This window comes from Camellia sinensis, chromosome 10, assembly GCF_055761805.1.
Source record: "Camellia sinensis isolate YWXY chromosome 10, ASM5576180v1, whole genome shotgun sequence".
NCBI classification, from domain to species: Eukaryota; Viridiplantae; Streptophyta; class Magnoliopsida; order Ericales; family Theaceae; genus Camellia; species Camellia sinensis.
Window position 1 is genome coordinate 18,692,323 of NC_138970.1, and position 104,982 is coordinate 18,797,304.

At 38.4% G+C, this 104,982-nt stretch overlaps 4 protein-coding genes and 2 pseudogenes across 9 annotated transcripts; 5 read left to right on the top strand and 1 right to left on the bottom strand.

The window, feature by feature from the left end:
• The first annotated feature begins 1,295 nt into the window (after positions 1-1,295).
• On the top strand, positions 1,296-14,257 carry LOC114257219 (putative disease resistance protein At4g27220; annotated as a pseudogene).
• An 11,713-nt stretch (positions 14,258-25,970) lies between these two features.
• On the top strand, positions 25,971-31,749 carry LOC114315905 (uncharacterized). 2 transcript variants are annotated; one of them, XM_028262538.2, is made up of 6 exons: positions 25,971-26,477; positions 26,588-26,694; positions 29,425-29,533; positions 29,745-29,906; positions 29,998-30,171; positions 31,525-31,749. In XM_028262538.2, the coding sequence occupies exons 1-6, from the start codon at positions 26,181-26,183 to the stop codon at positions 31,552-31,554; spliced, it is 879 nt and encodes a 292-aa protein (XP_028118339.2). In that variant the 5' UTR covers positions 25,971-26,180; the 3' UTR covers positions 31,555-31,749. The 2 variants fall into 2 exon arrangements, with proteins under 2 accessions (XP_028118339.2, XP_028118341.2); XM_028262540.2 differs by lacking the exon at positions 29,745-29,906 and having other exon boundaries at positions 25,991-26,477.
• A 570-nt stretch (positions 31,750-32,319) lies between these two features.
• Positions 32,320-62,250, top strand: LOC114314215 (kinesin-like protein KIN-7O). Of its 5 annotated transcripts, none has more exons than XM_082890930.1 (33): positions 32,320-33,216; positions 33,316-33,405; positions 41,374-41,492; positions 42,153-42,266; positions 42,369-42,450; positions 42,767-42,834; positions 42,911-42,985; positions 43,136-43,281; positions 43,366-43,468; positions 52,360-52,440; positions 52,630-52,698; positions 52,805-52,864; positions 52,943-53,104; positions 53,685-53,741; positions 54,543-54,782; positions 54,882-54,947; positions 55,036-55,221; positions 55,330-55,434; positions 56,149-56,235; positions 56,386-56,535; positions 56,716-56,829; positions 56,912-56,998; positions 57,069-57,272; positions 57,351-57,536; positions 58,813-59,019; positions 59,167-59,256; positions 59,343-59,483; positions 60,147-60,244; positions 60,650-60,728; positions 60,817-60,981; positions 61,137-61,256; positions 61,333-61,434; positions 61,844-62,250. In XM_082890930.1, the coding sequence occupies exons 1-33, from the start codon at positions 33,093-33,095 to the stop codon at positions 62,069-62,071; spliced, it is 4,005 nt and encodes a 1,334-aa protein (XP_082747056.1). In that variant the 5' UTR covers positions 32,320-33,092; the 3' UTR covers positions 62,072-62,250. The 5 variants fall into 5 exon arrangements, with proteins under 5 accessions (XP_082747056.1, XP_082747057.1, XP_082747058.1 ...); XM_082890931.1 differs by having other exon boundaries at positions 61,333-61,404; XM_082890932.1 differs by lacking the exon at positions 41,374-41,492.
• A 6,519-nt stretch (positions 62,251-68,769) lies between these two features.
• Positions 68,770-73,345, top strand: LOC114314249 (uncharacterized). The gene is made up of 8 exons (XM_028260709.2): positions 68,770-68,924; positions 69,253-69,541; positions 69,933-70,025; positions 70,951-71,095; positions 71,212-71,322; positions 71,402-71,484; positions 71,563-71,623; positions 73,031-73,345. The coding sequence occupies exons 2-8, from the start codon at positions 69,266-69,268 to the stop codon at positions 73,108-73,110; spliced, it is 849 nt and encodes a 282-aa protein (XP_028116510.2). The 5' UTR covers positions 68,770-68,924; positions 69,253-69,265; the 3' UTR covers positions 73,111-73,345.
• A 138-nt stretch (positions 73,346-73,483) lies between these two features.
• Positions 73,484-77,613, top strand: LOC114314247 (L-type lectin-domain containing receptor kinase V.9-like). Its single transcript, XM_082890935.1, has 2 exons — positions 73,484-77,246; positions 77,383-77,613. The coding sequence occupies exon 1, from the start codon at positions 75,220-75,222 to the stop codon at positions 77,212-77,214; it is 1,995 nt and encodes a 664-aa protein (XP_082747061.1). The 5' UTR covers positions 73,484-75,219; the 3' UTR covers positions 77,215-77,246; positions 77,383-77,613.
• Positions 77,614-82,664: 5,051 nt separating this feature from the next.
• Positions 82,665-85,138, bottom strand: LOC145800190 (putative L-type lectin-domain containing receptor kinase V.3 pseudogene; annotated as a pseudogene).
• Positions 85,139-104,982: the final 19,844 nt, after the last annotated feature.

Genomic DNA, 104,982 nt, shown 5'->3' on the forward strand with positions numbered 1-104,982 from the left:
TTGTTTTCGGTGGTTCTTGTTTCGTTCGAACTGTTCGGTACTGGTTTGCTGACTGTTGGAATTATGTTCGGTAATACAGTACTGAACATAATCCTTTCGTTCAATACATAGGTTCCGAACATTAATGCAGATAGTCATTTATGTAATGTAATTTTCTTTGTTAAACTAACTTAGAATGGAAAAGAGTGAATTGGAATGGATTTAAGTTATGTATTTTGAATGGATTTAATTCATGTTATTTTAAGTTGTGAATTGGAATGGATTCAAGTTATATAGTGATGAACAAATTTTGTTCGGACATACAGTGCTAACAGGATCATTATTGTTCGACAAAACAGTTCTGAACAAAATACATTTTTTCGGTTACACAGTGGTGAACAAATTGAGTGGGTGTGCATTTCATTGTGAAAATATGGAGATTAGTTTTCCATATATATACATTGTTTTCTATTCTTACAATTCGCATCAATCTTCACTTTCTCATCTGAATTTCCCAATCAATGACAAATTCCAAAGAGACCCACGTCGTCGAAATCCCAATCGACGAAGAACACCAACCCCACAAGTAAATGCATTGTGTTTTCAAGAACCACTTTTTAGATGTGGTTAACGTTGAGAGAGAAGAGAGAAAAAGCTATGGTTTTGAAGGGGTTTTGAGAGAGAGAGAGAGAGAAAAGAGAGAGAAGAGACATCACTGATGAGGAGAAGAGAGGGAGGCAGAGAGTGGGTGTGGTTGGGGGTGTGAATTGCTTGCATTTACTTGTGGATTTAGGCTAAGGTTAATGTTGGAATGGATTCGGGTGGGTGTGCCTTTCATTGTAAAAATATTATGAATATGGGTAGATTTGGTAATAAGTGGGGTGTCCAAAAAAATATTATTAAAATTTAGGATTTAGGGTTGGAGTCCAAAGAAATGGGGGGTCCAAAGAATTTTGATAGATGCTAATAGCAGCACTCTAGATTTCATAAGGAAAAAGAAAATAAAAGAAATTATTTTATGTTATATTATCAAAATAACATTTTTATGTTTTCAATCATTTTATTTCTTTTATTTCTACATGACAAAATTGGTATTATGCAAATATTAGTTTCTTTTCTCTCCCAATCTCTTCACTTTTGAAAGATTGAAAATGAGAGTTATAAAAGAAATAAGTTTCTCTCCATTTCTCTCAACTTAAATTATCCAAACAAATAAAAGAAATACATATCTCTTCATTTCTTTTCTTTTCCCTCCAAATCACTCAATCCAAACACAAAAAAGGAAAGGAAAGGAAAGGGGAAAAAAAAAGTGTGAAATGGCTGTGGAAAATTCTTGTGTTTGGGGAAATTTTGTAAAAAATTCCTTCCGTCCACCATTCGGATTTATGGAGTTGAAGTCACGAATTTCCACTCTGAAAGAGGTAATGGAGACACTAAAAAATGATGAGATCAACATCATTGGAATATGTGGTATCAGTGGTGTTAGAAAAACAACAATGGTGAAACAAGTCACCGTGAAAGCCCAAAAAGAAAATCTATTCGATGAGATTGTTATGGTAGTGTTAGGGTCCTCGAGTACAAGCTTGAGTAACATTCAATGCCAAATAGCAGACCAATTGGGTTTGAAATTGGAAGGAGAGACTTTAATTGAAAGAGCAGCTTGTCTGCGTCAGAGACTAGCAAATGGTAAGAGAATCCTTCTTGCACTTGATGAGGTTTCAGAAGAGCTTGATCTTGAGGGATTCCTATTCGGGGCGAAAATAGGGGTTGCAAAGTTGTGCTGACATCAGAAAAGGATGTTATTTGCAGTCAAATGGGAGCCCAAAAGAAAATCCAAGTAAAACCCTTGACAAAAGAAGAAGCATGGCATCTTTTTAAGGACATGGCTGGCGATTCTGTTGACGCTCCTGACATCCGATCTGTTAGGATCAAAGACACCCAGAGAATTATCTCACACGCACAGAGAACACAATATTTACGTGGTTCGGCCCAATGCCTACATCCACGGACAGAAATGAGAATTATCACTAAAATGGAGCAAAAATACAAATACAGAGGAGGAGATGAAACTCACTCAACTCACAGCTCTCACTCTCCAATTTCTGATCTCTATATCACATCCTCTCCCTCCCGTCTCTATTTATACATAGAAGGAGTAGGTGGGAGAGCCTTCTCACGTTTTCCATGCATGTGGGTTGGTGGATGCTAAGCTGGACTTTGTTGGTTGCCCTCCACCAGCTTCTTTTACCATATGGTGCCACCCACACCATGTGGATGGTGGGCTCCTTACCATGTGGGAAGTGGATGGAGCCAACAATTCTCCCCCTCCACGCCCACATGGACAACTGACTTCTTAGCTTGGACTGCCAAGACACAGCTCCCCCTGATTGGATGCCCTGTACCCCCTGCTCGGGATACCCTTGCATTACCGTGCAACTCCTTGCATGATGAACACGGGAGCAACTAGAAAACTTCAGAGTTTGACACATCAACATCCTCAATTTTCCTTGCTCGGAGCTTATTTCTGAACAACCAGCCTTTGCTTTCTGCACTTCAGAACAACTTCCCAGCGATCTCATACGCCCGTTGTCTGTGCTGCAATCCCTGATGTTCGGTTCTGTCTCACTTGTACGTCCATACTAATGTTTGACAGTTAGCCCTTCTGCCAAGACAACTTCCACCGGTCTGTACAAGTTACCACTATGCAACTCCGTGCATAGTGCTTGCACCCCCTTATTGGAGTGCATTGCAAAGCTCACTTTGCGACTTAAGATTGCATCCCTCCCTTCCATGCATCTTTTGAGAGGTTGCAAAATGTCTCTAACACGGAAGCAAAAGAAACTCTCTTCTTCACTGGCATAGTCTCTACAGATTTGGTTTCTTTGCTCTGAACTTTCTTCAAGATAGGCTTCACTGGTTCAGATCTGTGCACCTTTGAACTGCATCCTTGCGTTCCTGTGCACCGTTTTCGCCATTCCTGATGAAAGCCTTGCTCAATCATACGCTTTGGTTGCGTATGTTCTCTCTTTGTACCCTTCGACTGGCATTTGACAACACTCATCTTTGTCAAAACTTCTCCTTCCAGTCTGTACAGTTTGTTGCACAATTTGCCTTGCAACATTTCTCTATCACCTCTGCGTACATGAAGAACCCCGCCACTAGATGAGAAACAATTTCCTTTTAGATCTAGCATACTCAGGGAGATTAGATTCCTCCGTACTCCTGGCACATGTCGGACCTCAGATAAAATTACTTTTCTTCCATCCTTAGTAAAGAATCGCACTGTCCCTATGCCGACAACTCTGTTCACTGTGTTGTTGGCCATCCGGATAATGCTACCGCTGACTCTTCGGTAAGTGGAGAAAAGCTTCCTATCCGCACATATGTGGAACGTACACCCTGAATCCAAAATCCAGCCGGGTGTTTCCAACTCTGACGAGATTGTAAGCATCACATCTTCATCGTCAGAGGAATGCACTACAACTGCTGTAGTTGAGGGACCTCCGTGTCCCTTAGCCTTCTCTTTGGCTTGTCTGTCCGCCTTCTTCTCCGGGCAATCTCTTATTACGTGATCCTCTTGATCACAGTAAAAACACCTCCTCGTGTTGTCCTGTCTGGACTGTGAACGCCCTCTGCTTTTACTTCTTCCTCTACCTCTGCCCCTTTCTCTATCTCTGCCTCTACTTTCTGTGACAAGGGCATGGGACTGCTCTCCTTCCATCTCTCTCTTCCTTGCCTCCTCGTTGAATAAGGCGTCTGTGACCATCCCCATGGTCAGCTTCCCTTCGGGTGCAGAATTACTGAGAGAAACCACCAACGTCTCCCAGCTGTCTGGTAAGGAACTGAGTAATAATAATGCTTGCATCTCATCCTCCAACTCCATTTTGATTGATGCAAGCTGGTTCACAAGGCTGTGGAATTCACTGGTGTGTTCAGCAACAGACACACCACTCTTCAGCTTCAGGTTTATAAGCCTTCTCATTATCAAGGCTTTGTTCCGTGCGGTCTTAAACTGGTACATGCCCTCCAATTTCATCCATAGGGCATAGGCGTCTGTCTCTTGGGCAACATGGTGGAACATACTGTGGTCAATCCACTGTCTGATTTGACCGACAGTCTTCCAGTTGGTTTTTATCCAGTCCCCATCCTTGTCTCCATCTGGTTTGACCCCCTTTAGCGCTATAGGGTCAAACAAATCTCTACAATACAGGACGTCCTCCATCCGCGGCTTCCATATCGCATAATTAGAAGCGTTCAACCGAATCATCGGCCCTGAAACTGATGTGGATTCCTCCATCATCCAGAAAGTAATCTCTGTTTGAGAAACAGGCTTTGCTGTGAAGTCCGGACTACTCAAATTAGCCGGAAAAGCACTTCGGATTGCCAAAATAAAAACTGCAAATTTTTAAAAGCTTATTTGAAAAATCTGACCGTACGGATGTGTCCGAAATATTCCAAATAGTTGGAAAGCACTATTGGATCACCCAAATCGGACCTCAAATGGCTTAGATGAAGCCAAAACAATTTTAACGGTTCAGATCGGCAGAATCTGGTGCGCCTGCGAAGCACCAGATTACTCCTTCGGTTCTGCTGACGTCAGGCTGACGTCATCGACTCGGTCAGCGGCTTGGTCAGCAGCTCGGTCAGCGGCTCCAGCTCGGTCAACGCGGCTCCGGCTCAGGCGGCTTGGTGCGCGCGCGTGCGGCGCGTGAAATCACGCGTCGTCTTCCTCTGTCCGCGCGTGTAGCGCGTGGGTGAGATTGGTATCACGCGCCGGTGCCTGAACGGCGCGTGGCGGCGCGTGTCGAGACTGGGATTCACGCGCCAACTTCCAGGAGCGCGTGAAGGCGCGTCTGGCCTCCGTTGGGTGTCTGCTTTATATTTCTGGACTCCTCTCGTCGAGCCCTTGCTCCTAGTATGCTCAAAAAATGATTTCGAGCAATACGATTTCTGGGCAGTTTCAAACAACACGCTGTTTTTGTTCCGAAACGCCACCAACAAGGCTCTGATACCACTTGTTAGGATCAAAGACACCCAGAGAATTATCTCACACACACAGAGAACACAATATTTACGTGGTTCGGCCCAATGCCTACATCCACGGACAGAAATGAGAATTATCACTAAAATGGAGCAAAAATACAAATACAGAGGAGGAGATGAAACTCACTCAACTCACAGCTCTCACTCTCCAATTTCTGATCTCTATATCACATCCTCTCCCTCCCGTCTCTATTTATACATAGAAGGAGTAGGTAGGAGAGCCTTCCCACGTTTTCCATGCATGTGGGTTGGTGGATGCTAAGCTGGACTTTGTTGGTTGCCCTCCACCAGCTTTTTTTACCACATGGTGCCACCCACACCATGTGGATGGTGGGCTCCTTACCATGTGGGAAGTGGATGGAGCCAACACGATCAATAGCTGAGCAAGTGGTAACTGAATGCTTAAGTTTACCACTTGCACTCAGAGCTATTGGAAGAGTGCTAAAAAATAAATCCAATTTTGTATGGACTGAAGTACTCAAACAATTAAGAGTTGATAATCAAAACTAGAATTTTCGGGACGTGCAGAAATGTTTGCAGATCAACAGACATGGAAAAAAAGGGCTGGTCCACATCTTCGTTTAAGTTATGATAGTTTAGAAGACGAGGAAACGAAGTCCTTGTTTTTGCTATGCTGTTTATATCCAGCGTGTCATGATATTCATATTGAAGAATTGTTTAGAGGCGGAATGGGGCTCTGTATATTCAAAGATATCAATGGATTGGAAGAAGCAAGAAATCGAGTACGATTGTTGGTTGATCAGCTTAAAAAGCTATTGTTTGTTATTAGATGGTGACAAGGATGAGAATGAGAGCGTCAAAATGCATGATTCAGCGCATGAGGTTGGCTGAACCGGTAAGAATGCTTTTTGGATACTGCACGGATGTAGCAAGTGGCCGACATGCATTACTTTCAAAGGTTACACTTCCATTTCTGTGATATCGGATAAAATTACAGAGCTACCAGAATCATTAAGATGCCCAACACTCAGGATGTTACTGTTAGCATGCATGAATAATACACTAAAAACACCAAACAGTTCTTTTGAGGGTATGAGAATATTGCGGTCATGTTTGTTTGGGTGGACATGAGTTTGGGATTGGATTAATAGTCCAATAAAATTATTAATCCGATATTTGGTTAAACAATTGAAGTACGGACTAATTATTTTAAACTTGAATATTAGTTAAGATAGGATACATAATCTAACGGATTGGTAGTCATATGACTATTAGTCATGGGAATGCTAATCCAGTCCGCCCAAACAAACATGGCCTGCAAGTTCTATATTTGGAGATCTTCATTGTGTTGCTGCCGTCATCACTTCAGTTTCTGAGGAACCTGCATACTTTGGCTTTGTATCTTCCAAATTACGAGTTGGAAAACATAACTGCAACAGGAGAGCTATTGAATCTGGAAATCCTCAGCTTTTGTGCTCCCTCTGTTAAGGTGTTACCAGAAGAAATAGGAAGACTTGCTAATTTAACGTTGTTAGATCTAACAGGATGTCGTCGACTTGAAAGAATATCATTTCAGGCCTAGTCCAATTACAAGAACTGTACATGATAGGCAGCTTTAGCAATTGGGAAGCTGACAAAGGAGAAAGCAAAGAAGGAAGAAGAAATGCAAGCCCGAGAGAGCTACAGTCCTTGTCCGATTTGAAAATATTAGAGATTTATATACCTGATGCAGCGTTATTTCCAAGAAGCCCTCTCTTTGCAGATCTGACGAAATACAAGATACAGATAGGTGATAATGGGTGGTGGAGCGTGTTCCCATTCCAAAAGCATTTGTTACTGAAACTTGACAAGAGTATTGCTTTACATGGTGGGGTTGGTAAGCTATTGAAGTGTACTGAACTTCTAAGTTTAAGAGGGAAGGGCTCAAGGAATGTGGTGCATGAGTTAGTTCAAGATGGCGTCCAGCACTTGAAGTACTTATCAATTGAGTCTTGTGATATGCTTTTTTGTCTTGTTGATACAACAGATTTATCACTTGACTCCAGTGCTGCTATTTTCCCTATCTTGGAGTCATTAAAGCTTGATGATTTGCCGCGGCCAACTTCCGGAAGGGTCCTTTGGGATACTAAGAACATTGATATTACAACTCTTACCTTCTTTGACGCATTTCTTGGTGGAGGATCCAGCTCAAACTACTGTCTCCCTCCATAATCTGAGATCTGTTGAGTTAGATCGCTGCAATGGTTTGCGAAATCTCTTTTCATTGTCAATGGCACGAGTGCTTGTGCAACTTCAAGAACTTCTCGTATCATCTTGTGAAATGATGAAAGAAGTTATTTGGGAAGGACAAGGAGAAGATGGGCATGCGACCAACAAGATTGAATTCCCCCGTTTAGAATACATGGCACTTATACAACTGGAAGGCCTCACTGGTTTCAGCAGAGGAATTGACAAGATTGAGTTCCCTCAACTGAAGAAATTGCACATCAGATGTCTACCAAAGATCATGAGTTTCTTTCCCAATGAGAGTACACTACATTCAGATGACCTAGCCATCTATATTCCCCCAACAGGTAATGTTTATATGTTTTTTATTTATTTGTTTGTTCTGAAAAACAAGAAAGTAATCATTAAGTTCTTAGGAGAACAAATATCTACATCTATGATGCATATATATCTCGTTTATGTAGGAGATCAACCCAAATTGAGTTGGCAGCCACATGGAAGGGTGGCCAACCCACATGGTAAAAGGAAGGCAAAAGAGGTTGGCATGAGTTGGCAAGCCATGAGGCTTGAGTTGGCAGCCATGAGGCTTGCCATGCGCCAGCAACAAAGGAGAAAGCATGGAGTTGGCCATGTGAAGTCTTCACATGGTGGGACAAAGCTTTCAACTAGACAGCAGCTCAAAGGAGAATATTGGGCTGGCAGCCAACACACCCATGAGGCCTCCTCCACCTTCTGTTTTGGTGTATAAAATGGAATGGTGATGGTGAGTTGAATACACGGCAAACATAGCAAGCAAGAGAGAAACACACTGCTGAGAGAGAGGCACAAAACAGAGAGAGCTAGTGAGAGCTATATTCTGTTTGTGTATCAGAGAGTGTGAGAGAGTGTGTTATATAGAGAGACAGTGAGTTGAGAGTGTGTAATCTCCTCCATTTGTTGATATATAACAACATCGCTCCCGTGGACGTAGGCCGGTTTGCCGAACCACGTTAAAAGTCTTGTGTTTTTTGCTTGTGAGTGTCCCCTGGTGTGCCCAAGATCCGCAACAGTTTACTTGTCCCAAGATTTTGATTGATCTTATTCCAATTCCCAGTAGTACAATAATAAAGTTTTCTCATCTCAAGTAGCAAGAGGAAGTAACTATGTTTATAGCCAAACTTAAGCAAAGTTAGTATTTCTATAGCTGTTGAACAATGTGAATTATAGAAAATGTTTTGCAAAGACGAAAATGTTAAAAGATATGTTCTCTTTAGAATTTTAAAATTTTCAATATTATGGAAGAAAAGTTTAATCATTGTTACAAAATTATGTTAATAGCATCATAATTCAAAAGTATAAAATGTTTCAAAACTTCCAGTATATAAGATGTACTCAATTATTTTGAACTCTTGGCATCAAATAATTTTAAGGTAAATTATGGGGTTTCGAGATTGAAGCCGATGTTAATCCTATTTTCAATGGCATCTTAGTGAGTAAAAGGGTTTTCATTACAAAGCAACTATAGAAGGTGATGGTTGGGGTCCGGAACAAGATTAAACCTTTAAGCATGCAGATGTGTGTTTGCTGTCAGCCCCAATCAACCCTGTTTGACTTGACCAAGTTCTGTGTTTTGTTTTCTCTAGGTCGAAAATTTGCAGTTGAAGTAAATGGTGTAGTTAAAAATGCCTTGGCAAGGGCCAGCATAAATCTAGGAATTAAACTCACCAATTTATTAGTATTTTACACTAGTTTGGGTTACTAAAGATTTCCTGTTCATAAATGAAGAACCAGAAGAAAAAATGAAATTTATAAAAATAGTGATATCTTTTTCATGTTCTTCTTTTTTCAATTTTTTGCTTTCAATCCATTCTAAACATATATAATAGTTGTTGGGACAACTACAGCTTTTTCATTTCATTTAAAAAAAAAAAAAAAAATACACTATACCTTTTCCCTTGTCAATAAGAGTTTTGTACGATGCAACATAAGAAATAATAATGTCAAGTAGATGCAGTGACAAATAATTGCCTAATCCAATATTTAGATTGTTAACTGTATTAGTCTTTTAACAATTGGGTGCCATGTGGAATTGTAATGTTATGTTTGTGGAGACTACAATTATTACCTCTATGGAATGTTCTCGTGTAAAAATATAGTTTTGGGCCTTCCTCTAGAAATTTTTGCAAATGATTGCTACGTGTCCACAGAATCCAAGGCCAGTGAATTTTATATTAAAATGCTACATTATGCGGACTCTCTGTTTTGTGAGAGGTGCTTGGGTCGACACGACACGACACGGGTAAAGGTGCGGAATACAGCCGGGATACGGCTAGATACAAATGGATACGACTAAAATTCAAAGATGGAGAGAGAGACAGAGAGAGGGCTGAAACTCATCTTTACGAAGCAAGATCTAAACGTGAACCTTAGTCACGAGCTCGACCGAATCAAAGGAGATCATCGCAAAGTCGATTCTACCCAAAAAATGATCCTAGGGCTTCGATTCCCCCTCCGTCTTGATCTCAGTCTCGGTCTCGATCTCTCTCTCTCTTCTACTCTTTGTTCTCTTTCTCGATCTCAGTCTGCGTTCTCTCTCTCTCTCTCTCTCTCTCTCTCTCTCTCTCTCTCTCCTTCTTTTCGTCTTCTCCTCTTTGTTCTGTTCTCTTCTTTTAAATTAGATTTATATTATATAATATAAATTATATTAATATAAACGTAATATCATTCATATTACGTAATATCATTCACCCAAAAAATATTGTATAATATAATATATTATAAATAATATAATTTTTATTCCTAAAATAAAAATAATTTATCTTATCATATATAATATAATTTATTGTATATCTAAAATAATTTTTATTTGTTATTTATATTTTATTTGTTATTTTTTTTAATAAATTTGTTATTTCTTAACTTTTTTTTAACTCATCTTCGTATAATAAATATATTTTAAAAATAATTATTTAACTTATCCCCATACCTCGTATCTAAATTTGAATCTATATCCACATATTCTCAATTTTTAATTTTGAAGTGTCCGAATCCTAAATAGGCACCCACACCCGATACTCACACCCAAGTCTGTGTAACGTAGTTAAAATGACAACCTTTCTTCAAGGAAAGGTAATAAAAGAAGTTGAGTGCTAACAAGTCTAGAGTTACAAGTTCTGTTCTTTTTGTGATTCTTTCTAACAATACAGAACACTTTTGACTGTCTGCTTGTAAATACAATTTTTTTTTTTTGCAGGTTGCATTTCCGCTTGGAGAAATTGGAACTTGTTGGATTGCTAAATGCGAGTGACTTGTGGGGCCGTGAACTTTCAACCAAATCATTCTGTAAACTTAGATCCCTCAAGGTGGAAGACTGTCATGGATTAGTGAAAAATGTTGTTCCAGTTAATATAATAAAAAGGTCACCCAATCTAGAAAAAGTAAAAATATATAACTGTGATTCGGTGGAAGATGTATTCGGATTTGGAGGCCACCAAGGAATTCCTGTTGCAAACATAAGAAGGTTGATTGTTAGATGTTGTGGCAGCTTGAGAAATCTGTTCTCTCCTTCCATTGTTAGAGGTCTTATGCATCCCCAAGAACTAACAATAGATGGTTGCTCAATGATGGAAGAAGTTATTTGGGAAGGAAGAGGAGAAGATGGGCATGTAACCAACAAGATTGAATTCCCCCGTTTAGAAAACATTTCACTTACAGAACTAGAAGTCCTCACTGTTTCAGCAGAGGAATTGACAAGATTGAGTTCCCTCAACTGAAGAAATTGCACATCAAATATCTACCAAAGGTCAAGAGTTTCTTTCCCAGTGAGAAATATACTGCATTCAGATGAAAAACGCAATGCTACCTTGCTCTCTATTTTCCCCCAACAGGTATATTCATATATAAATATATTCAAAAACAAGTAATCATTAAGTTCTTAGGAGAACAAATATCTACATCTATGATGCATCTGTCTCTTGGTTACTTGTCTCGAGATTTTGGTTGATCTTATTCAACATCCCAATAGTACAATAAGTTTCTTATGTCAAGTAGCAAGAGGAAAAAATTATGTTTATAACCAAACTTCCCGTCTAGTTGCTATGCGAAGTTAGTATTTCAGTGACAGTTGGACGATGTGAATTGCGATGCACAGGATAGTATCATAGAAAGTGGTTGAAAATGTTAAAACATATGTAGTAGAAGAATCTCTTTAGAATTTAAAATTTTCAATTTTATGAAAGAATAGTTACGAAATTGTTAATAGCATCATAATTCAGAGTAGTATAAAATGTTTCAAAACTCCCAAGTATATAGATGTACTTAATCATATGAATCTTGGCATGATAAAATGATTTTAAATTAAATTATGGGGTTTCCAGATTGAAGCTGAGTGCTAATCTAATCATATTGCCATGCCATTTTGGATGTGGAGAAACTAAGTCAATTCTAAAAGTTTGGCAAACAGGCCCTTATATGGGAGGGGAGGGGTGGGGGGTCTTCCTATCACTGCCGTCCACCTTGGTGACCAAAAATGTTTCCATTACAAAGCAACTCTCTTCTAGTTCGAGTTTTTAGGTGAATGAGAAGGAGATGTGGTTGGGGACTGGAACAGGATTAAGCCTTTAAGTATGTAGATGAGTGTTTGTTGTCAGCCCCAACCAGCCCGGTTCTACTTGACTAACCTTGTTTTTGATCTCTACTGGTTGAAAATCTTCAGTTGAAGGGCTTAGTTGAGAATGCCTAAATCTAGGAATTAAACAAGCCACTAGTTTGGGTTATTAAAGATTTCCAGCTCATAAATTAAGAATAAGCAGAAAAACATAAATGTACAAAAATAGTGATATCTTTATTATGATTTTCTTTTTCAAATTTTTGTTTTCAATCCATTATAAAAGTATATAAAAATTGCTAGGACGACTATAGATTTTTCCTTGTCAATAAGAAAGTCTTGTACATTGTACAACATAAGATAACAATAATGTCAAGTGGTTGCAGTGATGAATCGTTGCCGAAGCCAATTTTAAATTGTTAAATGTGTTGATGTTAAACAATTGGAGGCCATGTTCTTGTGTAAAAATATAGCTTTGACAAGTGGTACCTTCCTCTCTTCTGATTAAATTAGACGGTGGGGTCTATCATATTCATGTTGGTGTTTGGAAGATAACACGGGGCATAATCATTTGTGATTGGTTGGAGGGTACTACATGACTTTGCCATGTGTACTCTGTTGGTATATAATAAATTTTTTTTTTTAGTTTTGGGCCTCCCAGGATAACCTGAAAATTGTTGCACCTTGTTGCTAAGGGTCCACATAATCCAAGGCCAACAACTTTTCCATTAAAATGACAATCTTCATAACCTCATGCAACCTTACTTGAACGAAAGGCAATTGTAGAAGTTGAGTGCTAATTATAAGACAAGAGTTACAAGTTCTGTTTTTCTTTTTCTGTTTGTTTTTAACATTACATAATACTTTCAACAGTATTCTTGTTAATACAATCATTTTGTTTGCAGGTTGTATTTCCTCACTTGGAGGAATTAAAACTTGTTGATTTGCCAAATGCAAGTGACTTATGGTGCAGTGAACTTTCAACAGGATCATTCTGTAAACTAAGATCTCTCGTGGTGAGAGACTGTCACGGATTAGTAAGAAATGTTCTTCCTGCTCATATATTGAAAGTGCCACCGAATCTAGAAAAAGTGGAAATATATAACTGTGATTCGGTGGAAGAGGTATTCAGATTAGGTGGCCAACAAGGAAATCCCCTTGAAAACATAAGAACCCTAATTGTTAGATGTTGTGGCAGCTTGAGAAATATGTTCTCTCCTTCTGTTGCTAGATGTTTTGTGCATCTTCAAGAACTAATAATATATGATTGCTCAGCAATGGAAGCAGTGGTTTCAATGAGGATGAGGAACAAATGGGCGGAGATAGGATTTACGTTACTCTGTTCGCTCAATTGAAACATTTGGAACTCAGAGATCTACCCTCACTCGGGAAGTTTTGCCATGCTATTCATGACTGGGAAATGCCATCTTTACATCACTTGGAAGCCGTTAATTGCCCTGAAATGCAGACTCTCTCTCCTGGATTCGTGCATGCCCCAAATCTATATCATGTAAAAGTGGAAGCAAAATCGATCCGGATAAAAAGAGATCTCAATATGACCATTCAACACTTTTTTGAGAAGATATGTTCGTTCCCGCTGTTGATAAATACTTCATTTTCTTAAGCCATATTTTGCTGAATTTGATGATTGGCACTCTCAACATCATGACCCTTTTCCCCAATAGACCAACAATTTTATGAATGGGACAAAATAAAAGAATATTTTCATGGTGAATTTTCCACTACTACCAACGTGTAGAGGGCCAAACCACACACGCTGAAGTTTTTGGAGATTGATCTCCAAACAAACTCTTGTCATTCCATCAATTTTTAAACTTATTACAATTTTTAGTGCAATAAAATTCATGCCTTCCATAAACGGAGATTCCATATCAAGTTATATTTTGGTGCAATTTGAAAAAATCCCTTGGTGAAACTGCCATGTTCATATTTTTTGGGGTGAATATCCTTGAGAAAGTTGTCATCATTGAATAGACTACTTAACAAATGGAGCGTTAATTAAACCTGCCAAAAAAAAGGAAAGGAAAAAAGAAATTGTTGAAACACTGCTAAAAAAAATATGCTCTTTTATTTTTTGTCTCAACTATTGAAAATATAAATGTTTGTTAACTTAAATCACTTTTTATAAAATAGTAATGTTGTAGACCATGATAGCTGATCTCTTATTTTCATGTATGTTTATATTTCTTCTATTACTTACATTTTCACATATTTTTTTATCAATCAAAAGCTTATCTATGAGCATTCCTCTATTTGCATGACAGCAAGAAGAAGAAGAAGAACATCATGATGAAGAAGAGGAAGAGGAGGAGGAGGAACAGGGAGTAAGTTTCAACTGTAAACCTTTGTGTCGTAGCTTTTATGCAAATACCTTTTTTCTTTTCCGGCTTTTTGTTTCAGCAAGTAGAGGAAGAAAGTAAACAAGAAGAAGAAAACAAATGAGGACAATAAAGAAGAGCAGCAACAAGGAGTAAGACTGTATTATCTGCTTTCTAGTTTCGTAAACCTTCCGTCAATCGCTTTTATGCAATTATTATTATTATTATTATTATTATTATTTTCCCGATGATTCCAATACAATTTATATATCTAGCCTACAATTTCAACTGGACTTTTTGCTTCAGAAAGAAGTAGAGGAAGACGGAGAAGATGAACGGCAAGAAGATAAGAGTTGAGGGCAATAAAGAAGAAAAACAACGAGGAGTAAATTTCAATTGTATTATCTGCTTTCTAGTTTCCTAAAACTTTTCTATCTATACCTTTTTGGCATGTTTGATTGGAAGGATTAGAGTATGGGATTGAGATTATTAATCTATGGGCCCAATTATCCTATATTTGTTTTGACATTTTGTTTTAGGATTATCAATCCAATATATAATTAATCCAACAAATTTGTAGGATTATTAGTAATGAGGTAGGGGTGGAATTATGAATACCACACTAATTTAATTAGATTATTAATACCTCAGTATTAGTCTTGTAAAATCAAATATGGCCTTTATGCATACACTTCTTTTCTTTTCTGGTTTTTTTTGTTTCAGAAAGAAGTAGAGAGAGAAGAGAAACAACAAAGAAGATAAGAAAGAGAAAAGGAAAAGAAGGTAACAATGAGGACAACAATGATGATGGTGATCCACAACAGCGATGATGACAATAAAGATAGACAATTGATGACACTGAAAGGCTGATGACCGAAGTGGCAACAACATTTGATGGTGTGGTTGTGAAACTCCAATTATTTTGGGAGAGATTGTGTATATAAAATTTCCCTTTTCTAGTTTATTTCCTAGCCAGAGCAGAATAGGTGTGTCCCTAAGCCTTTCTTTTAGTAATTTTTTAGTTTTTTTTTTAACTAAAATATGGGATGAGAAAAATAATATGTTTGTGATGATTTTTTTATGTTTTTTAAAAAAAAAAAAGTGCAAAAAAATAGAAATAAAAAGGAATTTTTGATTTTTTTTTTATACAGTTCTTTGACTTTTTAACTTTTGACCTTTTAGCCATTATAGGATGTTGCCAAACTTAGCCTAGGCCTCGTTTGGCAAGTGGTTATTTTATCTAAAAAGTCAAAAAGTTATTAAAAAAATTAAAAAGTCAAAAATTTATACCAAAAAATTAAAGATTTTTTTTTCTCTCTATTTTTTACATATCTTTTCGTAAAAAATTAAAAAGTTATTTTAAATATATTAGTTTTTTTATATTATATTTTAATTAAAAATTAAAAAATTATTAAAAAAAGTCTATTCTCAAATGAGATCTAGTACAAGAGATTAATGCATGTGTTTGCTGATGCATGCTTTAAAGTGTCAAATGTGTTTGCTTTTCAGTGTTTAGATTGTGGTGCTCATGCACTTGAATGATGTTTATTGTTTTGTAGTTTAGGGTAAAGTGGTGATGGGTCCATCTGTATATTTTTATAGTTGTTTAGAGGTATGAGTAATATTTTTTTAATAGTTTAGGGGTCAAGTGGTATATTTTTACTAATTTAGGAGGTTAAAGTGATACTTTTTAATAATTTAAGAAATTTTTGTACAAATAACTTTTTATAATTTTGCAAAATTTTTTTTATTTTTTTTTATTTTAGAGATTGAAACCAAACATCACCACTCAAAGCAAGCGTTATTTATATTGGAGGTATTTGTTTGGGTTTTTTTAAGTTAATTTATAGCTTTTAATTTTAGAAAAGTTATTTTAGATTGTTTGGTTAAATTTATTTCAGTCTCCGTTTGGGAAGTGGGTTAACTTTTTGGTATTTTTTGTTATTTTAGTCTGGACTAAAAAGTTTGGTTTGTGAAGGTTTTTTAGCTTTTTGACTTTTTTGGAAGAGAAGAGTGTAATGATTATGGGTTGTATGTGATATTTTTTTTGTTTTTTGTGACTATTTTAGTCCCAAAATCACTTGCCAAACACTACCTCAAACAGTTTCTAATTCTAATAACTTATTTTAACTCAAAAAAATTGATTCTGAGAAGCTGTTTACTCCTTATTTTTTATTATCAGCTTCTACTGTGGACATGTTAATTTACGGTTATATTCTTAAATTTCATTATTTTTTATTTTTTTGAAAATAGAAAAAGATCCAAATAGATTATAAATTATTATTATTATTATTATTTATGAAAAATGTAGACAAGTAGTGAATAATAAAAAATAAAAATTAATTACAAAAGTTATTTCATATCTTATTTAACAAATATTTTTTAGTAATTTAAATTTATAACTCAATAGTTATGTCAAATATATTAATAATTTTTAATTAAAATTATAATTTATAATTTGTTAAGTTATAATTTATAATTTATTTTAATAATTGCACCAAATGAGACATTAACAGCAGTTTTTGGCACACAAAAAAATAAAAATGAAAAAGTTGAAAACGACAGCTTGGCACGTAGTCAGTTGGAAGGCAAGTGCTCGCCGTTTCAAAAGTGTTTGGCAACCGAGTATTGGGTATGCATACTAAGCCTAGTTTGGTATAATATAAAAAATTTAAAAAGTTATAAAGTCATTATCTTATTTAAATTATATTATTTTATTTAAATTATATTATTTCTTTATTATATCATTTTAAACTTAATTTATATTTTATATTTTTTCATAAAAAATAAAAAAACACACTTATTTAGATCATTTCAAACTATCCCTAATAATGAATATTGAATAATTTCTATGCATACAAATAATATTATTAAAAATAGAAGAGGTTAAATGTGATTAGTTATAAATAAATAAATAAACAAACAATCACCTTGTTTAGTTTATTGAATTTTTTTAATATTTTAAATAATTTTTTATTTTATAGATACACATAATTTAGATGTACTTAAAACATAAAATATTCATGAAAAATATTAAAATTTTTAATAAATATACAAGAATACAAAAATATATTTAATTTTTGTATTTTTTTATATTTTATGTATTTGATAAATTTTTAAAATATTTTTTTATTATAAATATTAAACTTTTTAAGTTATCTAGGTTAGGTACATTTTAAAAATAAAAATAAAAAAATACGAAAAATAAAAAATTTAATTTTTTGAAAAATTGAATCAATTTTCAGAAACTAAACAAGGTGAATGGTATTTAAACACCTAATAATGCTTGGAAATGTATGTTTTTAATAAGATTGTTAGTAAGAGTTTAAATAGATGCAACATTGCTCTCTTTTACACCATTTATTACTTGATACTTGTTAAATTATTTATTAAAATCTCAATTAAAAAAATAAATTGCATTTTACCTCATTTATGTTTGACTATTTTTTTACTTTAGGCCTCGTTTGAAAACTCAACTTTTTAGTTTAGAAGTAAAAAAATCACAAAAAAAAAAGTTAAAAAATGCAACAAACTATAGAGAGAAAGTCAAAATTTTATTCTCTATTTTTTATACATTTTTTTTTTTGTAGAAAGCTAAAAAATCATCCAAAAAATACTCAGTTTGTTTGGTTTTCTAACTCATGATTCACTTTTCAGAAAAATTGAATTTTTTTTTTTTTGTTCTTTTTAGGATTCGATTTTTTTTTTGTTTTTAATATTTTAAATAATTTTAAAAATCTTTAGGTACACATAATATAAATATATGTAGAAAATATTGTGAAAAAAAACTTTAAAAAATTCACTAAATAACAAAAATATAAAAGAAAATACAAATTTTAATATATTTTTTATATTCTTATGTATTTATTGATTTTTTAAAATATTTTTTTACAAATATTTTATTTTTTAGATACATGTAAATAAGGTGCATCTAAAAAAGTTAAAAATTTGTTTAAAATTTTAAAAATATTCACTAAAAAAATATGAAAAACAAAAAAAAAAACTCAATTTTTAGAAAATTGAATTCAAAAAATTGAAACCAAACACAGTGACTAATTAGAGCAAAAAAAATTATTAAAATAATCTGTTTCTAAAATAGTCATTAGCTCTTAAAAAAACACCTCTTCTACTTTGGCCTTTCATATTTTCATTTTTTTAAAATTTAATCTAAACATTAATTTGTCTAAAATTAAAAAAAAAATGACACATTGACAGAAATGTGATATTTTCTTTTGGTCTAATTTTAAATAAATTAAATTTAGAAGTAAATAAACGAAATTGGAATATAAAAAGGAAAAGTAAAAAAAATAAAATTTAAAGGGCTAAGGCAAAAAAATAGAAGAGAGCATGCCTCATTTGGAGACTAAATATTTTAATGAAAAATTCACTATAAATTATCACATCACCCTTTCTACATTTTTTGCATATATTTTTGTAAAAAATAAAAAAGTTACTAAAATAATATGTTCTCAACCGAGACCTTAAATTCCATAACTTTAACCAATAAAAATCTATCACGACCCAAACTTGGTACCCAAAGGTTCGGTGTTGAGACAAGATAATTAATGAAATTATAGCAAATTAATAGTGTAGCGGAATAAAAATAAAAGAGTACCTAAATATTTATTCTATTGAAAATATACATTTGACCTTTTATTTATTTACATTGCCAGAGCTGGACTATGACTACAAAGTATCTTGTGCCTACCCCATACACTGGTCCTAACACATTATCTGAAAGCGGTTAACAATTATAAGCATATGACATAGTGAAAAATATTATACTGAGAACATAATTTAATATAGAAATCATATAAGTAAAATAATAATAACTACAGTACAAAACAGAATAAACAATTTCAGAGGCCTAGTTATTTAAGTCATCAGGCGTGGAACCTTCAGAGAGTTACTTAAGGTGACAATTCAAAATAGAACAGAACAGAGGGTTAGAGGATTCGTAACAAACAAATCTATGAACTCAAAAGGTGGTTCGTATAAACCCTAGAGGTGACTCCTACGATAGTGTAGCACTTAGTCGTGCATAACACTTTGCTCCATACTAGAAATCAGAGGACCAATGGATATTAAAGTCCCCCCAAAACATGGGATCATCAAAGTATATCACATGGTCACAAAAGTAACTTATCACAGAGCCAATAATCATCTATAAATAATTATTTATAAACATATTTAATAAACAGTTATATCTCTGAATTTTCCTTTTTAAGCAAATAAGATTTATAAAATAAATAACATAATTAAAATGTTAATATAATTTACAAAAAATAATTTATATAAAATAATTCACAAAATAATAAACACAATTTATAATTACTCAAAATAGTTTGAAATGATTTAAATTAGTGTAGTTTTGATTTTTTACGAAAAGATATATAAAAAATTAGAAAAATACTATAATAAAAAAGATAAAAAAAATAATATATATATATATATATACTTATTAGTACACTCCAAAAAAAAAAAAAAAAAAAAAAAGTCTATAACTCACCTTACATCAATCTCTAATTTTTGCTTTTACTTACTGCTCATCGGAGCTCATTTTCTTTTACCGACAATGCTAGGTAGCTCAAATTTTTGTGGCTCAAATGGCTCAAATCTGTCAAAACGACGTCGTTTTGACAGATTTTGAGTGTAAAACGACGTCGTTTTGACAGATTTGAGCCATTTGAGCTACAAAAATTTGAGCTACCAAACATTTTCCTTCTTTTACTGAGAGCTTGAGCAGGCTTATTGAGGGGTGTTTTGAAAAGTTTGTAAAAAATTATATTTTGAACTTTTATTAAATTTTTTGATATTTTTAGAAAGTGATTGGAAAAGTTGGTAAAAAATTACTTTTTGATTTTTTCGGTTAATATTTTTTTATAATGTCACATCATAATAAAATGACCAAAATATTTCCATCCAAATTAAGAAATTTACCCTCAAGTTGTAAACATGGAGGGCAGACATGTAATTTCACAGCCTGCGTTTTATGGTTTTCCCAAATGATCTGCCTGCGTTTTCAGCTTGCTAGCATTTGCAAACTTGATAAAAAAATGAATTTTTTGACATTTTACCAAATGCTCCTAAAAAAAACTACAAAAAAAGACTGCCAAAAGAATCAATAAAAAAAGTCAAAAAAATAAAAAAGAGAAATGATTTTTGCCCCGATTTTCTCCGCCCCGAATGCCCCGAAATTCAGAAGAGAGAGAGAGAGAAGAGAGGGGAAGAGGACCGCAGCTCGTTGCCTCGTTGCTCGATCGTGGCTCGCCGTCGCTCGTCGCAATCGCGGCAGCCCCGCTCGTCGCAGCTCTGCCTCTGTCTCGCCGCCCCCGCCTCCTGCCTCAGCCCCGAGTTTGTTGGCCCTCTCCCCTCCCTCTCCTTTTCTTCATCTTCTTCTTCCTTCTTCTGCTGAAAAAAAAGAAAAAAAAATACAAAAATGATGTCGTTTTTGTATATTAGGGACATTCGGGGAGCTCAAATTCGAGCTCCCAATCAGTTCTTAATAAAAAAATTAATTTTTTATCAACATTTCAAAACACAGCAAAACGCAGTTTTTTTTTTTTGAGCAATGATTCATACCCCCTTAAAATCCCATCCCCACCACCCCTACACGCACGTGGGGTTGGGGATTGAGAGATCAAAAAAAAAAAAAAGTTAGCCAATCAAATACAAAGGAGGTGAAGGGGTGACCTTTAAGGGGTCTCAACCTTTATTATTATTATTTTTTTTTTTTTTTTTTTTTGAAGTTCCCAAATCACCACTAACTAGATAAGGATATGATTGATGGCCACGTGGCACCACGTCCCTTTCTTTTCAATTCATGTACCGGGTCATGCAAACATGATTTGCATAACTTTTTTTTCTATTTTCACTTTGACCCAAAAATTTTTTAGAATTACATTATCATCTTTTAATAAAACACAATTATTTATAATTTTAAATTAAATTATATCTTAGCACACATAATTATGAAATTAAATATTTTATTTTATTTTATATATTTATTTATTTATTTTGTTTTTATTAAATTAATTAAATATTTAGGATACTACATCTCCCCTCCTAAATAGAAATTTGTTTCCAAAACTTGTTAACTATGATATTTTTCAAGTGGTAATTTAACTATTTTATATAATAAGATAATTAATCTGACTTAAGACCTTCAATAATAGATAATAGTATAGTATTATTCGGAGTGTTATAAAATCAATTATTGTACTACGCCCAGTTTGGAAAGTAGTTTTTTTGATTTTATTAGTTATTTTATCTAATAAAAATAAAATAGTTAATAATATAAAATATCATATTTAAACTACAATCATTTTATTTTTGCTTTCATAATTATCAAATCAACTATAAAAAAAAAATTTAACTATCATTTTAAACACAATTTTTTTTAGTGAAGTTAAAATAATTAGTAAATAATTATTAAAAGGGTAAACTACTAATAAGTCATAATAATTTGACTTAATTTTCATTAAGTCCTATTAAAAATAAGTTTTGGTACAATCGTCACTAAAAAATAATTTGTTGTGATGATTTTTTACAAATGTCGCTAAAAATTGATAATTGATAACTTTTTTATTACTATTTTTATAAATTGTCGTTGAAATTTACAATTAATGATTTTTTTTTTCTATGACGAATTTTTTAAATGGTCGTTGAATGTTGAAGATTAATGATGCTTTTTATGATTATTTTTTTTAAACGATCGTTAAAACTTATAATTAGCAATATTTTTTGTGATAAAATTTTTAACCTATATCTTAAAATTAATAATTAACAACATTTTTTAATAGTATATAATGAAAAATATTATTAATTATTATAAGATTTATTAAATAATAAATATATACTTAATATAAGGGAGTTTTTTTGATAAATCCATTTTCTAAGAGGTTTATTCCATCCAACCCATATTTTTTTTGACTATTCTATTAGGTCCAATTTGAGATAAGAAGACCAAAATATCCTTTTCATCTACTTATGTTCCATTTAGTTCACATTATTTTCTTATGTTTCAATAAGTCCTATGGGTGACATAATTACCAAAATACCCTTAATGTGAATGTTCACACCGTCAATGTAAATGTTCATATCGTCAATGTGTAGGGGCTCGGCCCATCTCGATCCTCGTGGGTAGGGGTGTGCGCGGTGCGGGTCGGTGCAGTTTGAGAGAAAAATAGAAACCGTATAGCGGGTGGCGGATTGATAAAAGTGTCACTAGCATTTGCCATTTTCCTTATCAAAAACCGGCGGTTCGGTTGGCATATAATGGCGGATTTGCCTTGGCAGTTCGGGCAGATTGGCGGTTTATAAAAAATATAATTCAAATTAAAAAACTTAAATCAAAGAGTAAAAAAAAGACGAGAGATACCGTGATGTTAAGCATCTTGCGAAGCTTTCTTCTGATGCAGCAAGTGTAGCAACAACATGATAATATCAACGACTATGCCATCAGTTCATTACAAGCATCTGTGAAAGCTACAATGATCAAATACAATACATAAAATTTCCCTCGAGCAATAATGTAATACTATATTCTAAGGTATAGAACAACAAGCAAACTTAAGTAAAAAAGAATTTTTAGAATCTTATAAAACATGATTTAATAGCGGTGCGGGTCGGTGTGGTTTGGAAGAAAAATAGAAACCGGCGGATTGATAAAAGTGTCACTAGAATTTGCCATTTTTCTTACCAAAAATCGACGGTTCGATTGATAAATAATAACAAATTTGCCTTGGTGGTGCGGTTCGGTGCGGTTTTGGCGGTTTCAGCGGTTTCGGCGGTATTATGCACACCCCTACTCGTGGGTGGCCGGAAAAATTCGAGTCGGGCCGGGTCGGCCCACAGGCCAAAAAAATAGGCCCGGTCCGGCCCGTTGATAATATGAATATTTATATTGACAAGTTAATATTCACATTGATAGGAGTGTAAAATTGGCTTGCGGCCCGTGGGCGGCCCGAAACCAGCCCGCCGCCCGAGGCGGGCCCGGGCCGACCCGTTCACAATGTGAATATTCACATTAGCATATTAACATTAACATTAACATTGACAAGAGTGTAAAATTGGCCCGTGACCCGTGGGTAGCCCGAAGCCCGGGCCGGGGCCCGGGTCAGGGTAGGCCCGGCCTGTTGACAATGTGAATATTCATATTGACATGTTAACATTCACATTGATAGGAGTGTAAAATTAGCCCGCGGCCTATGGCTGACCCGAAACCCGCCCGCGACTCGTGGGCTGTCCTTGGCGGGCCCGGCCCGACCCGTTGATAATATGAATATTCACATTGACATGTTAACATTCACATTGATAAGAGTATAAAATTAGCCCGTGCCCCGTGGCTGCCCGGGGCGGGCCCGGTTCGGCCTGTTGACAATGTGAATATTCACATTGATAAGAGTATAAAATTAGCCCGTGCCCCGTGGCTGCCCGAAACTAGCCTACGGCCCGTGGACGGCCCGGGGCGGGCCCAGGCCGGCCTGTTGACAATGTGAATATTTACATTGACATGTTAACATTCACATTGATAAGAGTGTAAAATTGACTCGCGTCCCATGGGCGGCTCGGGGCGAGCCCGGTCCGGCCCATTGACAATGTGAATATTCACATTGACATATTAACATTCACATTGATAGGAGTGTAAAATTAGCCCGTGGCCCATGGGCTGCCTGAAGCCCACCCGCTGCCCAGGGCGGGCCCGGTCCGGCTCGTTGATAATGTGAATATTCACATTGACATATTAACATTAACATTGATAAGAGTGTAAAATTGGCCCGTGACCCGTGGGCAGCCCGAAGCCCGGCCCGTTGACAATATGAATATTCACATTGACATGTTAACATTCACATTGATAAGAGTGTAACATTAGCCCGTGTCCCGTGGCTGCCCGAAACACGCCCACGGCCCGTGGCGCGGCTCGAGGGGGGCCCAGCTCGGCCTGTTGACAATGTGAATATTCACATTGACATGTTAACATTCACATTGATAAGAGTGTAAAATTGACTCGCGTCCCATGGGCAGCCCGGGGAGGCCCGGGTTTGGATTCGGGCCTACCCCGGACCGCGGGCGAGCTTCGGGTAGTGGACAAATTTTACACTCATATCAATGTTAATGTTAACATGTCAATGTGAATATTCACATTGTCATGGGTCGGGCCAAGCCCATCTCGAGTTGCAGTCAAGCTTCGGGCTGCCCACGGGCTGCGGGCCAATTTTACACTCCTATCAATATGAATGTTAACATGTCAATGTGAATATTCACATTGCTAACGGGCCGGGCCTGCCCCTACCCGAGGTCGGGCTTCGGGCTGCCCACGGGTCACGGGCCAATTGTACACTCTTATCAATGTGAATGTTAACATGTCAATGTGAATATTCACATTGTCAACAGGCTGAGCCGGGCTCGCCCCGGGCCACCCATGGGCCGTGGGCGGGTTTCGGGCAGCCACGGCGCGCGGACTAATTTTACACTCCCATCAATGTGCATGTTAACTTGTCAATGTGAATATTTATATTGTCACGGGTTGGGCCAAGCCCGCCTCGAGCTGCGGTAGGGCTTCGGGCCGCACCATAGGCTGCGGGCCAATTTTACACTCTTATCAATGTGAATGTTAACATGTCAATGTGAATATTCACATTATCAACGGGCCGGGCCGGGGCAGGCCCGTCCCGGGCCCCGGGCGAGCTTTTGGCCGTCCATGGGCCGCGGGCCAATTCTATACTCTTATCAATGTCAATGTTAATGTGAATATTCACATTGTCAACAGGGCAGGCCCGTCCCGGGCCGCTGGCGGGTTTTTGGCCGTCCATGGGCCGCGGGCCAATTCTATACTCTTATCAATGTGAATGTTAACATGTCAATGTGAATATTCACATTGTCAACGGGCCGGACCGGGCCCGTCCCAGGTAGCCCAGGGCCCGCCCCCGGCCGCCCATGGGCCGTGGGCGGGTTTCGCGCGGCCACGGGACGGGGCCAATTTTACACACCTATTAATGTGAATGTTAACATGTCAATGTGAATATTCACATTGTCAACGGGCCGAGCCAGGTTGGGCCTGCCCTGGGCTGCTGTCCAGTTTTATACTCTTATCAATGTGAATGTTAACATGTCAATGTGTCACATTGTCAACAAGCCGAGCCGGGCCTGCGCCACGGGCCGTGGGCGGGTTTCAGGCAGCCACGAAGTGCGGGCTAATTTTACACTCCTATCAATGTGAATATTCACATTGTTAACGGGCCAGGCCAGGCCAGCCTCGGGCCGCGGGCGGGCTTTTGGCCGCCTATGGGCCGCGGTCCAATTTTATACTCTTATCAATGTGAATGTTAACATGTCAATGTGAATATTCACATTGTCAACGGGTCGGACCGGGCCCGCCCCGGCCCGCTCATGAGCCGCGGGCGGGTTTTGCGCCGCCACGGGACGGGGGCCAATTTTACACTCCTATTAATGTGAATGTTAACATGTCAATGTGAATATTCACATTGTCAACGGGCCGAGCCCGCCTTGGCTCGCGGGCGGGTTTCGGGCAGCCCACGGGCCAATTTTACGTTCCTACCAATGTGAATTTTAAAATATGAATATTCACATCATTAAATTACTAATCGTTCAAAAAATATTTATAAGGGTATCAAAATTAAATATAAGGGTACAAGTGTCCAAGAAAATAGTGTAAATCAAGAAAATGGAATTTATGGAATAAAACTATACATACATGGGACTAAATGGGTTAAAAAATTCATTCATAAACTTCTTAAATTAAAATACTTCTAAATTAGACTTATCAATAAAAATCCCTTAATATAATTTTCACGTAAAGTCCCTAATTAAAAAGCAAATTAAAATAATCAAATTCACAAACGGACCCATCTGAATTGAGTAATGCTATGCATAATTTTTTCTTTCCTAGTGCCAAACGGTTGCAATCAACCGAGTCGAAAACACCAAAAATAGCCGACTTGAGAGTGAGTGAGCGAGAGAGAGAGAGACTCTAGCATTAAAAACTGATTAAAACGATCATTATCATCAACAAATGAAGTTCAGCGATGGCTACAATGGCGTCGAGGGCCAAGATCACTAGGCTTCTCAGCAAACTGACCCACAAAACTCCGAGTTTCGCTTCTGGGTTTCGCTCTAATGGCGCTAGAGGGCAGATTCGGGTCAACCCATTTGGTGTTTCCGGGTTTCCATTATCATCTTCGGCAGCTCCTCTGGAATCGAACGTGATGGGTTCGAAAGATTACGAGGATTACAGGAGATCTCTCTATGGTGGAATCACTCACAAAGCTCTCTTGGTTGATGCTGTTGGCACTCTTGTTGTTCCCTCTCAGCCCATGGCCCAGGCATCCTCTCTCTCTGTAGAAGTGTTTCTCTCTCTAGAATTGTTAGAATCCAAAATCTATTTATTTATTGGGTTTTGATTAGTTTTGTGTTTTGATGTATTTGGGTACAGATTTACAGGCAGATTGGTGATAAATATGGGGTTGAGTACTCTGAAGCTGAGATATTGAACAGATATAGGTGGGCTTATGAGCAGCCTTGGGGTAGATCTAGACTCAGGTGACTCTTGTTTCTTACCCATTCTAAGCATGCTTTTCTTCCATTTTCTGAAATTAATTTGATTTCCATGTTTGGGTCTGGAAATATTTGGAGGTTACATGGAGGATTGAATGTGATTTTGATGACCTGTTTGTTTGATTTATTATTTTATTAAAATATCAAAATCAAGAGAACTAAACGTGCAAAAGTGCTAATGAATCAAAACCTGTCTTTTATTGAAGTTGTGATCATTGTATTTGAGGGTTTTGTGATACATTGCATGTAATTTTTATGACAATACTGTTTCCTTTTTATGAGGTTATGTATATTTTTTTACCCATTCCAGTGTCCTATTCTAATTACTAATTACTAATTACTGAAACACAATATTCAGTAACTTACAAACAGTTATTGACTTATAAATGCCAGTTCCCTTTCTAGCATATCCATGTTGATCCAACAAGTATTGGAATCTTTTAATCATGACTTTAGTCATAAAGTTCCAAAGAGTTTTCTTATGAAGACATATGGTCACAAATTTGAGAACTGTTGGACCCCAAATAATTTATATTTGGAGTTTAGACTCTTTTGAGAAATGGTCAATGTGAAATTCAAGGATTTTCTTCTCTCTCTCTCTCTCTCTCTCGGTTGCGGTTGGGGAGGTTGACTTTGTTTACCAGTTGGTGTTTTCAAACATTCTGAAAAATTTTGACTTTCTTTGTGTAAGACTGAAACTTCATAGTAGGAATGGTTCTCTTGGTTAATTAATACCCGTTGGCAACGATTGACATGATGACAGTTTTGGTTCCGCTCCGTGGTACCTTCAAGAATGACATTTTTTCTCTCTTCAAATTTATAAAGCATCAAAGGACATCTTCACCAAGTCATGAATATGTGATAGTCTAACCTGAATAAAATTTGGGTTGGATCAATGTTGTCAGCTAAGCATGGATATGGACATGGAACAGATATATGATATGATACGAATATGCCGATATGGAAATTTCACAAAAACAAGGACATGACATGACTGAGACACGTCATTTTATTATATTGAACTAGTAAGAGAAACGAAAATTTATAATATCTATTTTTTTAGAAAGCTCTATTAACAAACAGTAGGACACGTTTTGGCCCTTCTTCAACACATGTCGGGAGTGTAGGATACATTTTGGCCCTTCTTCAACATGTGTCGGGAGTGTAGGACATGTTTTGGCACTTGTTCAACATGTGTCGGGGGTGTTCGGCAATGATTGACACGCATTGGGGAGTGTGGACATGGCACATTATGAGAAGTGTGTACTTTTTAGCTTATAAATTATTGAAGGAGGTGAAATCATTTGAAAGTACGGAACCACATGAAAATTCTATTCTATTATATTGTCACAGTCTCACAATATTTGTACTCGTAAGATTTCATTGGTCTATGTGATTTAAGAAACTTCTTCCTCTCTTCTTCTTCTTCTTCTTCTTCTTCTTCTTCTTCATAGATCAATAGTCATTTACTAATTCAAAAAGGTTTTACTATTTTTATATTGTTTTGATAATTATCATTGTGACTTGCATTTTCCATGATGGACTTGCATGTAGTTGCTACATACAATTGAAGTATTTCATCTCCTTGTTTCCAAATTTCCCATGAAATTTAAATGAGTGGTTATTTGGATGGATAAGTTAATTGCTTTCCATCAGCTTAAGCTTTTAGAGTAACTGTTTTTTTTGGATAAATTTTTAGAGTAACTGATTTTTGACAGTGTTATGGCAGGTAAGATCTCTATCAATCTCAAAATCTTATTGATAAGATAAATCATTTACGTGCATGACCCAATCATGCAAAAAAGATCACATTTGAGGGGCCACATTGATGAAATAAATGCAGAAGTCACATATTGTTCTCTATAGCTTAAACTTTTAGTATAACTAGTTGTTTACACGAATTACTTTATTATCTCTTGTCAAGCTTGCATCTTTTGCAAATTTCCAACAGATGTATAGCATCCTGGTTGTAGACTTCTGAATCTGAATTTTGAAGGTCTTTATGGGCTTCAATGCGGCTTCTTTAAACTCTAGAATTTCAGAAAAAAACTTGGACATTGTTCTCCTCAATTTAGAGTATATGTATAAAAGAAGTAGGTTGTGTTTGGATTGATTTTCAAACTATAATTCCGCTCCCATATTTTAATGCCATGTTTGGATACAGCTTTCAAATTATATTTCTACAGCAAAGAGAAAACTCTACAGAAAACTTTATGTCAGGCGGGAATATTTTGTTTTTGAAATTTGGCTTAACCGGTCGTCCAGCCGGTCAATCAGAACATGACAATTTTTTTTTTTTTTTTTTTTGCAATTGGCATTTTATATATATATATATATATATATTTAATAAAACAATTTTTTCGGAATTTTTTAAAATTGTTTATGAGCTTTTAATAGATTTTTGAGTTATGTGTTTGGTTATGAATTGTAAATTTTTGTATCAAATATCATATGTCACGTCAAAAATTTCTCACTCAATTAAAAACTTGTTTCAAAACTCATTTATCAAACAAATTTTTCACACTTAAATCATAATTCCAAAACTCACACTCAAAATACAACATTATTTTCAAATCATATTTAGAAAATTCTATCAAACGCTACCGTAATTTTTTTTACCCTTTTTGTTTTAATGGTGAAAATTCTGCTCACTTATGTTTTGCAGTAGATTCTTTTTCAAATTCACTTTCTAAAGATGGGCTTATTAAATTGCAGATATGTTAATGATGGGCGACCGTTCTGGCAATATATAGTCAGTTCTTCAACTGGTTGTTCAGATTCTCAATACTTTGAGGAGTTGTACAACTATTATATCACTGAAAAGGTTAGCTTGGTTTGCGGCATTGATTGGTTAGCATTTTGGAACTGATCTTCTTTCTATTGAATGCAAATTTTCATGTTTTTCTTGGAATGAATTGTGAGACAAATACTTCCAAAATGCTAACCGAACATTATCTGCTATGTTAATTGAATCTTAAATTGCAACTGTTGATCACCTGAGTTCCAAGTTTATTTTCATTTGTTTCTATCCAAAGGCATGGCATCTCTGTGATCCGGATGCTGAAAAAGTATTCAAGGCTATTAGAAGTGAAGGTGTGAAATTGGCTGTTGTGTCAAACTTTGACACTAGATTAAGACCCCTCTTGCGGGCTTTGAATTGTGATCACTGGTTTGATGCTATGGCAGTTTCAGCTGAAGTAAGTGTCAGTTTATTAATTAATTTATTTTTTACATTTTTCCTTTTTTTCCATTGTTCAATCTCTCTCTCTCTCTTTCTCTCTCAAACAGGTTGAAGCAGAGAAGCCAAATCCCACCATATTTCTGAAAGCTTGTGAGTTGTTGGCAGTAGAACCTGAAGATGCCGTTCATGTAGGGGATGATCGTAGAAATGATATATGGGGTGCCAGAGATGCAGGTTGTGATGCTTGGCTTTGGGGAAGTGATGTTCATTCCTTCAAAGAGGTATCAATAAGTTCACTTTTCTTGCTTGCTAACAAACTTTGTGTTTGTGCTATGCAAATCTTGATGTTTCTGCAATTAGTGACCTTTTTTTTTCTTCCCCCAGATGTCCTGTTTCAGTTTCAGATTGCAGCCTATCTGCTTTTGTTACATTTTATATTTGAAATTGTTTAGAAGGACGCGTTGTGGTGACCAAATATGTTGGTGTCTAGGCAAATTTATCAACAGAATAATAGTAGAGATCATGGAAAAAATATCATGAAATGCATCATGATCATGAAGATTTTCCATCCTTTGATTAGAATGTGGTGTTTTATTGGATGTGTAATCTAAAGGTGGAGAATCTTTCATGATCATTTTCATGATATTTTTTTCATGATCCCTAGCATTACTCTTATCAGAATCCAGATTGGGATTTAAACCCTTACAAACAAAGCTATATTAGGAACACAGTTGTTAAGGTACGGTACAGATCATGGTTGGTAATGGAGGAGAGTTATGGTGACCAAATGTTGTTTGAACTAGTCGGGTATGCTTGAACCCATTAAAAAGAGTGCTTCGGTTATGTTCCACTAGTTTTGTTTACATGGCACATGGTGGATGTTCACAAGTCCAATTAAGCTTTCGATCCCGGGCCCAAAATTTCCACAAGTAACCCATCTAACCGCAAGACTGGATCTTAATGGGCCCTGGGTCCGGCCCACTCATGCTCAAACATTAATTGTGCTCAACTGGGTATCTTAGGTGGGATTTGGCAATTGCTTTTTTAGCTGCTCTTTTGGAATCTAAAAAAGTTGATGTGTTTGTTAATTGCTAAAAAGTTTTTTTTTTTTTTTCAGTGAGAAAATTGGTGTTTTTAGCTTTTTTAGTTTTTTTTTCAGCTGAAAATAAACAGGCTTGCTTTTTGGTTTATTTGCCAAAAAGCAGCTTATTTAGCTTAGTCCAAAAGGGGCCTAAGTTGCTTGGTTTGAAATTGGCTGAGTTTATCCAAGTACTTATATTTTCGAGTTCACTCAGTCAAGTTGATGCAATATACTTCAATTAGGTTCATAATATGACAAACCCTAAGGGGTGCAAGAGGTACTCCCTCTTGAGGATATCCTCGGGGCTTATGCTCGGTGATTACTAGGTATTTGTGAAACAGGGAGACTTCATGTATTTGAGGGACTAGTCCTCTGTGATAAAAAAAAAAAAAAAAATTTAAAAGTATTTCATTTAAAGTATTTCAAACATGCATTATGATTCGCCCTGGGCACTTCTGTGATAAAAAAAGGGTTCACAGTATTGACAAGCATATGCATTATGATTATAAAGGCTCGATGCAGTGATGGGACTCGTGGCATTTCTTTGGTGCAGGTTGCTCAGAGGATAGGAATTCGGGTCTGAAAGAGGAATGGTTTCATTTCATTGTATAGAAGCTTCTCATCCTGCTTCTCTTTGTAATAATCAATTGTATATATTCCGCTGTTCTTGTTATCTGTATGAGGTAGATCAAAAGATGTGAGGATACAGCTAATGTGACTGTAGAATAAATAGCAATAAAAAGACATTAGTGAGGGTTTTTGTGTTTTCTATGCCAAATTCCAGTTGCATTTGTGATGATTTTGTTTACAAACACCCTTTAATGCCTCTAACCTGGGAGACCAGTTGGGTATTGGCACAAAGAGAAGCTTGGCGAAATTTGGCTGGATTGGATGAGGATCTTAGGTTGATTTCGATGAAAGCTGTATCTTTATGCTTTCAGAATGTTCTAGAGAAGTATTGGAACAATGGGTGATATGCAGTTCTCATAGTGAGTGTTCCCTTGCAAAATGAAAAGTGATTGAAAAATAATGTATATGCAATTATAAAAATGTACACTCACTAAACCTGCCATATTACTAATTTTTAAAGGATAAATTACATTGACTTCAGGATTAATAAAATTATAGGAGCATTACTCTAGGTTCTTAAAATGTATCTTTATCAGACATGTCGGGCTAATGCCGTTAATAAAAAATTGACTTTTTTACTTGTTTAGCTGAATTTTAAAGAATATAAAAAAATTATATTGATTTGTCTTGAAAAATTACAAGAACTTTTCTGGACGGTTATGGTAATTACCCTTGGTAGAGAAACAAGTCACATGGTAGAGAAACAAGTCACACCACACTAAATCAATATTCCTATTGTTACGCAAAAAATTATTCCTTTAAATCGATTGGTTTGAACCTTTTTTTATTTATGATCATGATGGTGTCTTTAAACTAAGGATCAAATTTTCATAAAAAAAAGAAAAAAGAAAAAAATGTTACATTTCGTATTCCTTAATTTTAATTGAGTATAGTATCATTCATGAAATGTTTAGGGTCCATAAGCTAACAATATATCTTTTTGGTTGTTCTTAAATTAGTATAATTACATTCACTAGGAATTTTTTTAAAAAAAAGGGGACTTACGGCACAGTTCTACTAACCAAACTTATTTATTTATAAATTCTAAATTAAAAAGTATATACGATTTATAGATAATTAAGTTTATCACATAGGATTAAATTGTAATTTATTTATAAAAAAAAACACCCTTATTTCTTTTCTTCTCTATTGGTTTTTAGAAAAATAATTCATCACCGAATTTGAACTCGTATGAATTTGCGGTTGCCACTCTTGTCAATTGTAGCTGTTACCCTTGTTCCAAGATGACCAACCAACAACCGATATACACAAAATTCAGGCGATTCAAATGAGTCAAAATTCGATAGGGATAGCATTGCTCCGGTTCTTATTTTCTCCGGCCCAACAAAAAATGACAACACGGTCCAGCCCTATTCGTTGCCACTCGAAAACGCGGGAAAATTAGAGCAATTCGGAAAAACGTAATATAGCTCGTATCGCTCTGAATTTTGAAGCAATCTCTCTCTCTCTCTCTCTCTCTCTCTCTCAACCATGGAGAGAATACATGTAACAGTGAGAACGAGGCCTCTCTCTCCCGAGGACGCAAAGACTAGCCCGTGGCGAATCTCCGGCAACTCCATCTCCAACCCTAATCACTCCTCCAAGTTCGAATTTGGTACACCTTTCTCTCTCTCTCTCTCTCTCTCGATCGATGCAATTTTGATGGAATTATTATTATAGGGTTTAATAATGTGTTATTCTTGCGTGTTTGTAGATCGGATTTGTAGAGAAGACTGCAAGACTCGAGAGGTCTATGAAGTTCGTACTAAAGATATTGTTGCTGCTGCAGTTCGTGGATTCAACGGTACACATGACTTTTAGCCTGTTTGGATTGAGTGGTTTGGAAAGAAAAGAAAACAAAAAAAACATGAAATGCAATTCACTTGTTTGGACAAGTAAATGAGAAAAAATAGAGTCATTTTGAACATCTCCAAAAGTGGACAGATTGGGAGAGAAAATAAACCAACTAACTACTACTATTTTTTTTAGAATTCCAAAACTGCACATTTAGATATAGAAGAAATTAAAAAAAAAAAAAAAAACTGACATTTATGAAAGATTATTCTATTTCTACATTTGCACATGACACAGTATCCATGTGCAACTAGATTTCTTCAGATAATTGCAACTGCCCTTTGTATTCTTGTACAACTTTCTTAACTTTTTTTCATAGACTGTATTGAGTAACGTGTTTGTTTAGGTAAAATCAAAACTTGGTGAATGAATATCAATTCATTCCCTTTTATATTAGGGGGATTTGGCGATAGACCCCTCACTATCTAATTTATTTTTTAAAATGCTATGAATTATATAAGTACTTTCAAAACACTATAATATTTTAAAACTTGTTTATTTTATTATGTTATCCTCATATCTATCAGCTCTCTTATTAAGCCATTTTCACAGTGTATTTCAGAGTAAAATTTTACTTTGAATCACAGTAAACTTTACTCTGATTCAGAGTAATAGAGTAAAGTTTACTGTGATTCAAAATAAAATTTTATGTTGTTAAGCAAATCAACATGTTTTTAACCAAAGTAAAACTTCAGAGTAAAGTTTTACTTTGAATCATAGTAAACTTTATTCTGATTCAGAGTAAATTTTACACTGAATCAAAGTAAAGTTTACTATAATTCAAAGTAAAATTTTATATTTTTAAGCAAATAAACATGTTTTTAACCAGAGTAAAATTTCTGTGTGAAATTTTTATTAGAGAGATTCTTATTAGAGAGAGAGGAGGAGAGAGAAATTGAATAGATCATTCATTGAACAAACTGAGTATGAACAGATCAATTCAAAAACCAGTAAAAACACTAATCTATATTATAAGGATATATAACCACAAAACACACAGATCAAAAACTAAACAAAAACATCCAAATATCAGCATAATCATAATCTGACCGAGGTGGCCATTTTAGAGAACACATCCGAATATCTCTCTATCTTTTGATTTCAAAGAATGCATGTGTTCAACAACATTCATACACACAAATATATATATATATATACATATATATTCAAAACTCAAATCCGTGTTTAAAAAAATATGTATAACCAAACAACTCCACCAAACATGCCTTTGTCGCCTCCTAGAAGGGAGAGAGGGAGGAAAGAGAGAGAGAGAGAGAGAGAGAGAGAGAGAGAGAGAGAGAGGGAGAGAGAGAATTGATTTGTAACTTTGCAGGAGATGATTTTGAGCAATCATTCAATGACTTTTTGATCGACGAGGCTATCATCAATGGCAAGAACATGAACTTCATGAGAATTGGAAGGTGATACGACGTCGTCGTCGAAGCTTTCTCCGATCATCTTCGACGATCTCTTCCGCCGTGAAACAGCACCGGTTTTAATCATCTCTCTAATCCTAATCTCTTAACTTTTACCAAAAAAAAATTGATTGCAAATTGATCGAAAATCTGACACTCCCTGATTATATATGCAGAAGCTGTCTGTGACTTTAGAAAGGAAGAGAGTGAGGGAAAGAGTGGAAAGAATTAGTTGAGGGTGTAATAGTCATATAAAATATTTAAGTAATAAATTTTGTCATTTATGCAAGACTTTATAATTATGAGGGGGTTTAGAAAGTATAATTTTTTTTTTAGCCTTTTAACAATGAAAGGAAGGTAAAGGGGGGTTTATAGCTAAATTTCCCTTTATATTAATTAAGTAACATAACTTACAAGGAGAGCCCTAAGGCATGAAATTAGGAAACAGATAATTATAAATATATAAATGAATAGTCTAACACTCCCCCTCAAGTTAGTGCGAAGATATCTCTCATCTTTAGCTTGCGAAGAAGATCATGAAACGGGATATTCCCAATCCCCTTTGTAAGGATATCAGCGAGTTGTTTACCAGACTTCACAAATGGAGTACATATTGTGCCGCTAGTGAGTTTCTCCTTAATGAAGTGACGATCAATCTCAACATGCTTTGTCCTGTTATGTTGAACTAGATTGTAAGTTATGTTGATGGCAACTTTATTATCACAATATAGTCGCATGGAATCTGTTTGATCTATCCCCAGATCACTCAACAACAACTTGATCCACAAGAGCTCACACACACTTTGTGTTATGACTCTAAACTCTGCCTCCGCACTAGACCGGGCAACCACATTCTGTTTCTTACTTCTCCAAGTAACCAGATTCCCTCCAACAAAGGTACAATGCCCCGAAGTGGACCTCCTATCATTTATTGATCCTGCCCAATTTGCATCTATATAGGCTTCCACACTAAGATGATTGTGTTTGGAAAAATAAAGGGCCTTTCCAAGAGAAGATTTTAAGTATCTCAAAATCCTCATAACTGCCTCCAAGTGTATTGCATGAGGAGTATGCATGAACTGGCTAACTATACTAACTACAATAGCGATATTGTAAACACAAATTTAAAACATGATGTGTTTCAACACATTTCAAAATTTTATATTACAAATGTCCACTGTTTACACATTTTATACAAATGAAACTTCCGATTAATAAAGAACAAAATAAACAACAAAAGACAATTTAAGAAAAAAGAAATATTTTATTGAGATTGTTATGGGTTTTGAACCCTCGAATACAAAATACAGTTTAGGTTTGGAACTCTTTACCTATTCATCGCTATTAGCGTAGGCTCTTGAGTTCTTTAGGCTTTTTTTCTTCTTTCTTGTAACGATTTGTTTAGCTCTTAATTTCGTTTTCTCTCTCTCTGATCTTTTCACTTCTGATTTCTTCTGATCCCTCGTCTTGTGTGATGGTCCTCATATTTATGGAGGGCCATCAGGTGATAGGAATGCTTTATCTTCAATTTGAATTTCAAATTGAATGATGGCGCCATTTGAATTTTGAATAATAGCGATTAATCGTATATCTGATTAACCAGATTGATCTTTGGGGTTTCATCCTGTGTGGTGTCCTTGTTGTAGGCTCTACAGGTGTCATCTTTCGTAGGCTCCACGTGTCACTTGAGCATTTTGAATAACGTCGTTGAGATACAACGTCGTTTTATTTATGTACTTCAACGGATCATATTGATCTTTTTTTAGGAAGTGATTACCTACAACCTTCCTATCATAGGCTCTATACGTGTTATAAATTTAGTTGAAATTTATGTGCCAACAGATATCAGGACAAGAATGGGATAAGTAAATGAGTTTACCCACTAACCGCTGATAACTTCCCCTATCAATAGCTGCTCCTCCAATATCATCACTCAGTTTCTGCTTAGGCTCTAGAGGAGTATTACAGGCTTTGCTTCCAAGCATCCTTGTTTCTTTCAACAAGTCAAGGACATATTTTCTCTGACAGATGAAAATCCCATCCTTGGATCTGAGAACTTCAATACCCAAAAAATACTTCAGATTTCCCAAGTCTTTGATCTCAAACTCACTTGCCAAATACTTCTTTAGCAGAGGAATTTGCTCAACATCATCCCCTGTAAGCACTATGTCATCCACATACACAATGAGAGCCGTCGTCTTACCATGGGAGAAATGTTTAACAAACAGAGTATGATCAGCCTGACTTTGTTTGAAACCATACTTCACCATCGCTTGAGTAAATCTCTCAAACCAAGTCCTTGGAGACTGTTTGAGACCGTATAGTGACTTTCGAAGTTGACATACCTTCCCCTTTGTCTGAAGATCTTCAAAACTAGGGGGAATGTCCATATACACCTCTTCTTCTAGGTCATCATGGAGGAAAGCATTCTTCACATCAAACTGGTGAAGTGGCCAATCCAAATTAGCTGCAAGAGAGAGGAGTACCCTGACAGAATTCATCTTCGCAACTGGAGCAAATGTCTCCTGATAGTCCACCCCATTTGTCTGAGTAAAACCTTTTGTTACAAGTCGAGCCTTATAACGCTCAACTGAACCACCTGCCTTGTGCTTTACTGTATACACTCATTTGCATCCCACGGTTCGTTTGCCCCTAGGTAACTCAGTCAATTCCCAAGTGCCATTCTTACGAAGTGCTTTCATTTCCTCAATCATAGCAAGTTTCCACTCAGAGGTAGTGAGAGCATCCTAAAAATGATTAGTTATACTCACAGAAGAAATGTTGGACACAAAGGCTCTATATGAGGATGGCAAATGAGAGTATGACACAAAATTAGAGATAGGATGTTGAGTGCAAGATCTCACACCCTTTCTCTTGGCAATAGGAATATCAAAATCAGTAGTGTCAGGAATAGCAACATCAGTAGACTCAAGAGAAACAACAGGGTCAAAGTTACCTAGACTCTTATCAGAAGTAGGAGATGGCAATGTGTGAGCAGAAGTGGTCTTTTGTATCCAAGTAACTTTCTGTCTGTCTTTGTCCCTGACATAAACTTGCTCTTCCCTGTCCTTGGTGGCATTAAAGTCTATAGTCTCAGCAATAGGTGGTGGAGGAACAAATGATTCCACCATAGGAGTAACAGGGACAACCATAGGAGTAACAGGGACAACAAGAATCTCTTTACACCAAGGCTCCCCCTGAAGGGATGGCTGGGGCACCGGAGAAGACAAGAAGTAAGACTGGGATTCAAAGAAGGTGACATCCATGAACACAAACCACTTACAAGAAGGAGGATGATAACACTTATATCCCTTTTGAGTAGGGGAGTAGCCGAGGAAAATATACTTGAGAGAGCGAGGGTCCAACTTATCACGTGTAGGGGAATGATTGTGAACAAAACAGACACACGCAAAGATTTTTGGAGAAATGGAAAACAGAGACGCGGACCCTAAGAGAACTTGGAGAGGAGCCTTTTTATGCAATACTAGAGTAGGAAGACGATTAATGAGATAGGCAGTGGTGAGAATGGCCTCGCCCCAATGGGACCGAGGCACACCCATAGAAAAAAACATATAGCGAGCCATGTCAAGAAGATGACGATTCTTGCGCTCCGCGACCCCATTTTGTTACGGGATATTGGTGCAAGAAGTCTGATGGATAATGCCATGAGTGGAAAAATATCTCTCTAACCCCGAATCAATGTATTTACCCCCATTATTAGAACGTAAGATTTTGACAACAGTCCCAAATTAAGTACAAAGCATTTTATGAAAATTTTGAAACACAGAGAAAACCTTACTCTTTTCTTTCATGATATACACCCAAGTAGTACATGAAAAATTATCGATAAGCATGACAAACCATCTATGGCCTTTCAATGACACAACACGAGATGGACCCCAAACATCAGAATGTATTAAAGAAAAAGGAACTACGCTTTTATTAATATGAGGAGCAAAAGAAGCTCGTGTTTGTTTGCCAAGTTGACAAGACTCACATTGAACATATTATTTTTGGTAAAAACAGAAGGAAATAAATGTTAAAGCAGATAGAAGGAGGGATGACCAAGACGTCGATGCCACAACCATAAATCATCCTTGGTTAGAGACTGGATAGAATGATGTGCAACCTTGTCAGCCTGATCCAAGATATAAAGACCATGTTCTGCTTTACCACTGCCAATCGTCCTCCCTGTGATAAAGTCCTGAAAAAGACAATGATCAGGGAAAAAAGTCACACTATAATTCAAATCCTGAGTAATACGACTCAAGGATAAAAGATTAACAGAGAAATTAGGAACATGTAAAACTGAAGAGAGAGGAAGGGTAGAAGTGGCATGAATTAAACTTTTCCCAGAGACAGAAGAAATAGTACCATCTACAATGCAAACTTTGTCGTGTCCTGAAGAGGGCTTGTAGTCAGAGAAAAGATCAGAAGATCCAGACATATGATCTGAGGCACCAGATCAATAATCCATGGGACAGACTTATGGGATAGGAAAACACTGGGAAGAGAGGCTAAGTTACCTGATCGGGCAAATGAAGAAGAGGATGCATCTGGAGGAGTGGTAGAAGACTGGCGGTCCAACAAGTGACGCAAAATATCCTCAAACTTAGAAGAAGACAGATCAGATACCCCATCAAAGGACAAGCCAACCGGGGCTGGAGTGGAATCAAGTATGCCAACTGCACTAGATTGATGGGCCTGTGGATTAAAGCCACGTCCTCTAGACTGGCTGGACCGGTCTCCGCGAGAACCAGACCGATCAACTCGACCGCCAAATGGAGCCCCATGAAGCTTCCAACAGGTCTCACGAGTATGTCGTGGCTTGTGGCAGTAATCACAAAACAAAAGGTCTTTTGTAGAAGGATTAGGAGAAGCATGGGCAGATTGGTTCCATCCCGAGGAGGAACAGAAAGTAAGGCAGAGCGTTCTAGAGAAGCAGTTGGCATCATAGCAGAATGACGACTCTCCTCATTTTGTACGTGAGCAAAGGCCTCCTGAAGAGAAGGAAGAGTATCCATGCCAAGGACACGACTGCGAACTGGATTAAATTCCAGATTAAGACCTTCCAGAAACTTGAAGACCCTCTCCTGTGCAATAAATTTCATGTAGCCAACGGAATCAGTAGTGCAAACTGGTTTATAGTCCTACAGGTGATTAAGACATTTCTAGCCATTGTTAAGAAATATGAAGTACTAAAGAACAGTCTGCTCCCCTTGTACGGAGCGCTCGATGGAATGACGCAACTCAAAGGTTTGCGAAAAATTGCCCTTGTGAGAATAGGTGGCAGCCAAAGCTTCCCAAACATCCTGAGCAGTTTCCATGGACAAGTAGCCTTCACCAATATCCAAAACCATAGAATGAATACGCCACCCCATAATCAAGGAGTTAGTAATCTCTCATTGGTCATAACCAGAATCATTAGGACCTGGTGGTTGAACCCTTCCATCAACATAATCCATCTTCCCTCTGCTCTTCAAAAAACAAGTCAGACTCTGCGACTAGGCTTAGATAATTCTGACCATTAAACAGCGAGGTGGTAATTTTGAGGCTAGGATTGTAGTTTTCGGATTGAGTAAGCATAATGAGGCTCTCCACTTGAGGTGGTTGGATACGAGTGGTGGATTTACTAGTAATTTCGGCTATCTGAGTATGCTACTTTTTTAATCCACAACCAGTAGGAATCACAACTATGGGAGGAAGAGAACAACCAAATAATGACAATCATAGACCACTATGGGAGCATCGAAATCAAATTATTGGGGCCATCTATTGACCCAAAAATAATACAGAAACCAGAACCCCAATCAAAACAAGTTTTTTTTTTTTTTTTTTTTAAGGTATCAAGATCAGTATATCAGTACCAAATCTCACAGAGACATGCGAGAGCCACAAAGGAACAAAGGGACTGCCGACTAGACTTAAACAGACAGTCGAACTGCCAAATGGTGTCGTCTGGTCCTAGGTGAACTCCGACGGAAGGCGTTTGGTCCTGGGTGACCTTCGACTAGCTTCGTCCTGGCTTGGATGGTCTCCGACGGCTGTCGACTGAGCCTGGAAGGCCTGCTGCTGCGTGCGCAAGCCCCAGATAGCTAAATGAGAGACCGAAAAATGGTGGTGGTGGGTTGGCTGGAGATGGGTTTTTCCAGAGTGGTGATGGAAGGTGGCGGAAGAAGCTGGATTTAGGGTTTGGGCTTTGATACCATGTTTGTTTAGGTAAAATCAAAACTTGGTGAATGAATATCAATTCATTCCCTTTTATATTAATTAAGTAACATAACTTACAAGGAGAGCCCTAAGGCATGAAATCAGAAAACAGATAATTACAAATATATAAATGAATATTCTAACATAACGTTTATTAAATTTGGTGTTAGGTATGAATTTGAAGTCCCCTTGGCCCCAATGGACACTTTACTTTGATCATGTAAATTTCTAGTTTTATGTTTACAAACTCTCTCTCTCTCTCTCTCTCTCTCTCTACACTTGCCCTCTTGTAGGCACTGTTTTTGCTTATGGACAAACTAATAGTGGAAAAACACATACAATGCGAGGCTCAACTTCTGAACCTGGAGTCATACCTCATGCCGTACGTGATTTGTTCGATAGTATACAAGAGGTAGCTGTTATTGTTCAAGCTTTTTATATTTAATAACTTTTCTTTTCATTTTTCTCATCATGTCATTTCTACATGTCCTTTGTCTTTGTGCATTACTAGGTGTTACACGAGAGACTATTGTTTGGTCAATTTGGGAAATCTTTCAAATGAGAATAGATCTCAAATATCTAATAGAGTGAAATAGATTAGTCTTCAGTTGGACTGCCCATGGCATTATGTGGTGCATCAGTTAAAAAATTTAGTTTGTCTCCAGAGAAGTCAATTGTTTCTTGGGCTTTCGCTTGGTTAGGCATCTACATGTCTCTTTTTCATCCTAATGTGTCTCTAGTAACTCTTTGGATACCACATTACCACTTATTATTTTAAACCTAAAATGGGCAGCTGTTGGCCTGTTCAGCACGGTGTTGCTTTACCGTACACTGCTTCAGGGATGACGGGCAGCTGTTGAACTGGACTTTCTTAGTTAATTTGGTATTGATTGAGGACACCAGTGAACTTGGTACTCTTTGTTTGATCAGCATATTGTAATCATTTGTGCTGTAACCACTGTTAAGTTTTACCATGTTCTGTTCTGGTTCTGATATCGTGTCTTCTTTCCAAGCACCACTTTTCTCTTAAAGTTGTTGATTTGGTTTCTCTTCTATAATCTTAATGCTTTAGGATATGGATCGAGAGTTTCTTTTAAGAATGTCCTATATGGAGATATATAATGAGGAAATAAATGATTTGCTAGCTCCTGAGCACCGAAAACTGCAGATTCATGAAAGTCTTGAGGTACTTATTACTTCCCACTGGGACCTACTTAACTGATATTGATATCGTTCTGATAAATAATGACTGACTGTCCATTTATTCTGATTTCCTTCATGTATGAAGCGGGGAATATTTGTTGCTGGGTTAAAAGAAGAAATTGTTGCCTCGCCTGAGCAAATCCTTGAACTTATGGAGTTCGGTGAATGTGGGTTTTTTTTGAACATTTCTATCCTTTGAATTTCTTCTTTTTAAAGTACTCTTCAAGGGCACTTCCACCTGTCCTTACCTCCACACACACACAACAACCCCCCCCCCCCCACCCACCCACCCACACACACACGCAAAGAGTGCCTATGGCACACTTCTATCCCTTGTTCTTATATAAGGTTGATTCAGTCTTTTAAATAAGGTCACCTTCAACCTTGACAGTCACTTGCAATTTGACATTTAATTCTTAAATTCATAAGCAAATTATACAATTTAACACTTTCTTTTTCTATCTTTTGGATTTTGATTTACAGCTCATCGACATATTGGGGAGACAAATATGAATTTGTACAGTAGCAGATCACATACAATTTTTCGTATGGTAAAGTTACTAATCTTTCTGATATCCTAATTTTTATAATTGTGCAATCTTGTACGCTTATTTTCCATTTGCATAGATTATTGAGAGTAAGGAGAGAAGTGAAGATGAAGATAGTGGCAGTTCTTGTGATGCTGTTCGTGTATCTGTTTTGGTATGCATCAACAAATTTTCTATACTTCCTATAATATTTACTTTTGGATTGCTAATAATTGTTAGATACATCATTGTTTATTGCTGTGATATACAATATTTTGCTTGTTTTCTCCATCCATCTTATTTTTTTTGTGGGGTCTATTTTTAGAACTTGGTGGACCTTGCTGGTTCAGAGCGTGCTGCGAAGACGGGTGCTGAAGGTGTTCGTTTGAAAGAAGGTTCTCACATTAATAAAAGCCTAATGACACTTGGAACTGTCATCAAGAAATTGAGTGAAGGTGCTGAGAGTCAAGGGTATGTTCTACAATTGTTTTGGAAAGCTATCTAATGTATTTTTTCATTTTATAGTTGATGTACATCAATCAATATCTGTTGCAGGGGTCATGTTCCTTATCGAGACAGCAAACTCACACGTATTTTGCAACCTGCACTAGGGGGAAATGCAAATACTGCCATCATATGCAATATTACACTTGCTCAGGTAACATATTCAGTGTACCATATGCAATATCATGCTTGCTCAAGTAAAACTTAGTAAATTCAGTGTACCGATGCTTACATGAAAATATTTGTCAAAGTTACCTGAAAAAGTGATGTTAAAATCCACCTACTCTCCACCTACTTCACCCACTTAAACCTACTCCACTAAACCTAACCCACTACACCACTACCACCTCACCTACTCCACTAAACCTAACCCACTACACCACTACCACCTCCACTTCACCTACTCCTTACCTACTACACACTCACCCTCTTCTATATATAGGAATCATGAATCATTGTAATTGATATCAATATAAATCAATCAAACAATACATCAATCAATAATATATCAATTTCAACATGGTATCAGAGCAGGTTTAGAACCTAATATTTTTCGCTTCACCGGCGGACGGCAACCTCACCTTAGCCGTCCGCCGGACCTCAACCTATTCCGCTTATTTTCTATACATACCTTCCCATCAGTGTGCTTCGCCGTGAGCCAGCGTAGTTTCAAACCAAAGCCAATCTTCTGGCCTTTTCCCATTTTTTTTTTTGAGAGTAGAAAAGCTACCATTGCGCCAGTGTTATCTTGTCATATGTCTCGACATTTGGCAGGTTCTGGTTGTTTTTCACTAACAGTTTCGCCGCCTCCATGTTTCCAGCTCCGGCAGCCCTGTGAAGTGCTGTCTTTTTTTTTTTTTTTTTCTGCTGTCACCGAGAGCTAGATCCTCTTGTGACATATGCTCCTCAACTAGCTTCTTCACAAAATTATTTCTCTGATTTGACTTTACTGCAACGATGAGCGCTGTTTCTAAGTCTGCTGTTGTGGCAACCCTGACTGCAGTGTTATCTGGTTCATTTTTTATAAATTTGCTGGCCATCTCCCAGTCACCTTCGATTCCATTTGGTTTTGTCTGCTCCGTCGTTAGCTAGGTGGCTCGGCGTTTGGGCTGGTTTCAGAAATTTTAGCTGGTTTAAAAACAAACGGGGGGCTGGTTTATGGTTTTGTTTTGTTTATTCTTGTTTTTGAGAAAGTGCACTGCTGTGTCAGAATGGAGTTTGTGAGTGAGCCGTTGATCTTGGCCTGCTGTATCCAACGTGGGTCAGGTTGTGAGTGGTATATATATTTATTTATATATACCTTTTTTGTTTAGTGGAATCCATCTACGGGTGTTAGTTGAAGTGGGCCCCGATATTTTTTTTTTTTTTTTTTTGGGCAGAGTTACCAGCTGCAAATCTATCACGTGGGGTGATAATTGGTTTGTGAATTATTTTAAGTGGGTGTCAGCTGAGAAATGTAGCTTTTGGAGGCAACAAGTTGAGGTATTATTTTGTTAATACGTAGCTATCCTACTTTTATATTTATATTTATATAAATATATATTGTGGCGATTTGGGTAAAAAAAAAAAAAAAAAAAAAAAAAAAAAAAAAAAAAAAAAAAAAAAAAAAAAACGAAGAAGCCTGCACACCAACTCATTTTATTCATGTCGGGGCTCACCCCGATCACCATTTTACACAAAAACAAAAAAAAACAAATTTGTAACCGCAGTCATGGTTTCCACACATGACTTCAGTGTATATTGATTGGCTTCAATATCTGTTTGCCCTGCCATTTTTTGCTCCACAGACCGTTGGTGAAGACACTGTATGGTGGTGTCATAACGTTGTAGAGGACACTGTATGGTGGTGTCAGACCGATGTAGAAGACAGTTTATGGGGTCATGTCGGACCGTTGTAGAAGACAGTTTATGGGGTCATGTCGGACCGTTGTAGAAGACAGTTTACGGAGTCTTGCTGGACCCTTGTAGAAACTAACCGGAATCAATGTCGGGACAGTTTACAGAGTCTTGTCGGACCCTTGTAGAAACTAACCGGAATCTATGTCGGGACAGTTTACAGAGTCTTGTCGGACCCTTGTAGAAACTAACCGGAATCTATGTCGGGACAGTTTACAGAGTCTTGTCGGACCCATAAAGGAGCTAACCGGAATTAATGTCGGGACAGTTTATGGGGTCATGTCGGACCGTTGGAGATGCTAACCGGAATCAAATGTCGGGACAGTTTATGGGGTCATGACAGACCGTTGGAAAAGCTAACCGGAATCAAATGTCGGGACAGTTTATAGGGTCATGTCGGACCGTTGTAAAAGTTGCACCCACAAAAGGCGTGCCCAATTTTATCAAAAGGCGTGCCATCAAAAAGCGAGCCCAATTCATCAAAAAGTGTGCCGGATTCATCATGGCGAGGCACGTGAGTGCCTTGGTTGGCGCGCCCATTTGTCGGCTGGTGGGAAGAGGCACGCGATGCGCGTGGCTGCCTCGGCTATAAGACGGAGGCTGAGGCTGAGGCATACCATTCTGAAACCTCTGAAACCAACCCTTCTCTGAAAAACTCTGCCTCTTCGGAGAGAGAAACTGTGGAACACTTTGTAGCCCAGAAAAATGGCTTCATCTTCCCGGAGTCTGCTCACTCTTTTTCCCGACCTCAACGAGTCAACAAGAGAGATAACTGGTGCGGTGGCACTGGAACCTCAACCAAGCGCCCCGGAGTTTGCTCCGTTGAACTTTCCGATGCGGTCTGTGGAGCAAAAAATGGCAGTGCAAACGGATATTGAAGCTAATCAGTATACATTGAAGTCCTGTGTTGAAACTATGACTGCGGTCACAAACTTATCCTCTTTTATTTTTATGTATTTTCTTGTTTTGTTACTCTCTCCAAACTCAAGTTGGTTAGTTCCTATCCCCCTTGAGTTTGCGGGGGCTGTTAAAATCCACCTACTCTCCACCTACTTCACCCACTTAAACCTACTCCACTAAACCTAACCCACTACACCACTACCACCTCACCTACTCCACTAAACCTAACCCACTACACCACTACCACCTCCACTTCACCTACTCCTTACCTACTACACACTCACCCTCTTCTATATATAGGAATCATGAATCATTGTAATTGATATCAATATAAATCAATCAAACAATACATCAATCAATAATATATCAATTTCAACAAGTGAACATTGTTCAAAATACCTTAAGTCAATAGTGTTTGCATGACTTTGTCAACTGCTAATTTTGAGTTCATTTTGAGGTTCCCTTCTATTTTCAATTTCTTCCTAAGGTTTGATGTGTTGTGATGAAAAGCAATTTTAGAGCAAAGATTCTAACAAAACTTGATTCCAAGGGTCCATTTAATTTCAATTAAAGCTTGAAGCTCAGGGGCAGTCTTGCTGGGTCTCTTGAAGTTTTATTTTGTTTTATTTTATTTTTTATTTTGTAGAAAGTTTTAGGAAATAAAGTTTTTTTTTGCACCCGAAAGTTTTTTCTCATGAGCCTATGTAACTAGTTGTACTTTCAAAATTTTAACAGTTTCTAGTTTTTAGTTTTTTGTTTTGAATTCTGATTGTAAAAATAAATTGATGTATATTATGGTGTAAAATAAATTGATGTATATTATTGATTGATATGTGTTATGTGTATATTATAAGGATTCCTATTATATAGGAGAGGATTTGAGAGTAGGTGAGGAGTAGGTGTAGGTGGTAGTGGAGGTGGTAGGTGGAGTGGGTGGTAGTGGAGGTGGTAGGTGGAGTGAGTGGTGGTGGTAATTTACATTTACACAATTTACATTAACAGCCCCCCTCAAACTCAAGGAGGATAGGCACTAGCCAACTTGAGTTTGGAGAGAGTCACAAAACAGAAAAATAAACTGATAAATAAAACAGGATAGGAGACACGGTATGGTCGTGTCAGACCGTTGTAGGAGACACAGTGTGGTCGTGTTAGACCGGTGTAGAAGACAGTTTACGGGGTCATGTCGGACCGATGTAGAAGACAGTTTACGGGGTCATGTCGGACCGATGTAGCAGGACAGTTTACGAGGTCATGTCGGACCGATGTAGCAGGACACTGTGTGGTCGTGTCAGACCGATGTAGAAGACAGTTTATGGGGTCATGTCGGACCGATGTAGAAGACAGTTTATGGGGTCATGTCGGACCGTTGTAGCAGACACTGTGTGGTCGTGTCAGACCGTTGTAGCAGACAGTTTATGGGGTTGTGACAGTTGTTGTGACAGTTTACGGAGTCTTGTCGGACCCTTGTAGAAACTAACCGGAATCAATGTCGGGACAGTTTACAGAGTCTTGTCGGACCCTTGTAAAAACTAACCGGAATCAATGTCGGGACAGTTTACAGAGTCTTGTCGGACCCATGAAGGAGCTAACCGGAATCAATGTCGGGACAGTTTACAGAGTCTTGTCGGACCCTTAAAAAGTCGCACCCTCAAAAGGTGTGCCCAATCCATAAAAAGGCGTGCCATCAAAAAACGTGCCCTCAAAAAACGTGCCCAATCCATAAAAAGGCGTGCCATCAAAAGGCGAGCCCAAGTCATAAAAAGATGTGCCGGACATTATGGCGAGGCGCGTCACCACATTGGCTTGCGCGCCCGGTTTGTCGTCTGGCGTCAAGGGGCGCATGATGCGCGTGTCTGCCTCTTCGTCATGGTCTTTATAAACCGAAGCGGAGGCTGAGGTTGAGGCAGAAAACCTGCTAAAAAAAAAATTTCTTCGTTGTCTGAGAGAGAAACTTCTGAAATTCTCTGTAACAACTGTTGCCCAGAAAATGGCCTCTTCGTCACGTAGTCTGCTCACTCTCTTTCCCGACCTCAATGAGTCCACAAGAGAGGTAACCGGTGCGGTTGCCAGTGAATCTCAACCAAACACCTCTGATTTTGCTCCGTTAAACTTTCCGATGCGGTCGGTGGAGCAAAAAATGGCAGTACAAACAGATATTGAAGCCAATTAGTATACACTGAAGTCATGTGTGGAGTCCATGACTGCGGTCACAAACTTGTCGCACCGGCTTCAGAGTAGGACAAATGAGGTGCAGCAGTTAAACGCCCAACTGGCTCTGCTCCAGCGCATGTATAAGGATGCGCGAGCAGAGATAAGTGTGCTAAAGGCGGAAAATAAGGAGCTGAAGCGGAAGGTGTAGAAATTTAATGTATAAAGAGAAATAAAGAATTGTATTATTGATTCATGTATTGATTTTTGTGTATTACAAATGGTGAGTGTCTCATTATATAGGAGAGGGTGAGTGTAGTAGGTGAGGAGTAGGTGGTGAGTGTAGTAGGTGAGGAGTAGGTGAGGAGTAGGTGGTGGTAGGTGATGGTAAAGGTGGTAGTGGTGGTAGGTTTATGGTAAATTCTAACAGCCCCCCGCAAACTCAAGGAGGATAGAAACTAACCAACTTGAGTTTGAAGAGAGGAACAAAACAAGAAATTACATAAAAATAAAAAAGGATAGGAGACACTGTATGGTCATGTCAGACCGTTGTAGCAGATAGTTTATGGGGTCATGTCGGACCGTTGTAGCAGACAGTTTACAGGGTCATGTCGGACCGTTGTAGCAGACACTGTGTGGTTGTGTCAGACCGATGTAGAAGACAGTTTATGGGGTCATGTCGGACCGTTGTAGAAGACAGTTTATGGGGTCATGTCGGACCGTTGTAGAAGACAGTTTATGGGGTCATGTCGGACCGTTGTAGAAGACAGTTTACGGAGTCTTGTCGGACCCTTGTAGAAACTAACCGGAATCTATGTCGGGACAGTTTACAGAGTCTTGTCGGACCCATAAAGGAGCTAATCGGAATCAATGTCGGGACAGTTTACAGAGTCTTGTCGGATCCATATGGGAGCTAACCGGAATCAATGTCGGGACAGTTTACAGAGTCTTGTCGGACCCTTGTAGAAACTAACCGGAATCTATGTCGGGACAATTTACAGAGTCTTGTCGGACCCATAAAGGAGCTAACCGGAATCAATGTCGAGACAGTTTACAGAGTCTTGTTGGACCCTTAAAAAGTCGCACCCTCAAAAGGTGTGCCCAATTTTTCAAAAGGCGTGCCATCAAAAGGCGTGCCCAATTCATCAAAAGGCGTGTCCACTTTATCAAAAGATGTGCCATGAAAAGGCGTGCCAGTTTGTCGGGCGTCTTGGCTTGCGCGCCCGTTTTGTCGTCTGGTGGCAAGAGGCGCGCGATGCGCGTGGCTACCTCGGCTATTAAACCAAGACGGAGGCTGAGGCTTGAAAGCATAACTAACCAGTGGAAACTTCTGAAACCAACCCTTCGCTGAAAAAAACTCTGCCTCTTCGGAGAGAGAAACTTTGGAACACTTTGTAGCCCAGAAACCAACTGTAACATCTGAAACACTCTGTAACAACCCTTTCGGACATTATCCGTCTGAACTGAAATCGCTACTTCGCTGAAACACTTAGCAACCCAAAACATGGCCTCTTCTTCCCGTCCAGCTACCCAGAACATGGCCTCCTCTTCCCGTGGTCTGCTCACGCTCTTTCCAGAACTGAACGAGTCCACAAGAGAAATAACTGGTGCGGTGGCCAGTGAACCTCAACCAAACACCACTGGGTTTGCTCCGTTGAACTTTCCGATGCAGTCGGTGGAGCAAAAAATGGCAGTGCAAACGGATGTGGAGGCTAATCAGTATACTTTGAAGGCATGTGTGGAGTCCATGACGGCGGTCACAAACTTGTCGCACCGGCTGCAGAGCAGGACAAATGAGGTGCAACAGTTAAACTCCCAGCTGGCTCTGCTCCAACGCATGTATAAGGATGCGCGAGCAGAGATAAGTGTGCTAAAGGCAGAAAACAAGGAGCTGAAGCGGAAGGCCACCGTTATGTTCCGATTTGGAGGGCCGCCATATGCTGTAGTGGAGGAGCAGGGAGGAGGCAACTTGCTTGGTGGTCTAGGAAGCATGGAGGCTGGGCAGTCACGGGACAATCAAGAGAAAAGCAAGAAGAAGAGACCCGCAGTAGAGTAGAGAAGAAAAATCCCACTGGGGGTGTGGGTGTTTTGTTTTTTGTTGGTTTGTTTGTTGTTGTTGTTGTTTTTTTTTTTTTTTTTTTTTTTTTTTTTTTTTTTTTTTTTTTTTTTGGATGTAAAATGGTGATCGGGGTGAGTCCCGATATGAATAAAGCAAGTGTGTTTGGCAAACTCGAATGGTAGGTGTGGTAATGCAGAAAAATTAACTGGAATGAATTTTTTTTTTTTTTTGATATTGGTATCATGGAGTGGGCGGTGGTACAAAAATATTGTGTAGAAAAAGAGGGAGATGGTGGAAAATTATTGTTTAGACAGAGAGAAGGCATGTGAGGTGTAAAGTGGAGGACAAAATAAAAGAAAAAAAGGTGAGAAATGTGATGATTTCTGTCCCTTCGCACAAAAACAGTACCACTAAAAGATGTTGTGGCTGCAAAGCCTGAAAAACTCAATGCATCAGTGGTTGATGGCGGAGACAATTGGAGTGTGGGACAGAGACAGCTTCTGTGCTTGGGGAGAGTCATGCTAAAACACAGCAAGATTCTGTTTATGGACGAAGCAACGGCTTCTGTCGACTCCCAGACCGATGCTGTCATTCAGAAAACCATTCGCGAGGACTTTGTGTCGTTTACAATAATCAGCATAGCTCACAGAATACCCACAGTTATGGACTGTGACAAAGTGATGGTTATGGATGCTGGATGGGCAAGGGAATATGAAGCCCCATCTCAGTTGCTCGAGAGGCCTTCGTTATTAGCCCAGCAATACTCAGATTACTATGCATTTAGAGGCCATGAGGTGTACCAAACACCATTCAAGGAGGGGAAGAAAAGAGGGTCTGAGAAGCTTGATCAGAAGCAGGTTGTCCATAGGAAGTCCATTGATGCATTTGGACAGAGGACTTCACAAGGCATAGATGGACCGGTAGATATGAAGCCCATCTATGGGACAACAGTTGTAAGAAAGTTGGAAGAGGCAGGAAAGTGAAGGTATGTGTACAAAATTCCAGCGGGCAGCGAAGGCAAGGTTGCTGGCCGGCTGCCCGCCGGTGAGAAAACAAAATACGGGCCTAAATCTTATGGCTCTGATACCATGTAGAAATTTAATGTATAAAGAGAAATAAAGAATTGTATTATTGATTCATGTATTGATTTTTGTGTATTACAAATGGTGAGTGGCTCATTATATAGGAGAGGGTGAGTGTAGTAGGTGAGGAGTAGGTGGTGAGTGTAGTAGGTGAGGAGTAGGTGAGGAGTAGGTGGTGGTAGGTGATGGTAAAGGTGGTAGTGGTGGTAGGTTTATGGTAAATTCTAACAGAAGGCCACCGTGATGTTTCGATTTGGAGGTCCGCCATATGCTGCAGTGGAGGAGAAGGGAGTAGTGATCATGCCCAGTGGAGTGGGAAACACGGAGGCAACACCGGCAAGGGCCGTCCAGGACGGAGGCAAGAAGAAGAGACCGGCGGCAGAGTAGAGAAGAAAAATCCTGCCTGCGGATGTGGTTTTTTTTTTTTTTTTGGTGTTTTTGTTGTTGTTGTTGTTGTTGTTTTTTTTTTTTTTTTTTTTGTGTAAAATTGTGATCGGGGTTGATCCCTGAGATGAATAAAATATGGTTTGGTGTGCAAAGCTATATGGTATGAATGGAATTTGAAAAAGATGAAAAATAAGGTGAAAGAAAAAGAAAGAAAGAAATAATAAGAATATATATTTGAAATCGGCAATGGTGTTCAGTATATATATATATATATTTGTTTTTGTTGTTTTTTTTTTTTTTGTTTTTTTTTTTTTGTTTTTTTTTTTTTTTGGTTTTAATAATAATAATAAGAATAATAAGATGGTATGAATTGTATTCCTAAGTAAGATTTATTAGTTTATGTCCAATTCCAATGTCAAAATTGAACTATATCTGGCCATATTGGCAAGATTTAGCTTCCTTGTGTTCAATGGTGTTTACTTTTGATTGCTCTAATTCATTACTTGTTTTGATATGTACTTTCTTTCACATATTCTTCGTCTACTTTTTTCTTATTGCTTTTTGTAATGGCAGATTCATGCTGATGAGACTAAAAGCAGCCTCCAATTTGCAAGTAGAGCATTACGTGTTACAAACTGTGCTCGTGTGAATGAGGTTTTGCTCTAAATGAAATTGCACATAATCATCATTTTCCATTATTTTTTGTGATTATCTTTAGAGGTTTTTTTTTTTTTTTTTTGAGTGTTTTCTTCTACCTACTTGCATTTGAAATGTAGAATCCTTTCCTTATTGTTAATTTATTGTTCACTTGGAACTCTTACTTGGCCAAAACCTTTATGCCAGATTTTGACAGATGCTGCTTTGTTAAAGCGTCAAAAGAAAGAAATCGAGGAGCTTAGGGCTAAATTGCAGGTAGACATTACTTGTAAAAAGAAAAGAAAATATCTTCATGTGAACGGTTTATCTTGGAATGGTGCTTTTTAAAATATCAACTGTTAATTTGTCTCTTGTGATTAAGGGCTCTCATTCAGAACATTTCGAAGAGGAGATTCTCAATCTGCGGAATACTTTATTGCAGGTTTATATCGTTAAGTTTGTGGATTGTCTTGTAAATAATGATTTGTGTATCCTCAAGGTTATAATTTATTTTCTATAGACTGAATTGGAGAGGGAGCGGATAGCTATGGAGCTGGAGGAGGAAAAGAAAGCCCAAGCTGAACGCGAAAAGAGGTTGCAAGAGCAAGCTAAGAAGATTGAAAACTTGAGTTCAATGGTGTTGTACTCAAATAGGGATGAGAATCGTGATCAGCCCAAGAAGGTACTATGACAATGACTCTCTCTCTCGCTTCCTGGTAAATAACTATTCATGTCAATTGTCTAAATTACTTTTTGATTACGCTTTTTCTTAGATTTATTATGGTCGTAAACATGTCAAAGGTTACCTAAATCCAACATGATTAGATCAAATTATGAAACCAAAACAGTGGTTCGCCTAATGAGTCTTCTTTATTAATTTTGTTACAATTCCATCTAGTTTGAATTTGCGTATATGTGATCCAATGACAACCTGGAATAGGTTCCATGAACCACCACTAAGCCTTATCTTTAGGAATTTGGGAAATAATCAGTATACTTTTGCCTCCTGAACATTGGAAAGCATACAATAAACTGAATTGTCAATGAATAACTTTGAGAGAAGACTTGTGCTAGAAGATAGGTCTGAAGTGGCTTTCATTTGTTTTAATTGCCTCATATCATCTGTTCCAGACTATTTCTCTAACTTCTTGTCTTTTGTGTGGCTCTCTCTCTCTCTCTCTATATATATATATACATATATGTTTATTTATTATATTTATGTATCTATTGTGTTCAAATTGAATTTTTTTCCCTTGCTGCAGGGAAAGAGGCGTGATACCTGGTGCTTTGGTAATCTTTCAAGGGAGACTCTTGGGGAAGTAAGTGTTTATTTGTTACAAGCATATTGTATAGTTGGTTTTCAGGTGGTAGTGAGCCATCTTTGAACTAATTTTTGGAGTTTGTACAGAATTTTGAATACTTTTGATAAGTAGATGTTTTCCTCTTGTTTGTGTTTCTTGGTACATTGGTGGCACTGGCACACCTTTGGTGCCTTTTTAATTTAATATACCCTTGTCAAAAAAAGAAAAAATACTGTAACAGTGGCATGGCAGTGAGAAAAAATGATGGCTTATAATGGTATAGAAGAATGAGAACTGTTTCTCTAAAGGGATGGTATTCTTCTATTTTTGTTTTTTGTTCTTTTAATTTAGAGAAAAGGGGGGGGGGGGGGGGGGGGGCGCTTGTTCCGTGAAAACTTATTTTTTCCCTAGAGCATCTAGCTTTAAATATAGATGAATGGTGGAAAAGATATGTTCACCTGACCTCAAGCTTGTTGGCATTTATTGCTTTGTCCAGATGAGCTAAGTTGTATTGTATGTCATTGTGATCTATTTGAACAAGAAAGATTTGTTTAAAGGTGATTCTTACATTTAGAAATTTCCATATGCTGATGTTTTTTTTTTTTTTTTTTTTTTATTTTAAATTTAAATTATATACATTCAATTATATTTTCATAAATATCTATGGGTATCTCTTTAATTTTTAACTTGGCTTGTTAGCCAACTCTTAAATATACTTTCAAAGTAAATGTGGCATTAAAATATTTGATTTTCCCAAATATGCAATAATTTAGTTTGTCATAGATATAATCTAACGTTCATGTCTTCATGGTGCTTTAGTTGAATTCAATAGTCCATGCAAAGGCTTCTGCTGTGAAACCGATGAGATCTGAGCGTGATATGGGACCGCTTCTTCCTTTTGAAGAGCTAGTTGATGATGCCAGCATGGATAACCCCTGCAAACCAAAGGAAGAATGCAATAATAACACAGTCGAAGACTGTACTCTTCCAGATTCACGTGCTCTGTTACATGTTACTAACCGGAAAAAAGCACCACTCAGGAAGAAAAGTTTACTTGTGGTTTGTATAATATCTTCTCCCTCTTCATTTTCTTATTTGTCTTTTTCTCTTCATTTTCTCGTTTAAGTTTTGGCACTTTATTAATTGTTTGTCTGACAGGAGAACAGTGAGTTAGAAGAACTGCAAGCAGAATATGAAGACTTGCTTTTAAAATTTGAAACTCAGGTTATTATCCTTGCTTCCTTGTTATTAATGTTTCTGTAAGACATTTACTTGCTGTGGTATCTGATTAGTTGCCCTTTCCAACTTGCAGAAGATTATGAGTGAGATAGAAGTTGATTCCTTAACGAGAAAGTTGGCCGAGGCTGATTTATGTCTGCATGAGAAATGTAATGCCTATTCTACATATCATCTTGATAAAAGTACTATTCACAGGGATGCAACCAAAAGTTTGAGGGAGTCAGAGGCTATTCTTGTAATTAAGCAACTCCAAGAAAAGGTTTGTCAATTTCAGTCTATATCATCTCTTTGTTGCTGTTCTTTTATAAATTTCCATCTCATTGGTTTTGTATTATACGTCATTTTCAGTTTATTGTCTATCCTGCAGATTAACATGTTAGAGGTGGAGAAGTCTTCAAGCCAACAAAATTTGGATTGTGTTGTTGAGTTAGCAACAGAGCAGAACATATGCGCCACGGAGAAGTATGAAGAGGTAATCATGTGCCGATTGATTCATGCTTTGAGTGCTCTGCTATTTAAGTGTAAGAATGCAGAATAACTCATTGGTTCCTTAGTCAATTAATTTAAAAAAGGAGCTGTGAACAGAAATGCTCGATGTGAGTTGTATTGATCAATGCACTCCATCCACATATTAGAGTTATGTTCCATGTAATCAATTAGAGTTTTAGTACAGCTTATTTTCTATTGTCATTTTTGTCCAATGATGTCTTCCTCTCGCCTTATGTTGTTGCATATTTTATTGGATGCTGTATTAAAACTTCATCCTCTTTCTGTATTTTGATTTGTTATAAATCTGTCTTGCACTTGGGGTGTAGGTGGTGTAATTTTAGGAATTCGAGGTCATTAACTGTCTTGTCCTTTAGATTCCAAATACCCAGGGAAAGTTATAAATTTGTTTTCTTGTCTTGGTTTTGGTTGACTGGACTGAAGTTGTTCTATTGACTGCAAATTAAGAAAGGTTTATTGGTCTTCCTAAATATTTTTAAATTTTTAGTTTTATTTTTTATTGACTGAAATGGATTCGATGCAAGTGAATCTTCCTAAAAGAAAACACAAGCCTGCTTCACTTTTATTTTTAGGGAGATGTATGTGCATCTCAGCCTTCTCAGTTTGTGGTTGTAATGGGCCTGTGAGTGGTTGGTCTTAATGTTCTTTCTGTTTTCTTATGAATGCCTTTTTTTTGCAGCTTTATGAAGAGCTTTTAAATGCACGGGAGGAGGCTAGAATTGCATGCGAACAACTTACTTCTGTGGAATCTGTCAGGACAATTGATGTATGCATCTTTTGCTTGTTTACAATTTTGCTGATGGTTCTTTTGGACTCGTATTATAATATTATTACAAGAAATTATGGTAGTCTTTTATCATATAAATGATTTTTTTCCCAAGCCTATGAAACTTAATGTTTTGCAAGCATCATTTAGGAGGACAATTTTGACTCCACGATCAAGCTATTACTTGAAGTGCAAGAAATAACATCAGAAGTACAGAACTCAAGAAATCTTGCTGAGAGCGTCTCTTTGATTGTGGATGAACTTTTCCAGAGTTTTTCTGCTATATTGAACCTTTTCACTGTGAGTAATCTTGAATACTTGGCCATTCAAAAAAATTTCATTTAGTTTGTGTAATAGTTATTCAACTATATGTTAAGTCTTCACCTTACATAATTTGTTCATTCTGGTGCTATATTTGTAGATCATCTGTCAACTGAATCCTTGCATGACTATTCTATTCTTGTAATTATTGTGATGCAGGACTTCAAGTCTTTGGCATGCGATAACTCGATGCAACTAAAATCTATTATTAGTAACCATGAGAGGTTGAACCACTGTATGAAGCACAAAGTCAATGAACTTGAGAATGAGAAGGTGCATGTCTACATTGAAATCTGTGAGATTATTCTCACTCTAACCATTTTTGAGAATTTTTTGTCTGGATGGTTGAATGCAGCTTCTTTTGCACAATCAATCTGTGGATCACCACAGTCAGATTCAAGAATTAAGTCAAAAGGTTCAAGATTCTGACAAGGCATTATCTGTAAGTTACTTTCAGTTCTGTTTTATTTTTTTGGTATGTGCCTTCTATGACACGCTTAGTTTTCTTGCAGGAACTTTCCGAACAACATGATTTGGAAAAGTCTGAGCTCCTTTCTCAAATTCGAACTCTTGAAAAGGAAATATCGTGTTTATCATCTTCCTCCTTGGCTAGGGAAAAGGAAATTTTGAGAAAGGATCTCGAGAAAACAAAAACAAAGTTGAGAGAGACTGAGTCCAAGCTTAAGAATGCAATCCAGGAGAAAACCAAACTTGAGGTTTTATACTATCTGTTGTGAATTTCCCGTGGTGATTATCCTATAATATATTGCTTACATTTTTTTTCTAATTTGTAGGGTGAAAAAGCATGCGCAGAGAGAGAATTAAAAAAATTGCATGCCCAAAAGTCTCTCCAGCGTGATATCAGCAAACGGGAGTCACTTGCTGGGAGGAAGCGTGATTCCATTATTGACAGGAGTTCAAATGTGTTTGATCCGAGAAGGGCAAAGGGTCTTTCTGTTTCCTATGACCAGACATTCCAGGTGAAGAAGTGGGCTTCAATTAGATACATTGAAACAAAGTATATCCATAAATGTTCTCTTACAATATTTTTGATGTAGAGAGCAAGGCAGGGGAAAATATGCAGAACAACTTCATATGGATCTAAATGGACAAATTAAGTGTTAGATGGCTTAGCTTTAGCCAACATGCCTAGGTGCGGACTTATCAATATATAAGTCAACTAATCTCACCGCTCAACCTAAATAGTGAAGGTCTGCACCTCACATATACCAATGCCAAAATGGAAAAGCATTTTGTGATTTATCCAAAATAAAATGAAATAAAAGAAGCATTTGTGCTTAAATTTGATGGCTGAACCGACTTGAATCTGAACTACGATTCATATCAAGTCTTACTGAAATCGGATTTCCTTTTCGTGCCATATGCGCTTAGACTTTACTTTTTCCCCCCTTTTCTTCCCAGTTCAATAGTTGTTCTCGAAGTGGGATCATTTTCCCACGAGAGGTAATGAGAAGAATTATAGAATGGATTTCTACCTATGCCTAGATCGCAGATAATTGGAAATTTTATTGATAAGACCTTTTCAATTGTTGCCAATATCTTATTACGAATAATTCTGACGACTTCAAGAGAAAAAGAGGCATTTACCTATTACAGAGATGGTACGATTTGATACTTTTTTCTTTTTTTTTACTGCTCTCGGTCTTACGAGAGAGACACATGATTCGGGATAAAAGAAAAATTTTAAATTTGCCTTTGTTAAGAAGTCTAGAACACGTTTACAGTTTAAAGTGAATGCAAAGAAAGCAAAGTTAGCATATGGGAGTTGCGATAATAGATTTCAAAGCTAGAATAATCATTTGAAGCGATTTTTTTGTCCTGCATAATGAATCATAAAAATTCAACATGTTTTGCTGATACTATGATTGCATTATCAGTCATTCGCAGTGAAGATATCTTTGTCTGGATTCTAAATATGAACATGAAGATTGGGATATCCATATATCTAGGAAATCTTATATATTCCTAATTTTATTTAATGAGCAAACAAATCATATTAATTTTACTTAAATGAATTTAACTTGTCTACAAAAGAACTATTAATTTTATTTCTCTCTTTTCTTTTCTTTTTTTTTTTTTTTTTTTTTTTGGGGGGGGGGGGGGGGGGGGCGCTACGTCAGGATATTAAGAATTTTCTCCTTTTGCAGTTTTCTCAGTGTTATATGACTGAAATTGTTCAGAACAAGTTGCATACTTGAGTTTTAAAATTTATTTCTGCTTTTTTCTGACGTTAAGGATGAATACAAGAAGCTAGAAGTTCTTGCATTTGAGATGGAGACAACTATTGCCTCTTTAGAAGAGGAATTAGCAACAGCAAATGAGGAAAAAGAAATGGCCATTTCTAGAAGTCAAAGTTTGGCTTCAGACCTGCAAGCTCTATCTGACAATTTGAACATGTCAAACTCAAAAATGAATACTTTAGAGGAAGAGATTTCAGACCTTGTAAGCTTTCCCATATATTCCTTTTCATTTCGTGATTTCCAAGTTCCTAATTTCTAGTAAGACTTTTATTTGTCATATTATTATGGTAGTGTGATTTCTTGTTTCAATCCTTTTAATCTGTCATCTTATATTTCTCTCTTATTCCAGAGATCACATTTAGAAAAATCAACATCCTACAATCAAGAACTAGAAAGCTCTAAAAACATGCTGGTCGAAGAAAAGGAAGAGTTGGCTATGGTAGTTGAATAGTAAAGATGATCTATTTTTAATCCTTTGTATCTAGCTGTAATGTTGATTGTCTGATTCTATCTCATATTTTGCAGCAACTCACTGAAGCTCTTTTGGCAATGGAGGAGGAGAAGGCCATATGGTCTGCTAAGGAGAAAGCTTCCATTGAAGCCATAGAAGAGAAAGGAAGATTATATAATGCTGAGACTATGTTTTTATCAGAAGGAATATCAGAGGTAAAATTTAAAATTCAACCTCAGAATAAATGTAGAAGAATATGTCTGCATGTTTTGCAAAGTTTTACTTGATTCATATGTGACTTCCCAATTGCTTCATAAGGATGTCTGACATGAACTTTCATGTCTGCTAGGTGGGGAATTTTGTTTTGCCGCGCGGGGGGGGGGGGGGGGGGGGGGGGGGGGGGGGGGGTCGCTGGGTGGGTGATCAATTTTACCCAACAAAGCACGCTAATGTGGATGTTAGTAATAGAATGTCTTGTATATGGTAGGTGAATGGGATATTACCAACTCAGGATTTCAAGCATATGAATAATCCACCTTTTGATTTGTTTGAAATGGTTTCTTATCGGACTTCATATAGTATATGGTAGGTGAATGGGATATTACCAACTCAGGATTTCAAGCATATGAATAATCCACCTTTTGATTTGTTTGAAATGGTTTCTTATCGGACTTCATACAGTTGTTTCTGTTCCAGCTTCACATATATCTTTATACAACATTTACTCTTAGGACAACAAAAGTCTCAACTGTTTTGGGTTGTTAGTCAGTATCTACCTTTTTACAGCAGAAAATTAAACTTACAGTCCACAATTTTGTTTTTGTTGCTTACAAATTGGTGTCACGTGTTTTGACGATGAATATTTTTTAACTTGTAAGGTGAGAAATGAGTTAGCATCCTGTAGAGAAGAATGCAAGGTCCTTCAGGAGAGATTGACATGCTCCGAGGAAAATGTGAAATTGGAAAAAACCTGCAGGTTTGTTTAGCCTTTTTTTTTTTCAGAAACTTGGTTCATCGGTATAGTTTTAGCTATTATACTTCCGAGTGGTGCCAACTTACTGCACTTCTGGCATTAAATAGCTTCTCAATTATATATACAAAAACTTTTCTTTTAACATAAATACAAAAGCATCGACTAGGTTCAAAACCCAAAATACTTGAAAAAAAACCTGGGTTCAAGACCCAATGCATATCCCATGAGAAATTCCTGAATTGCCTTGCCCTTGGATTTATCATACTCTCTGCACCAAGCTCTGACAGGCTGATAGCATATCAAGTGCACAGAATCTTCAACCTGTATTCCTTTTGGATCTACTTTATACAAATTATTTTTGGTACCAATTCAGAAAACAATAGCCTCATACTATTAATTTTCCTGCAGTATGGAGAAATCCCTGGAGAATGATAGGCTAAGAAATGAGCTTAAAGTTGCTGATGAACAGTGTAAAAAGTCAGTAGAAGTAAGTGCCACTGTGCTATCACTTGTTTATAGAACTTCTTTTTATTGTGACTTGCTTGGTATGCATATTTAGCTAATTCTACCTACAGGATTTGAAGTTAAAACTACAAATGCTTGCTTCAGAGCATCATCATGCTTGCGTGGAAGTAGAGAAGCTTAAGATGGAGTCAAGTGTGCTCAATGAAGAAAAGGAAGATTTGTTAAACCAAGTCAGAGATTTACATAAGGGATCAGTTCTGATAGATGACTTCCAGGTTTCATCTTGGCTCTATACGAAGTACCAATAGGCTAGAGTTTTTTACACCACCAAGAAAAAAAAAATTGATTTCTACTTGCAAAAGAGGGGAAAACTATTTTGAGGATTCCTGGTACTGCTATGCTTAATTAATTGTGTATTTTCCATTGGCAGATTCTTAAAAACGAGCTTCTTATTATTACAAAGGAAAGGGATAAGTTAATGGCTCAGATTGAAGAGCAGCAGAGCCCTGAGGTTGAAGTGGATTTGTGTGGGGAAAATTATGATGACAATGTAGGTTTTTGTTCTTATCTCTCTCACCTCAATTTATCTAGGGATAGCAAGTAATATGATGGTTGTTTACTGACAGTTACTGAAGGCAAAGGCTGAGGTGGAGGAGCTGACTGGTCAGCTTTCCAGACTGGAAGCAAAAATGCAGAGTGTAAGTGTCCATGTTACTATTTATTTATCGGTAAAAATTCTGTATTGCATCTCTTACCTATAGAATAGGTGGTGCATCTTTTACCACCTTCACCACCAGCAATACAACCACTGACACATTGGTTTTTAAGATCGGCACCAGACATATGGAAAACATCTTTTAAAAAAAATTTCATAAAAAGTTTTCTGCCAATACAAATGGTACATGACTCCCAAGAGTGGGTTCTGTAGTAGCTTGACTGAACATATGATGTACACTTAGTAGGGATTGATAGCCTATATAATTAGAAGGGGAAAAAATGATCGTCATTGCCATCTAATCAGCCACAAGTTGTGCTTCATGTATATGCAAACAAACTGAGCTTGGATTTCAACTGTTAATTTCATGTTCTTTTTTACTTGGTTTGCTTCTCTATATGTAACGCTTCTTACATAAACAGGGTGAAGTCAGCAACAGTATAGAAAAGGCAAAGTTTAGGATGAGGCTGCGAGGGACACAAGCAAAGTCCAATGCCTTTCGAATTAGATACGAGGAGGCAGTGAAAGAGTTGGATGTCATGAACAGGAAATTTGAAGAGGCTTCCACAAAGCTCAAGGCTCAGTTGGCTTCCTATGCTCTGGAGGTCCTCAACCTTAAGAAGCAACTAGCTGCTGTAAGGAGTCAATAAATGAATCCCACTTTCTTCTTTTTATTTTTATTTTTGTGGCCTCTATATTTGTAGGTCAGAATATTTATGGTGATCATGAAATGCATAGTATTGTTGGGAAGGTTTTGTAAATTAAATTAGTTTTTGTTTTTTGGCTGCAAGTCGTGCTAATGAAATTTGTAAAAATGATGCTTCTGGTATGAATGGTAATTTCACATCCAATGGTCGTAGCAACACCCATTGCCATTGGTCAAGTTTCATTCGCAGATGAGATTGGGATTGGATTAACGCCCAAACTTATTCTGCCTTTGGTGGATTTTTTTTTTTAAGACATATGTAGGATTAAAGAATGTGATTCCAATTACATCCACCTATCTCTCTTTGCTACCTTGCCATGACTTTTCTTACCCTGTATTTACTTTATGAATTTGAGATGAAATTTGAAAAGGGAAAAAAATAATAATAATAATAGGTGAAATGTGTGTAAAATATAATCATATTTTATTTACATTTTACACATTTTTCTTTTCTTTTTGAAATTTATAAATCAAACACAATCTTAATCTGTCACAACTTGTGATTGCCCTCGCTCTCATAATGTCACCCTCCCTTATGACTGCCACTCTCAATCCGTTATGACCACTGCTCCATTGCCACAAACCCCAACCAATTAATCAAAACCCTAATATGTTTAGAGAGAGGTTAGATTGGGGAATGAAGAGAGGGTGATTGTGTTGCTCTAGTATGTTTTCATCTCCAAACTAGGTCCATGGCAAGGGAGAGCGAGTTAGGTTGGGGAGTGAAGGGAGGGTAGTGGTCGTGAGGAAAGGGGAAGGTGGGTATGGTGGGGATTGAACAGTGACACATGGTAACATGTGGAAGGGGAGGGGTGGCGAGTGATAGGGAGAGTGGAAATAGTTAGGGTTGCAAATGAATTCAACTATTAGTGAATTAACTCGGCTCGTCTTGGCTTGTTAAAGACATGACTCCGCTCGAATCATTTAGTAAAGGAGCTGAGCTTGAATTCGATTAAGCTCGATTTTCGGTTTGTTTATCTTTATTTAAATTATATAATAAATATATTATTTATATATTAAATGATATAAATAATAATAATAATAATAATAATAATAATAATAATAATTTTATCGAGCTGAGCTAAGTCGATCAGAGCAAATGAGCTTGAGTTTGAACTCACCAAAGTTCAGTTTAGCTCTGCTTATTTGCAGCCTTAGTAATAGTGATAGGCAGTGGGGATTGGGTGAAGAGTGGTCAAGGTAGGTTAAGGGTAAAAGGATTTTTTATTTTCAAATTTTAAGATCTTTATAGTAATTATATTTATGACTCGTTTGAGAATTTAGTTATTTTAATTGACTTTTTAGTTATTTTAACTTGATTTAAAAAATTGCGTTTGAGATGGTAATTGATTTGATGATTGTGAGAGAAAAAATGAAATAATTATGATTTAAAAATGACACTTTATTTCATTAATTATTTTAATTTATTTTGTTTTTATTTGACTATTTTAGCCAAACTCATTTTCCCAAACACCTTTAATGATGAAGAGAAATGTAATAAAATTGACAATTTAATAAATATGAAAGAGAGATAAAAGAACTCAATAATTTCTAAAGGGTCTGGCTTTTCTCTAGTTTGTGATCAGATTGGAGAGTGTTGTTGGACCTGTGAAAGTTCATTACGGGTCTCGTTTCGATAATCTGAATCGTTTAATATATAGAATTCGTCAAGTACTATAACTTGCAAAAAATTATATTGATCGGATATCGATAGTTACGTAATTAAATCAATTTTGTATAAAAAAAAATAGACGGTGAAAAAATAAACGGTCGAAAGAAATATGATCTGATGAGATAACTATCGATATTTGATCAACGTGATATTTTACAGGGATATAGTACTTGACGAGTTATATACATTGAACGATTTGGATTATCAAAACGGGACTTGTGATAGGCCCTCACGGGCCCAACAGTACCCTCTAATCCGTTCGGACTGAGTTTTTTTTTTTTTTTATAATTACGCAAACATTCTTGATCAATTATAAAATATAAATATTTTGTTTTTGAACAAATTACAAATGCACTCATAAAGTTTGTTTAAAATATGAATCAGTTTTATAATAGGAAAATTTACCCATAAGTCCTAGTTTTAGAAACGTTGAACCATTTAGTCCTAAAAGTTTTCTTATGCTCTATTTAGTCCCATTTTTACATCAACATGATGTGAATGATGTAAATGATCTGATGTTTCATTCTATAATTTCAAAATTTATTGAAATCTGATGAACATTAGATGTTTTTCATCCTATATTTTCAAACATTATTGGAATTTGATGAACATTAGATGTTTGAAATCCAATGTTTGTAACATGACTCTGATGTTATTAACATTGTATCTGATGTTATTAACATTGTAATGGGACCTTTCAGTCTATAAGAAAACTTTTAGGACTAAACAGTGCATAAGTTATTAATTTGGGATTTATTGGTGCATCCCCCTTTATAATATCAAAAATTACAACTATTGTTTGTTATAAATTTTAATTTAACACAATATTCAAGGGAAAAAAAAAATCTCCTATGCAATAATAAATTATCAAAATTGTTTATTGAAAAATATTTATCATATCATTAAAAACTGTTAATTAACTTTATGATTTATTTATTAACAAAATGGTTAACTAAAAAATATTTTTCATATCATTAAAAATTGTTAATTTACTTGTTAATAAAATTGATCATTTGTTATGCGAGTATGATTTATGTATTAATAAAATTAGTCATTTGTGTGTGTGTATATATATATATATATGTCTATTTTATTCTGCTTCTTTATTAGTTCAGTGACTAATCTTAGTAGTTTTTTTTAGATGGAGAAATTATCTTAATATTTGTTTTATATTTATCTGTTGAAAAAAGCTATACACTATAATTTTTTTATATATAAATTCGAAAGAAATATTAAAAACTCATAAATTTACCCAAAATGATAAGGTAATAGAATTGAAGTCGATATGTATAACAAATCAAAAAATGATACATATCATACCACATAATTCTATCATATATTTAATGATTTATTCTATTTAATTTTATAAAACAATATTTTAATTTTTAAAAAAATTGATTATTTATTATGTGAGTATGATTTATATATTAATAAAATTAGTCATTTGTATATATATGTATTTTCTTCTGTTTCTTTATTAGTCAGTAACTTATCTTAGTCGTTTTCTTTAATAAGAGAATTATCTTAATATTTGTTTTATATTTATTTGTTGAGAAAAGTTACACACCATAATTTTATTTTTTTATTTATTTATAAATTTAAGAAAAATGTTAAAGACTCATAAAATCAACCAAAACAATATGGTAATAGAATTGAAGTGTATATCATTAAATGCATAACAAATTAAAAAATGATACATATCATACTACATAATTATATTATATATCTAATAATTTATTATATTCAATTTCATAAAATAATATTTTAATTTTAAAAAAATTATCAAAATACACAACTTATTATATAATATATTAGGGATTTTCATTGATAAGTCCAATTTAGAAGTGTTTTAACCCAAGAAGTCCATGAAGGAATTTTTTAACCCATTTAGTCCCATGTATGTATAGTTTTATTCTATAAAGTCCATTTTCTTGATTTACACTATTTTCTTGGACACTTATGCCCTTATATTTAATTTTGATACCCTTATAAATATTTTTTGAACGATTATCAATTTAATGATGTGAACATTTATATTTTAAAATTCACATTAGTAGGAATGTAAAATTAGCCCGTGGGCGGCCCGAAACCCGCCCGTGAGCCAGGGCGGGCCCGGCCCGTTGACAATATGAATATTCACATTGACATGTTAACATTCACATTAATAGGAGTGTAAAATTGGCCCCCGTCCCGTGGCGGCGTGAAACCCGCCTGCCGCTCATGGGCGGCCCGGGGCGGGCCTGGTCCGGCCCGTTGACAATGTGAATATTCACATTGACATGTTAACATTCACATTGATAAGAGTATACAATTGGGCCACGGCCCATAGGCGGCCAAAAGCCCGCCCGCGGCCCGGGGCGGGCCCAGCCCGGCCCGTTGACAATGTGAATATTCACATTGACATGTTAACATTCACATTGATAGGAGTGTAAAATTAGCCCGCGCCTCATGGCTGCCTGAAACCCGCCCATGGCCCGTGGGCGGGCCCTGCCCAACCTGTTGACAATGTGAATGTTCGCATTGACATATTAACATTCATATTAATAAGAGTATAAAATTGGACAGCTGCTCAGGGCGGGCCTGACCTAGCCTGGCCCGTTGACAATGTAAATATTCACATTGACATGTTAACATTCACATTAATAGGAGTGTAAAATTAGCCCCCGTCCCGTGGCGGCGCAAAATCCGCCTGCGGCCCATGGGCGGCCCGGGGAGGGCCCAGGGCGGGCCCGGTCCGGCTCGTTGACAATGTGAAATATTCACATTGACATGTTAACATTCACATTAATAAGAGTATAAAATTGGCCCGCGGCCCATGGATGGCCAAAAGCCCGCCTGCGGCCCGGGGCGGGCCCGGCCTGGCCTGTTGACAATGTGAATATTCACGTTGACATGTTAACATTCACATTGATAAGAGTGTAAAATTGGCCCGCAGCCCATGGGCGGCCTGAAGCCCTACCACAGCCCGAGGCGGGTTTGGCTCGACCCGTGACAATGTGAATATTCACATTAACATGTTAACATGCACATTGATAGGAATGTAAAATTAGCCCGCGCCCCGTGGCTGCCCGAAACCCGCCCACGGCCCGTAGGCAGCCCGGGGCGAGCCCGGCCCGGCTTTTGACAATGTGAATATTCACATTGACAAGTTAACATTCACATTGATAAGAGTGTACAATTGGCCCGTGACCCGTGGGCAGCCCGAAGCCCGACCTCGGGCCGGGGCAGGCAGGCCCCGTTGGCAATGTGAATATTCACATTGACATGTTAACATTCACATTGATAGGAGTGTAAAATTGGGCCGCAGCCTGTGGGCGGCCCGAAGCCCGATCGCAGCCCGAGGTGGGTTTGGCCCGATCCGTGACAATGTGAATATTCACATTAATATGTTAACATTAACATTGATAGAAGTGTAAAATTTGTCCGCTGCCCGAAGCTCGCTCGCGGCCCGGGGTAGACCCGGACCCAAACCCAAACCCAAACCTGGGCCGCCCATAGGACGTGAGTCAATTTTACACTCTTATCAATGTGAATGTTAATATGTCAATGTGAATATTCACATTGTCAACAGGCCAGACCGGGCCCGTCTTGAGCCGCCCACGGGCCGTGGGCGTATTTCAGGTAGCCACGGGGCATGGGCTAATGTTACACTCTTATCAATGTAAATGTTAACATGTCAATGTGAATATTCACGTTGTCAACGGGCCGGGCCCGCCCTGGCCCGGGGCCGCGCTTCGGGCTGCCCACGGGTCACGGGCCAATTATACACTCTTATCAATGTTAATGTTAATATGTCAATGTGAATATTCACGTTGTCAACGAGCCGGGCCGGGCCCGCCCTAGGCAGCGGGCGGGCTTCGGGCCGCCCACGGGCCACGGGCTAATTTTACACTCCTACCAATGTGAATGTTAATATGTCAATATAAATATTCACATTGTTAACGAGCCGGACCGGGCTCACCCTAGGCCGCCCACGGGCTTCGGGCTGCCCATGGGATGCGAGTCAATTTTACACTCTTATCAATGTGAATGTTAACATGTCAATGTGAATATTTACATTCTCAACAGGCCGGGCCGAGCTCGCCCCAGGCCGCCCACGGGCCATGGGCTAGTTTCGGGCAGCCACGGGGCGCGGGCTAATTTTATACTCTTATCAATGTGAATGTTAATATATCAATGTAAATATTTACATTATCAACGGGTCGGCCGGGCCCGCCCAGTGCAGCCCACGAGTTGCGGGCGGGTTTCGGGCCGGCCACAAGCCGCGGGCTAATTTGACACTCCTATCAATGTAAATGTTAACATGTCAATGTGAATATTCACATTGTCAACGGGTCGGGCCGGCCGGGCCTGCCACGACCCAGGCCCGGGGCCGGGCTTCGGGCTGCCTACGGGTCACGGGCCAAATTTACACTCTTGTCAATGTTAATATGTCAATGTGAATATTCACATTGTAAACAGGCCGGCCCGGGCCCGTCCCGGGCAGCCGGCTGGTTTCGGGCCGCAGGCCAATTTTACACTTCTATCAATGTAAATGTTAACTTGTCAATGTAAATATTCATATTATCAACGGGCCGGGCCGGGCCTATTTTTTTGGCCTGTGGACCGGCCCGGCCCGACTCGAATTTTTCCGGGCACCCACCAGGATCGACATGGGCCGGGCCCCTACATATTGACGATATGAACATTTACATTGACGGTGTGAACATTCACATCAAGGGTATTTTGATAATTATGTCACCCATAAGACTTATTAAAACATAAGAAAATAATGTGAACTAAATGAAACATAAGTAGATGAAAATAGTATTTTGGTCTTCTTATCTCAAATTGGACCTAATGGAATAGTAAAAAAGAATATGGGTGGATGGAATAAAACTCTTAGAAAATGAATTTATCAAAAAAGCTCCCATTATATTATATATTTAATGATTTATTCTATTCAATTTCATAAAATAATATTTTAATTTAAAAAAAATTATCAAAATATAAAACTGTAATAATGGCTCGGCCTTGCACGGGCGAAGCCCAAACCCTAACTGGTTCTCGCTCCTCTTCGGGCTCTTTTCTCAGTACAGCTGTAGTCTTCTCTCCTCCTCCTCTTCTGACGGCGCCGGGAAAGAAGGTGAGAACAGATTCAGATACTATTGCAAAGTTTAGTTCTTTCATATATGTGGTCTCTATTCTGGATTTGTTTGTATATTTTGCTGACAATTTGTTTGTATCGTTGTTTGGTTGCTGAGAATTTGAGGGAAAAAAATTAGAAAGAAAACACATTAATTTTCCCCATAAACATGTAAATTATAAAAGATTCTACTTACAAGAAAATTTATACCTACTTCCTTCAAGCTCAGTCTCTCAGTCGTTTTGGTTCTTTGCTTCTTAATTTTTATGAATAATAAAAAAATATTGTATCAATGCTGATATTGTTTTCTTCTACAAAAAATTTAAAGCTTGAACCACAAAATGGCACGGACAAAACCTCATAAACGGAAGCGTAGAGAAGGGAAATCTGATAGAGAAGAGAAATCTGATAGACAAGACATAGAACAGTTTACAGTAGAGGAAATAGAGGGTGTAATGGGTAAAGAGGAGATAGAAAATGCACCAGATGAAGAGAAACAAACAGAAAATGTAGACGAACTTGTCGGTATTCCGATTCAACCGTATGATCACAAGGCCCAGACTGGGGCTATTTTCATTCTTGAGAAGGCTTCCCTGGAAGTTGCAAAAGTCGGAAAGGTCTGTATAAAAATTTTATCTTTGTCTTCTTCAATTGGATTTCTATGTGATTTATTATTATTTTTTTAAATTTGTTTATTCATTTTGGATTTAGGAATGTAGTGATTTCGAATTTTTATTGTAGTTGTGTGTTTCTCGATGGCCTTTTTTTGGCATGTATTAAGCCCTCAAAGATTTAGTCTTCAGCTTTTAATCATGAAGTTTGGTTGGGATTTTTTAAGGATCTTCCATCATTGGGTTTAAATTACCGCTGAATTTTGGTTGGGATTTTTAAGGATCTTCCATCATTGTTGTAATTTTGTGTTTCTTGAGGGAATTATTTATATTTATTGTCTGCATTAAGTGCTTAATGCATGTAATTTTGTCTAATAGATTTTTCTTATCCATACAGAGTTACCAGCTTTTGAACTCAGACGATCATGCCAATTTTCTGAGAAGAAATAACAAAAATCCTGCTGATTACCGGTCAGACATTGCCCATCAGGTACTGAACTTTTATAGTCTAGATCCTTTTTGTTGAAAAGTTCAGTTGCTTTAACTTTTTGCTGTTTACATATGGTCTACACTGGTATATATAAGTCTAAATCATGATTATCAGGAAACACCAGCATCCCAACAATTTATGTTCCCAAAACATTGTACATTTTCATTTGAGAACACCTACATTCAAAAAACATTGTACCACGTTCATTCTAGAACACTGAGTATAATGATTAGAAAAAGTTGGTTCTTATTCCTTGGTTTAGTTCTCCTATAATAAGATGAAACATTCAAAAAGGATAAAACAAAAAATTATGAAATAGAGGATGTTTGCAGGAGATGAATAAAAGAGGGCCATAGTGGAAGAAGAACCACTCCACATTTAGAACTGTCTAATTACATTCCAACTATGTAATATGTGTAGCCGTAAAACCAAGGTATTTTGAGTGTTTATACAATTTTCCTGTCCTCTTTGTTGTTTTGTGAGGGGATTGGGGACAGTCATGGGCCATATGGGGTGGGTTTGTGGAAGAGCATTATGAAGGTGAGATGAATTTACTAAGAGAATCGTTTTTAAATTGGGTAATGGGGGTAGAGTGAAGCTTTGGCTTGACTTGTGGCATGGTCACTTTTTGGAGGATTTGTTTTCCTGATTTATTTGATTTGGTAATTGGTAGTGAACAAGGATGCTTCAGTTCAGGAGAACTTGTTGGTTTCAGCCTCAAAATAGTGCAGCGGAGTGGAGTTCGTTGGCCATTTTGATCGACTTACATTTTGTTCTACATAGTTGCATTGTCCAAAACTTAGTTTGATTACAATATTTTTAGCAGCCAGTTGGCTGCTTCTCTAGTTAGTATTAATGAGGCTTATGTTAAATTGTATTAACTTGTTTTTTCAACCACACTGATCATAAAGTTGATGCCTTGCAGGCTATCCTAGCAATTTTAGATAGCCCCCTCAATAAAGCTGGGAGATTACGAGCATTGTATGTGAAAACGGAGAAAGGTGTTCTGTTTGAAATTAAACCATATGTTCGTATTCCAAGGACATATAAGCGTTTTTCTGGTATCATGTGTAAGTTACCCAAACACTTATTTTGCTATATATACTATCTTTTCTTTCCATTGTTTGCCTTGTAGGAATTCCATTGTCTTTCTCCTACTTTCTAAGTCTCTCAATAATCATTTCAGTGCAGCTGCTACAAAAATTGAGTATAACTGCTGTTGGTAAGCGTGAAAAACTATTGCGTGTGATCAAGAACCCGGTAACACAGTATTTACCGCTCAACTCTCGTAAAATAGGTAAGCAATCCTTTTAAGGGTTCTTATCTGATGAATTGGCATCAAGCAGAAATGATGAAATTGCATTCTTGCATATCAGGCTTCTCCTATAGTTCAGAAAAATTGGTTGATATACGAGACTATGTGGCTGCTGTCAGTGATGATGTGAATTTTGTTTTTGTGGTATGTCTGAAGCTACTCATGCTTTAAATTTTGGATGCACTTGATTGGTATCACATTCTTGACCCCATGCATGTACAGGTTGGTGCAATGGCCCATGGGAAAATTGATATTAAGGATTATGCAGATGATTTTATCTCAAGTAAGCTAATTCTGAATTTTTTTCTTAACTTTCTTGAATAAATATTTGTAGTAGAAATTACGCCTCGTACACATCTTTTCACATCTAATTTCCTTTCTTTGGTGTACTTGGCATCTTTGTTGGTGCTATCTAGATGGTAGTGGTTTAGTTGGTTTAGAATCTTATTTACATGTGCTGAAGGAATTGGTATCTTGTGTGTGGACTATTGGAGATTGAATGCCTATTTTAGAAGCACGAACATGGACATGGGACAAAATGATTTTAAAAAAAAAATAAGACACGAACACGGAGGGAATATGACAAAATTTTTAATATACTTCCATTTGCCATTTATATGAATATAAACTTAGGACACATAGATAAAGTGGCATCAATATATATATATATATATGTGGGTGTATTTTTTTTTCACTTGTTCCCCTTTATTTCTATATATTTTACTTCGATCTAAATCTACTTTCTAAAATATTTATGAAAAAGAAAATACATCGGAACACAGGACGCGTGTTAGTGAAGTGTCCCCAATGTGTCCTACAGGAAAAAAATAATAAGATAGGCATGTTTGACACACGGACACATGTGAATGCGGCATGTCGGTGTTCCGATATGTGTCAGACGTGTAAACATCATCTATTTTGGAGTGTCCGTGCTTCCTATGTATTGGACACCGACACAGCATCCATTTTGGAGTACTTGTGCTTCCTGGACGCCTATCTATTACAAACTATATTGTGCATTGGTTGCGTTGGAATTTATTTGCATTCTTGATCAAGTTGTATTAACCCTCAAGGTAGACTTGTTGGTTGAAAGTTGCTGAAGAATGTCTTCTATATACTTATGAGCAAATAACATATCATGTATAGTCTTCTACTATCAAATCCATCTATGGAGTAGCACTGTAATTTTGGGTTGGTTGACATTATAACAGTTTATATATCCAACTATATTTATATATAGATTACAAAGTTTTAAGGTCCTTTAAGTCACATATACATACCACCTTACTCAAAGTTCTCATGAGCATACTGCATAGGTCTCATAAGCATTCTGCAGTTGTTCATCTTGTTTGTTTGTTGATGTTTCTTGGACCCTTTGCTTCAGCCTGGAATACCCATATCGACACCACATAAGATGGTATATATGTGCATATTCAACACTTGAAACTAAATTAGATGGGAGGTAGAAAAGTTACACATGGACATGCTTTGACCCCCATGTAATGTAGAGATCTAATCCAGAACTGATTGTTCAAGTAGATATTGGTCCCAACTTTGAAGATTATATGTTCTAATATGGTGTTTAATATCAATTGTTAATTGGTTGCATAATTATGGTACATTCTTTTGTTGTCCTTTTTTTTTATTTTTATTTTTAATTTTTATAAATCCCAACTCCCAATTTGTGCAGTTTCTGGTTATCCAATGAGTGCAGCAGGCTGTATTTCAAGAATTTGTGGTGGTTTGGAACACAAGTGGAAAATATTGTAAGCCCAGCAATCATTCAAAGTATCATCTACATATTTGGCGCTTTACATCTCATTTTGTGGTGGTAAATGTATTCATTTGGTGCCATGAACCATGGTTCTATGGAATTTTGAATTATAGTTTGTGAGTTCCTTCCAATTCTCACTTTTTCCGAAGTAGGGATTGTTATCTATCCTGCACTTGTAATGTGATTAAGGAACATAAATTTTTATGTTTATTTATGCTTTATTATTTTCAAGTGATTGATGTAGAAAATTTTCATTGAAGTTTTTTATGTTCTTACGTAGTTATTGTCACGCAAGCTTGATTATGGTTGATGAAATAAATTGTTGCTGGAAAAAGTCTGGGGAAATCATACAATTTTGCTGTTAGAAGTTTGGTCGGTCTGAGGTTAGGTTGCATTGAACACTAGCCCAGTCCCAACTAAAATTTGTTTGGTAATGCTTCCCTTTCCTGTTTTCTTTTTTCGTTTTGATTTTTTTGAAACCTGGAAATGAAATCTTATTTTTATTGGTATGAAATCTTATTTGATATATTGCTTTTGTTTTTAAAAAAATTAAATTGATCTAAAACATGTCCAAAAAAAATTTGAAACAAAAAAATGGTGTGTTTTACTTGTATTCAAAGCGGGTTTCACATTTTTTGCCCTCTCTTCCAACCACACCGGCCTGTGGCACCACTGGTCACTAGTGACCTCTAGCCAACTCCGGCCACCTTTTGGCTGTTAGCTAGTAACTACACGTAATCTCTGGCCAGCTTCTGGCCACTAAGTCTGTAGGGTACTTCAAGCTGTCACCACCGACAAGTAATCTCTGGCCAGCTTCTGGTAGCCCTCTATGTCCACCAACTCTGTAGGGTTCCTCAAGTTCCCGCCACTGACGATGACAAAGATATTTTTATAATTTAATGAAATAGATCAAAGTCATACCACTGATGCAACAACCACCACGTCGTTGATTACGTTGCACTTGACTGGCGTTGGTGCAGCCTGACTTCCCAATGAGATAAAAATAGAGGGGCAAGAGGCGAGAGTAAAGACGGAAACCATATCAAGAATGTATGTGACAACACTCTGAACATTTTTCTCATAAATAAATGAAAGGCATTAACTATTTAAGTCTAAAAGACCCACTTTTCCAATGGCAGTCAATCATCTTATCTCTCTCATATTTTCTCTTATCATTAATCAATTATTTTTCTTACCCATTTTAAAGTCTAGAAAGTAGATTTAGAAAATAGACTCGCATATTGTTTTTCATAAATAAATTATCGGTATGTATTATTGTTTGAAAGATAGAATGAAAATGACCCACAAGTTCTTTATTTTAATGAGGACTTCACATGGATGATAGTAGTGTGATTGAAGCATAGCCATCATATGGTGAGTGAGCTAGCCCAATGAAGAGGAGAGAAAAAATGTGTGGAAGGGAAAATGGAAGAGCCAAAAGTTCTTTATCCCTTCATTCACACCATGAACCACATGTCAATTCCAATACGGCACATCTTTTCTTCATTTTTTTGATTTTTGTTTTTTGTTTTTTTCAATTTTGGTTAAAGATATTAAATATTATTTCTATTTGATTTGAGAATTTCGTCGAATACTTGGGCATGTTACACCAGTTTTTTTTTTTTTTTTTTTTTTTGCGTGTCTGTACCAAACTTCGAATTTTAACAAACACTTGGGTATTTCTGACTCAAGTATGTGGTATTCGTTGATCACAGAATAATTACCCATTGAATTGTGTGAAAGAACACAGATTGAACATATTAGTGAGTAGTTGGAGAGAGAAAAGAAGCAAAGCCCCAAGAAGACTAACCATTTTAGAACCCTTGGGATCTACTTGTTGAAAAATTAAATAAAAAAAGTGACCCACGTTTAGACTAAAATGGTAGCGGAAGTTTCCTCATGAGCTTCGGCGAGACTTACAGGCTTCCACGGCGTGGAAAATGTGTGTGGATAAAGACAAGCTAGTTATGACTTAATAAAAAAAGACTTTAAAGGAGACAGTAGTTTAGTTTGCATTTGTAAGATAAGCAAGTCATGAGGACTTAAAAGACTTCCAAAGGAGACAATAGTTCATTTTGATGTAACATTTGGAAGATAAGCTAGTCATGCCTTACATGACCATGATCGTGGGGTTATCTATCCTTGTGAAAATTGTATATTCCAGCAGTCCTCCTGATGATTTCATGTTTAATGGATACCCACTGAAGTTGGGTGGAACTGCAAAGCTTGATTCCAATGGCCTATTCACGCTAACCAATGCTACAATGCGAGAGATAGGTCACGCTTTCTACAACTTTCCCCTCCAATTCAAGAACTCCACAAATGACGGTAGTGTCATCTCCTTCTCTACGACTTTCATCTTTGCAATTGTACCGGAGTACCCAAGACTTGGTGGCCATGGATTGGCCTTTGTTGTTTCACCTTCCAAAGAGCTCCAAGGAGCTCTATCTAACCAATATCTTGGGATCTTCAATGCTACCAACACTGGGCTTAGTTCAAATCATATTGTTGCTGTTGAGCTAGACACCGTCCAAGACTTCGAATTCGAGGACATAGATGACAACCATGTTGGCATCGATATTAACGGCTTGAAATCAATCAAGTCTGCTAGTTCAGGTTACTTTCCTACACGTGAAAATGATACCTTTAATGATCTAAACCTCAAAAGCGGTGACCCAATGCAGGTTTGGGTGGAATATAATGGAGTAGACAAGCAACTTAATGTTACCCTTGCTCCAATTTATGTACCCAAGCCTGACCTCCCACTCTTATCGTTGACGCGAGATCTTTCACCAGTCCTGCATGACTACATGTATGTAGGCTTTTCAACCTCCACAGGTTTACTTGCCTCATCTCATTACATACTAGGTTGGAGTTTTAAGATGAATGGTCAAGCTGAACCGATTGACCTGTCTCACCTTCCCAATATCCCCGGGACACCACAAGTGAAAGAAAATAAAAAGAGAATGTTGGCATTGGCAATTGTTGTTCCCTTCATAGGACTTCTTGTACTCCTAGTCCTCACCTTTGGTGCTCTGCTAATCATGAGGAAGAAAAAGTTCACGAAAGAGCTGGAGGATTGGGAGTTCCAGTACGGCCCTCATAAATTCTGTCATAAGGTTCTATCCATGGCAACAAAGGGTTTCAAAGAGAAAGAACTTCTTGGCAGGGGAGGCTTTGGTAGGGTGTACCGGGGTGTGCTACCAACGTCGAATATACATGTTGCCATCAAAAGAGTTGCCCATGATTCGAGACAAGGAATGAGGGAATTTGTAGCAGAAATTGCAACCATAGGCCGGCTGCGCCACCCAAACTTAGTCCGCCTCCTTGGCTATTGCCGGCATAAGCAAGAACTCCTCCTGGTTTATGATTTCATACCCAATGGAAGTCTAGACAAGTTTCTTTATGGCCAACCCAAGGGGATGCTAAATTGGATGCAAAGATTTAAGATCATCAAAGACATAGCATCAGGCCTCTTCTATTTGCACCAACAATGGGTACAGGTTATCATTCATAGAGATATCAAGGCCAGCAATGTCTTGATCGACAGTGACTTCAATGCAAGATTAGGAGATTTTGGGCTTGCCAAATTATGCAATCATGGAGCCGATCCTCAAACCTCTCACGTGGCAGGTACTCTCGGCTATATTGCACCTGAGCTGGCTCGTACTGGAAAAGCAAATACAAGCACGGATCTGTTTGCATTTGGGACATTCATGCTAGAGGTTGTCTGCGGTAGAAGGCCGGTGGAACATCAGGCTTCTCCCGAGAAGATAATTTTGATAGATTGGGTCTTTGAGTGCTTGGAAAGGGGAAACATTCTTGAGGCCATTGATCAGTGTCTTGGAACCGAGTATGTGGTTGAGGAAGCTGAGTTGGTGTTGAAGCTCGGGTTGCTTTGCTCACATGCTGTGGCTGCAGCTAGGCCGATCATGTCTGATGTCGTAAAATACTTGGAAGGTGAAGCTCAATTACCTGATAACTTGAGTGATATAATTAAGTCTCGGGATTTCAGTGAAGCCACAAATGGACAGGATGAGGCACCAATTTCTGTTCCATCAGTAACAATCACAGAGCCATTTGTCTCTAGAGGCCGTTGAATTACTTGATCTCTTTTAACAGCAGCTGTTCTGTAAGTTCTGAGCTATTTTCTAGATTATTTAGTCATCCAATGGTTATCAGCAAGTCTTTGTTCATCTAAATAAGTATATAAACTCTGCCTTTCGCAATTTTTATTCTCATCACTTTCATATCCTTCTTGAACTCAGTGAATCTCAGTGAATCCCATTCATGCTTCCACTACCCCAACATGCATATCCATCAATGAAGTGTGGGGATGTAAAATGCTGTTTAAAATTAGATATCCAATGCTATTGGTTGCAGGCTGGTGGTGAATATGAAATTGCAGATGTGAAAGCTCCCAAAATCTACTATATACTCTGCCTCTTTTTATACATATCAAAAACCAAACTATCTGATGAACATTGGTTGTTGTCTTTGATTGCCTCCATTTGTTATTGGTGGGTCGGTGGACCTGATAAGTACTGTTTACTCAATGCTATTGTTCACTCTAACACTGGGTCTAATGGGGAGTTTGGGGGGGCCTCCCCCAAGGGGAGGGGGGTTAGGGGGTTTTACCTCCTGGCCGAAATTTTTTTAGGTACTTTCGTAATTCTCATGTTGCTTCCGTGTAACTCTAATTTTATACTTATAAATAGATGAGGGAGGCCTCTTTTAGGTCAAGAGAGTTGCATTTTTCTAATCATAGTGAAAACCGCAGCAGTCGTGGACGTAACCCTATTCTGGGGTGAACCACGTAAATCCTTGCGTTCTTATGTGTGTGATTTGTTTGATTTGTTTTTTTTTTCTTTTTTGTTTGTTGTTTCGTGTCTCACCGATCTTAGTTAAGAAGGATTAATTCCTAACAGTTATCAATGATTTTTTTTTTTTTCTATACATATTGGATGTACTCACAAAGCTACTGAACTAAAACATTTGTTTGTCATTGCTGAACATAATGCAGAAGTAAACTTATCATATCAGGTAACAATGTATTAATTAATTGGAAAACACTACAGTACATTACTTCAAATAGTGTGTACCATATGCATTTTATAATTAAAAAGAAAAATGGCATAATTTTAATTTTCTAAGTCATAATTAAAAAAAAAATGTTATAACTAAACATAACATTAGACATAACTAAAAAAACTCATGAATCATCACTAAAATAATATCAATGTTATAGCTAAAGAAGAAAATAACATAAATAGGGATGCATATGGTACACCTTTTTTAAAGGGGTGTATATTAGAATTTCCCTAATTAATCATTCAATAATTAGTTGTGGCAACTCACCAAACAAGTTTTTTGCCCCAAAAATAAAAAATAAAAATAAAAAAAACAAAAAACTTGCTCTGTTTTATGAAAACAAGAAACAAGAGACTTGCAACAATGTCAAACAAATCCCTAGAAATCATTTGTTAATTGTTTGTTGCCAATCTGTTATTTATTGAAGCCATAAGGAAAGAATAGAAGAAAGGGAGATGGAAATATATATATTAAAAAGCTTAATTATATTTTCTAATTATAATTGTATATTCTTTATAACACGATTTCACAAAACAACAATCATATTGGTTTGGTAGAAAATTTATTAATTTTATTTAACTATTTTGTAAACTACAGAATTGTATTAAATTAGTTGGAATTTGGAATAGTATATATATTCCACAGAGAAATTTACAATGTTTTGTGCACCCTTTCAAATGGTGCACGTTGTAAAAAAGTTATGATTTTTTATGATGAACATTATGATTGTTTGTGATGTGTATTATAACATTTTGTAGTAAAGTTATAAATAGCGAACTAAAATTAGGCATGATAATGTTATGACATTTTGTGATTTTTGTTATGACACTTTTCAGTGAAAAAAATTATGACTTTTTTAGTGAAAAAGTTATGACATTTTGGGTTTAAATTATGAAATTTTGTAAAAAAATTATAAAAGGCATACCATATGTACCTTTTTAAGAGTGCTCATTGTAACATCTCCCACTTACCATGTGTACGGGGAGCAAATATTCCGGCAATCCCGTACTCCTTTCTTCCGAGCTCCGTTTATGTCCGATCACCTGCGCGCAAATAATGGTGAGCTACCCGGCGGTATGTGGCCGGAAAAACCCTCCGACGATCAAGTTAGCACACACCTTAGGATAGAGAGAGAGAGAGGGAAGTGTTTGAGTGTAAGAAATTCCTTACAAAGTGTTCATCTGTCGCGTATGGGGGGCGCAGACATGCTTATATACCCCCTGCGCCCCATATCCACTCCCAGTCATCTCCGGACACGTGGCTCCGCTATCCCATCTGTCAGCATAAACCTTGCCGATCATCACCTAATCTCAACTGCCTGCCTACTCAGCAGGAGCCCGGCAGCCGAGCTGCTCTATCCACGGCCGTGCTATGCTTCATACCCAAGCACCTCTCTGGATAAACCCAAGGAGGACCGGGCTAGGCGGCATCTCGGCAGAGCCTAGCCCGGGCACCTCCTGTGGTCGGCCTTCCTGCCGATCAAACGGTTTCCTCGGTTGACCACGCCTTTCCGGACGCCGGTCACTCAGCTTGTCTGGCTTCAGCCATCCCCTGATCAAGCAGCTCGGTCCAACCGAGCACTGCCTTGCCGAGCTTCTTTTCGGTCCGGGGCGGCTTACACTTGGCCCAATTCCTACCCGGGCCAAGTTCTGGCAGCCCATCTCCGGGTGGATAGTCAATCATCTCGGCCCCATGCACGGTTGGGCTCTCAACCTGCTCGGCCGTTGTCTCGGCCCAATTCCAGATCATAAATCACCCTCTCACCATGCAAAAGGTAACACTTGTGGTATTGTTTGGTTAGCTATCTTTCTTGTGGCAAACATTATCTAAATGGATTTGCTTTCCTAAAAACAAGATCCTCAAATTAACCTCGAGATATAATGAATAAATGGAAGGTCAAAAATAGTTGTATATGGCATTTAAAATCTTCAAACTAAGATGGGGAAATTAAAAATCTTAAAAATAGTTATATAGAGTTGCAAAATTATTTATCTAAATGCAGGGTGCAATTTTTACTATGGTTTTAGAAAAAATGTGCATCCCCAAAAATGTGTACATTGTAAAACAAGTTATTTTTGTGGCGAAAGTTTCAATATTTTGTGGTAAAAGTTATGTGGTGAAGTTATAGTTTGCACCAAAAAATTATGAATGGAAATGTTATTTTTTTTATGATAAAAGTTAGTATTATTATTCAGGTGAAAAAATTAGACTTACTTTCTAAATTTAGTCATATGTCAAGAAGATAATTAGTTAATAATTTTAAACATTCTCTAAACTCAATGCTTGTATTTGTTTTTCCAATACGGGCCGACTCAGGTGCAATATAGCCGAGAATAACTGCCATGTGAGAGGTTTGAGGATTGGCTCCCTAGTCGCACAATTTGGCAAACCCAAAATCTCATAATCTTGTGTTACTGTCGATCAAGACATCGCTGGCCTTGATATCTCTATAAATGATAACCTGTACGCATTAACAGTGCAAATAGATGAGGCCTGATGCTACGTCTTTGATGATCTTAAATCTTTGCATCCAATTTTAGCATCCCCTTGGGTTGGCCATAGAGAAACTTGTCAAGGCTTCAACTAGGCATGAAATCATAAACTAAGAGGAGTGTTATTTCAGGTAGGCAACCTAAGAGGGGAGCAAATTGGGTTTCTAAATAAATTGTCAAATTAAACATATTAGCCCAAATAATAAAAATAAATATGCTTAATAATATAAAATAGAGTAATGAAATAAAATGAGTAAAGGGAAGAGAAAACAAAGTCAGCGATTTATAGTGGCTCGGCACACCGGGCCTATGTGCACTCCCCAAGTATCCTCTTCGGAAATTTCTCCACTAGCTTCATAGGTAATAGTGAACCTTTACAACAAGTAATCAAACCGAATCACTCCGACTAGTTTCGACTCTGGTGCCTAGTCACACCTAACCAAGTGATTTTATACCAAAAAATCACTCACAAAAACTCTCTTTTACAAGAATAATAAGATGGGTGTGAAAACCTTTTTACGATTTTTGCAAAAATTCTCAATAAATTTTCTCTCATAAAATACAATTCAATAAAGCCCAATACAATATTTGAGAATATTTCAATATCCTAAATTTTTCTCTTCTTCACTTCATATTTTTCTCTAACCAAAATACTCCTTATATAGCAGAAAAACTATTCGTTTGAGTCTTTTGATCACGAGGCGCTTCCTGCGGAACACGGGCACGCTTTTTATCTTTCACAAAAATTGCAAGTGGAAGGTTGAAATAATAGACCAAGGGCTGCTTTCGATGAATAGTAATGGCTAATTTTTTAAAACATTTCTCGTAAAATCAAAGGGTGCACAGTGCCTTGCATAGTAAATTTTCTATTAAAATATTTGAATACACAGTAAAATCTCTTTAAATAACATTTATGTCAAATTTGAAAATATATACCCTTTTATAATTTTTGTAATTGTTGTAGAAATTTTAGATATACTCTAATGAAGATAATCCATCACCACGTGGGTGTATCAAATTTGTCAAATAATGAATAGTAATCAATTGATTTTTTTCAAACGTGAATAGTAAAATTAATATTTATGCATAGTAACTTTCACGAAATTCAAACATGCACAATACTTGCACAGTAAAAATATATGATGCAACCGAAATCTATTTTCATATTTTGTGACAAATGATTGTAAAATATGTATATTAAAAAAATCACAATTTATCAAATAATATTTTAGATATCATCAAAATTAAGCTACATGATTAACAAGGAATTCTTGCTTACGCTGCGAATAGACAAGGAGGCGAACTAAGTTTGGGTGGCGCAAGCAACCCATGGTTGCAATTTCTACTACAAATTCCCTCATTCTTTGTCTCGAATCATGGGTGACTCTTTTGACTGTAACTTGTATATTCAAGGCTGGTAGCACATCTCAGTACACTCTATTGAAACCTCATTTACCAAGAATTTATGTGTCTTTAAATCCCTTTGTGGCAATGGATAGATCTATATGATTGAATTTGTAAGGGCCATACTAGACTTCGCAATCGTCTACCCTTGAGATTAGAAGGGCACCAGAGATTAGGACTAGCAGTATAACAAATCCTATGAAGGGCAACACAATTGCCGGTGCCGATATTCTCTTTTTGTTTTCTTTCTCTATTTGAGTCTGAGTGATCTTGTGAAGGCAAGGCATGTCAATCAGCTTAGCTTGACCATTCATCTTAAAACTCCAACCTAGTATGTAATACGATGCGGCAAGTATGCCTCAGAGGTTGAAAAGCCTACATACATTCGGTCAAGCATGACTAGTGAAGGATCTAGTGTCACCGATAAGAGTGGCATGTTAGGCTTGGGTACATCAATTGGATAAAAAGTAACATTAAATTGCTTGTTTACTCAACTATATTCCATCCAAACCTGCATTGGGTCACCTCTTTTGAGGTTTAGATATTTGATAGTACCATTTTTACTAGCAGGAAAAGCAACATGTACGAGCAGATATGATTGATTCCAAGCTCTTAATATTGATGCCAACATGATTGTCATCTATGTCCTTGAATTCTAAGTCTTGAAAGGTGTCTAGTTCAACATCAACAATATGATTTGAACTATTCCCTATGTTGATATCATTCAAGAGCCCAAGATATCTATCAGGTAGAGCTTTCTGGAAATCGTTGGAAGGTGAAATAACAAAGACCACTGCATTGCTACCACTATCTGTGTGCTTTGGTACAATCTCAAATATAAAAGTAGTAGAGAAAGAGAAGACACTACCATTTGTGGAGTTCTTGAAATGGAGAGGAATGTCATAGAACTGTAACCCATCTGGAGGAATGTAATATTGTATTGGTTAGCTTCAATGGGCTCGTTGTTGAAAATCAAGCTCTAATTCACAAACCAAGAGCTATTGGGTTAATCAAGAAGCTTGAAGAATGATGAAGAAGAATAGAGAATGAAGATTGAAAGAAGTAGGAGAAACTTTAATGAAGCCCACCTTTGTTGACTATCAAAACCTCCACCATGAAGAAAATGAGGAAAACATGGAAATTAAGCTGTACCCAATTGTGTGAGTCGATTTCTGACCACACTGCCAAACTGGTACTCAACTGGAGAACACCGGTAGAATAGATTAAGCCCGAACGACCTGTCACAGAAAGAAGAGATTCTGGCGGTGGTTCGTCCACCTGGGGGTACTCCGATGATCAAGTCAGTTATCTCTCAAAGATAGTAAAAGTGTTTAACTCACTATTCATAACATAAAAAGCGTACCTTAGACCCATGAAGGTGCCTCTCCTTTATAGCTAACACTGACCTAATCCCAATAGAGGCCTAGCTCCAATGGATTCTGTCTCGATGCTAATCCTGGACTCCTAGTTAGATTAGGATAAACTCTCTAAGAGTCTTATCTTTATCTATACTGAAGTCCTCTTCCAGTCTAGGACTCTTGTCCTTTATCCGCTTATTCCAGATTCCGGTATTCTCGTAGATAACCTCGGCCTAGTTGAGATTACCTCGGCATTATGACCAGGAAACGTGGCATCTCGGCTGACACTTCGATACCACCTCGGCCACGTGTTGTCATTCAAAAATTAAGTCCCCACAACTGCCCCCTAGGTTCTATTACCTCGGCATCCTGAGGTGATGGAACCTATATCATTTCTTCCATTTAGCACGTCGGCTAAGTTTGCTCTATCTTCCATTACCGAGGTCATCATTCGTTGGCTCCATATGACCAAGACTGGCAATTTGTTTTCATCAATACCTTAGAACCAAGAATCAAGTTTTTTCAAGCTCCCTAGCTGAGGTCGTTCCCATAGCCGAGGTCTCACTTGATTAAATCAAGAACTCCAAGAGTTTTCACACGTGTATGAGCTGTCACGCACAGTAACTCAACCGTTTCTGCCACGCATCTTTCCCCTACTGAGCCGTATCTAACACACGCTAATAAGTCGCATTGCCCTTGCGTGCGCCGTCTGACAAGCACGTCGTCCTAGGCACATTGATTGCATTTTTGCCGCCATTTCGTGTGTTTGATTAAAAAGCGTCACTCTCTCCGTCTTTTCACTTTTTCACCATTATTTTCGTTCAAACTCTCTCTCTCTCTCTCTAACTTTCTCTCCCAAATCTTCCATTGCTGCCTTCTTTGAGCTTCTGTAATCGTTTCTGTTCACCTCAACCGGCGAAGTATCCACCGTTCTGCTATATTCGCCATCACCGTCTGACTTTGGCGTTCACTTCACCGGCGTCACTTTCTGCGGTAAGCCACCGTTTTCCCCTCGTTTTAATTTCTTGTTTCATTTCAAACTGTTTATACTTATTCACGTTCTTGAATCTTCATTTGAGTTGAAATATTTTGCATTGCTTGCAATTTGTTTCTGGGTATGCCATATGTACTCACACACTGTTCGTACACTTGACATTTCTTTATAAATTGCCACTGTCTTCAATTCATGCACATTTATATTCTATGCAGTGTTCTTGAACCCCTTCTGGTTTTCTTGAGTCTGAACCACTGTTCTTTTCTATTTTCTTGTTGTGTCTTTTTTCAGATTTCTGCCTTCAATTCTTGTTTTCATAGACTTAGGTTTAGGATTTGCTGTAGAACTCATGAATTTTAGGAAAAACTGAAACAGATTCCCTTTAGATTGTCAAAAAACCCTTGCCCCAGCCTTCGGCTAGGTTTTGCCGAGGTCCCTCAAACCTTCACAAAAACATTTGTTTATGAAATCCAACACCTTCCCCATAAGCCGACGTCATGGGTATGTAGAGGTATAGGGTAGACACGCCAGCTAAGTTAGAATATTTCAGGTAGGACTTTGCCATTCCTACTGACATTCACCTGAGGTTGGCAGGGGAGGAAGACTCCATCATGCCTGACGGGAAGTTCATGCCTTTCCCTGTCGTAGCCTTCACAGAATGTGGACTCAGGTTTTCACTTGACATCTTTTTCCGAGAAGTCTTCCATTACTATAAATTGAACCCAATGTAGCTTGCCATTAACTCTTACCAAGTTATCAATGGTATAATTACCTTAGCCAAAAAAGAGAACGCTAGGGTTACTCTTGCCGACGTCCAATACTGCTACACCATGTGTGGCCTTAAGTCAGAAAAAGACTACATCTACTATCTTAAGCCGAGGTCGACGCAATACAAACTCATCGCCGACCTTCCAGATTCCAACAAGGGCGCTGGGGATGATTATTTCATCATCTCGGGCAACTGGGAATTCTCACCAGATGAGGACCTCCATCTCTATACCTTGAGCCGACCAGTTTTTAAAGAGGGTGATGGTAAGAGCCAAGAGTCACCTTACTTGCTCTCAAGTTTTTAATACTTTGTTCCTTATATATATATGTGTGGGTGCGCTAATGTCTTGTTTTTCCTTGCAGCTCTCCCTCAACCACCAAAGGATTTTATCAAGTCTTTCTTTCCCAACAAGGACTTCAAGAAACTGTTGGACTTGACAATCAATCAACGCAAGGCTTCACTGCTCCTGAATTTTATCCCAACTTACAAGTCTGTACTTTCCGACGTCCCAAGAAAAAGCAAGTCTCCCCCTTCAGCAATAACTCCACAAGCTGAATCGTCAAGGCCTGACCAAGGATCAACATCTGATCCAGCAGAGCAGCCATCAACCTCTGCTCCACAATTGATTCCAATTTCTCAACGCAAACGCCGACGTCGAACTGTAACTGCCGCTGAGATGGGTCGTAAGAAGGCTGTAGCAGACGACCTTCTAGCCGACATCCCCAACACAGTCACCGCCATACCAGCTCCATCTCAATCTCAGCCAAAACCAAAACCAAAAAGGCTGAAGAAAGCCCAACCTAAGGCAATGGTAACTTAGATCGACTCTGAGGATACCTTGCCGATCTCCAAGATAGTTGAGGTGGAAAAAAGTGCCTCTGCCGCCAAGAAGAGGCCCACTGAGGTTGCTCCTTCTAAGTCAACGCGATCGAAGAGGCTGAGGTCTGAATCTGCGACAACCTCAGGGTCCATGAAATTCGATGCCCCTTAGGCCCCTCCAATCACCATCGAGGACAAGCCGGTCAAAGCCGACAACAGCACGACTGTAGACGTCCCGAACGTCCCGGGGGGAAATCCCCCCCGTTTCGTTCATCTTGGGCTTACTACAGTAGCGGACTCAATGTCACGGCTCTGAATCTAATCTCGCAAAGTGTAATGCAAGAATGATAAATCACCAAAGAGTCCAAATTCGGCAAATTGTTTTGGAAAACTAATTTTTAGAAAGAAGTGCCAAACATGGACTGCTTTGCCAGATACAGAGTCGCCACCTAAATATTTTATTTTGAAAAATTTAGGAAACCCTGACTCGTTGCCTAAGGCGACGTGTCCGTCATCACCAAAGTTGCCTCGGCTCGGGAACTTGGGTACGATTGGGGAAGGTCATCTATGAGCACCCTCGCTCGCCCGATCAAAGATCGGCCTTTACTAACCATGATATCGAGTTTTGAAAACATTATGTGCTCTTATTCCGATTATTAGCCTAGAATTACTATGTGATGCGCACAACATACAAGTATAGACTGGATCGTCTAAGTTTGAACAAAACATCTCATGCTTGTTTTTTAAAGCGGTTTGCTACTCGCAAGTAGGCTAAAATGCAGATTTTGCCACCCTCAAGTGGGCTTAGAAAACGTGGTGATTTGCCACTCTCAAGTGGGCTTAAAACTCGCAATTGATGAATTGTTCCAACTTAAATAATCCAACCTTCACCCACAGGCATTCAGGCAGGTATATCACATAAGCAGTTAGCCTCATGGCAAGCATGCTATCATGGCAGTCACTCACACGCATGCAAGGATGCTAAAGCATAAATACTTACCGAGTACTCCAAGCCAAAGAAAGAAGCTAATTAGTAATCAATGCATGATCCTGACTATGCTGAGATGCCTAATGCAACACATGCAAAAATGCAACTAAGATAGGCTCGGCTATTCTAAAGATGGCATGTGAAATGCGACAGTTGGTACATGTATTCAACTTGGAATTGAAATACAATGCAGTTAGCACAATGCGCTGAGCCCGGTGCATGCAAGACAGATGAATGGATGCAAACATACGAGCATAAGTATGCTAATTGAAACATGCCCTAAACTAACCATCATAAGCTGGTAAATAAAAGGGAGAAAGACGTGGGGTTGGAAGACATGCACACACGCATGCACGCACACTTATTACAACATTGCCCTCTCTCGGAGGGTCTGAATAAATAATACACAACGAAATGAATAACTAACTACAGCTAATTATTACACAACGCTGACTAATTAACAAATTTAACTAAGTAAGCAGTAAAACTATCATGCAAGCTACATGAAATGGACTGCCTCAGCTCTGCCTTGGATGGCAATGAATGCATGCATGCTTGAATCCCTTTGTCGGGAAATCCATTACGATGCCCCGACTCGTCTTTGTTTGCAATTGATCTCAGAAACTTGCACAAAGCTCCAAGAGGCTGAAACTCCCCTCTGAGAAGCCGTGGGAGGGCTGCTGACCAGCCAATGGCATGTGAGACCACCTGCCGACCACCCTTTGTGGTGGAGACCAAAAAAGGTGGTCGGCCTGCCAGAAAACCTGGTTGGCCGGCCAGAGAACCTGGTCGGCCGGCCAGAAAACCTGGTCGGCCAACCACTTTCGGCCGACCACTTTCTACAACACAAAGCAAGAAAGAGGCATGGCAAGGTATTTTTAACAAATGTGTTCATGACCACTCTCCCCATCATTGCACAAGCTCCAGGGAGTGTAGTCTTCGATTCTCGTGCCACCAATCACGCATCTCGATGCATGATGGCCGAGGAGTCGGATTGCATGACTCGATGTAAAATGAATGTACATATAAATACAACAAGGCCTAAACTCCATCATGGGTAATCCGGAGTGTCGGCGACTGAGAATCGAGGCACGTTTCGTCACTTGGAGTGCGAAACGTCCCTCATTTCCCGTGTTTGGACTAAACCCTATTCCAAACACAATGCAATAAACATGGCATACAGAATACGACTATCATGCAACCCTAAGAGCAATGCAACCTAATCATGCTAGCTTGCAAGGGATGATATGCAAACATGCAACTAGCATACACAATGCTATGAACTAAAAATGGCATACTCAATGCACATGAACTATATGGCATACGCAATGCATATGAACTATATGGCATACGCAATGCACATACGAAGATGGACATGCACGAAGACATGAACAAGGCATACACAATGCGACGATTAAGCATGCGACAATATGGATATGGCATACATAATACAAGATGGACTTAAACTAAAATGAATGGGCCTTAGCTACACTCAAATCAGTGGCCAAACATGATGAAAATGAGGCAACAACACACACACAAACATGCAAGGTGCAATGGCTCCTAGTCTAGGGCACAAAGCACAACTCTACAAGAGCATTGGAAGGATGAAATATGGCATATAATAGCACAAGTCCCAGCTCTGAAATAACATGCAAGACGGTCCCGAATCATGCAAACACCTCACACAATGCATACTAGATGGCCCAAATACCGAAACTAGTGAAGTGCATTACACTAGAGGTATGCAAAACAATGCACAAATGACCAAACCAGCCCCAAACAGTCCCTATGCAGGCCCAAAACAGTAGAAAAATGGACAAATGATGGCTCAAAATGCATGGAAATGAAGCTCATGCAATGGCCCATAAATGGGGTATTTAACCATGACTCTCAAACACATTTTAAGAGTGGAAATCATGGGAATATGGCACCAGTATAGGCTCTGAAATGACATGCTCAATGACCCCAAAACATGAGAACACCACCATCCAAGCATGCAAGAAGCTTCAAAACTCAAAGCTAGGCATGGGCATTACACTGTAACCATGCATATCAAGCATCATTCGACCATGAGGCATGAAAACAGAGCTAAGGCAATCCAAAAAATGCACAAAATCAGTTTAAGGCATGGCCAAAAAGTGTTAGAATCGAGGGCCAAAACAACATGCAATACAAGTTAGTGAAGAGGGTTTACACTACAAGTATATAAAGCATTCAAGAGGCCACTAAACCAGCAAAATTCAGAGGTATGGCATGCCAAATAAAGCCCCAAAACCCACTGAAACATGGTCAATGCATGCAAGAATGACATGCTCCTTTGATAGGCTATAAAGAGGGTTGTTCTACACATGCAAGATGGACACCCAATATGGAAAAACCAGCTCTGTACAGAGCTTATGCAGGTCCTAAAACTCACTGAAAAAGGCCTGAACCAAGCTTAGGAAGCATGCAAGTAAGGGCTCCTTTGTAAGGCCACAAATGCTAGAAAACAAAACAAGTAGAGAGAGGGTCACCCCTCTCTGATTTTAGCTCTCAAAACAGCATGCTAGCCACTGAAAATCCATTGGATTTCAATGGCTAAAATTCCAAACAAAGATCAATACAAAGGCCTTAATGCATGGCTCAAAACAAGGAAAAATGAAGCATGCAAGGGGATAGATGACCCCCAACAGAAAAATGATCTCAAACAAACATGTTAAGGACCTCAAAATAAGACTTTTTTCAGTTTACACCAAATCTCAAATATGCTTGCAAGTATAGCAAAAAGATGAAGCAAAATAAAGCCTTAAAAGGGAGAAAGTGTGTTACCCTTGTAGCTCAGCAAAACCAGCAGCCTCTGGACCAAAAAGACAGCCTTTCAACCTCTGAAAGTGGCCTCCAAGATGCTTAGAGTGATGGTGGAAGTGTTAGGGTAAGAGGTGGTGTGCAAATGGGCAAGAACCTTACATTTCTAAGCCCAAAATGGAGAGATACAAAGAGATATATGTATTTTGCCTTCACAAAAATTCTGAACCCCTCTAAAGGAGAGGGAGTGCCTCTCTTATAGAGATACAAGGCCAAAGCTTCCTCAAGAAGCTAGAAACCAAGGCCAAAGATCCTCCATACATGTGTATGGAGGATACAGTCTGTGCCTTCCAGCTGGCACAGCTGGCACACACTCACAGAGACAAGACTGAGGGAGGCAGGCTGGCCAGTTTAAGTGGTCGGCCAACCACTTGCCCTGGTCGGCCGACCAGGGTCAAAAGGGTCAAGTTTCAAAAGCTGGTCGACAACCTCCTTGGGTGGTCTCCTTACTCAATGTAAGCTAGTGGTGGTATAGGAGACCAGTAAATGTGGCTCAAAAGTGAGGGAGACCAATTACCTGATAAGAAAATCGGCCGGCGGGGGAAAAGTGGTCTCCAAGGAGAAAAGGTGGTCTCTCACCCTTGTACCACCTTCCAAACAATGAAAATAGGGTCCATGCCAAAAATGAACCCAGACGGATGCAAAACGAGGGTTCGGGGGCCAAAACGCGCAGCCGGGTGCCCTGAAAACTGACTATTAAGCATTGAGAGTGGCGTGCGACCACGAAGGTGGTCTCCCTGGCCACAATGTCCCTCTAGAGAGAGGAAACAAAGTGTGTGCCAAAAACCAGAGCAAACGGAGAAAGTTAAGCGGTCCCGAACCGAGGCGCACTGCCGACAGCTCCGAAAATCAGAAACTGGTCTCCAAACGGGAATAGTGGTCTATGACCACGAAAAGTAGCCTATGGCCACTGAGAGATGGTCTACGAGACCTCTCCTTCCATTCGGGAAGAGGAAGCAAGACTTGGTCCGCAAACCGAGGCAAAGCATAAAAGGGTCCCGAGGTCCGGAGGTAAGGCTCTCAGCCAAGACTCCGTAACCTCAGAACGAGCACAACACGCGCAATCACCGAGCGCTCAATCAATGACGTCTGAGTCTTAAGGTCGGTCAAAAATGGAGTGTCTACAACGACTGACATCGAATTTGGCGTTGCCCTCTTTACGGTGCTGCTTCTTCTCCAAGATCTCAATCGCAACGCCGACATGAGCGAGTACGAAAACTTCACTCTAATGTTGCAACATTCCATACAAGTAAGCCCCTAACACTTGATACTTTACATTCTCTATTTCTCTTACTTAGAAAATTTTGCTAACTTTTGCTCTGTCCATTTTTTCTAGGCGATCCAGCATGGCCATTCTATAGACACCCCATTTTTGACCGTCCTCAAGACTTGGACGTCACCGTTTGAACACTCGGTGATTATCCATGTTTGTGTTCGTTTGGAGTTCCCGGAGGTCTCGGCTCGCGTGCCTTGCCTCAGGATCCCCGAACTCGACCGTTTAGTGTCTGGTTTTGCACCAAACACTTGCATCTTGCCCTTGAGAGGCAGGGTAGGGCTTGTAGACCATCCCCACCCACAACCGGCAGTGGCTAGAGGCCACCGGCTGGTGTTTGCTGCCACCGGCAATGTTTATTGCCGGCCGGCACTTTTTGTTGCCGGTCAGCACTATTTAGTGCCGGCCGGCACTCTTTTTGGCCAAGATGGCATTTTTGGCCGGCCGATTGCTGTTCATCTGCTTTTGCAGATATTTTTAGACAACTGTCTTGCTTTTGCATCCCTCCATACACGTGTATGGAGGGATCTCCCTCTTGAAAAGCTTGTCTTGTAAGCTTTACAAGACATATAGAGGAGGGCTCTCTCTTGTGGCAAGAGGTTGGAGATTTTGGACATTGGAGGGAGAGAAAAATACAGACCAAGCTCTGGTTTTAGGGTTAGGATTAGATACACATCCTATCTCTCTCTTTTTTTCCCTCTTGTGTGTGTAAAATAGTGTTTAGTTCATACTATTGCACACAAACACATAGTGTTTCACCTTCCTTTGGCTCTTGAGTTTCTAAGGGACTGGTTTTGAAGTTTTGGTGTTGGATCCAAGCTAAAGGAGGCCATTGGAGCACCATTTGTGAAGGGATCATCAAGGGTAAGAAACTTACACCTTTTTTCCCAAATTTTGCATTGATTTTCTACCTATCTTAGAGCTGTTTTTGTGCTTATTGTATAACATAAAAAAGTTCTGTTTTTAGGCCCTCTTTATTGTTTATTAAGAGTGTTTTGTTGTTTGAGGGTGGTTGACCCCCCCTTAGGCCTTGAAAGGCCTCATTTTAGGCCATTTTGTGCTAGCTCCGGGATTTTGGTGTTGGGGTCTCTTCACCACTGAAATCCCTCAAGATTTCAGTGGTGAAGATGATGCCTTGAAGTCCCAAGAAGGAGAGGGCCACCCCCTCTCCTTGTTGTCCTTGAAAAGGGCATGTTTTGGCCTCTTGAGAGAGCATTATGCTTGAGTGTGTGTTGAACATGTTTAGGTTGTTTTTCATGCTTATATATCCATAATATAACATGATTTCAAGTTGGTTTTGGTACTCCATGCATGCTTAGCATAGTTGCCTTGTAATGCCTTGTTATGCCTTAACATGTCTTAGGTTGTTAGCCTTTGTTGGAGTATGTTTTAGGCTTAGTCTTGTGAAGATTATGTGCATATTTTGCCATGTTCTAGGTCTGTCCTAGGTTGCTTGGGTCGAATTTGGCATGCATCATATAGCTCCTTTGTATTTAGGCTTGTTGGCCTTGAGTATGTGAATGTATAGCATGGCATCTTTGCATTGTTTTGGTGATTTGGGACCACCCTACACGCTATTTCAGTCCCATTTTCATGCTTGTTTGATTACCTTGCATGCCTCTTTAATGCTTTGGAAGCTTGTGTAGCAATGCTCCATGTTTTGGTGTTTATGCATGCCTTTGTATTTGAGTCACTTAGATGCCATCTAAGGAGTCCCTTTGGCCTTGTTTTGACATGCTAAAAATCTGTTTTAGTAGTTTAATGCATGCCATGTTTGTTGTGATAAACATGCTTCAAAGCTTCATGACTTGCTTCAAGTACTTGGACCATGCTTGCATGCACTTGCTTGTCTTGTTTAATATGATTTGGCATCATTTTATAACATGATTTTAGAGCTCATGTTGCATGCTAATTGTTCATGATTGTCCCTTTCAAGTGTGCTTGAGAGTTGTCTAATTTGTGCCTAAGTGTTGGCCTTCCAACATATGTATGTGTGCATGTGTTTTGGTCTCCTTTTTTGGGCATTAATGGCTACTGTTTTAGGCCTATTTGGAGCTGCCTAATTCATGCATAAGTCCATCTTTCCATCTATTTGCATTGCCATATGTATGCTTGTATGCTTTCATAAGCTTGCCCCCATGCCATGTTGCATCCTTAGCTTGTATGCTTAGGTTGCATTGCATTTTGCATGCATTCCTTGTCCCTTGATTTGGTGATAGGGATTAGGACCTTGGTTTGATTTGGTTTGCATGCATTTGAAATCAAAGTTGCATACTTGGTTCTTTGGGCCATCATGCATGGAAATGCGTGATTGGTGGTCCGAGAATCGGGGCACATCCTCCTTTGAGTCATTAACATGATAAGGAATGTGATAGGTGCATAAATTGCTTGAATTGCATTGCCATGCAAGATTTTGCCCTATGCTGCTGTGAGTTGCAGGTTCTGCAGGAATTTATTGTCGGCCGGCAGTATTTAGTGCCGACCGGCAGTCAATCGATGGCCGGTGGATCTATTTTGTGCCGGTGACTAAATGCTACTGCCGGTGGAAATTCTGCTCAGCCGATGATATCCCCCAGTGTCCTGAGAGGCATCCCTGAGACTTTGGCAGTTTTCAGAGGAGCAAAGCAGGGAAAACAGAGGCAAACTATGCATGGCAGTGCGATTCCGAGCCAGTCCCGAGCATGTGTTGCATCTGGCCCTCGCCCCGAGGCAGTTTACTGTTTTTTTCTTTAGTTTAGTTAATTTGTTAATTAATTAATTAATTTTTAATTATTAATTAGCTTACGTAGTTAATTAATCTGTAACATTTATTTGGTCCCTCCGAGCGAGGGCAAATCTGTAATAAGTGTGTGTGGGTGGTGTGTATGTCTTCCAACCTCACTTCTTTCTTCCCTTTTATTTACCTGCTTACGATGGTAGATTAGGGCACGTTTAAATTAGCATACCTTATGCTATGCATGCGTGCATTCATGCATTTGTACTACATACATTAGGCTCGGTACATCACGCTAACTGCATTTGTACTTCAAATTCTAAACTGAATATGTGATAGTTGTGCATTCTCACATGCCATGTTTAGGATAGCCGAGCCTATTCTAGCAACACTTTGTATGCGATGCATTAGGCACTTAACATGGACTTGGATCATGCATGTTTGCTAACGAGTTCTTTGTTTTGGCACGGAGTACGATGTAAGTATTTCCGCTTTAGCATATCGCATGAGTGTGAATGTTGCCATGTTAGCATGCTTAACATGTGGCTAGATGCTTATGTGTTATAAACTGCTTGGATGCCTGTGGGTGAAGGTTGGATTGTTTGAGTTGGAAAAACTCATTGAAATCCATGTTTTAGCCTACTTGCGAGTAGCAAATTCCAAAGCATTTTCAAAACAAACGGATATGCAATGCTTATTTATAAATTAGGCAATCTAGTCTATACTTGTTTGCTGCGCGCATAACATAGTAATTCTAGGCTAGTGAACAGAATAAGAACACATAAAGTTTTCAAAAACGGATATCACGGTTAGTAGAGGCCGGTCTTCGGACCGGGCGAAAGGGGGTGCTCATAGCTGACCTTCCCCGATCGTACCCAAGCTCCCGAGCCGAGACAACTCCAGTGATGACGGACATGTGGCCTTCGGCACCGAGTCAGGGTTTCCTAAATTCTCCCATAAAAAATATTTAGGTGGCGACTCTGTATCTGGCAAAGCAGTCCATGTTTGGCACTACTTTTTCAAAAATCTGTTTCTCAAAACGATTTGCCAGATTTGGACTCTTTGGTTCAGATTAAGAACCGTGACACAAATCGAGTCCGAACTGTAGCATGAGGCCCACGGGCGCGTCTACACATTCCTTCGCAATGCAAGCCTTCAATCATTAGGAAGGAGTTGGCAAACAATGCCAAGGAGGCTGCTAGTTTGCAGAAGACCATTAACAAGGCTGAGGCCAAGATGAAGACTTTAATAAGCCAGGCCGAGAAAGCCAAAAAGGCTAAGGATGTGGTCGAAGAGAGGGCTGGCACTGCCGAGGCCATTGCCAAAGTCCTCAAAGCTAAGAAGAAAGAGGCCGAGGTAAAGACCGCCGAAGCCCAAAAAGAACTTCATGATGCTCTGGCCACAAAAGAGGCCAAGATCAAAGCGACTTATGAGAAGGCATACGCCGAGGGGGCAGCCGACGTCAAGGAAGATTACAAGAAACAAGTGAAGCAGGCATGCAACAAGGGTTTCACCCTTGGTTGGATGGCTGCCCTGAAGAAGTTGACTGTTGTAGACACCCCATTTTTGACCGTCCTCAAGACTTGGACGTCATCGATTGAACACTCGATGAGTATTTATGCTCGTGTTCGTTTTGAGTTCCCGGAGGTCTCGACTGCGCACCTTACCTTAGGATCTCTCAACTTGACTGTTTTATACTTGGTTGTGGACCAAGGACTTGTGGTTTTTGCTTCTGAGGGTAAAGGGTGGCTTGTTGGACACCCCTGCATCCCATCGGCTAAGGCATGATGCCATCGGCCTCTTTTCCTTGCCATCGGCCAAAAGTGGTGGCTAATCGGCACTCTTTTTGGTCGGTCAACCATTTTTTCTGGCCGAGGCCTCTTTTTTTGCTTTTGCAGACTTGGTGCTTGCCAGCTATGCCAACTGGTGGGCACAGAATGGCTCCTCCATACATGTGTATGGAGGGATTTGAAACTAGTCAAGCTTCTCCAAGAAGCTTTGCATTTGGATTTCTATAAGAAGGGAGCTCCTCCTCCCTTCTCCAGGTTCTGAAATCTGATGATATAGAAGATATATCACTCTCTCTCTATATCTCCCTCTCTCTCTACATTTGTGTGTGTAATAGTGCTCTAAATGGTGTTTTTATTCATATTTTTGCACTAAGGCACCTAGTAGTACACCATCGTTGAGTTGCAGAGGTGCTAAGAAGTTATTTTTGGGGTTTTCGAGTTGGTTTTGATTAGAAGAGGGTGCTGGAGTGGTGTTCTTGAAGGTGTTCTTCAAGGGTGAGGAACTATCATCTTTATTCCCCATTTTTGCATAAGCGTTTTGACCCATTTGCATATTGTTTTAAGCTTGACTCTTAACTAATAAAAGTTCTGATTTTTGGTGCTAAAGATGCTTGTTTAAGGTTACTTTTGGGTTGGGGGTTGTCTACCCCCTCTTAGGCCTTGTTTGGCCTTATTTTGTGACCTTCTTCTTGAGTTTTGGAACCTCCTTGTTTTGACCTTTCTACCACTGAAATCTAGAGGATTTTCAGTGTTGGAAAGTTGGTTTTTAAGTCTTGAATAGGAGAGGGACACCCCCTTCTCCTTGTGTCTCATATGCTTGTGTTAGTGGCTTATATTGGTAGCATGTTTACTTAGCATGTTTTAGCTCCATTTCAGCAAGTATTTGGTGTTATTTTGCCATGATATACCTCTGTTTCAAGTTGTTTTAATGGCCTCTTACATGCTTCGTGTACTTGTCTTGCAATCTTCTCATTTGCCTTAACATGCATCTTGTGATTAGACTATCATTCTTGCATATTTTGGCTCAACTCCATGAAGTTTTTAATCATTATTTACCATGCTAGAGCTCTGATTTGAGTTGTTTTGATCATATATGCCGTGCTTTGTATAGCTACCATGCAATCTAGCTTGTTAGCTTTGGGAGTTCAAGTCACTAGCATGCTTTACTTGGGCCATTTCAGTGATTTGGCGTCACTTGTTATGTTATTTCAGTCCATATAGTATGCTCATATACTTGCACTTATTACTCCTTTAATGTTTTAAAGAGTTGATGTCTTATGCTTCGTGATTGGATCATTGTGCATGCTTCCATGCTTAGGTCTTTAAGATGCCATATCAATGTGTTTTTGGTTTTGTTTTACCATGCCACAACTCTGTTTTTCATGGCTTAATTCATGCCATGTGTGATTTTGATTGGTGTAGTATAACACCCCTTTTGTAGCCTTGCATGCTTCATGCTTTTGGCCCTTTATTCTAGCTTATTTTGGCTTTGGTCCTTGCATGTTTTAGGCTCATTTTGACATGATCTAGGACTGTTTTGGATCATACTTATCATTTGCCTCATGTCTTGCATAGCCATGATTTGAGCTCCTTGGCTAGCCTTAAGTTTTTTTTAGGCTTCCTTGTATGCCTTGCTTGGCTTGTTTGTGTGATTTGGCATCATCCCTAGTATCATTTCAGAGCTTGTAGTATTGTCATACTTGCATGCTTTGTCCCCTTTTAAGTGTTCTTGAAAGTTGCCATTCTATGCCTAGGTATTGGGCCAATTAGCATCCTTGCTTATCTTACATTTTGGTGCCTTTATCCATCACTTTGGCCACTGATTTTGGGCATGGCTGAGGTCTGTCCATCTTTAGTTTAAGTCCATCCGCCATGTTGTTCAATGTTGCATACTTGTCCACCTTTGCATGCCATGCATGTTTGTATGTTTAGGTTGCATTTTGCATGCTTGTTAGTTTGCATCATATCACATGCTAACTTAGGTTGCATTGCATTTGGCATGCTTGTTACCTTAGCCTCATGTGCATACTTGAGTCATATTGCATTTGGCATGCTTGAGCTATATTGCATTGTGTGTGCATATGTTGAATTGTATTTGGCATATATACATTGCATTGTGTTTGGTTTGGGGTGTCAAACCAAACACGAGGACCGAGGGACATTTTGTACTTGAAGTGACGAAACGTGCCTTAATCCTTGGTTGACGACGCTCTTGATCCAACATGATGGAGTCTGAGGCATTCATGTGTTTTGTGCATTCATTCCATAGTGGTTTGTGCAACTTGGCCTCTTTGGCCATCATGCATCGAAATGCGTGATTGATGGCCCGAGGGTCGAGCACTACACTCCTTTGAGTCCCAAGCATGATAAGGGGTGTAGCGGCACAACACTGTCTTGCAAATCTATTGCAATACCTCTGTTTGTCCTCTGCTGCAGCAAAACAGCATTTGGCAGAAAAAGATGGCCGATTGGCTATCTGGTGTGCCGATCGGCTAAAAGTGTTTGGCCGATGGCCTCACAAATGGTCGATGACACCTTTCCTTTGGCCGATGGCTTCACCATTTGGCTGATAGCCTTCCAGCATGTCCATGAAGTGGTTCTAGTGCATTGCAGGACTTTTCACAATTCTCAGAGGTGAAAAACAGTGTAAACAGAGGCAACAGGGGGCATGGCGACGGATTTCCGAACAAAACCAAGCGAGCATGCATTCATCCCTCTTCCCGAGGTTGTTTTACTGTTTTTGATAGCTTAGTTAATTTGTTTAATTAGTTAAGAGTTGTGTAATAATTAATTAGCTTGTGAGTTAGTTAATTAGGTGATTTGTATTATTCTTTCGGACCCTCCATCGAGAGGGCCAATTGTTGTAATAAGTGTGCGTGTGTGTGATGCATGTCTTCCAACCCCACGTCTTTCTCCCTTTTATTTACCAGCTTTTGATGGTTAGTTTTAGGGCATGTTTCAATTAGCATACTTATGTTTCGCATGTTTGCATTCATTCATCTGTCTTGCATGCACCGGGCTCGGTGCATCATACTAATTGCATCGTATTTCAATTCCAAGTTGAATACATGTATCAATTGTTGCATTTTCACATGACATTTTAGAATAGCCGGGCCTATTTCTAGCTGCATTTTGCATGTGTTGTATTAGCCATCTTAACATGAACTAGGGTCATGCATTGATTACTAACTAGTTTCTGTTTTGGCTTGGTGTACTTGGCAAGTGTTTATGCTTTAGCATCCTTGCATGAGTGTGAGTGATGCCATGATAGCATGCTTGCCATGAGGCTATTTGCTTATGTGATATAACTGCCTGAGTGCCTTTGGGTGAAGGTTGGATTACTTGAATTGGAACAATTCATCGAAATGCGAGTTTTAAGCCCACTTGAAAGTGGCAAAATCATGTTTTCTTAAGCCCACCCGAGGGTGGCAAATCCACGTCTTAGCTTACTTGCGAGTAGCACCTTCAAACCATTTTCAAACAAACATGAGATGTTTTGTTCCAACTTAGGCGATCCAGTCTATACTTGTATGCTGTGCGCATCACGTAGTAAGCTAGTTAATAAATCGGAATAAGAACACATGTGTTTTCAAAAAACAGCATATCACGATTAGTAGAGACCGATCCTCTGATCGGGCGAGTGGGGGTGCTCATTGCATGACCTTTCCCTCTCGTACCCAAGTTCTCGAGCCGAGGCAACTTTGGTGATGATGGACACGTGGCCTTAGGCACGAGTCAGGGTTTCCTAAGTTCCCCCAAAATAAAATATTTAGGTGGCGACTCTGTATTTGGCAAAGCAGTCTATGTTTGGCACTTCTTTATAAAAATCAATTTTTCAAAACGATTTGCCAAATTTGGACTCTTTGGTGATTTATCGGTTTTGCATTGCACTTTGTGAGATTAAATTCAGAACCGTGACACGAGTCCACACTGTAGTAGCCCAATGAACAAAACGAATTTTGCATCGTTCGCGGCGCGGGGCTCAGGAGTTCCAGGCAGTCTACAGCTGTCCCTGAGGACTCTCCCCTCAAAGATGCCAGTAACCTCATCCTGCCATTCCTCCCTACTCTAAGCCAATCTGGGGATGAGGCTGAGTCCGATGAGGAAGCTGAGGCTGAGAAGACGGAAGAAGCTACTGGGGCCAAGTCCCTAACTCTGAATGAACAAGTTCTGGACTTGACTCAAGATGAGGAGGACGAGGTCTCAAAAGGTGCCTCTGCCGAGAAGACATCATCCGAGGTGCCTATCGCCGAGAAGACCATCGACTAGACTCTTCAAGAGATTGATGCCGAGCTCGCGACTGAGAAGGCTGCCGAGAAGTCTTCCCAACTGTCTTTCGAGACACAACCCGCCGCCGACGCCGAGTAGTCTGTTTTGATGCTCTTCTTTGTTTCTTGTACCTTGTACTTTTTTCTTACTTTTGAAACAATGTACGCTTTAATTTGGCCGACGTGCCACTTTTGTAGTTTGAACAATTACTCTTTTTTGTCAGGCCGAAGTGCCTTCTTTCCTTATCTAAATGCATTCTCTAATTTCTTCTTTCAGTGTGATTAAATGTTTGTCTTCCTTTTACTGTCTTGTATGATTCTTTACTTAGAATAACTTACAAGTCTTCAACGTACACCTTAATTGTGTAATCTTCTCGGTATAGGATACCTCAGATTTACTTGCTAACTATTTATCTCGTCTTTATCTTGACACTTGAAAAACATTGTAAAAAGGTTTTCACAAGTGTTTTATCTAAAACATGCCGCTTCACTTTCAATTTGTCAAGACTTCTGTCTTCCACTATTTTCCAAATTCTGGTAATATGGTAATCTCGGCAAATGCGCAGATACTTCTTTAAAAATAACTTTGGCTTAACTTCAACTTGTAATTTGTTCTTAAAATTTCAACAAGTGTTAGACCAGTCTTTAGCATGACCTCGATTTAACTTCAACTTGTTAATTGTTTTTAAAATTTCAACAAGTGTTTAAACCAGTCTTTAGCTTGTAAATTCCAACTCCCAAGTATCATTCTATCTAGCCCTCTGCCCCTTAATGCGAACTTAAGTTCTACTTGGGTTCTCATTAAGCATGTGGTTCTAACCTTGTCACCGAGACAAGATTCAAACAAAGACTGGTCGAGGTTACAACCTTGGTCTCTCTGTTAATCTATATATTTAGTTTTGATCTGTGTTTGACTGTCGATATGGCAACTCAAGGTTAATTTCAACTTAGTTCAACTCTATTATATGCAAGTATAAAAACTCTGCCATATAATAAGTCTAAGTTATTCGTCATGTTTCAATCATAAACATCACGAACTTAGTTCAACTCTATTATATGCAAGTAGAAACTCTGCCATATAATAAGTCTAAATTATTCGTTATGTTTCAATCAAAAACATTGCCAAGGGACTGTTCAACCGTGTTACACAAGTTTGAAATTAAAAATCGAGCTAAAATTTTATTATTACTTCAGCTAATAACAAAAAAAAAAAATTAAAAAATAAGAAAATCTAATGATAGAAAAATTTCAGGTTGCAAGTATTCCAAGGTCTTGGCAACTCTTTGCCTTTGTTGTCTTTAAGCCGATATGTCCCATTGCCCAGGACCGAGATGATTCAATAAGGTCTTTCCTAATTTGGGCCAAGCTTGCCTTTTCTAGGATCATTCTTGTTGCCGACGACTTTTCTCAGGATGAGGTCCCCAACTTGAAACTCTTGTGGGTTAACCTTTTTGTTGTAAGCCTTGGCAAGTTGCTGCTGGTATGCCCCTAGTTGTATTGCTACTTTCTCCCTTCGTTCTTCCAATAAGTCCATATCTCAGGCTAAAAATAAGTCATTAGTCCCATTCTCTACTCCTTGGGTTCTGATCCCTGGGATGCCGACCTCCAGTGGAATTACTGTCTCTATGCCATAAGCCATAGCAAATGGGGATTCCCCAGTTGATCTTATCGGCGTAGTCCGATATGCCCAGAGTACATTAGGCAACTCTTCCACCCATTTTCCCTTTGCTGCTTCCAGCCTTTTCTTGATCCCATCCAAGATAACTTTATTGGAGGTTTCTGCTTGACCATTACTCTGAGGAAAGCTTGGAGTACAGTAATAGTTCTTGATTTTGTACTTTGCATAGAAGCTCTTGATTAGCTTACTGTCAAACTGTGTACCATTGTTAGTTATTATTGCTCTTGGGATCCCAAACCTGGTGATTATATTCTTCCATATGAAACTCTTTACATCAACATCTTGAATTTTTACAAAGGGTTCAGCTTCCACCCACTTGGTGAAGTAGTCTGTTGCCACTAGCAGGTACTTCCTTTGTCCAGTTGCTTGAGGCAGTTGTCCAACAAGATCCATGCCCCATTGGGCAAATGGCCAAGGGCTGGATACTGGGTTCAAGTTTGTTGCTGGTTGATGTATCAAGGGTGCAAATCTTTGGCACTTCTCACACTTCTTAAATAAGCTTCAGCATCTTTCTGCATGTAGGGCCACCAGTACCCCTGAGTAATGGCCCTATGAGTAAGTGATCTGCCCCTAGCGTGGCTTCCACATACTCCTTCGTGTATTTCATATAGAAAGTCTTCAACTTGTGAAAGATGTACACACCTCAAAAGGGGTCCAGTAAAAGATCTTCTATAGAGATGTCCCTCTACTGTCAGACTGAATCTTGCCGATTTCAGTCTGATCTTGTATGCTTCTTTATGATCATTTGGCAGTTTTTCTTCTTTAAGGAATGCTATTATCACATCCATCCAGCTTAGTTCCATCTCCACACACATTGTTTCATACTCTGTGTTCAGTGGTTCAATGCTTGGACCTGACAAGTAGTCAACCATTATCGTTCTTGCCTCTCCAGGTTTCATTGCACTAGCCAGGTTGGCCAGAGCATCAGCATGGCTGTTGTCATCTTGGCTAACCTGTTGTAGTTGGCAATTCTGAAATAAAGCTACCAGTCTGCCCACCTCTTTTACATAGGCCGACATCCTTTCATCTCGAGCTGCGTATTCTCCTATTGCCTGGTTGACTATAAGGTGGGAGTCATAGTAGACTATTACCTCGTCAGCTTTCATTGCTACTACTAGCTTTAATCATGCGATCAGTGCTTCATACTCTACTTCATTGTTTGAGGCCTTAAACCCTAAATGAATGGATTGTTCCAGTATCTGCCCATCTGGAGATACCAGCACCACTCCTGCCCCCGCTCCTTGTCAGTTTGAACTCTCATCAACAAACAGTCGGAACGAGTTACTGATGTAAATGCTGTAAGGCCTGAGTTTCTCTTCTTTCCTTTGTTTGGCTATCCCTAACTGGGTTTTTCCTTGTTCACTTGGACCTCGTGCCTGGTGTGAATTTGGCCACGAAGTCGGCCAAAACTTTGCTTTTGATTGCTATTCTGGGTCTGAATTCCAGGTCATACTGGCCCAAGGCCACTACCCATCTGGCTATTCTGTCTGTCAGATCTCCCTGCTGCAATAGGGACTTCAAGGGATGCTCAGTTAACACCACAATTTTGTGGGCTTGAACGTAATGATTCAACTTCTTGGAAGCCATTACTAAGGCCAATGTTAGCTTCTCTAAGAGAAGGTATCTGGTCTCTGCATCTGCTAGGGTTTTACTCACATAGTAAACCGCCCTTTGCTCCTCCTTTTCTTCTCTGATTACTACTGCACTCACTGAATGCTTTGAAACTGCCAAATATAAGAACAACTTCTCTCCTAGTACTAGATTTGAGAGAACTGGGGCTGTAATCAAGTATTTCTTCAAGTCGGCCAAGGCGAGTTCACACTCCTCCGTCCACAAGAAATCTGTGGCTTTTCTTTACTAGGCTGAAGAGAGGTTTGCATTTATCAGAACTTCTGCTTATGAATATGTTTAGGGCTGCAGCTCTTTCAGTCAACATTTGCACTTGCTTTGCCAATGTTGGGCTCTTCAATTCTAAGATGGCCTTAATCTAATCTGGGCTAGCCTTAATGCCCCTTTTGGTAACCAAATATCCTAAGAACTTATCAGACCCAACTCTAAATGCACACTTCGATGCATTGAGTCGGAGTCGATATGTTCTAAGGATGTCAAAAACCGCCTTTAAGTCTTGCAGATGATCCTCAGGTTCCTTGGTCTTCACGACCATGTCATCTATGTACACCTCCACTGTTCTGCCTATTAGATGCCTGAACATCTTGGTCACCAATCTCTGGTAAGTTGCTTCTGTATTTTTCAACCCAAAAGGCATCACTTTGTAGCAATATAGCCCTTTTGGGGTGATGAATACAGTCTTCTCCTCATCTGGGGGATACATAGTTATCTGATGGTACCCCTTGTAAGCATTCAGGAAGCTCATCCTTCCATGACCTAAAGTGGCATTTACCAATTAGTCAATCTTGGGTAGTGGAAAACTGTCTTTGGGACAAACCTTGTTCAGGCTGGTGAAGTCCATGCATACCCTCCACTTCTCATTCTTTTTTTTTACAACCATCGTGTTTGATAACCATGTCGGGTAATTTACCTCTCGAATTGCTCTGGCCTCCAAAAATTTATCCACTTCCTCTTTTACTGCCTCAACATGTATCAACGTCGGCCTTCTTGCTCGCTGGATGACAAGTTTAGCCGACCTGTCCACATTCAGTCTATAGCAAGTGACCTCGGGGTCAATGTCAGGCATCTCGTACGGCGTCCAGGAAAACACCTCAATGTTTGATCTTAAGAACGCCTTTAGCTCTTTTTCTTCTTCCTCGGCCAAGCTCAAGCCGAGAAGGAAGAAGCGCTCTTCATCCCCTTGCTGGACAAGGATTTTCTTCAGGGCTTCCTCACTCTTCTCGGCTGGCTCCTAGCTGATGTCCTCAAGGACCTCCATCTCCTTATCTTCAACCTCTACTGTTTCTACTTTTCGTACATTGCAGGTGGATTTCATTACTGCCATGGAGCAATTCTTTGCCTGCACTTGATCCCCTCTGACCTTCTCTATTCCATGCTCTGTTGGGAACCGCAATAGCTGATGTAATGTTGAGGGAACAGCCCCCATTGCATATAGCCATGGCCTTCACAGGATTGCATTATAAGGGGAGGGAGTGTCAATTACTGTGAACTCAGTTTTTATCTTCTTGGTGCCAGCCTGCACCTCCAAACTCGCTGCTCCCAGGGGCCACGTCGGCTTTCTATTGAACCCAACCATTGGGTCATTGGACTGCCCCAAATCATCTTGGTGGAGGCCAAGCTCCTTGTAACACCTGACATACATGATGTCACAAGAGCTGCCCTGGTCAACTAAGATGCGCTTTACTTGGTACTCTCCAATCTGGAGGGATATTACCAAGGCATCGTTGTGTGGATGTTGCACCATCTCTAGGTTGT

Bases quoted from the DNA above. Each gene is read 5' to 3' on its own strand.
- LOC114314247 (XM_082890935.1), top strand. From the start codon at position 75,220: ATGCCTTACATGACCATGATCGTGGGGTTATCTATCCTTGTGAAAATT.
- LOC114315905 (XM_028262538.2), top strand. From the start codon at position 26,181: ATGGCTACAATGGCGTCGAGGGCCAAGATCACTAGGCTTCTCAGCAAA. The intron at 26,478-26,587 runs GCATCCTCTCTC...ATTTGGGTACAG, and splicing joins CCTCTCAGCCCATGGCCCAG to ATTTACAGGCAGATTGGTGA. The intron at 30,172-31,524 runs GTATCAATAAGT...TCTTTGGTGCAG, and splicing joins ATGTTCATTCCTTCAAAGAG to GTTGCTCAGAGGATAGGAAT.
- LOC114314215 (XM_082890930.1), top strand. From the start codon at position 33,093: ATGGAGAGAATACATGTAACAGTGAGAACGAGGCCTCTCTCTCCCGAG. The intron at 52,865-52,942 runs GTTTATATCGTT...TATTTTCTATAG, and splicing joins TGCGGAATACTTTATTGCAG to ACTGAATTGGAGAGGGAGCG. The intron at 56,999-57,068 runs GTAAGTTACTTT...GTTTTCTTGCAG, and splicing joins ATTCTGACAAGGCATTATCT to GAACTTTCCGAACAACATGA.
- LOC114314249 (XM_028260709.2), top strand. From the start codon at position 69,266: ATGGCACGGACAAAACCTCATAAACGGAAGCGTAGAGAAGGGAAATCT. The intron at 69,542-69,932 runs GTCTGTATAAAA...TTATCCATACAG, and splicing joins AAGTTGCAAAAGTCGGAAAG to AGTTACCAGCTTTTGAACTC. The intron at 71,624-73,030 runs GTAAGCTAATTC...CAATTTGTGCAG, and splicing joins TGCAGATGATTTTATCTCAA to TTTCTGGTTATCCAATGAGT.